Genomic DNA, 144,179 nt, shown 5'->3' on the forward strand with positions numbered 1-144,179 from the left:
AGCTCTTTAAAAAACTGGCAAGAAGACAGCAACAGTATTGATGAACATGAGAGTGAAATTATTTTGGAGCCTTTTAAGTTTATTTTTTAAAACATGTAGATGTTTGTGGATGAGGTGGTGGATCACCAGGGTTGTCTGTTATCCTGCGAATGCAGAGCTGAAACAATAAAGAACTTAAAGACACAAGAATGTTTGATTATTTTTGTATTTTATATAATTTAATTGTAAATAATTCCCTGTTTATACCATGATGAAAACTAAAGGTAAGCTGGTGTGTTTTCCAGATGCAGCACAGCTATAAATGAAAAAAAAAAAAAACGTGGCTCAATTTGGGGGGAAAAAGATGAAAAAGTTTTAAAGTCAGGCAAAATTAATCCAACAGTGCTGTTTGGTATAAAATTGAGATGTCAAAGTATTGCATATTAGATGCTATGTGTAGCTTTTTCTGTAAAATGCAAAAACTATTGTGGACATTTAATTTTGTATTAAAACTTCTCCTATTCAGAGACTCTTCAGACATGCTGGTAACTATGACTCTTCATCCTCGAGTTATTCAACATGAATGGACTTAAGACAGTTGTGACGTTCGCCTTTTATACTTAATTAAAAAATTAGGGATTTAAGAATTAATGACTCAGCAGGATTTAGAAAAAAAAAATTGTCCATGCATTTATTTCAGTAGAATGAATGAATGAATGAATTTTTATTGTCATTGCACAAAAATTACATCAGTAATCTTTGACAGTGAAATTCTGACTGAATTAGACTGGACTACTTCCTCAGACAGACATCAGTCATCAGACAGCTGCAGTTAGTCCAGAACGCTGCAAACTGCAGGTCTGCTGAAACTCTCAGTAGTTTTAAAACAGAGTAAAAAACTTTTCTATTGGCTACTTTTTATCAAAACAACTGTTAATTCTGTACACTGGAACTTTTATTTTTAGCATTTTATGTTGTAGCTCTTTTCAGTTTTTTTTTTTTTTTTTTTTTTTAGCTGTAATTCTTCAAATTTTTTATGAAAAGCACTTTAAATTTGTCTTGTACATTAAATGTGCTATACAAATAAACTTGCCTTGCCTTTTTTATCTGGATCAATAGAAGTTATTTTTTCCACCACACTGTTATAAATAAGGTGCTGGGGTTAATGACACCAGGCTAATTAAAAAGAATGTAGTTTGAATTGTTTTCACTTCTTTGTGCTGCAAGGTATTTAAAATCTGAACTAAGTTTAAACATTTGACCATCGATATAATGAAAACTAAATTGTGATGAGGAGAACCCAACTATGGAAACTGAAACAACAACAAAAAAAGAAAAATATGAACCTATGATTGGTGTGTTGTCACGTCATTTTGTCAATAGTAAAAAAAAAAAACCTTCCAGCTTAAGGTCTTATGGCTTATAATAAAAGAAAATTCTCTGCCTATCATACGCAGTTATCAATATTTTCCATATTAAAATCGGATGAATGTGCCAAACACATTAAAAGGGGTATTATTAATTGAAAAGTATGTTGTTTTCTTTAATGTTTTTTTTTTGTTTTATGTTATTCATAGTGTGATCCTGACTGCAAGATGGGGGTTGTAACACACCATCACCTGATTTGTCAGTGCATTTTATTTAAAAAAATCTTTAATGTAGTTCCAAAATGCCATTTATTTTGAATATGTTTTGTTTCTTCCTGCTCTATGGTGGAGGTTAGTGATGCGGGTCGGGTTGGGGCGGGTCAACGAATTTTCGCTTCACTGCGGGGCGGGTTGGTGTGGTTTACTATTCTGAAATATCTAGTTCTATCTATTAATTTTATTTTTTGTCAAACTGAAAATAAAGACCTTAATCTGTGTCTACATTTTGTTACTATAATATGTAAGACAAAATATTTATCAGTTATTTAAACACAGGTCACGTTTTGTAACGTAATGTCCACGTAGGCCTGTAGTAGGCTTCGCAGGCTACGTGCAGAAAGCGCCAAGCAGACAAGCAACAAAAGATGAAAGAAGAAGTGTTGAATAACATTCGTTCGGGAGTTTACGTCCTTGAAAAGAAGAAGGAGGGTCAAATAGCTAAATCACAGGTTTGGACAGGTTCAACGAGGTAATCAGTGCAGACAACTGCAGCAGCATTGGCTATGTGCTTTATAACACTTAAACGCTTTAAAACACTTTATTTATTTGCCTATTTATGTTTATAGGCTTAACGTTCAAATGAAAATACGTTTTGTGTTGCCAGTTTCCAGTGCCAATTTAGGAGACCATATGCACCTTTCTCAGACTAAATAAAAGCATTCGTCAATATAACGTGTTTTAATGGGGCGGGGCGGGTCAGGTTAAAAAAATAGAAGCGGAGGTGCGGGGCGGTTTCGTGCGGTCCAATTTTTTTAAAAGAGCAGGACCCGCGGGTCGGAAAAAACCCCGACCCGCACATCACTAGTGGAGGTGAACTGCGAGTGGAGCCTGCATCGGAACTGACTCTGCAGCCACACTGTCTTGGGCAACTGTGGGTACAGTGATGAGCAGCATGGTTCACGCGCAACCCTTGAATGGAACAAAAAGGATGAAAAAGCTGCAATGTATATAATGGCTGCACAGACTACCGCTGTCTACTATGCTGCCTCCTTTTATGTCTTTCTGAGAAAGTAAATTATCATGAGCTCCTGTTTTATGAAAATGACTTCAGAACTCAGAGGTGAACTCTGCACTGCCCTCTGGTGGATGTATCGGCTAACAACCATGACAACTTAAGGGACGAATGAATGTTTGAGGGCAGTGATGTTTAAAATGTATGCACCTATTTACGTATATAAATGGGCCTTTAGGGCACATTCACATCAAAATAGTCCAGGGGATTTAGTTAAATGGGCCGGGGAATTCCAAAAATGTCTAAATTCTGACATTGGGTTACCAAATTTGGGTAGGTTTGCTTTCACCTTACATGGACTGAACCACCTTAATGACATTAAGATACAACTGCTTACTAGGGGTGATATTCCCCGAAATGACTACTGACCAAGAAGAAAGAAGAAGAAAACCAAGTTCATCAATTGGCCTGGATAGAAGGTTGCTCATTCACCTCAAATAAGCCATGTGTTCCTAAGTCATCCATCCATCCATCCATCTTTTACCACTTATCTGGGGTCAGGTCGTGGGGGCAGCTGCTAAAGCAGGGAAGCCCAGACTTCCATCTCCCCGACTAGCTGAGAAATGTAGTCCCTCAAGTGTGTCCTGGGTCACACGCATGACAGTACCCCCACGCCCCCAGGCGGCCCAACAGCAGCCCGCCGCCGGGAGAGCGGTGGAAATCAGCCACCATCGCAGGGTCCAGAATGAAACGCCAGGGAATCCAAGACCGCTCCTCCGGACCGTAACCGACCCAATCCACCAGATATTGGAACCCACGGCCACAGCGGCGAACATTCAGGATGCGGTGGACCGAGAAGGCCGGAGCGCCATCCACAACCCGGGCGGGTGGAGGGGGCCTGGCCGGAGGGCACAAAGGGCTAGATAGGACGGGCTTGACCTGGGACACATGGAAGGCGGGGTGGACACGTAGCGAAGAGGGGAGTTGGAGCCGAACCGCAGAAGTCCCCACCAAGGAGTCGATCGTATAGGGGCCAATGAAGCGAGGAGCCAGCTTGGGGGGCACATCTTTAAGGGGGATATCCTTGGCGGACAGCCACACCTTCTGGCCAGGCGAGTAGACGGGAGCCAGTCGACGGCGACAATCAGCCTGGCGTTTGGTGCGCTTCACCGTGCGCAGCAGGATCGCCCTAGTCCGCGTCCAGACCCGCTGCACCCGTTGCAGGTGATGCTGGATGGACGGCACGTCCAGATCCCGCTCCTCCGTGGGGACCAAAGGGGGTTGATAGCCCAAGGAGGCCTCGAATGGGGAACAACCAGTGGCTGACGATGAAAGGGAGTTGTGGGCGTATTCCACCCAGCCTACATAGCGGCTCCAGGTGGAGGGGTTTTTGGACGCGACACACCGCAAGGCAGCCTCCAGCTCCTGATTTAGCCGTTCCGTTTGCCCGTTAGACTGTGGATGATGACCAGAGCTCAGAGACACTTTGGCTCCAAGGGCAGTGCAGAAAGTCTTCCAAACTCTGGACACAAACTGAGGACCCCTGTCGGACACTATTTCGGTGGGGATGCCGTGGATATGGAAGATGTGGTTTACCAGAAGGTCCGCAGTTTCTGTGGACGTGGGCAGCTTGTCTAGGGGGATGAAATGGGCAGCTTTAGAAAACCGGTCTACTATAGTGAGAATGGTGGTTTTACCTTGGGACGGCGGCAAGCCAGTGATGAAACCCAGAGTGATGTGTGACCAAGGGTGTCCTGGGACTTCCAGTGGCTGGAGTAACCCTGATGGTGGTTGGTTAGAGGATTTACTCCGAGCGCAGACTGTGCAGGCCGAGATGACAAGCAAACTTGGCAGAATGAACCTAATGTAGTACGGCGCAACTGGCGGATGTGTGCACATATTGGCAGTTGGGAGGACCGTTCCCAGGGTCCGGGTCTGTGTGTAGACCTTGGCGAATTTTATCCTCAATCTGCCACATGACCCCTCCAATGACCACTGACGGAGGAAGGATGCGCGCCGGTTCAGTGGAATCTTTGTCTGTGGCGTAGATCCTGGACAAGGCATCGGGCTTCATGTTCTGGGACCCTGGGCGGTAGGAAATGGAGAAGTTAAAACGATTAAAAAACAGTGACCAGCGTGCTTGACGGGCGTTTTACCTTTTAGCGCTTTGCAGATACGCCAGGTTTCTGTGATCCGTCCAAACCAAAAAAGGATGTTTCGCCCCTTCTAGCCAGTGTCGCCACTCCTCCAAAGCTCTTGGTTGCCCACGTCGTAATTCTGCTCAGAGGAGGTCAACCGTCTAGAGAAAACGGCGCCTAAACCTGAAATAGGAAATGTGCAGTGAACATCCACAAAAGGAAAATGTAAATCTCTTCTTTAGGAATCATTTTAATCTCGGGGAATATCTTGGATATTTTGTTTTATCTGGGAAGATGCCAGTTGATTATCGTTGCTGTCGGGCAAAAACGTCCTATGTCCAAAATTCATGATTTTTGTTTTCCTTCATAAATCAGTACGCTTGGTCACCCTTTATGTCTGTCTGTTGTTTTACAAATATTTAACCAAAAATATATGATGTAAAACACAATACCAATTTTTATGACATTATGTCCAATTATTACAAAACCATAGAGTTTTTTTCATTTTATGAAAAGTGACAGTTTTGGAGATAGAAGGTTTGCGCCCGACAGCAGCGTTATGTAAGTTTACAGTTTGCTGGCTCAGACTAGAAAAAGCGGGTGACTCACATCATTTGAATCTTTAGGTCAGATGGGATTTGCAGAATAATTTCCATCACCTCAATGCACGTCAGGCACATTACATTGTAACAAGATGACTCATGCCATTTATGGACAATGTGGTTTTAAGATTGTGGCTGATGTTAATGCATGCTATATGCACACCTTGAAGTAGTCTACATGTCTTAACATCCTTGTGAACTGTCTCTACTTTGCCTGGGTGTCAATGTCTTCTTTCATTTTTTCTCCTCTTCCCTCCCCCTTTTCTCCACATGGAGACAGTTATTGTGATTGTGGTGTTGTAATGGCCCCATAATGTAATCCTACATGTGCAGAATTAGAGCTTCTTCTTCAACACCAGAACACACACACATACTGTGCACAGCATCTCTCAGCACATTAAATTATAAAAATCAATAAAGCATGTATGCTCAGAGAGAGAGCCGCCAACCTTGCTGCTCAGATATGATTAGATCATCTAATTGCATTTTTTTCAGGAAGGATAATATGATTATGTCTGTGGACACCAAATGTGAACAGCCTAAAACCTGCCATGCAGTGAAACCATAGGGGGAATTGTTGGTAATAAAGTGAAACTTGATTGCTGGCTGTGGTTTTCCTCCCACCTAAAATTGAAGAGGATGTCAATCTGCTGCTTTGGAGATGCGTCATGATAATATGGATGTCAAAATTTTTTTTACTGATCAACCAGTATGAAACAAAAGAAATGATTTACCATGGGGCTTACCACAGCCAGAAGCCGAGAAACCTTGGTGTTAGATTTCAATGAATTGCTTTCCCAAATGGAAGTGAAGACAGGGGAGTTCCGGCGGAGCTTATCTTTCTCCAGGGTTAAGGCCATGGGGGTGGATAACAGTTCCTTAAGGATTGTTTTGGGGCTGTTTCCACAGGCTTCTAGATTGGCAATCTGGTTGGTGGTCCTTTTTTCCAAAAAAGGAAACCACCACCAGGGGCACAAGTGCGTTCCATCTGTACAGGGATGCTGGATAGAAGAATCCAGCACATAGCCAAACACATAGGAGGGCCAATGCGTTTTTCGTTCTGGTCATAAAACACTGAACCAGCTCTTGCAAGAAAATAGGATCATTGTGGATGATTTGCAGAACCAGTTCTTATGAGTTCTGCGAGGTACTAAGGGAAAGTTGGGTAGCAGGTCCCTTGTTTTGGCCATTTGGCTGTTTTACAACCAGAACTTGGTCCACATTGTTGGTACCAAGTTATACTTGTGTCCAGTGTGTGTTGGACTCCACCAGGGCTGCCCCTTGTCCCCATTTCTATTCACAACTTCATTGGACAGTATTTCATTGTGCAGCCAATGAGTAGATGGTTTTCAATTTAGTCAATTTAGGATTGCATCTTGTTGCTGATAATGTTGTGTTGACTTTAATGAGGTGAGATCTCCAGCAGGCACCATAAAATCCAAGGCGGTCCTCAGGCAGAAAACAGCGGACTGTGTGCATTATATTAGTAATTTGTCACCATCTCAAGATGGGTGTAAGTATCTCAGGGTCTTGTTCATGTGTGGAAAGATTGACAGGTGTATTGGTGCAGTGTGGTAATGTAGATGTTGCATGGGTCTATAATGGTGAAGAGAGATCCAAGCTAAAAGGCGCAGGTGTTGTTTTCCCTGTCAATGTATGTTCCAACCCCAATCTTTGGTCATGAGTTATGAAAAGTGACCAAGAGAATTAAATTGAAAATACAAGCAGTGTAAATAAGCTTCCTCTGAAAGGTGGCTGGGCCCCTTGTAAGGAATAGGAAGGGGAGCTCTGTCAGCTGTGAGGGTCTGAGAATGGATTTGATGGCGTAATTATACCTCTCTGCATGTTTGGGTATTCCCTCCTGGAAAAGTTGGTGAAAAAGGCTGGCAAGGGAGAGCGTAGCTATCTTTCACCTGAATCTCATTAAAGCTGCTAGTATGAGGTGGCTGCATAGACTGCCTTAGAATATAAATATTATGCATAGAATCGCAAACATGAAGAAACTAGAGCTGGCTGGAGTCATAGTGAAGAATAATTTAAGTGGTGATTGTTGGTCAGAAAGTTTGGAGACAGACTACAATTACAGAATCTAACTACCTTAAAAAACATGTAGCAGTAATTAAAAAAAAAAAAAAAAAAAAGATAGAAATTCAAAAGCTTTAAAACAATTCTTATAACCAGAATAAGTAGCAGAATAAGGATGAAATTAGGATGGATGTGCTGTTCAGTATCACAAAATTCATTTACAGTTATTCGTTTAGAGGCTCATTTTACTCAACATCAGCAGAATGGATCTGTCTTTGGTTTAGTTTAAGGCATAAATAAGTAAATTGGTAAGTAAATAAACAAAACAACTTTAATGGAATAATTGATTTAGAGTTCTGTTTCCTGTAAGCTGATTAATAGAAAAAGATTTCAAAGACAGGTCGACAGCAGCTAGAAATTATATCTTCACATTTTATGGCTGTTATGTATCTGGGTCATCTGTAAGACAAGAGGGGGGCTATTACAGCTTTGCCCAGGTGTCTGTCGTTAATGATAATTAGTTATCATTGTAGAAGACGGAGCAGTGATAAGAACTAATTAAATTATACTAAAGCCAGACAGAACCACATAGACTTTTATAATGTCTCTGTGCAAAACAACAAATCCTCAAACTTTACCAAGGAAAAGCTGTCGAGTGAAGCCTTACAATAAATCAGAGCATTGTCTGAGCACCCATGGTTATTAGACAGGCCGTTCAGGCCTTGAATAAAGAAGCAGATGTTCATTGGATACTTCACAGGGCTACATCAATCAACCTTCCTTGTCAGAATGGCTGTGTGTCACAGTCTTGAAGCTCAGCCTTACTTTAGACAAGTCTAGCTGAAAAGATTGGTAGAGGTGGGGAATATATATCTGTAGACAGCAAACATATTTTTTTTATGTTTTCATATTGCCCAGTTTTAATTTATTTTTCTATTGCCCAATTATGATAAACAAGTAAAAATAAGTGTTTTTCTCTTATAAGCAAAAATAAATGTAAGAATTGAGTGGGACAGAGTGGCCCCGGCCCAAAAAACTTTGAGTTGCTCCATCTTTAACATAAAATCCAACTCTTTTCATAAGAAACATGCATTAAAACTATTTTTAAAGCTAGTGCTGATTCGTTGTTGTTGCAGCCATAGCGCCAAAATTACAACACATTTCTAGCAATTTTACAGTATGACTAGAGTTATGTAGATACTTCCAAGGGTTTCACACTAAGATCTCAAATCCTGCAGCTCACTGAAAGAGACAAACCCCTTCATGGTTGAAAGGCCAACATGTTATCATTATGCTTAACTTAAACTTGAACACTACTTATAGTTTATAGTCCAAACTAGCCAAGAACTCCCCAGTCTTTGATTGCCTGCCAAACTCAGTGACAGCAGTACTCCAAAAATATAGTCCAACCTATACTGCTCCATGAACCATTATAGCTTAATTTCACAGTTTTGATTTTTGTCCGTATTAAAGTGATTTGTGAGCTTTTCATGTGCTGTTGGCAGATTTATTTAACTGTTAGTCAGTCACACTTTCTCCATTTCCTGGTCTTTGCAAAGCTAACAAGCTGTGGTGATGCTGGGTGTCCCATTTCATCACTGGAAGTATTCAAATGGTTTTCCAATAATCATGCCCCCCTCCCCCAGGTAGAACCAAGATGTGTTTAGGTTTAGGGAAGGCAAAACTGATTGATTTTTCAGATGTGTTAGGATACATGATGGATGAGAGGTAATAAAAGTGGAATGGTGTGCATCTAAAGACAGACTGAATCAACAACGATCAATACTTCCGGATGGAAAGGTCAATTTCACCATTTGTGTCTAATTTGTGCTGCACTGCTGGAAATCACAAGGCAACAAATTACATGCATCATGTTTGACTTACATTTTTTTTCAAACTAAAAATTTAAAACAAAGTAAATATTTGTTACAAAAAACAACAAAAAGAAGCTTTCAAGGGTCGAAAAGGGTTTTGGAAGAAGTTGAGCACTTATCTAGTCCAAAACCTTTTGTCAACAACTTAAATACTGACACTTTCACAGCATCTCTGAATAATATTACACATTATGTCCTATTACAATATCACTTACACAACACACAATCGGATTATCAGGGTTGGCTTCATGCTTTTGTTTTTCAGTGGTAAGGAATGACATGCCTCAGTATCTTGGCTCTTTATTTTTATTCCCTTGCTGTCAAGGAAATTAACTACCTGCTGTTAAAGGGAATCTAGGTCTGGTTCAGTTGGAACTTCATCAGGTTTAACAGCTCTAGCATATGAACGTGGCTTAACTTCCAGACCGCTGACAATGACATCATTTATCCGTAGGTATTGCTCCAGGTCATCAACTCGAGCTTCCAAAATGGATGTTTTTTTGTCCTTTTCAGTAGCTTGACTTTTCAATTCTTTAATTTCTTCCATTAGGTTCATAATAAGTTTTTGCTGCTTTGATATGTTTATAATTTCATCTGACAGAAAATTTAGAGACTTTTTATGTCCTCTATTTCTTCTTCAGTGATTGTGCTTTCTTTCCTAGGCCCCATTCTACCAATTTAATATACATACAACATGGAATGCCGCATAGAAACTAAAAGTCTACCTTGAAGCTAGTTGTTTGTTAGCTGCTGGCTCAGAGTCTGGGCATGGTAGATCCTGGGCCTGGAGGCAGTTATTAGATCCTGGCCCTGAAGGTAGCTGCCAGATCCTGGTGAAAAATGGAAGCCAGTAGCTAATACTGGGCCTAGGCTTGGTGGTAGCTGGTGGATCCTGGGCGTGGTGGCTAATGGTGGATCCTGGGCCTGGTTTCTGCTGGTGGATCCTGGGCGTGGTGGTTAGTGGTGGATCCTGGGCCTGGTGGTAGCTGCTGGATCCTGGGCCTGGTGGCTGCCGTTGGATCCTGGGCCTGGTGGCTGCTGCTGGATCCTGGGTGTGGTGGTTGGTGGTGAATCCTGGGCCTGGTGGTTGATTGTGGAGCCTGGGCCTGGTGGTTAGTTTAGCAAGCTTGATAAGGAGGTTTTCCTCTGTGGTGAATCTGTGCAGTCTCTAGATGTGTTGCTGTGGCTAAATACTGGCAATGGATATATGCTTTTTTTTCCCCCCATGTCCATTATCCTTGCACCATTAAGGGCTGCCATTCAGTGTCTTTGTCAATGAAATCAAAGGCATTCAAACAATGTTCTTCCATAGAGGCATGGAGCAGCATCCATTAATATGATATGCATATTACTCAGAAACCTTTGCAGATTCATAAGTTATTATTAAAAAGTATTAAAAGTATTATGAGTTGAAGGAAGAAAAAAATGAAAGCACAGGGTTGCAAATGTTGGCTAGCGGAGTACTTATTACTCATTTTACAAGCTGTTTCTATGAGGAAATTAGTCTTTATTATTAAATTGCAAGATATTTTCAAACACTATTATTAAATACTTGAAATATTTTCCAGCAACCCAGTTGCCGCCACTTAATGTTATCCCTACCTAATAAGGCAGAAGTGATGTCACGTGTTTACAAACAATACACAAAATGTGCTAGTTTAGCTTTAAAGCTAAAGTCACTGGAAAAAGATTTGAGCAACATGAACTGTCCAAAAACCTGTGGAAGCCAACATTTGCATAATTAAATCATAACAAGGAAGCAGAGCTTAAACTCCTGGGACAAAATCTATAAACCAAAGTAACATAACAGATCTATTTAACAAAACTTAGTGAGAAATGGAATAATAGATGATTTTACTTACTTATTTATTGATGATGTTTGCGCAGCTTACTGTCAGTTTAGTTTAGTAAGTGAGCAGCAACCATAAATGTGACACACATCTAGTTTGAAACTGTGTTGTATTTTTTATTGAGTTTTTTCTTATGAAGTACTTCTTGGTCTGTTTAAACTGATCACCTGCCCCTTGTTTTGGGAATAAACTTTAAGCTTGTGGTTATATTGCATTAACAGCTAAAACAAACTTTTGTGATCCTCAGTGAATGTGTCCGCTTCTTCTGTACTAGCACACTGACAACTTACTTCTGCTTTTAGTTTCTCAGCTTTAAAGCAACACTACATGACTTTCTGACCTTGAAACTCTGCACCTCCGACTCATTGGGACATTGACATTCATTATGCACATTCCTGGTTATTTTTTGCCTTGCAGCTTCCCAAGGCCAAGAACTATACTTTATTCCCAGTCAAGAGCATCATGTGACAGCTGCGTTTTACTTTACCAGTGGCTGCATGTCAAAACACCTGCTATTTTGAATGTGCAACTTGGCTAATTCAGCAAAAAAAAAAAAAAAAGAAAAACCCAAGAGGACATTATTGGAGAAAGCCAAGAAAAGAAAGAAAGGGTCAAAACAAGAGAAATATTACAAGATTTACCATTAGACTGAGTTATACTGGCGAGAGGAAGCTCAGAAAAGATTGATGCTGAATAAGTTTTTAGGGGCTGCCAAAAGTGCAAAAATCTGCCAAACTTCAGCTGTGTCACTTTCACAGAATCTAAATTTATTAAGGATGAGACTTAGCTGACATTGCAGTATAAAACAAAACAATATTTTACTTTCTCCCTGCATCTGCCTCTCATAAACTAGTCGCAAATAAAAGGGGCAAAAAGACTTGCTAAAAGTGTAATTAAACCTTGAACTTTAACCTTAGCTTAAGTGTCCATCTCACATTTCAAAATTTTACTCAGAAAGCCTTTTATCAAAAATCTGTGCTATGCTGATATTTACCCCAGCAGAACTCTATCCAGAATTAAAGTGGAGACAGAGCTGATAGGATTTATCTGTATTCTTTATCCAGCAAATTACTCTAAATGATATTTCCTGTTCCTCTGCCCCCACCCCCAAGTCTCAACTGCCTCCTGTGCCTGATAAATCTACTGCAGCGCTCTCTCTGACCTACTTGCATACATGCAGTGGAAATAAAGGTCAACCAACACCCTCTGGAGGGTATGTGTTAATACTTAGAATATTTAAGCATTTTAGAAATTAGTGTACAGATTTTCTCATAACGCTGTCAGGGCTCTATGAGAGAAGGAGGAAAACAAGGAGTCAACAAACATTCTGTCATCCCAGAGGGGTGAAAAGTCAGGTTGTTGAGGTGACAAAACAAAAACAACAAAAGTCACAGAGACAAATAGCAAATGTTTCTGAGAAGAAGGGGAACAAGAAAAGCCTTATCCAGTAAATCACTCTGAATGTCATCAGATAAAATACAAGCTGTCCAAACATGGTGAGCTGAAACAATTATTTTTTAAATGTTAACTTGATAATCAACATTTTATTATAAACTGCATTGTGACACACATTCCAAAGCTTTATGTAACATTAAAGACAAATCTATGATGGTTTGTTGGTTTTTGTTTGATTTATATGGTTTTGTTGGTGTTTATTATAGGTTCACACTAAAACAATATGAAGAAAACATGTTGGATGTTAAGAGAATTCTCGAATGGCCTAATGTTGGTCATGCAGGAAGACTTGAATCAGGGTTTAATCAGATTGTTTGCAAATGGGTTGAAGTTGGTTCCCTTTTAAATGGTTAGAGGACATTATCCAATCGGTCAACCATCAATCACAGGCCCAAAAATATTCCCATCAATGTCAGACCAAAACACTGTCTCATCATAAAGCCCACAGACTGTTTTCTTTTAAAATAAGTAGAAAAATCAGAATATTTTTTACACGCAAATAAATACACACAAATAAATTTAGGAATTATCATGCTGAATTATAACTACTGAGTCTAGCTCAGTATTTGGATGAGATTAATGTAACAAGAAAAGGAAAGCTCCTCTTTATGTGCAGCAGAGGACAGTTTCAAGCCGAAGCTCAGGGGAAAGTTGATAATGAAGAGCTCAGCAGCAGAGATGTGCACTTTTAAGGTCAAACCCAACAATAAAAAATAAACTGAACTTGATATATGTACACATATTTATCAGCTAGCAGGCTGGGTTAAGACCCTCACTACAAGTGGTATACATCTTAAGTTTAATTAGGTTTTCAGGGCTAAGGAACAAAAGATCCTTCAGGTTGGGTTGAAGGTTCAAAATTGAGCTTGTCAAAGAGTAAATTAGGGTCCCCTGATGTTTGTTTCATGTAACATTTCAGATAGTTTTTCCTCTGAATATGAAGTTCCCACTTAGAAACTGAGGGCTGTAACTGGTCACTGGGCAAATATGGGGCAACATAAGGGACATTTGTAGAACTGTCAAGCACACCTATAAAAACATACTCTCTTACTCTCTCATGTCTCTTTCAGCTGTTAAATTCTTGGGAAATAAAGACTTGTAGGGGTGCAGGTTCAATTCAATTCAGCTTATTTTATAGAGTAAATTCACAAAAAGTCTTCTCAAAGCATTCTTAAAAAGTATAGTCCACTTCAATTATAATTCAACCCAATTCACTGTAATCCAATTATAATTCATTAAAAAAAAAGGGACTATATGATTCATAATAGTCCACTTTATAATAATCATGTTCATATAAACCCATAAAAATGTCGTAACTAAGGAAACCAATGGATTGCATCAAACCTCTTTTCAATAATCCCAACTTCTTCAGACTAAGCTCACAGAGGCTCTGTTATTGGTTTGTGCTTTATTTGCTACAGAGGTCTGAAACAGTTTGGATATCCTGTTTTAAACCCTTTGCAACTCCTACCATTTGGTAGAAACAATTTCTTTTTTCTTTTCTTATTAAACCTGCCTGAGCCATCTCTACCACTTGGTATTTAATGCCAAAAGTAAGTTAGTATTTAACTATTGTTATTATATTATTAACTCATACACTACTGCTCACAAAGTTGGATTTTATCAGTTTCACATTAAAATTAATCAGGATGATTTTTAAAGAATGATCTACATTTTGCATAGAGGCCCGTTATCAGCAACTACCTCTGCATCAATCAAGACTCCATCAAGCCAATCCATATTATGGAAAAATACACCAGGAGGCTATGAAGTAGAATCTCAACAGATAATCTTGAAAAAAATTAAAGCTAGAGTGGTGAAGGTCTGCCAGGCTTGTCATGGCAAAATGTGTTTTTTTCTGTTTCTTTTTTCTTTTTGTTTGTTGTTTGTTATGTAAGTTTGAAGAACACTTTCATCACTTCCATTAAAATCATCATTTCTAATTACTATATTTCTGCTCGACTTATTTAATGTGTTTCATAGATATTCCAAGGGATCCCCAACTTATAAGCCATGGTTTTTAAACCTGATTCTTCTTCTTGTCCAAAGGAAAAGAGAAAAATTGTAAATAAAAACATTTGAAATAGCTTTTTTCTTGGTGGTGAACATTAAAGTGTTAGGTAGTTAAGAAGTTTTCACCATCACCCAATTTAGCAACCTTTCTTGCTATCCCAACATTCTCAAAAGCAAACAAAACCAAAATGACAAAGATTTTAAATCCAATTTTCGTATCGCAGACAAATAGCTGAGATATGAAGTGAACAGGCAGCTCTAGTTAGTCATAAACAACCACGTGTAAATGTTACAAAGACTGAATTTGAGACACTCATCTCCAGACTTCAGCTAAATTTGATATTCTGGTGTAAATGTGAGAGTTGGCTCTATGAAGAGCGAAAGCAATGAGAACATGAGATGAAGACAGGTTGAAACCCAGAAAAGAAAGAAGAAATATACAACAGCATGACGGAGAGCACAGTGAGGAACAGATGACCTAAACAGACTGAATCACCAGGGACTACTTGGAAATGGATAATGGAAAACACAGGAGGAGATTCTTGATCAATGTTTGATCATATTCTGATGAGAGGGAAAGTGTTGAAGTCTTGAGAAAAAAGCCTTGGTGTGTCTGCTGTTTAGGTACAATGATATACAATCATACCAAAACACTGAAGAGTAGCTGTCTGAAATTGACTTAAATAAACCATTTTCCAACAGCTATAGCTCATAAATTAATACATTATTTGATACAAATGCCAAGCATTAAATGGGGCACCTTGTGCCTTAATTCTAGGCCAGGTGTATTAATTCTGCTTGTTGCCTGGAAACATGAGCCCCATCCTTTCCCCACTTTTTATTTCTGCAATCATAAAACTCAACAGATTTTTTTTAATGATCCTTAGAAAAAATCCGACTAACTGTTGCTGGCAATTGCTTCAAAACTGCCAATGTGCATGTTTGAAAGTGGTAATAACATGCTGCAATTTACTTTAGGTCCAAAACATAAATATGATAAGACAGAGCATCAAGTGGCAGTGATGACTTCCACTGCCTCCTTATTTTAGGTTTGACTTAAGTGGAGCTCAGGAAATTACGTAAATATGGCAACATTTAAAGTGTCTTGGCTTGTAGTTCTTACAGTTACACATTGTTGTCTGAAAGGGTGTTTTACCATTGAGAAAAAAGTTCCCCAAAATAACTTTCAGCTCTAAATTAACATTTCCAAGTACAAATACAGTTAAGCCTCATTTTAGTTTATGGGATATATTTAACTACTGTCAGCTGAAGCCAATTAAAGAAAGATCTGGATGTTTTCTTGCTGACACACTTGCACAGCATGTATCAGCAATGATTGCGTTCAGCTGTGGGCTGATATTTAAAATAATTATCTCTAGTTATTTAATGTGACATTTAAAGAGAAGAGAGCTGCAGTCACAGATTATGTCACATAACTCCGCTTTAAAATAAACATGAAAATATTTAAACTATAGAAAGAGAAATTTAGTTTCCTGTTGAAATCTGACTTCAAGCTGTTGTTTTCTGCCTCTGTTTTTATAGATTGATTACACCAGTGGCATGCTTCTTAGTGACATTGTAATTGCAATGTTCATGTGAGTATTTGTAAAATAGAAGTCTAGATTTATCTGTGTACAGATCTGGATTTTCATCAAAATACCAAATGGAGAATGTAAGGTAGGGATTCATGGATGCTTCTTTAATGAAATATTTACAACCCTTCATATGACAGAAGCTTTAGTTTTTTTACATGCAGCAAAAAAGTAAAGCTCTGTGTTATGTATGCCTGTACTTTTTTTGACTTGGAAAATGAAAGAGAAAAACAGAGGGTTTAAAGTATATTAAGGTACGATTAGGTTAGGAAGTCCATAGAGAACACAGTTGAAGGCCGATGGTTGGAGAGCTGACTTGTACTGAAGCTCATCTTCCTTTGAGTCAGTGAGAAGGACTTCATCTGCAGAGAAAGGTGTAATTAGACATGTGACAGACATATTTAACTGTGTGTGCAGCTGGCTCTACATTCAGCTAAGCTAGCATTATAGTGTGATGTGTTGTAAATTGATTGCATGAAAGTGTGAGACTGGATGTGGCTGTGAGCAGAGTGCCCGGTACCGTGTGATACTGTGACCTTGTGATGTGGCATCTCTGAGCTTGTGCCTCTCCTCAGGGCATGGACAGTCTGGCCAGAGGTCCGTCTGACCCTTAGTAAATCTGCAACAAATGATGACATACCAATTGTGCTACCCTATTTTTAAAAAATGACAGTACACTGTAAAATATAAACATGGTGCAGTGAGTTGGAGTCTGTGCTTGGACATTAAATTGTATAAAATGTTGAAGTGGATTAGTTTTTTAAACGAAGAATTTCAGGCCTTCTTTGCTGAATATTCTTATTCACTGAAGCCAAATACTTTCAATGCATGACAGTACTGGACTACAGAAAAGCCAGTTCATCACCCAGACTTTAATCACAAAGCTATGTGGTAAAGTAAAATTCGCCTTTAGGATGGTAGCATCAGATAATTGGACCTCATTTACAAACATCTTCTTACAAATCTTCTTAAGCTGTTTGTATCTTTTCTCTTAGATTGCTGAATACCAATCTCTCTGGAAGTTGATATGCTTTGCAGGCAAATGCCCAAAATGCCCATAAAGAGTCAAGACTTGACCTTTATGGGCACAGACAGGTGATACAGATGAGGTTAATAAACAGAAAATAAACAGGAAGCCAAAAGACTGAAAACAAATAAGAAGATGTAATCTGAAAACTGTCTTCATTTCTAAAGTGATATGTGAACAATTAATTTCTGCTGAACTTGGACAGCGATCCTGCAGTCTGGTCCCATGAGCACATCCAACCAACATTCTGGTAGAGTAGTTGCTTATAAGGGAAGTGGTACACACTGTAAAATAAATTTTAATCTCTCTTTACATACTGAACCTTCTACAATTTGCAAAGCAAATTAAAGACCACATTCATCAGGTGGATCTGGGAGTCACAGGTGACTTGGACATTTATAAAGCGATGTCCTTTCGGTTGAGGGAACAGATGCAGTCTATTGCATCAGTGGCATTAGGAAGACCAGTTAAATCCCTTCTTGACCGAAACTTGACCTTAAATGAATGAAATGAATAAAAAAATAGTGCAAATTTGCTCCATGGGAAATTATAATGTTAGCAAGATATTACAATCGTATCCTATTTATTTCTAGTTATTTTAAAAACATGAGTAATTTTATCACTGTATTTTAATCAGCTGGACAACAGAAGACAACACAAATGACTAACTGATGCTTGACATTCAAATGTTCATAAGAGTACTCCTGAGTGTTCGTAGGATTTGTTTTTACCTAAGAACACATCCAAGAAACAAAGATTTTCATGAATGCCACAAGCTTGATGAAAAGTTTGTAAGAAGGACTTATGAACAAATTTGTTCGTGAGCACAGCTGGTGAATGAGGCCCAATATTCTTTGATCTCCAGGTTGCTTTCTTTGTTTCAGATGACAACATCTGCACCCAGCTGTGTTCGCTTTGGATCAACTTTGTGCACTGATGGTATCACGTTCACATACATAGTGTTCTGTTCTGGGTTTATTTGGACCAGTCTACATCCTGGACTGGTGGTGTATTTGGGATCCACAGGTCTAAAGAGGACTAGTGTCATCTCTGCATCAAACAGTTTTACTTTAGTTTCTATTCTTTTTTTTTTTATTTTATATTAACAAAACTCTGGATCAAGATCCTCATTAGGTCCAGTCTTTGATAATCAGCACTGAATCAGGGTCCTATCCCACAGAACATTTTAAACAGACACTGATGACGATGAATCTTATCTGTTTTACTACAACACCTTTAAAGATGCTCATTCATGGTACCATTCAATGATCTGCAAATATCAACTTGTGAAAAATGTTTTAGCCATGACAGCATCAGTTTTCCAGGCGTCTCCGAGGAAACAATGTCAGGGGATCAGAGGTAAGTGAATTACCCATGTTGTGAACATAATTTCAGGGTAGTGTTATTCTGCTTTCCAACATATGGCTGTAAAAGTTTTAATTACACTCTATTATGACATATTAGGTTGACAGAAATAGAGAATATGTCCAAAACTTACTGTCTAGCACATTGGCAGCATTATGTGAGTTCTGTTGAAGGCTGCTGTGCCACTGGTTGAGCACAATACAGCCGACGCCAGCCCAACTCAACAGCAGAGCAGTCTCCAATGGTTTCTCCAGGGAGAAGCGACCGACACTAGAGAGGTCAGAAGTTGTGAGGTCAGTAAAGACAAGAGGAGAGGAAGCCTAACTTCTGTACACTACCACGTAAAAAGCTTCAACGCTGCCAAAACAAAAAGCCAAAAAACTGTTACGAGTGTAGGAAAGCCCACAAAAAGACAGAACTTCATTACCTCTTTTGGTAACTGAGGTTTGACGGATGATGAACTCTTGCTTTTCTCCAAACTCGGTCAAAGAGCAAAGCCATGCGACACTCTGAGGACAACAAATAAAATTTATATCATGCTGCAACCGAACAATTTATTTTCTCTAAAGCTGATATACTCAATGAAGCATCCGTCTAACGCTAACACAGATAAAGCATATGGTCCAGTGCAGCAAGTTTTACTTTCTGAATTTTTATCTGGCTGCATTGTCAAGCATTACAGATTAAAAGTGATTTCATTTTACACAAGAGCTGTGTATGATGTAGGTGAGGGTAAAGTGTTTAGTTTGTTATTCGTTATTTCTCAGAAAGTCTCTACAAATGGCTCAATTACACCTGTATTTGAACTATTTAGTTATGAAATGTAACAGATACAAAGCAAATAACTTGTTTTATTAACATACATCAATGTGTTATTTTGTCAGGTGACAGAATCAAAGCTGTTCAGAGAGAGGCGGAGATGCTGAGGCAGGTGGAGAAGCTGGTGAGCTTTAGTACTCAGAGTTGTAACATAATAATAAAACTTAATCATAACATGGCATACTGAAATGTTTGCTTGACCTACATTGTATAGACATAAAGTGTAACTACACCCTCTACTTTTTGTGTAACTCCACCCACTGCCGAATTTGAAAAATGCCTGAAACTTCAATAGTTGGTGTGGGAGATGTGTGGTGATCAGGGAGCAGAAGGTGGGCGGGTCGGGATACACAGGCAGAAATGATTGGCAGACAGCAGCTCAGCTCATTAGCAAGATTCACAAAGCACCTACGCCACAGAGTGGTATTTTACTTATCAGTCTGAGCCGTTAGTGATGTTACGCTGGCCTGTCAGCGGCTCCAGCAGCTCTGGAAAGCTGTGGAGACTCGCGGCAGGTTGTGGCAGCTGCAGGAAGTGCTGCTGTTAGTTGATGCTGCTACTATCTGAGCTGCTGTCTGTCACCAGGTGAGGATCAGCAGGTAAAGAATAAAATCCGGTGTTACAACCCTCAAAAGCACAAATCTGTCCCATTGCATGAATATTTCATCAGAAACTCTGTGAAAGAATAGAAGTCTGAAACTAGCAAATCTACCGTGGTTTTCTATGCCTGCAAGGTGAGGACCCATCTATCTGCACCTGGAGGGAGGGGCTATGGGGTTTTTTAAATTTTCTCCTGATGTAGATAACCTCTCTATGTCACGAAAACATAACCGGGTTTTACCCTGTAGCGGGCCTTATGAGCCCATTTTTACCCACAAAATCCCATTTTTAAAATAAATAAAAATTATACTTATTTTATCAACAATATGTGATTTTCATCACAATTAAGTAATACTGTGTTGTTTACAGCTCAAAAAACAATTTTTAGGTGCACTACCCCTTTAAAAAGGTATTTTCATTTGGTACAGATTCTTGAAAAATAGACCATAATGATGTTAACATGTTTTTTTTTTTTTTTTTTAATTAAAATAATAATAAAACTGATGATAAACAACAGATAAACAAATTCCAGTCTCCCTGTGGGATTAATAAAATATCTTCTGTTTCATTTTTCATTTCATTTTCCTAATCATAATGATCACAAATATATAAATATATGTATTTACTATGAGGATGATATTCTGTGTGTAAATGGTTTATTACTGTGTTTACATTCAGAACTTTTAATGGGCTTTTTTTGGCATCAATATGTTATTTTGTCTGGTGATAAAAGTGAAGCAGCAAAGAGAGGAGCAGATGTAAGTTGAGCTTAAATCTTTCTATCAGTCTTTTCTTGATCTTCTTACAGAAACCATTCATAAAAATAATCTAATATTTAGTATAAACAGAAAAATATTGATGTCCATCTCTGCATAGAATATTTTGATGATAAACTTTTGTTTGTTCAAATTATCTGTGTGCTCTAATTTATCATCATACTGCAATAAATATTCTCTAAACCAGGGGTGGCCAACGTCGGTCCTCGAGAGCCACAATCCTGCAGGTTTTCCATGCATCCCTGCACCGACACACCTGACTTAAACTAATGAGTCATTGTCCAGATCTTTATAGGCTGTTGGATCTATTTAATTTGAGTCAGGTGTGTTGGTGCAGGGATGCATGGAAAACATGCAGGATTGTAGCTCGAGGACCGATGTTGGCCACCCCTGCTCTAAATCTATCATAAATGCAAAAGACAAACTTGCCTTCCGGGGACCTCTTTAGGACACTTTTATGTCCCTATGCCCTTACGTAAGTTTGAATGATGGAAATGAGTGGAAAAGGTTTGGTTTGATATTCATCACTTTTAGAAAGTCTCTGCAAATTATTCAACCACATCAAGTTTTAAACGGGACATAGCATGTGCCTGTATCAGGGAGTTATCAGTGTTTTTCATCAGTTTTTAGCAGCAGTTTCCAAAACAGAAATTGTGGGAAGAACCTGCCTGGATCCGTCACATTGTGTTTGTCAGCAGAGTCATCCACCATCCACCATACTCTTATGTCTTGTAGTTATTCTGGCTGACTTCCTCCAACATTTGTGTCTGTGTGACACAATGCCTTCCATCTACTCCAAGTATTGTACAGGTGTTGTCAAAGGTTTCCTCCTTCAAGTGGTGAATTATGAAATGCTGCTTTTATTTACCAAGACAAAGATGCATATCAACATAATTCTTAGTTAATATATGAGTGCAGATGGTGCAGCCGCTGTAGGACACCTTTATTCTCAGAGAAATGTAAATCTGCCATCACCTAATCATTTTCTGTCAGCCAAAAAAGTAGGAATGATCCTGTTTGTTGTGAAAAACAGTTGGAATTCAGTCCAAGGTGTCAGTCACGCTATAGTTAGCAGCACTAACGCCAGACTACCGGGTGGCACATATGTCTGGCCTGGGGCGACGAGCAAGGCCGACCTGACAATCTGCCAATCACACTGGGAAAAAACATGCTGCCCTATTTATTTTTTTCCAAGGCACTGAAAAGGGAAAGAGGCCTTACATAATGACTTAGAACCAAGGCACAAGCCTGGAGTCTATTTGTCCCGTTAACAGTAAATAAATTGCAGCAGCTTGGAGTTCTTTAAGAGATAAAATATCTGAAGACCAATATCAAGATGCTCCTTTGGTAAAAGAAAAAGAAAAAAAGAAAGAAATACACCCAGCAATTATTGGTTCCCCATAAGTCATTTATCAACTGAGACAGTCCTAACTAGACTGAAATGATTTAACAATGTGTGAATAGTTTGGCTCAGAAGATCTGCTATCTCTTATGATTTTAGACAATCATCCAAATACAACTTATGAAAATAAATAAATGCAAATCCACAAAGAGAAAAAAAAACTTGGTATATTTCATTACACAAGTCTTCAGCTACATGTCCACATGAGCTCAGCTTTAACAGCCCTTTGAAAATTCATGTTTGCAGAGAAGCAGATGTTATTTCCACATTTAATCAATGAACGGCAGCAATAAGTGTGATCCACGACTTTCACTCCGAGTTACTAATGCTCACCTAATTTTCTCTAAAGCATTATTTTACAGGCATTTCCTAAAGCTATGGAAATGATATGGCAAGTTTTTGATGATTAAACCTGCAAATACTCACCGCAGAACATGGAATTTTCTATCTGCACAGTTTTGGGAATTTAAGACTGACGTGTCTGAAGAGATTAGGCCTTCTGCTGCATTTTCTGTTTTCATAATCTGCAAACAGCTTTGCTGCACATTTAATCTTTTCATTCCTTACTAAAGTTGGTCACTAATTGTTTTATTCTTATTAAACACACATGTGAAAAATATGTTTGTGGTTTCATAATATCTAGCATATTATGTTAGAAATATTTCTTTGTCTTTATCTTAATTTTTCATGTCCATACATAGTAAAATTCATATAGAGACAAACATTCAAATGGCCTCATGTCAAACTAAAATGCAAGGAGGATAAATGTGATGTGTGACTGTACAGTACCAGAGAGATTGAGGGCTGCTAGTTTGGCAGGTGGAATGTTTGCCATGAAGTGGTCCTTCCCCAGGTAAATAAAGGCACTGGATCTGCACAGCACCTGCTCTATCTCAGCAAGACTATAAATAAAAAGATTTGTTAGCAGAGCCGAAGTAGCTGACTAAGCTGTAATGTACAACAGATACGGTTTACCAGCATGTTCTTTGCAAAATAATATACAAACCTGCTGCCCATGAAGCCCTCTGACAGATGGCTGTGGGTTTCCAAAACTTCTTTCAATGTCTTACATAGACTGGTCCCTCCTGTGCCATTGCAAGACAACATCATACAGTCATGTAATTCTAAGGTTTTATGTATCCTGGACAAAATGAAATACCATCTGGTCTTTAATAGAGCTTATAATGAGATAAATACAATCTCAGATTAATAAAATAACATAATAAATCATGTAATCTTTTATTAAATAAGATGGAAAAACATTGTAAAGAAATTAACTAAACCCTTCCTGCTTCCATTAGAATAAAGAGAGGAAGTAGCAGCTGGGTGCTGCCTATCAAATAAACCCGAGTAATTGACCGTCATCAGGTATGAGCACCTATAAAAGCAAAAAAGAAGAATCTAAAAAGTATCACCTTTTTTATGATACCTTAATGATGTGGGTTATAAAGCCATTTCCAAAATAATTTAGAGTCTATGTTTCTATAGTAAAAGACTAATCAAAGAGGAAAGACTCAAAACCGTTGCTAATCTACATAGATGTGGATGTTCCAGCGATATCGCCGCAATATCAGACTGTGCACTGTTCAAAGGAAACTAAAAACCCAAGAACAACATGTCAGACTTTACAGGCCTCAGTTAACATGTTACATGTTAAACTACATTAAAGTACAAATCCAAAAAGACTGAACAAGTATGTCTTTAACAGAAATCATCTTCTCTCTATAATAAAAACATGTGGGCATGGTTTAGGTTTGCAAAGTTGCGTCTGAACACATTTCAACACTTCTAGGACAATTTTGTTTGTGCAGATGAGACTAAAATTGAGGTGTTTGATCATGTTTGATCAATTGTCAAGCACAGTGGTGGAGAGTTGATAATTGGAGCTTTTTTTCAAACACAAGACCTGGACACTTGAGTATTTGAGTGGACCATGAATGGCTCTGTATACCAAAGTATTCTAGAGTCAAACGTTAAGCTTTCTGGCTGACAGCTAAACCTTCAACACATTTATCCATAGCACAGCAGATAATCAACAACAGAATGTGTTAAAAAGAAAAGAATGAAGGTGTTGCATAGCTCTGGTCAAAGTTTAGAACCCAAAATAAAGTCCAGACTAAAATGCTGTACAGGGAACTCAAGAGAACTGTGCATGAACAGATGCCCACAAATCTCAATGAAGTGAAGCAATGTTATAAAGAAAAGTGGGCAAAAATTCTTACACAAAACTAATACAACAATGAAATTTCCCTCTGGGATAAATAAAAGTATATTTAATTTAATTTCCATTTTATTCTTGCATATGGATTCATAAAGGACCTCAAGAGAAGTTTTTATTAAAAAGTTCACACTTGCACAGAAAAGGACATGGAAAGTAGAGCACCCCGTCTTTACAGTGGCAGTGCTTGGCTATGATGTTAAAGAGAGAACATTAATCACAGCAGAACTTGGTGTCTTGGGTTTTTAAACACCCACTATGTATCTGGGAGTTTACACCACCCAGACAGAATGTAAAGTAAATGCAGCTAGCATATTTTTCATCTGCTCTAATCTGGTATACATGCAGAAATAAATAAGTATATTAAATACGCCAATAACAGAAATTATCTGTATGAATCAGTTTCATTTGCTTACCACAACTCTCCTCATCGACAATATCTTTAAAAGGCAAGTTAAGAACCATAGTCCATCCATGACAACTTCAACACACAGTCGTAGTGTTTAACTAGACTTACTGTAAAAGGACGTCTTTAATAGGAAAAAGGATACATTTAAATTGATATGTGTCCACGGGGAAGGTGTAAGAAGCGCTTGCATGACTGGCAGGTACCTGAGTAAATTTTTTGTTATTATAGCTTAAAAGCAACCACATCTACAATTATTAAATCATAAAAGACAAAATAAATTAATGATACGTTGTGTAAACACACACACATATATGTATCTGCCAAGAGAAGTCACAAGAGAGAATATGCAAGAGGAGTTTATGACTGAGGAGATGGCAAAAGAAATGTAAGCAAAAATAGTTAGAAAAAAAAGAAAGTAGTGCAGAGACAGAGAATAAATGCTGAGAAACTAGAAATAGGATCATTATGAAAACCATTATGTAATTGATTGAAAACCCACACTTAAAAGAGAAGCAGGAGCGACTTAAATAATTGCCAGTGTTGACAGCAGGTAAAAGTAATATTGCCGTCTGTATCTGGCAGACCCAGATTAATTTACTGAACTCACGGCTTTGATGGTTTGGCTTTGATCTCCCTTCCCCTTAGTTCCTCTGCCACCTTTGGTCTCCTTTTTGTTGTCACTTTCAACTACCACAAACAGGAAACAGAATTAATACATACACTTGTCTGCAGGGTAGATAACACAGCTTTTGGACTGGTGGAAGCAAAAAAAAAAACAAAACAAAAAAAAAAAACTTTGTTAGTATTTGCAAAGTCGATGACATTTTTTTGATGACAGCCACTAAAAGTTTTCCCAGACTGCAACACCTGCCATAATCTATTTTTGATAAAGAATTGAATTCAATTATTTACCAAATTGTTTGGTTTAGTTTAAATCAACCTTTAATTACTGGCAAAATGAGGTTATAATCAGTTTATTTTGTTGTTTTGTATCCTAAAGATGGCCAGCAGTGCTGCAATGACGAAGTTTATAGCCATACTAAATATGTCTATATGTAAGGTGACACCAACTTTGATTCCTCTAAAATTAGCAAAGAAATGTAGTGAAATCTGACTATTTAACAAGCTAAAATTGTCTGGCATTTAAGGATCAGCAAGGCCAACATTTAACTTGAAAAAGTAAAATATAATTGACATTTATTATATAAATTCCTGAAGCTGTCATTGCCCTGAAACAGCCCCAATTTGAGAAACCACACTTCCCAACTTGTTAGTCCAGCATAGAGCATCACATTACAGCTGTTTTGCTGTACAGCATTGCAGCACACACCAGCAACTGGAAATCAACAGTGTTTGCTTTTAATGCGCACAATAAATGATCTACCAAAGAAATGTAAGACGATGTTACCGGAGGAAGACAGGTAATGAAGAGATATTATGACAGAACAAGAGTCAACATAGGACTGACATTTACTTACTGGAGAGAGCTAGGAAAAGAGGCAGGATGCAAGATGGACGCTAAATTAGTCGTTTTTAGGGGGTAACAAAATGTGTAAATTTGCCAAAGCTCAGTAGTGGGGCTTTAAAGCAACACTACAGCCCACCGGGACAGAAGCAAAACGTTGTGAGGTGAGGTTTCTAAGCATCAGAACAGTGCAGGGCAGGTGTTGCTGCTTTACAGTCATTTAAAACATGGAGTCAGGATGGGACTTTGAAACGCAGCAGTCACATGACCTATTTCCGCCTCCAAAATGTGGACTTGTTGCCTGGTAATTGTTAGGCAACAATTGATGTGGCATTTGATGAAATGCAGAGAAAGTCTGTTGTTCTGTGGGGTTATTTGTGGATCCAGTAGCATTAAAACACTGAAAATCTTGTCTGTGGACATGAATAAATAAATAATATTTTTGTGACTATTTCCCATTTAATCATTAGGCTGGGTTTCCAGAACATGCATATTTTCACATATCTGTTGTAATGACTGCCACAACCTTGCCAGCGGCACCAGATGTAACAGGTCAGTGTACTGAGGGAAATCATCAAGGTCAGGAATTATTCCGATGAATGACTATACAAGATAAATTAATCAGAATTGTTTTGATAGGGCCAAATTAAACTGCCCTTTATTCTTTATCCTTTCAGCTCTGACCAGATATCATCTTTTAGTCAGAAAGATCATACAGAGGGAAAGGACTTTAACTTGAAGGAAATCTTTTTATAGTTTGTTCTAATTTTTTCTTTGAAGGGTTCATGCAAAGTACAGCTTAGAATATTAAAACAGTCCTCTAAAATGAGATTTCAAGCACTGCATCTTCTTGAGACAACGGCAAACTTTGTGATGTCAAAGCTATGGTAATGAGGGTCCAGTGATGGTTTCACATACATAAATTTACTTTACAGCTACCTTTGAACAATGACTTAAGTGATGCAAATTATTCAACCTTTAGAAAGGTAAAGACAGCAGGATCTGAATAAGTTTTCTGTCTTTTATCCGCCAAATTATTTGTGTTTTGTTGCCCAGAGGAAAAAAAAAGAAGAAGAAGAAGAAGAAAAAAAAAAAAAAAAAAACAATTGGGGAAAGTTCTAAAGCATATCACCCAAATGAGAGTGGAGTTATAAAACATTTGGGTCTGGGTTAAGTAGGCCCGAGAACCGAAGGCGGTGTGAAGGCCTGTTGTAATTGTAGCGTTTTTTTCTGTATTCTTATTATTATCTTTATCCTTAAAAGTTAATGGCATTTTTGGGGAATTGAACGCATCTACATCTACATGTAAAAAATTGGATTATGAATTGGCCACGCCCCCTGGTGACAGGAAGTCATGGTTTTTACTTGAAGACCCACTTCTCTGACATTTTGGATATAACCAGGTCCAAACTGCGACAGACAGCAGAAAACAAGTTAGTGATGATATCTAGTGAAAACTGTTGTTGAAAGATAAAGGACCCCTCTTCTCCAGCTCCTTGACCACAAAGACAAACACGAAGGTACAAAAAGTAAAGGTGAGCGGGAAATTTTACTCACCGAAAGTGTGTTTCAAGGGCCTGGGTAGCTCAGATGGCAGAGCATCAGACTTTTAATCTGAGGGTCCAGGGTTCAAGTCCCTGTTCAGGCGTGTAGAAATGATCTTTTTCACTTCATTGCTCACCCTCACTGTTCCCTCTGTCCTTGGCCCTTAAAGCTAGGGGTGGCAACTTATTGCATTTAATCGCGTTAATCTATTTTTTGATCTCTAATTTTACTGTTACTGTATGTGAGTTTTTTTTTTTTTGAATAAGGGGGATACAAAACAAAGGTCAGTCACACCCTAAAGTGGACATTGATTGGCTGTTATTGTGTTTAGGCTTGTCTAGCAAAATGTTGATAGGCTCTCGTCGTAGTTGGGAGGGCAAGGTCAGGAGCATAGGTCAGGAGTCATTAGTGGGAGACATGAAAATGGAGGAGCATGTAAGAGTTGTTGGTCCTATGAATGGAATATTTACTTTTCAGAAACGTTCTGAAGGCACCATTGATAAAGGTAGAGTGATATGCCTTCTTTGTAAGAAGTTTGCCTACCTATTGCTATTTGGGGTTGACAGGACACTTTATTGATGGTGAGTGGAACCTCAACTCATTTACACTTACCATCATGAAAACAGAAACCAGGAACTTTGCTGATGAATGTGCCGAACAGTTTCTCAAGGTGGCAAATGACTGGGGAATTGAAAACAAGATATCCACCATCGGTACAGACAGTGCAGCAAACATGCTGGCTGCTGTGAGAGACCTTCCACACATCGCCTGCAATGCTCACATTCTCCAGAGGGCCATCACGGTCTGCCTCAATAGCAGTGGGTCTGCCGGTGTATTAGCAAAGTGCCGCAAGATTGTTGGCCATTTTAAACAAAGCCCTGCGAGTACCATAAAACATGACGAGCAACAAGTTGCACTTGGAAAAAAGAGGGAGCATCTTATACAAGATGTACCGACCAGGTGGAATTCGACACTGGCAATGGTCTCATGTCTGCTACGCAACAGAGAGGCTGTCCAGGCGACGTTGGAACAACAGAACAATCACAGATTGGTCATGCCAACCGAGGCTGAGTGGGGGAAACTGCAGAGGCTGGAGGTCCTGCTTGAACCATGCAGGTAAGCCCAAATAAACACCTGTCCATTTTAATTATGTAAACAAAGATCAAATCTGTAAAACAAACATGAAAAACATTAGGCAGTTACTTTTAAGGACAATTAAATTGGAAATCAGTTACACTTTAAATACCCAGCTAAGTTTATTCTGCAAAATTATCCACTTATGCAGGTATGTGACTGAGCTGCTGGGTGGTGAGGCCTACGTCTCTTGCTCTGTAGTGCTGCCTGCTTTTTGCCATCTGGACCGTGTCATGGACATCACTGATGATGATCCAGCCTATGTAGTAAATTTCAAGAATGCCTTCCAGAGGTAACTGGCAGTACGGCGAACTGATGCAAACAAGACATGGTACATGGTGGCCACAGCACTGGATCCATGTTTTAAGAACTTGAAATGTCTTCCAAGAGAAAAGAGGGAACAGGGAAAGACCATAAGGATAAGCTGGACTAATGAGCCCAATTTATCAAATCAAACTTTATTTACATAGCACTTTTCACACATGAGAAATGCAACACAAAGTGCTTCACAAAATAAAAATGAATAAAATAAAAAAAAACAGCCTGCTGCACTTAGTATTCATTCATTTATCCATTCATCCATCCATTCAGGTGTGGACCAGTCTGGAGAGCATGCTCCAAGCAGCAGAGCCCAGAAGAGCAGAGACTCTCCAGCCCCCCACAGAGGATGATGAACCAGCTCAGAAGAAGAGGAGGAGCGTTCTCCTGCTGGGGTCTGACTGATTCAGAAGAAGATGGAATGGAGTCTAGAGAGCTGCAGCGCTACAGAGCAGAGCCCAGCATCAGTATTGATGACTGTCCCCTGCAGTGGTGGTATGCTCACTCAGGAGTCTTTGAAAAGCTGTCAGTCCTGGCAAGCAAATACCTGGCCTCCCCGGCAACATCTGTGCCTTTTGAGAGACTGTTTAGCCTTGCAGGCCACATAGTGCAAAAGAAAAGGGCGACCTTGCTACCAGAAAATGTGACCAAGCTAGTCTGTCTCAGTGACTGGCTGAAGAAGAAAGAAGAGGCAAGAGGTCAGCATAGCTGCTTTGTCTTCTGTAGCCACCTAGAATTGATGGCTTGATGGTATTTCAGCACTTGAATTTGGGATGATAAACAATGTTATTTTTGATGTGCTAATTTACAGCACTGGGATTAATGAGTCTTTAATTTTTATCTGAAGCTGAAGGAAAGCAAAAAAAATGTGTTCAATACTTGTATAGCTCAGAAAGTGTTCTTGTTTTTTGATGTGTTAACTACAGCACTTCATATGGACCTGATGTTTTGTTTTATTTTCATTTTCTAGTTATTTGGAGATTGACAAAACAGTAATATGGTTGAAACTAAAGGTTGCAGTCAGCACTTGGGACTAGTGTTAAGTACAGCAAAATGTAAATTGCTAGGACTGCATCTGTTCAAGTCTAATAAAAACAGTAAATGACTTTATAAAGCCACTTTTTTAGTTATATCAATCTTTTGATCTGCCAAAATAATGAGTTTAATGAAAATATCTCAAGGTAAGGGCTTTACTCAGCAATTTTTAGGTGAGATTAAAAAAAAGAGATTAATTATATTAATTAATTACAGATCATAATTAATTAATCTCTCAATTTTTTAATCTATTGACAGCACTACTTAAAGCATATGCTGTGCACATTCCAAATACTTCTAAGTGAACAAAGTCTTGTCCATTTGTAAGGACACTTTTTCTTTACAAGGTGTGCAAAGTTTTTCCTATCGTCATACAACAGAAATATGACACAAGACCATTGTTCCTGACCTGTTGTGGATTGTTGGTCTCTTTCTTCAGTTTCCAACAAAGGCTTTGCAGTCTTCATTTCACGGGTGCAACTAAAAGCTGTAAAATGCTTATGAGACTTCATCTGTGTTTCAAACGCTCCGTTCGACCTTTACATAAGTACACCCTCTGGCAAATTACAATTTTTAGGCCCGAGCACCGAAGCAGTGCGAAGGCCTGTTGTAATTGTAGCATTTTTTCCGTATTCTTATTATTATGTTTATCCTTAAAAGTTAATGGCATTTTTGGGTAACTGAACATGCTCGAAAACTCAAATTTTTCCTACCCCCGGGACTGTTTGGGCAAAATTGAATGAGAGTGCCACCTATTTATGATGCCCCGCCACTGCACGTCATCAATCTTTATGAAATTCGCTACACACATTCTAAATGCTCAGGCAAACAAAAAAATCCTCTTGGAGCAATTGCCTAAAACCAACAGGAAGTCGGCCATTTTGGGTGAAAGTCGCCATTTTGGCGTTTTACTCACGTCGCTTAAAATCATATCCCTCCTAGAGATTTGATCGTACTGCCACTAAAATTGCTCAGGATGTTCAGAAGGCATGAGTCTTTAAAAGTTATCAAAAGTTTTCTATTAGGAGAAAGGGCATAGAGGGGGCGGGGCCTCAAAGTTTGATGTCTTGCCGTGAAAAACCAAATTGAAATAACTTCCACATAAAACAACATATCTGAACCAAAATGGCCATGTATGATGCCAGTCCCATCCTGAACACATCTACATGTAAATATTTGGATTATGAATTGGCCACGCCCCCTGGTGACAGAAAGTCATGGTTTTTACTTGAAGACCCACTCTGACGTTTTGGACACAACCAGGTCCAAACTGGGTCAGACAGCAGAAAACAAGTAGGTGATGATATCCAGTGAAAACTGTTGCTCTACGCTGCATGGCGAGACCGTGGCGCCATGGCATCATGAATTAGTACAAAATCCCTCACTTTTTCTCCAATCCACATCAGACTTGCAGTCATTAATCAGGGCCTGGCCCTGAACAGATCTTTGTGACCAATTCCGGTCTAGAACCAGACCCCCGCCCACTTTTACCAGAAAGTGCTTTTTGTAAGACGTCGGAGTCCTTCTCCTCAGGAATGAAACTTACACACTTGAAAGTGCTTCACAACAGGTCAAATCCTTTCATGATACCACAATAAAAAACTTAAGTTCCTTCGCCAAATGTAACCATGGTGAATAGTGGTCCGACGCCATGACACAGGAAGTCCTTGTAACTGACCCATTGTAATGTTGATCTCCACCAAACTAGCCAGGGAGGAGCGCGGTCAGGCCGGGAACTCAGCCCTATTGACATATGCTGAAAAAATTGCAATATGGCTCTATAGCGCTCCCTACAGATATTTAATTGATCATAACCGCCCACTACATTGGCCGATATGGCTGAAATCCGGCATATTGATAGAACTTGGAAGGATGTACAAAAAAAGCCTCTTGGACCTATATGATAACTTCAACAAGATATCACCCATTTTGAAAAAAGTGTCATTTTTAGGGTCATTTTTGCATGTTTCTTTGCCTTGAATTTAAACTATCTTCTCCTAGAGATTTGATCGTGCTGGCCTCAAAATCAGTCTGAACACTCCAGAGGCATCTGTGGTCAAAAGTTATCAAAAACTTTCCAATAGGGGGTGGCGTTCAGTGGCGGCGCCTCATCAAGTTTTTGTGTTTCGCCATCAAGTACGGAATCCATTATTTCTGACATACACTCAGTCTGCACCAGATTGGACATGTTTCACTTCAGTTCCATGCTGACACATCTACATGTCCAGATATTGTTATCTGGACATTGCTCAATGCTGCATGGCGAGACCGTGGCGCCATGGCAAACTTGGATAAGACGTCATGACATCATTAATCAGTATAAATCCCTCAATTTTCATCCAATCACCATCACACTTACAGTGATTAATCAGGGTCTGGTCCTGAACAGATACATAAAACTAATTCTGGTCTCGGCCTACGCCCCGCCCACTTAAAACAGGAAGGGCCTTTGTCAGACACCGGGGTCCTTCTCCTCAGGAATGAACCTCACACACTTAAAAGTGCTTCAGATCAAGTCAAACTCTTTCATGATCCTACAGAAAAAAAACCCTCAATTTCCTTCGTTAAGCAGAACCATGGCAAATGGGTCCACTGCCATGAAACAGGAAGTACTTGTAACTGACTTAATGTACAACTGATCTCCACCAACCTTGACAGGGAGGACAGCGGTCAGGCCTGGAACTGATTCAAATTCAATATGGCTCTATAGCGCCCCCTATGATTATTTAATTTATCCTCTCCAACCTCTGCATTGACTGACATTGATGAAATTCAGCATATTAATATAACATGCCAGGACAAAAAAAAGGCCTCTTCTTGTCCAGATGTTGTCAACGCCATAGCCTGGAAACAGGAAGTACCATCATTTTTACCCTTTAATACCTGTAAAACTAATTCAAAGTCATTAATATCATCCTTCATGAACTCATGGTTGAAAATATGACTGACTTCTTGCAGCATCATGATCAAAATGGCTTCCTGTTATGGTTATATCATTCACCATGAAGCAGGAAGTGGCTCCAACCCTGCCGTCAGTTGACCAATGGAGGTGATATTTTCCTGTTAACGTTAGAGTTCCAACCTGAACATGGTTCTACATTAAAAACGACTATAGCGCCAACCAGTGGCCACATGGAATTTTTCCTCTTGATAAAATCATGCTACACCAGAAGTTGGCGGGAAATTCATCACCCCTTTAAAACTATAAATGCTAAACCTAAAATATATCAACAGTTTATAGCAGATTGCATCAGATAAGACAGACACATGCTAGTGAGGATATGATGTTGCATCAGCTCTTACATTCAGCTCTGACATTCTTTATGTGAGTCATGATGAGCCTTTCATTCAGTTTTATATTCAAGCTTTACAAACTGAGGCAACTTTAGGGGAGAGGGAGAGGTTGAGAACATCTCAGCTATAAATGCTAGAGTACAGAAGTACTCTAGCAGACGATTAGTCAGCTGTGGCAACGGTTTAAAAGGTTTTAAAACACTTGACACCGATAAATAATTTTGTGAGGTTATACAACACAAAGTGATGTTTTCATTTAAGAGACAAAACATCAAACTTTTGTGGATGCTATCATGACATGTTTTTTTTTTCTCACCAGTTTCTATAAGTTGGGCATGATTTTGTGTGTGTTTGCAGTGTAAATTTATTACATCTCATAGAGGTTCTGATGTCATGCATTTCTGCAATTTATCATTTTGACAGTTTAAATTTAAAATCTGGTCAGTTAGCAGTCAGCCATGGATACTACTTGCTCTTGGACAATCAAACCCAATCTTGTTTCTAAATTGTTCACATTACAGTGGCCTGAGTTAATGCACACCCAGTTTCATGCTGTGGTGTTCACTGATGTCTGCTTAAAGGTTTGCTCACCAGCAGGGTGTGAAATGACCTTTATTTCCTGATCAAATCTAATTCATTTCTATGGATGACGGCCTGCAGTCTCAATCATAAGCTGTTGTGCAAGTCTTAAGTCTTATATTTCTCAAATATCTGAGCAAATATACATCTCATGTGCTTTATTTCAAAATTTTTAAATTTGTGTAGAGGTATGTAGGTATTTAATCAAATTTGATTGTTTCATAGATTATCTCTCTTGTAATATAATTTAGACCTTTTAGACATAAAACGTTATAAATTAAGTGTTCTATACTGCATTATTGAGTATCCTCTATTTATAGGTATAACTGGATCACACAGCATTTAGATATTACAGAAAACGCTCACTCATTTTGTGTGTGTATATACACACACACACACACACACACACCACACAAATGTACTTCTATGTGGTTAAACAGTTAGCCAACTTGCAAACAAATAATCTGCTATTGAGTAAAAGGTTATCAGTAATTTAACAGTCTCACATTTAGTCTTAAAAATCTCTTTTCAAATATTTCAAAATGGATTTATATGGATCTTTGGTACCTTTTTGTGGTTCTTCTCTAATCAGGCGACTGTGGAAAAGCTGCAGGGAAAAATCCCGTGACACAGAGCTCACGCCTTCCTTTTGCAGGACTGACAAGGATTCCAGCGGTAACTCCAGCAGCTTCCTGTCTGCCAGGATCACCAAATGTTCCCCTGCTGGTTCAACTTCAAAACAACAATTTAACATGAATGATATATTTCCTAACAGTGTAGATGGTTCTCACTTTGTGTATAAAAGTCTTTATTTTATTATTTTATTTTTATTAACAATTTGACCGTTTCAATTACTTTGACTGTTTGATCTTCTTAACAAAACAAATGCCATGTATGGAGGAGCATACTGGTTGTAGCCGCTTAAAAGATTACTGGGAGCTATGAGGTTATGTGTTTGGACACACAAGGACTCACTGAAGATAAATGCTGGGAAGCCAACAATAAATGATTTCCTATTGCTGTGTTTAACCAAATTATTAGATCAGGCTGACCAGAAGCTGTTACTGAACTCAATCGGTTTTTGTCTGATGCAAGAGATAAGACGCCTGTGAGGAATGGCCTGAGGGTATGTAGAAGGCCAAATGCATATGAAAGGGACAAGACAAGACCAACCAGAACCCAAGAACCTCTAAAATAGAGGTTAACTTTCTGAGAGGGCCCAACATTTGTCTACTGCTGCAGATGTCTTGTATGACAGACATGGGTGGCAGTGGCTCAGCCGGTAGAGCAGGTTGTCCAATGACCGGAAGGTTGGCGGTTCGATTCCCACTCCTGCAGTCATCTGTCGTTGTGTCCTTGGCAAGACACTTAACCCTCCTTGCATCCAGTATTGACATCACTGGTGGATGAATGTTCGGGGATGGTGGGAGAGGCCGTAGGCACGGACTGGCAGTCATGTTTCCGTCAGCCTGCCCCAGGCTGTGGCTACACATGTAGCTTACCATCACCAGTGAGGAGTGGGTAAATAATGGATACACAATGTAAAGCACTTTGGGTGCCTTGAAAAGTGCCATAAAAATCTAATCCATTATTATTATTTGTTATCAATTGAAAGAGTGAATAAATGATGGTGGATGGCCTCATCTCTCTGCCCTCAGAGTCAGGTTACTTATATTTTGACATCACAGGAGGCTATTTGAATAAGCCAGCCCCTATATAGTGATATAAAGTCATGCTTTACTGCTGATGCAGCAAACACTAATGCTAACGCTAACGCTAACGGGACGAGTCTAAAAGTTTAACCCACTTCTTTGTAGGGTTAGTGTTAGGGGAGGAAGTGCTCTGCCACGTAAAGTTTTATAAACATTTTATTGTAAATGTGCTTCTTCCACCATCTTCACTCTCAGGCTCAGAGTCTGGTTCAAACATATATGGCTGAATTCCGTAAGACCCTGCTTGGTCAGGTTCGCTCGCCATCACTAAGCTGTTGATGTTTTGGAGTCGGACGCACTGTGCATGCACTGGGCCAGTCCCCCGTCCGACTCTGGCCTCCCTGCGGCCAATCAGCATGCACCTCATTAACATTAGTCAAAAGCTTCATGAACTCTCACGAGACAAAGTTGGGCTATGAGCAAAGGAGCTCTATGTTTGATTTTTGGTTAAATAAGTTTTTTAAAAAATATATTTTTTTAAAACACTGAGACCCCCTGGCAGGTATAACACGTGATGTTTTCATGATTCAGCAGCGCAAATCTGCACGGGGCTTTTATTTTGAAAAATACCGGCTTTTACACTGGTCTGGCTCCTCTGGGATGCTTCTGATACGTGCTACGGCGCACCCGGTATAAAACAAACCATTGACTAAAATGGCCGCAAATAGCAGTGGAGGCCGCAGTGCAGCCGTTACGTGCCACACACACACCCGGTATAATTCCGCCTTCAGACGACAGTGGATACATGAAAAGAACATGTTAAAGCATGTTGGACTGAGCTGCAGCGAGAAGAGCCTGCAGTAGGACAAGAACAGGGGTCACTACTTTGTTGTCAAGTTCTGCACATGCCTATTAAAGACCCAATAATTTGAATCAGGTAAGTTGCAGCAGGGAAACATCTAGAACCTGCTGAACACTGTTCCAAGAGGTCCGGAGTTGGTGCTGCTCTACAACATGTTGGATTCCTAACAGAGTTCATGAGATTGCAAGGAGAGTAACAACAATACTCTTGTATTGGGGTATCAGAGAAGTGCTAACACACCAACGGGCTCTAACTTTACCTGAGATGCCTTTTTCTTCTTTATCTTTAGTTTTGGTCACTTCAGAGATCGGCAAAGATGCAGCCTGTGGCCTGATGGATGAAGATGAGGACAGGTGAGGATCAGTAGGACTACATTTGTCCATCTGCATGTCTGCAGATAGACATGAGCAACACTGTGTACATACTGGCAAAAATAACAACAACAACAACAACAAAAACAACACAGAACTTAATTTAGTGCTGGGATACAGTTTTATCAGCCCTAAGGAGCTCTCTTTTTCAGTGCGTTTCACTTGTTTAGACTCATAAAATTGACAGATTATGTTGTTATCATTAGCCTGCACAAGGGAAAGAAGTGTGTTCTCACTGAAAACTCGTTCCTGATGTAGCATGCTTGTACCACGGAATCTCTATGGAAAGTGTAAAGGCCCAAATTTTTTCTTTTTAATAAATGTTATTTTATTTAAAGGTTTTAGGTTCTAAAATCTCATTAAAAACTAACTTTTTTCTAACATCTACAAATACTGTAATGTACACAAAACATTTATAATGGTTTCAGGATCTTTCCATTGAATGCAGAATTTATATAAAAATGATGTGCTCATTCAAATTACTTTTGTATAGTTCAATAAGTGTAGTCATAATATGAATTAAAAGAGAAAATGTTTAATTGTAGATGATTTGATATTTGCACAACTTTGAGGTCATTATCTTTATATCTTTTTATTTTTTAAACATCACTTTCTTCCTCACAATATAGAAGTGTTCACATTTTAATCCTACTTGTGTGTTATGGCAGGGAAATAAACCTTATAACTGGACATTCATCAGATATTGTTCTCTGTGTTAAGGAGGAAGACAGGTTCACACAGCTTTGAAATTCATCCTGCTAACGTGTTACCTTTTAACAAAAATACATTTTTTTCTTCTTTGTCATGTATATTTAATTTTATTATAAGAATTATTTTAACTGCTACTGTGTAAAAAGCAGCTTATTTGTTTAGTGTCTGCAAACCAAGTTACTGGTTTTGTTCATATAGCAGTTACACTAATTTTAAATAATGACTGAATTTTGATCATAATTAGGTAATTAATTGCAGAAAACCATTCAATTAATCACAATTTAAAAAAGCCTAATCATTGTCCTGTACTCTTCTGCACACATTTGTCCAAACCAAAGCAAAAATGTTTTTTTTTTTTGTTTTTTTTGCAGCATACTCCAATCTGTGGCTTGTGAGATGCTTCAATATTGTGATAAGAGGAAAGTTTGAAATCACCAACAGTCTTCCTACATGCCGCTGCCTAACTGATTAATTGAGATGATGGGTCAAGGTCAGGCTGGTAATCAACAGGCCAACAGTCACTTTGGATGGGATCAGGGATTCCTTTGTGGAAATGGGATGAAATTACACATCATGCACTGACATGCTCCATCAGTACATGATGGAGCATCAGAAGCTCCACTAATCAGGCCGTTATGGAACAGCCTACTGGGAATTTGTTAAGAGGCACCTGAATGACTTTCAAGCCATGAAAGGTAAAGTCCTCAGATCTGCTCAAGCAAATATTAAACTCTGCGATCAATCTTGGTGATGGCAGCAGGGAATGTTTCCTGTAGGAGGGACAAAATTGATGTGGAACAACATGGAGCAATTAAAAACCTTATCCAGAGTACTCGAGATCTCAATATTTCAACAAGATAATAACTCTGCCAAAAAAAACAAAAACAAAAAAACACCAGAATGGTTTAGGAAAAACTCAAGTTTCCCCATCCACCTGGTAGAGTGCAAAGTACATTTTAATTATAAGGAATGAGAAAAATATCCACAGGAAAGGTGTGGTGAGCTTTTAGGCTCATCACCAAGACTCGGGATTTGATGCTGCCATTGCTGCTTAGTGGCCTTTAAACACAACATTAAGTAAATAATCTTAATACTGATGCTAACAGGATTGTTCACCTTTATTTTTTTCAAATTTATGATGAATGAAAAAAAAAAAAAAACACAGAACACCTTAAAATCTTAAGAATTAAATCTTGAGGTATTATTTACCTTATGCAGGAGAAGTCGAACTGTGTGAGAAGTGGATTCAAATAGTCTTCCATATCTTGAACAATTTCTCTGAAGCAAAGTGCTAACTTTGCATCTCTTGCAGTGTTCTGTACAGGGGGAACATGACAGGGAAAAAAGCAGCTTGAGTTGATGTCATCTAGTATTTATTGTTTTAGGTCACTGATTACTTTCCTATATGCAGCTACAAGTAGCCTAGATGTAAAAAGCAGCAGTCCCAAGTTTCCCCATTAAGTGAGATGATACATGAAATAATAACTGCACTGGAGATAGATTATTTATAAACAGTGTGTACCATTAATAGAATGAAAGAAAAGCCACATTTTTTACGTGACAGACAAGAGCAGAAACCTGATGCTCCTCAGAGGTCTCCAGCCAGCCCTTTACGCTGTGCTGAGAGTCTTCCTGGAGGAGGGAATGTCTACTATCCTGGCTAAAGGCCAGAGCCTGCTCCCTGAGTGCCAGCAGCGCCTGTGGGCAGACTGAAACCTTGGCCACCCTTGAGCATGTCAGGGTACCTGCAACATAAGAATTGAAATAGAATCAGCTATGCATACTTACAGACACGTTACAGGCTTTGTAATTGGTCCCTGTGAGCTCCTCTTCATGCTCCTTCTGTAAGTCTTCTCTCTCCCTTCATCTGTCTTATCTGGGTTTTTTTTCAACAGTTTTTTCTGTTTAATGGACTTGTCTAAATTCTCAAGCTATGAGTCTAGATGTCAGAATATTCCCTTTTTCTCACTTCTCCTTCAATTTCTTACATCAGATAAATCCCTCAAAAGGTCGCGTACACAGGTAATATCATATGCTAATGTAGCGGCTGACAGTCAAGTTCAAAAGGAGAGCATGAACTTTTTACACAATTCCATTCTTCTCCTTCTGTTTGTTTTCACTATATCTGAACTTTTTATTTGCTTGGAAGACAAATGAGGACCACATTAAACAGTGAATAAAAGCACAAACATAAACCCCAAAACAATGTGAATTAACATGTATTTCCTGTATTATCAACATTAGTTTGAAAAATGACTAAACCTTCACCTTGCATAGTCTTTCCTTTCTGATCTTCTGGAGCTTTGTTTGTCTCATAGAAGCCCCCATAGAGGTATGACCTGAAAAAAAAAAGAAACACTAAATATATAGATATTTATATATATATATATATATATATATATATATATATATAGAGAGAGAGAGAGAGAGAGAGAGAAGTGGATACTGTATGCACTGCATGACATTATTTAAATTGCATCGAGGCAACATAGCAGCAGTGCATCTCTATACATAAGCAATAATACATCATCAGCCCTGAAGCAGTAGTTTACCACAGTCAATTCCTCCTGCTTCAGAAATGACAGCAGCTTAAATCTAATGGAACCTGCAGTGTTTTACTCTTGCACTATGGCTCCTTCAGCGCCTCAGAGAGCAGACAATTAAGTGCACAGCAAAGAGAGGGCGATTAGGAGGGAAAATGGATAAGGAAAAAACAGAAGTTACCCATCTTCAGAGTGCTGAAGCAGCAATATCTTCAGATTGGGTGGGAGCTCTGAAAGGAGGCTCAGGTGGTTGGAACTTATTGTCAGGTGGCTAAAGACCTGTAAATCAAACAGCAATTTTGAGTGATCACAAATTTATCAAAATACTATAAAAACAAAAGACTCAGCTTTAGTTTAAATATATTTTTCTTATCTATTGTGTTTGGCTCTGAATGTTTGATTTCAGATTATATAAAAAAGCAAACAAAAAACATCAAGAGTAGAAGACAAGGGGTTATGTTTAAAATGCTGCAGTTTCAACCCAGATGAATAACTGACCAGTGCCTGGACATGGTACAATGATATCAAAATCTTTATGATTAAATATGTTTGCAGCTCCACTACTCCATGTGATTTTAGAACCTTTTCAGTAAATTTGGAGCAAAGGCCATAACAGCACCAATATTACGCCACGGATGAATGGAATTTACTGGGCTGCGCATGACAGCATCCATAAATCATGAGTGGGGCTGTTTGGTGACCTGGTACCTTAGAGAGGCTGCTGAGGGAGTCCTCCACTCCCTTAAGCATGCTGCTGGGTCTTCCCTCCTGAGAGAGGAGCAGATTCCTGCGGATGCAGAGCAGAGCTGAGAGCTTGGACACACTTGTGTCATGGCAGGCAGAACTTAGGACCTCAGCCGCCATGGAAACGGTGCAGCAGCTCTAGGAATACAGCAGAAGATGGATGAAGGGGCTGCTGGTAATAGCAGGAGTTCTAGCAGATAACAACGCTGCCACTGATGAAAAGGTGTTGTGCATTTACTTTCCATACATTGTACAGACACTGCATACATACTCATGCAGTGTAGTAAATGATATGCATACCTGAAACAGGGCGAGACATTGCCCTGCCACTGCAGGGTCAGACTGCCCATGACACTCCAACATATTTAGAGAAGCATCAGCCAGGATGGATGAGGACAGGTTGTGTTGGAGACACAGACTGATGGCCTCAGACAGTGCTATACTGGCCTCAGCCAACAGCTGCTGGACCTCACACTTTCTCTGTTACATAATAAAGACACAAACATACAGGAAGATAAAAATTACTATAAAAAAAAAACAAAAAAAAAACACAAGCTGAATTAGTCCCAAACATACTTGCATAGTTAACGTTTTTAAGACAGGCTCAAGAAAAAATGAGGAGAAATTTTTTTTTTTTAATCTGAAGTATTTATTTGGCTGTTTAACAAAATGTAAGAAAAATAATTAAAAGGTTTTTAAGCAGGTTTTCAGCCAAATTTTTACCATAGTTATGCAAAAGGTTTCAGAAACTTAATGTTTAAAATATGATACATATAATAGGGTTAATCATAAAACATAAGAAATTTCCAACAACCACAGCTTTCTTATATTAAAAATGATAAAGGTTACATGACCTAAATGTAAAAGCACACCCAAAACTTTGAATAAAAGGTCGTCATGTTAACTCTTACATGGCTGCAGACATCCTCCAAGCTCCTCTCTACAGGATGGGCTACATTTTTCACAGTTTATCTTCAAATATTAATCATTTAATCACTTAACTCTTAAAACCCTGCGAGATCACTGCTTCCCAAAAGCACAGTCACTGATACTGTCAACAATTTCTCAGAAACACTAGTGTGTAACTCTGTGAGGTAAATTGTGATGGATAGCTTACCTTTTAGGTGATCAGAAGTTTTCCAGACATTTATATCTTGTCCAGGGGTGTTACAATCCAATCAAAAAATCTTATTCTGAGACTCTCAGCGAGAGATCCATGATAACACCATTATTTAACAGATTTTTGTGATTTAAAAAAGATAGCTATCGCCACTATGGTGCTAAGAGAGCTCTGTTTTGTCCTGGGAATTATGATGAAGCCACCTACTGTCACTTAGACAGGAAAGTAATGTCCAATCAGGACCAACCAAAGTTCAACAATAAAGTTTTATGTCTGTCTGAAAAAAACAAAAATAAAGCATTTGAGATCACCTTTGCTCTGTTAATTTCTGATACGTCTTTTTTCATCTTTGTTCTGCTATATTTGCTTGATTGTGCAACAGGACAGCAGGATATTTTCACAATCTAGACCAGTGATCCTCAGTTCTCGTCCTCAAGGGTGGTGTCCCTTTTGGCAGGAAAGCAGGATTGAAGATCCCTGCTCTACACCCATAGTTCCCAGCTGTGGTACATGCAACACTGGTGGTATATTTTCCAATAAATGAATTTGTATGTGTGTGTTTTCACTTGCTATTCAGTGCATGTGTGAGAGGACAGAGACATTGGATATGTGATTTGATCTTTTTTTTTTTACATACTTTTGAAAACAATATGTTAATATAGTAGGTTAAAGTGTATTAGATAATTGAGGTAAAGTTGTAAAGAAAAGATACCAAACATGGGTGTGGTAAACTTTTTTTAAATTTTTTTTAATTTATTTTGTTTTTCCCCTTGTGGAATACAAAAGCACAACCCAAAAGTGTTAAAAACTCAAAATAGGCTCAGACTCCTCTGGGTTCTACAAACTTTGCTGAGTTTTGTGACAAAGTTTAAGTGTCAGTTTTGGTGATAAAACCCAACAATAAATGCTGTTTTCGTTTGGAACTAACCTGCTTCAGTCTGATGGAAAAGGGAATAAAAGTGGTACTTGGAGAGCCTGATATCTTCTGAGGACCACTGATATAGACAAAATCTAAGAGTAATGAATTTAAAGCAGCTTATTACAGCCATATAACTATTCTAGCTAGTCATTTTCTTAAAAGAGCAGACATAGCAGTTTTGACAGTATGAATTTTACCTTAAATTGTTAGTCTTTGCAGATCAGAGCTGAAAAGTCAGTCAAGTTTATTTCTGTCACATTTTATCCTGGTTTGGTCTGGGTTGTACTTTCAGCAGTCAGGACTCTATCAGAACTGAACATCAAGAGCCGGAGTAGTGGAGAGTTGCAGTGTGTCATAAAAGATTAAGGACATGAAGAAGATGTAATTGCATAGAAAATCAAACAATCAACAACCTTTTTAGCTTTCGGTCATAAGGAGCTGAAAAATAATGACCTTTCAATTTAGTTTTAGCTCTGAAGTAACTCAGAGCACGAACCACCACGGCACCCCCACATAGAAAGGAAGCTCTCAATCATCTCAACAACCCTTCTGACCCTGCAGTCTCTTTTTTAGAGGCCTAGTCAAACTGCAAACTGATTACAGCCACCAATAACCCTTAAAATGTTTTCAGGCACAGCTGAAATATATAAAGCTCTTACTTCTATTTAATGTTTTTTGTTTTTTTTCTAGTTGCTGATTTACAGTCATTATAGCTCCAGAAACAGACCTGCCATACATCCAATGAAATCAAAACTTGATTTCTTTAACTCCTGATGAAGTTTCTGCAGCAGTTCAAAACATATTTAGCTACAGCATTACTGTTTGTCATGGTTAAAAGCTTTTTTCCTCCAAGTTCTGTTTGTTTTGATGTTTCCAAGCTCCAAACAGAAGTTCATTAGCACCTTTACCAGCCCTGCACACGGGGTGTTGCAGCCATGTTTCATCAAAAACTTTGTACAGATTGCACAGATTTAAAAGCAGTTTAATCAACAAAGCAGTTTGTATAATAAAAATTCCTGTTTTTTTTGTGTCTGGCAAAAGTCTTTTCCTATGGTAATAAAGTAAAGTAATAAAGTGCGTAAAACTAAAAGGGGATTATATCGCCCTAATAAAATGAAATGCCAGCAGCTCCACTGTATTAAGAGTAACATAGTTTTGGTATCGTTATAACTAATCTAATTAAACACTTTAATGTCAAAATTCAATCTTATTCAATCTTAGAACACTACTTTACTTGCCAAAATGGTGTCCTCATTTCACTCTGCACCAAATCTCGATGTCCAGATCTGTGTGCTTACTTTTAAAATGAGAACTATGCAGAACACCCAGTTTCTTTTCTTTTTTTTCCTCTCTGAGGGATTTATGATGTGAGGAGGACTACAGCATGAAGACCCTGGATTAGACCCAAGTAAGAAGTGATGGGGTCACTTGTCAGGAGGTATGTACCTGCGGCTCAGCACTTCTGGCAGAGGTCAGATCCAGTTCTTTTCTGCTTGAATCACTGTCTTTTTCAGAGCACTCATCCTCTGTGGGAACCCTGTTAGGATCTGACCAGGCTTCCTTCTGCACAAAGTTATTTGAAGATCATAAAACATGGATCATACTAGAATAAAGGAGCCTCTACGGTCTGGTTAAATTTATATTAATGTCACATTTGGTAATAATCTGTATATATGTGAGTATGTGTGTTGTCTACCTGATTGTGTCTGAACCAGAGACCACTCAGATACACAGGCTCCTCCTGCACAGCCAGGAGTCTCAGGTACTTTCCCATTAGGCTGAGGCATCGAGCTCTGATATTCATGTTGTCTGAGGTGTGAGAGCCGACTGCAGCCAGCTGGCCCTGTACCATCTGACCCAAGGTTCTCCCCACATTCACCCATTCCTGGACAAGAGACAAGTCAGTTAAGGGCCAAATGAGGAGATGGATCATAAGAAAGAATTACTCTGCTGAAATCTGACAAGCCGGTATGTGGATACACAAGCTTTGTCTACAGGTAATTGGATGCAATCACGGATGTTCCAGACTTGGTCGAGGATAAATTAACTTTGGAAGCAAAGTGCTAATAAAGCTTTAATTTACTTTGGAAATAAATTTCTTTTCATTTTCACTAAGAAATGCTGTGATAAATGTTGTTCTATAAATGTTGCTGTGATAAATTTTGTTCTAAAGAAGCATGACTGGCATCTAGAAGGAAAGATTTTATCCCAAAGAAGGAACTTTCAAGATGGAGGTAGTTTCTCTGTAGTGTGAAAGTCATATACAGTAAATAGTGTATGTTACGCCTGGGCAACTATTTAAACATCTTATAAACACAAATTAATTTAATTGTCTCTCTTTTGCAAATATAAATACGGAAAACATGAAAACATTGAAAGGGAGTTTTCCTGATGATGAGTCAAAACATATCATTATATGTCTATCTGATAGTGATGTTACTAACCTGTCATATGATTCAGTAAAGAATGGGAGAGATTAAGAAACCAGTAACCAAATCTTAACAAGATATGGGAATGAGATACTAAATCTTGTGGATAATTTCATTTTTGTGTGGCCAGCTACATCAAACATGAGGGAGGGAGGGGATCTATGCACGTCATGCATGCACGTCCATAAACAGAATAAAAGTCAAGATATAAACATCCCAAAGTCAGTGCAGTGTTGTCAGCAGGAACTAGTCTAAAGTGTGATGTTAAAAAAAAAAAAAAAAAAAGCCTTGCATTATTTTTAAAAAATGGCCAGAATAAAACCTACAAAATGACTGTAATCAATGAAGTCACTGGGTCAAACTTATGAAAAAAAAACAAAAAACAAAAACGCATGATTTTTTTTTTTTTTTTTAAATCAGCTGAATTGGTGGGAAGGGTTGAAAAATGGGCCAGAAGAACATAATGAGCATGTGCGAGGACTTGCGTGTCCAGGGTATGTTGACTACTGGTGGAACTGAGGCAGAAACAGTTCTGAGGTGTATTAATTAAAAAGTTATCTGCTAAAATAAATTAAAACCAAGTTTTTTTGTTTTTTTTTGTGACAGCAGTGAGTTTTTATAATTCCCATATTTTTCATATTGAGGAAGCACCGTGGTCTATGGCACAAAACAACACAGCATGCCAACAATAAATTAATAAATGAATTAATCAACATATAAATGAATTAATAAACTATAAGATTTATACATACAGAGACTACGTTTGTCCTGCAGGAGTCTAACTGTAACTGTAAGTGAACACTCGCCACTTACTGACTTGTGATGGAGTCAGGTCTCTACAGAGATACGGTCACACACAGTCATGGTGCAGCAAACTGCTGCATTACAGTCATGGTGCAGCAAACTGCTGCATTACAGTCTTATTTCTTCCTCTTTCTTCTCCTGCAACATCCACAAGTTAGCTGGGTGGAATACTATCAATGCCTCAAGTTGACTTAGTCTGATTCTGAGCAAGACTCTCTTCCTCATCTTCGTCTATCACTTTACTTCCTTTGACGTTTGGTCTGGCCGGTCTAGGAGGCTAATTAGAAAACAGTGGGGGGAGAGATCTAAGAACCATCTACACTTTATCCAATCCTGTGCTAAAGTTTCCCAGGGCTGAGGAGTGTGTCTCTTCTTCAAACTGGGTGCTTAACTAGAGTTTGAGGGTTCTCCACAGTATGTTAGTAGTCATGAACAACAAACTCTTCCAGCCAGAAACCTTAGTTGTTTATCTTATCTTAGTTACTGCCCTCCTCCCAGTTTGAAGGTCACGGCTGCTTATGTGACCCATTTACTAAAATATTTTCTTTAGACTCTGGTACTTTTAATTTCATCCTCATCTACTTTTTTATATTTTAGTCAGATAAGATATTGCACCCTGACTGTCCACTCCTGCTTGTTGTCAACCACCACTTTATCTAGGTGGTTGTCTGCTACCTTGCAGGTCTGGAATTTGAAGACCCACAAGTACTATTGCTCTAAGCCCTCTGCTGAGTCGGGATTTGAGGACCTTGAACTTAGAACCAATATTCCTGATTCCAGACACTTAATTATACCTCTTAGTGTACCCTGTCCCAGTTCCCATTTTCCAATTTCAGGGGAACCTTTGCACAGCTTGGACCGCAGGTTCATCTGCTCTAGTAGAACCCTGTCTCTGCGGACCTGGTATTTAGAGCATCCTTTTCTAGCCGTAGGTAAGACTTTTTACTTTATTTTACCCACTTTCTCTTTTGGTCAGCGATGCATGTCATGGAGGGGCTTGGTCTTTCATCATACTTCCACTAGCTCTTTATCACCCTCTGTCCTCTGCTGCCTGAGGCAGTCTCTTCTCAGTTAATTTTTTGGGAGGTCATCTTGATGTATTCATGGATTCACCTTGTTTCACACAAATTATTTCACACACTTCGTCATACTGTATATAGCTTTGAGCACACTCTTTTCAGTTAAATGAAAGAGTATTGTAGGCAGAAAAGACTGTTTGTTCAGAGATTGAAATAAAGATCAAATATGCTTCATATTTAAGAATTTGTCAGTTAAAGAAATAGTAAATTTATGTGCTTTAACATAATCTGTTCTGAGTGCATTTGACTGCATCTAAATGGTCAAAAGAATTTACCTTTCCTTCCAAGCTAAAGTGTTTGCTCACTTTCTTACCTCTTCTGTGGTGTTGGGCTCAGGTGGGCTGCGTGTATATTCCTCCAGCACTATTTCAGCAGAGGTCTTCTTTGTACGGGCCAAGGCTTGGCATGTCTCCTCAGCACAGTGTTCCTCCAAAATATCCAGACAAAATTCAGCCAGAGTCAGCCGCAGGGACAGTAGTCTTCTCATGGCTGCCAGTGACAGGTCGTGACTCTGGTGAGGACGAGAACACCAAAAGCCCCCAAAAGATCATGGCATGCAAGTTATATTTTGGATAACAAAAGGAACTGTAACTTACGCTTATAATATATTTCTATGGCAACGTGTAGCCATAGAACTTATAATTAGTTTTCATAAGAGTAGACAACAAAAACAAAACTCATCTCATACCAGGAACTTCAGAAGTTACAGATAAATGTGTAAAATGAAAGTCTGAAAAGTAAACCAAGCTCATATCAAAGCAGACTCGAGCATGACATCCTGACTTCAGTGAGTAGAGGTGATGTTTTGGGGGATTGGATGCCAGAACATGTGCTGCGCTGGGCTGCAGCACCATCTGCTGAAAGCACAGGGCAAAAAAACTGGCTACTAGCCTCTGTGACTCAGTCAAAACATCCAGAGAACATTTAATCAAAAACTCAATTGAATCAGGATTTACAGCTGGTGTGAAAATCGTTCGATCAATCTCTTTCATGATTCCATCAGCATGTAAATCAAAACTTCAGCCGGTGTTATGCCAGTCCATCTCAGCCACAGAAGCCCTCAGATAAATCGCTAAAAGAGATTGTGTTCAGTGCTCGGATAAAATGTCGATTTTAACACCCATCTGTTGTTGACATGTTATAGTAATGGATGCTTTACGATGCTTTGTGGCAGTGGTAAATAATAAAATAGAATGAGAAATACAGCAACACACACACAGAAATACAAAACATATCTAACAACCCACAATCCTAGAATACAACAGTGACCCAATAGTATTAATTGTGATTCTGTTAATTAAATGCCTTCATTTAGAAAGTAGAAAGTACAATCAAAGCTTATCTTTCTGTTATTTCAGGCCTTTTCACAGGGAAATAACAGTGGAAAACATTCTCAGAGACTTTTCTAAACAGAATCATATTTTTTTGCCATCTGCACATATCCTAAAATATGCCAGCATTTGTTAGTGTTCAGCTATTACACTGAGCTTTTTAGGAGCTGAGCAAATGTACAGTCACAGCTATTCAAAGCAAGTTTTCTTAGGCTCGTTTGCTGCGGATCAAGTTCTCAAAAGTTTGCCACACTGACTGGTTACAGGCCACAACAGCACAGCCATGTGTGTTTCGGAGACACCTGCTCAGGTAGAAACTGCCATGAAGATTGCTTTAAAATACTTTAACAGTTTTTAAATCTCTGTAGGAAGATGTCACCCAAACAGTCACAGCCAGCCAAGATATGGTCATGAAACAATTAGCTGAGAACCGAAACATGTTGAAGGGTGACATGGTTGGTGTGATCCCACTGCTATACATTGAAACTTTCTCGGAACATGTAAAAGATGTAATGACTCTGAGGGATTCTCAAAGATCATCATTACAGTAAAAGATGGATTTTTAAGAAGACAATTTACCTCCTGGGGCCTGAACAGGCTCTGAGCATTTAGCACCACATGTTGCTGCAGAGTGACAGCTAGCTGCATTTGGGCGAGGCTATCGAGTAGGAAGCGCTGCTTCTTCTCTCTATCTGTAACGTGAGCAGCGAGAAGCCTGCAGAGGAACAAATGTGGAAGGTAATTAACCTAAATGAGGCAGGTAAGTCTAAAAAAAAGTTCATAAGGAAGGAGCATTAAGTCTGACTGACAGACCTCAGACTGTGTGCATACTCTCCATGTGTCTCTGCTGCTTGCTCTTTACAGCTCAGTTTGCTGAATACACCTGTACACTCTCTGAGTGTATCACAGGCTGCTATTAGTCTCTGGAGAGCCTCTGTGGTGAGCGTCTCTCCTGGTTCACCACCACTAATGGCATGGATGTATTCCACTGCACCTCTAAAAGCAGGACATAATAAACTTCATTCAGTCAAATTACATGTAACTTGACATTTAGCCACTTTTAAAATCTGCAGTGTATTTGGATAAATGCACTAGATTTAGATTTAGATTTAGATTAGACTTTATTATCTCACAGTGGAGAAATTCACTTGTTACAGCAGCTCTTGTTATAGAATAACTACATTTAATCTACAGAGTGCACAGTAACTAGAGCATGGACAATGCCTCAATGCAAAGACACAATTATTAAAAAAAAATTTAAAAATGATATATATATATATATATATATATATATATATATATATATATATATATATATATATATATATATAAAGCTTTGGCATGCTGCCCAGGGGTTTGAAGTTACCTCCTCTCTAACGAGGCGATCATAAACGTGAGCTCTGGGCGTCTGTTTGCTCGTTGCCCCAGAGCCAGCTGCAGAGCTTCACAGCCTTGTTTTATAATCTGATCAGTCTGGTAAAGAAGAAGAAAAAGCTTTAATGGGAAATATATTGACAAGAAAGGTAGTTGTACTCCAGACGGTTGTTCATCACCTTTATCTGTGAATTTTGGTCTCGCTGTCCCGTGACAGCTTTGACCTTGGTAAGGGTGAGCTGATACCAGAAGCCATGGTCCCCACCCAGAGTTTGGGCTTCGTCCAACAGGATCAGAGCCTGAGCGTAGTTCTGCTCCTCACAAGCCAGAGATGCCAGACTGAGTAAACTTCTTGATATAGCTTTCTCATCTCCAAGCTCCTGAACATAAATAAATTGGAAAATAAATGATCAAGTTAAGTTTAAGTTTAAGGTAAATATTAAATACCTCGATGATAAAATAATTATTTTTCATTTAGAAAGGTCCCAAGTGGAATTATTTATTTCCTCAACACAAATCCATGTAATTTAAGACTGTCTGCTAATACCAGTTCTTAATCCAACATTTGCATCTTTCTCCAGAATACTTTCACAAACTGTGTACCATAAGTACATTATGGTTATTAAAATAAATATTTGCATAAATGGCATCTATATTTTATTAATTTCAGTAGCTTAATTTGATAATGGTGGAGAGAAAGTGGACCCAAAAGTGGCCTGATGAGGGAGGAGGCAGACAAATATAATTATCCAAGATTTTTTCTAAAGAACTGGGTTAACTGACACAGACTAGAACAGGAGGAAATCAACAATGATCTGACAAAGAGCAACACAAACCAAGGGGAACATATACTGAGGATAAACTAACAGGGAACAAGTTAAGTGAATGAGATAATTAAACCAGGTGAGCTAAATTAGGAAGCAATGAGCACTGAACATACAAGGGGTGTAGCTCTACACAATCAGGACAAGAAACTAAAAAACATAAGAAATAAGCGGGGTACACACATAAAGATTATCAGGCTGTTTTTGTCCTGATTTTGCCCCTTCCCAACCAAGGACAGCAAACGCCTGATTAGAAGATTATTCTATGGAATTATTATTTGGTCTGAGGTGTGTTAAGACTGAATTCATCCCGATAATCGGGTCTAAAACAGGTAAAGCATCGAACATGTTCAGTATTTACAACCAAAAACCTTCATGTCTTTGTGGAAAGCCGACAACTCCAATTGTGACTGTGAGCAAGCTGACTGGGCAGCAAGGAAGGATATAAAGTCATCGCCATCTGCAGTCTATTATTTATTTATTTTTATTTTGTTCTGGATTTTTCTGTTAACAATAGTCCAAAGATCACCATCATTCCCTCGTCTTGTATATCCTCTTCCATGCTGGGTGTTTGTCTTCTTTCCCTGTTGTTACCATGGTTCTTTTTCTTTGTTTTTCCGGTTTCTTGCCTTGTTTTTTCTATGTTTTTCCGGTTGTTGCCATGGTTTTTCTTCTTTGTTTTTTCGGTTGTTACAATGATTCTTCTTCGTTTCTGTGCGATCACATTTGATCATCCAAGATTTCTGGCTTGGAAGACTAGATTCGAGATCGGTTGTGGGACAGAATCGTTATGTGTGTGTTGTTCTGTGCTGAGATTATCGGAGCACACCACACACAGTAGATCAAAACTGTTAAATACTTGATGTTTTACCTTCATGTGTGGGGTCTCTAACAGATAAAAAAAATCTCTTCAGATTTAGAAAATCCTTATGTGTACCAGCCTTAAGGAATAATAAAAATCAAGAAACAGAAAACACAAGAGCAAACACCCCTAAACCATGACACTTAATGCTGAAAGAACAACCACCTTGTTCATGCTGTTCTGTTGGTTAAAAAACAAAAGTATTCATGTTTACAGAATAAACAAAATAAAGTTGGGTTTTCTCCCTCAACAATCCTCCTCACATTTAGTATTTTGCAAGACAAAAACTGGGTCAGTCAAAACAGAAAAAAACTTCAAATAAAACGTTGAAAGATTCATGTAATTTCCAAATGACTCTTAAACCATTAAGATTTTTTATCCTAATGATTTTGAAACAGCATGTGTTGCCTGTGATTGTGCTTAATATCCATCAATTGGACTGTATAATTGATTCAGTGATACTGGTGAGTTCCAACTGTTTTAGTTATACAAAATAGATAAATATGTATTTTAATATATCACTGGTGTCAAATTAATACAGCTACAGGATTGAAAAGTAACTTCTGTAACACATGTCTGTATCCATATTCAATTATTATTACACCGATCTGCTAAATAAAATTTGTCCAAAAAATTTACATTATATTTAAGATCTTTTTTAAGTCTTTTTTTATCAAGGTAAGAAGCTGATGGTGAGGTTTTTATTGATGTAAGAAGCTGATGGTAAGGGCTGCAGAGTGTGAGAGGTAATGAAATGATGGGATCGGAGAAACAGTCAAACCTCAAATGCCAGATCCTCGTTGCTGCTTCATGTGTCAGTGCCAGTCATTTGTTTTTCCCTCAGCTTTTTTACTTGTGATTAAGTTGGCTTTCCTGCCATTGCAGAGCCTTTTCTTTCTTATTAAATTAATTCCTTTTGTTAGCCCATCCATTTGACTCCTGCCTGTCAACTCTACAGCTGGGCCCTCCTTCAACCCCGCTCCATGACAATTGCACTTGGTTGCATTAACATACGTTTTATATATACTGTATGTATATCTTTTTTTTTTTTACTTCTCTTTTTAGGTTATATTGTTTATTTCTTGTCATATTATTGGTTTCCACCCAGGTGTTATCATGTGAAAATAACACATAACAGCTGGATGGGAAGCCAAAAGCTGTCAGTTTTTTCTTTCAACTCACCCTGGCCACCATGTGGGCCTCTGCTAGAAGCTGTCTGGCAGACTGATAGAGCCCCATGCTGATGCAAACCTCAGCTTTGTCCAGCCAGATATCCAGAGCACTCACATCCTTAGTCTGCCGCCAATACGAAGCCTGTGCACCCACCCCAGCCTTCTGAAAAATCACCAACATGTAGGACAGTGATTCTTAAGGCTGTTAGTTCTTATGCATTAAATACTAATTTCAATTAAGAGAATATGTGTATTTCATTATGTGAGGAAGAAGCCTTTGAATGTTGAAAATACTTCCTGCTCTACCATAAAAGTATTCTTCGCAGCACAAAGTGACAAGTCACTAGTTAGAAAAATTTAATTTAGCCACTATGCATGAGTGAAAAAAGTTTTTGTGAGAAGCAGCTGACCTGATTATAAGCTTTGTGAAGGGTTCTCCTCTCTTGAGAAAGAGCTATGGCTTTGTGGCACCTGCGGTCATGAATACAATATCAAAGGTTATAAAAAATGTACAAACATTAAATTTTCATGGCTAAGTTCACATACCCTATTTGTTCTTGTTCTTCGATTTCACTCAGAGACTGAACTTTCTCCTGATATAGTGAATGGGACTCCAAGCCCAGCTGAACACACGTCCTCACAATTCTAATTACATAGAGGGGGAAAAAAAATGAGTTACCGAGTTATTTGTGTGCCACAAGCTGATGTTCATCTCAAATCTTTAATACAACCATAACACAGCCTTATATATATATATATATATATATATATATATATATATATATATAAAGGAAATGTGAATCCCAGAAGGGGACATTCTTATTAACATTCCTATTAAATATCTTAAGAGTACTTGCTGTACCACAGTGATAAGACATCTCTTATCTTTCCCACCCCTACACAAATAGGTTAGTCATACAAACTGCAGATGTTAAGTTTTACTAGTACTCTAATGTCGCCGTGAGGCTTAAACCTCAAGCAGAGATGTGGCAACAGAAGAAGGAAAAAGGCATTTGGGTACGAGCACATGTTGGTGTCGAAAGGACGGAGTTTGTGCCATAATTTATAGTGATTTAGAAGTTAACATTAAAATGAAGGCAAAATTAAAAGAGAAGTGTCAGAAGCAGTGGGTAAGATGGCTTACAGGTAGATTTCATAACATTAAAAGGAATTAGGGGGACTTATAGAAATAAATGGGAGGAGTTTGGTATTTCAAGGCTGAAACAACACGTGGTTATGGTACATTGTGGAGTGTGCTACAGGAGATGGTGAAACATGTACCTTTAAAATGTTTTAAATATAAATGATAAAGGCATTAATTAAAATTTGAGTTTCATAGGAAGAATATATTTCTTGGTATTAGAGACGTATTAGAGACTAATTCAGGAAATGTAGGTTATGGTTTTGTTTTTAGATCTTTTAGTAGAACAGGGTTACAGGGAGAATTTAGTTGAACTTTTGTTAGTTGCCATTCTGTTTCAAACTCCAATCTAACAGGTAGCAGTAATACACCTACAAGCTGCTCGCAAACCACCTTAAAAAGACAGAAGAAAATAGAAAGAGCTCTTCTTCAGGATTTGCTCTTATCTCTGGGAATACCTGAGATATTATCTGATATTTAGGGAGACAATGTCTAGTCGCATGAGTTTACCATTTGTCTGCTCAGACTGGAAACAGATAAAATCAAATTGCTTGTACATCTTGCGACTGAAAGCACAAATTTTTGTTTTTGTTTTTTTAAACATTAGTAGTTTTTTATTTTTTTTTATTTTTACATTTTAACAGCTTTGTTTAACCTCTCTTTATTCACATGTCTTAAATGTCAATCAAAAGCAGGAAACCTTTATAGTATGACAATGTCCTTGAAAATACAAAGATCTTAAGTTGGTTACATCACCCTCCAACTGACACAGTACAGTGTGTAAAAATGACTGACATCTAGAGGTAAAGATGGGCATCAAAATTACTTAAAATGCCGATGCATGCTTTGTTTTCTAGTAGATTACATTACTGTGATGCCCTGCTCTCTGTTCCCCAAAAGTCTATTTCAAACCTACAATTACTTCAAAACTCAGAGGCACAAGTTCTGACGAGGACCAGAGGGTGGGAACACATTACATTTAAAAACGTTGCATTGGCTCCCCGTGCGTTTGAGGATTGATTTTAAGGTTCTTTTAGTGGGTTTGGGCTTTCTTTTTATCTAACCTTCTTTTAAATGATCAGCTCTTGTGGGGGTAGCAACTACTTTATTTGTGTGTGTATGCATGTGTGTGCGTGTGGCTGTGTGAAAGAGACTATAATGAGTGTGTTTTTAAATTTCTATATTATCTATTTTGGTGTGTGAAGGCTTGTTTTTTTTATATGCATGAATTGTTTTTATCATGTAAAGCACTTTGTGTTGCCTTTGGCATGAAAATGCTTTATAAATAAAGTTTGATTTGACTTGACTTGACTTGACTTGATTTGATTTGATTTGATTTGAATGCATGGTAAAATTGGTAGCACAAATATGGCAGCTGCCATATATGTGAACCCATATAGCAAGTAGATATACATGGCTCGTTCTAAGAGAATAAAAACATAAGTTATTTTAATAAAGTGGTTAGATACCAATAAAAACACAGTTTTTAATCATATATTAAAAATTTCTGTCATTGGCCTTTGATTTTGTTAAGGTGCACCAGGCAATCTGTTTTAGAAAAAATCATTATCCAAAGATCTATCAAAGGCTCATATAAAGTAGTATTGCCAAAGACCCCAAAATATAGTTTAATGTGTGAAATTTGAGCATTCTCTCTTAAATGGGTGTTTTTACCTGAGCCTGTAGAGGTTGGATAGGCTCCTCCTGTCTAAGAGGTCATGAGCAATGGTTTCAGCTAGGTGCAGGATGGGCAGCGTCAGGTGATCCAGAGAGATCGAGTGCAGTTCTGTTTCCAGGAGGGTTAGATAAAACAGGCTTTGAGTCTATAGATGCGTAAAAATAGAAAGAAAAAACATACTGAATATACTATCAAGTATTTGATCTGTTTCCCAGTGAATTAAAGTTTCACCACATGCTTCTATCTCAATATGTCTATTCATGAATTTATGATAGTACATATCTCATCCAGAAAACTGGGGTTTCAACTTTTTCCCCACATTTTAATTTGATCCCCAAAGATCAATAGGAGTACTTTCTCTTGACCATCAAAGCACGGCTTCTCAGAGCAAAGTCATTACTGAGTTGTTGCTGCTTGCAGCTAAGCCTTTAATTCTACATGGCCAGCAGATCCAGGATGAAAATAGAATAAATAAAAGAAATCAGAGACGATAGCACAGATGGCGCATTGTTATGACACTGAGAAAGGAGTAAATGAGGAATACAGGCATGCCTGCTTTGTAATGCTGTGTGTATTGATGCAGTGGGGGCTGGTGTTGGTTCTGAATATCTGCCTGGCCTGATCCGGACAGACGTAACAAGCCCAGTCCTTTGCGATGGGTGGAAGTGTCTGATCCAACACAACTGGTCTGTGTCTTTCTTCTGTGGGAGTAGGCTGGTCAGACAGAGGAGACAGAAATGATTTTTTTATTACTTTTAAAAATATAAAAGTATGTGTAGAACAATTTTTGTTGATACAAATATTTAGCAAGTTTTCTCTAATATGTCATAGATTTAAATACTTGGCCATTAACTGGGAGCTAAATTTTCATCAATTAAATCTTTAAGTCACAATGAGCCCAACAATCTAAGTTGTTCTTTTATAAACATAAATATATAAAAAATATATAAGTTAACTTCTTCCCTACTAGTTCCAAAGTAGGGACCCCATGCTGTGAGTTACACACATTGACATGAGTTGTAAAACTTATATCTTTCACCTTCTTGCCTTTTCCCTTGTCTTTGCCTTTTTTGGATCCAGCAGACACAGGAGGCTGGAGTGACTGACTTTTTGCCATCTCACTTGATATCTCACAAGCCACAGCTTCAGAAACCTGCAGGGAAATGTAAAACTCTTTAACGAGATGTAAGGCACATTCTTAGCTCAGATTATATATAATTATCCCCTGAAGCCCACTGGGCATGCTTAAAGGGGTGGTGGTGCAGTACCTGCCATATCCGGAGTACAGCATTGTAGGCTCTAAGCAAGTTGAGCTGATAGTCAGATGAGGTCTTCTCTGATATGACAGCAAGCAGAGTGTATGCTTGTACCAACTGGTCAAGGCAACACACCTCTTTTAGATTGGAGAAATTTTGTATGAATGAGCCATGGGCCAAGGACTCACAATCCACTGAACTTGCATTTTTTTCAGACTCATCCTCTAGAAAAGAGAGGAAAAAAATAAAAGAAGACAGAAGAAGTTTTGTTAAAGCGTTCCTGTTTTCTCTAAGAAAGTAGCTTGTATTTTATTATCATTATTATTTTTGGAAGTTTAGAATCACATTAGAACGTTTTCATTTTAATCATTATCAGTAATACGTATTTTTTATTTAATTTCATGTAATTTCTGCAGTATGTTGCTGTCAGTGGAAGAAAATGTGAAAATGGCGATTAATGATGTAATAATTGAAAAATTTTTTGAAAATAAGTCAGTATACACATTACTAAATAAAACAATAAGGATAAAACATAATTCAGGATGCTGTGATCACAATAATAAACTCTTTTATTTTAAGTAAAATGTGTTAAAGTTTATGGATCTGATCTTCCCTGAGCCGCCACCTTACCGTGGTGGAGGAGTTTGAATGTCCTGAAGAACCTAGGAGCTATGCTGTCGGGGGCTTTATGCCCCTGGTAGGGTCACCCATGACAAACTGGTATCTAGGGGAGGGACCAGACAGAGCTCAATAGACCCCTATGATGAGTCAAATAAGTGGGTCCAGGTTCCCCTTGCCCGGATGTTGGTCACCGGGCCCCCCCAGGCCTGGAGCCAGGCTTGGGGATGAGGCACGGAGTTGAGGGTCTGGTGGCCGGGCCTTTGCCCATGGGGCTTGGTCGGGCTTAGCCCGAAAGGGTGACATCACCCTCCCGTGGGCTCACCACGTGCAGGAGGGGCCATAGGGGTCGGGTGAAGTGTGAGCTGGGCGACCGCTGAAGATGGGGATCCTGGCGGTCTGATCCTCGGCTGCAGAAGCTAGCTCTAGGAACATAGAACGTCATCACCCTGGTGGGGAAGGAGCCTGAGTTGATGTGCAAGGTTGAGCAGTTACGGCTAGATATAGGTGGACTCACCACGATGCATGGCTTGGGCTCTGGAACCACTGTCCTCGAGAAGGGCTGGACCCTCTTTCATTCTGGAGTTGCTCCTGGTGAGAGACGCTGAACAGGTGTGGGCATACTCATTGCCCCCCAACTTGGCGCCTGTACATTGGGGTTTACCCCGGTGGACGAGAGGGTAGCCTCCCTCTGCCTTCAGGATGGGTCCTGACTGTTGTTTGTGCTTATGCACCAGGCAGCAGTTCAGAGTACCCAGAGTCCTTGTAAGGGGTGTTGGAGAGCGCTCCTTACGGGGACTCCCTCATTCTGCTGGGGGACTTCAATGCTCACGTGACAAATCACAGTGAGACCTGGAGGGGCGTGATTGGGAGGAATGGCCCCCTGATCTGAATCCGAGTGGTGTTTTGTTGTTGGACTTCTGTGCTTGTCATGGATTGTCCACAACAAACCCCATGTTCAGGCATAAGAGTGTCCACCTGTGCATTTGGCACCAGGACACTCTGGGCCACAGTTCGATGATCGACTTTGAAGTCGTATCGTCAGACTTGCGGTCGCATGTCTTGGACACTTGGGTGAAGAGAGGCGCGGAGCTCTCAACTGATCACCACCTGGTGGTGAGTTGGCTCAGATGGTGGGGGAGGATGCCAGTCAGGCTTGGCAGACCCAAGCGTGTTGTGAGGGGTGAGTCCGACTGGGCTGTGTTCCATGCCTCTATTGTTGAGGCAGCCAACCGGAGTTGTGGCCATAAAGTCGTCGGTGCCTGTCATGGCGTTAATCCCTGAACTCATTGGTGGACACCAGCGGTGAGGGATGCCGTCAAGCTGAAGAAGTCCTATTGGGCCTTTTTGGCCTGTGGGTATTGGCAGGCTAAGCGGAACGTGGCTTCGGTGGTCACTAAGGCAAAAACTCGGGCATGGGAGGAGTTTGGAGAGGCCACAGAGAATGACTTCCTGACAGCTTCGAAAAGTTTCTGGTCCACCATCCGTGTACAGGTCCTGCCCTAAGTGGAAGAGTTCAAGTATCTCAAGGTGTTGTTCACGAGTGGGGGCAGGATGGAGCGGGACATCAACAGGTGGATCGATGCAGGGTCTGCAGTTATGCAGACTCTGCATCGGTCTGTCATGGTGAAGACAGAGCTGAGCCAAAAGACAAAGCTCTCGATTTATCGGTCAATCTACGTTCCCACCCTCACCTATGGTCACAAGCTGTGGGTGGTGACCAAAAGAATGAAATCGCAAATACAAGCGGCCAGAATGAGTTTTCTCCACAGGGTTGCCAGGCTCTCGCTTAGAGATAGGGTGAGAAGTTCTGTGATCCGGGAGGGGCTTAGAGTAGAGTCCCCGCTTCTCCGCATCGAGAGGAGCTAGATGAAGTGGCTCAGGCATCTGGTCAGGATGCCTCCTGGACACCTTCCTGGTAAGGTGTTCCGGGCACGTCCCACCAGGAGGAGGCCCTGGGGAAGACCCAGGGCACGCTTCAATGACTACATCTCTTGGCTGTCCTGGGAATGCCTCGGGATCCCCCCAGACAAGCTGGTGAATGTGGCCAGGGAGAGGGAAGTCTGGGTTTCCCTGCTTAGGCAGCTGCCCCAGTGACCCGACTCCAGATAAGAGGATGGATGGATGGATGGATGGATGAAATGTAATACTTTGTAAATAGTGTACAAAGCATGAAATAATTTATTCCCTGGTAACAGACAAAATGTTCGTGGAAATAGAATGAAAGTATGAATTGAATGAAATTTTAAAAAGTATATATAACTCATTTATTATACTTACATACTGAAAGTTCTAGTAGATTACAGCACTATTCAAATTATTTATAAAGTTAATAATAATCAATAACCATTCTGTATCCAAAGGCTGTTTAAAAAGAGGAAGAAATGTTATAAACTTAGAGGAAATGAAATGTTTAGCAAACCCAAGGCATGGACAAATGTTAAGTTTCACTGTATATCTGTCACTGGTGTAAAACTGTGAAACAGTTGTTCTGATGACTTAAAAATTAGTTCTACTTTGAAATTATTTAAAGGGAAGTACATAATTGATATAATAATGAAGTATCATGAAAAATTAAATGCAAAAGATCTTGTGGGTAATATTTTTACAAGTTGCTCTTACTATCAGTTGTGGTGATGTAAATCTTTTATTTAATGTTAATTTTGTTGTAAATGGTAATTTGGTAACATTGTTTTGGTAATGGGTAGGCATTTCATAAGCTACTAACTTGTTTTTTTATCTTCTTTCTGTAATTTTTTAAAAATGTTTTATTTACTTTCATAATACTAAAATAAATAAGTAAATAAATAAATTTTTACAGTTGTTGATAATATAAGCAATGGTGCTCAGGGAAGCAGTGATGTATCGGACTTTTAAGGGTTAAATGAACCCATGTGACAAACGACCGTGGAGAAATCTGTTTCCTTTTCCCATGTGCTTACCCTTTAGGGAAAATTCCCAGAATGCCTTACTTTTTCCTACAGATATCAGAGAGCACAGTTGCAAAATTAATCTGTGAGACATGTATTCATGCACAATAAACAAGATGATTCAGTGATTCTCACCAGGTTTTCCTACTTGTTTAGGTTGCAGTTGTAGAAGGATGTCTATTGCCCACTGAACATGGAGCCGGGCATCGACTTTGGGTAGGTCGTGACAGAACAGCCACTCTGCAAATTCGAGCAGAATGCTGACCTTCTGCCACTGAGATTCTGTACTCTGTTTAAAAAAGTGAGTGAAAATACAAGAGCCATGACAAAAATACTGCCTTCACTTGTCTCAGTAAAAGTATCTATTCTAAGCCTGAATCCCACAATAAGCTTAACACATTCCCATGCCAGTAAAAGGCTTATATGGGTTACTACATAAGTAACTTTAATCTAATGTTCCACAACACAACAACAGTTGTAATGACATGCTGATGCCACATGATGGTGGTATTGCCTTTTAGAAATATATCCCCTTCTCAGAATTAAATGCCCAACAGAAAGCACACACACAAGATAAACTTCCTGATTAAAATTTGTCAATGATTTCAAATTTCCAAATGATCCATCTGTATTAATTGGATGACTAGCTTCCTGGTGAAAAAGCAGGGACATTACCATAAGAGAGGTGATGGATTTCTGGTAGTAGGTCAGCTGTTGGTTGATGGTGTCAGCGTACATTGCCGCCTGATGCCACATCAATGAGCAGCTCTGACCTTCTTCATCTCGTAAATTCTGCATGTCCAGCAGTATGTTTTTTCCCAGGCGTGCTTTAACCAGTATGCAACATTTGAGCAGGGATCTGGGAGAACAGAGAGAATAAAATGTCTGTCTGAACACACACACACACACACACACACACACACACACACACGCACATATGTGTATATATATATGTATATATATATATATATACATATATATATATGCATTCTTTTGTTGCCTTCTCCTAGTCGTCTGTGACTTATTTTGTTTTTATTTTACTTACAGTCGATGCCGGGTACGAGGCATTTCTTTAACAGCTTTGTCCAGCAACTGCAGGGCACTTTCAAAGTCTGCTTTGTCAGTGTGGATGTGGAGCAACAAATTGTAAATGGCTGCTCTCAAGGCTAGATCCTCTTCATCTATTACACACCAAACACATTAAAATGATAATTAAGCATCTTCATAATTTTGTTAGCATTGTGGATCAGAAATTAAATCAGCCAACTAAACATAGTTGTAAATATAATTCCCTGTTAGTTGATGTAGAGAGCTACCACATAGCCAGATCTTTAACACCTGAACACAAGGTTGTTTTAGCTCTTACTTGTTGCTCCATGTGAAGAACTCTCTCGAGGCAATGCTATTAATGGCAATAATCCTTTCACTTTGCTCTGTTTCTGAAACGAAAGAGGGAAAAGGATTAATACATCAACACCAACAAGAAAATGGTGGGCTGGTAATACTAGAGGTGTTGGTGGTCTTAGTGAAAAATGTTCACATTTGGTCCCACAGAGTGGAAATTCACAAGTCAAGAAGAAGAATAGAATAATGTGCTTATATTATAATGTTCTTAAAATGATATAAGCCGTTTATTTTTTTTAATTGCTCTTTTTAATTTTTTCTAAAGATTTTAATGTATTATGTAAAGCACTCCGAATTGCCTTTGTGCATGAAATGTGCCATTCCCAGTTAATCAAGCACCAACAGTTGGTGCTTAAATATGCAGCCCTTCTTGAACGCTGTCGAGTACTGCAGGATAAAGCACCACAGATGAACATAACTGAATCCTCACATGAGCTCCCTTTAATTATACATTTTAAGTTATTTTGCAGTTGGATGACTGTTTATCCCCCTGGCAGGGGAGATGTTTTCGCATAATTGAACACACCCCCAAATTCTCCTTGCAGCATAAAGAGGAACACATTTTCATCAACTTTAGCATTAATTAATGACAACAGAGCAAGTTTAAGAACTCTGACACCATTTTTCTCAGCTAGACAGCCTCTAACATAAAAGGGGAATCTTTTCCAAGAAGGAATCAATAAAAATGGACACAAAAGGTCAGTCCTTGCTTCTTTTCAGCGCTCTTTTCTTTTATGTGTTTTTTTTTCTTTAAGGTGAACTTTGATTCTGTCAGTAGTGGATAAATTCTAGGGAATTTTTCTGATGTGAAGTAGCTTTACCACATTTCACTGTAGGGAAGAATAACCTTTGTGGTTCTGGTTTGCATTCTGTTGTGCTTCTTAATTGCTTCTGCTCTGGTGTGAAGTTTCAGCATTAATAATGCCAAGTTGTAAAACATCCCAGAAATCCAGGGTGGCATTTTTATGTAAATCTCATCCTACATATGTATTTAGGCCAAATGCAGCAAAACAGATTCCATCAAAAATAGAGAAAATCCCCAGACTGGATCAAAGTTACCAAAAAGCAATGTGAAATATGCTTTTTAAGTATTCAGGTGTGGAGTCATACAATATCATGTTTGGTGGTGTGAATGAGAGCATTAAGGATCTTCTCCAGGTGATCCTTGAGCTGCGATCTTTCCTCTGGGATCTGTGTCAGAGGCAGACAAGTATTCCAGTAATGCACAGCAGCCCTGACACATAGTGTTTGATTGTCAGCTTTCTCTGCAAAGCTATGGACAAAAGATGAAGAAAGTCAGATAAAAGCTAAGCCTAAGGCTTTAGTTAATATATCAATCCATGCTAAACAGTACCTGACACTGGACAGAAGCATGTTCAAAGCCTCTTTGTAAGTGTCTAGATCTCCACTGGACTCATGGACTAAGCTCAAACCTCTCAAACAGGCAGCCCTGCTCAGCATCTCTTTCACTGCAGTTGGGCCGTACCTACAGATAAAAGTAATTTAAGTAATTTAATTTAATAATAACTCAATTAATGTGTAGCAACTCTATAATTCCATGTAAAAAAAATGACTAAACTTTCTCATTCATATTGAGTGTAGTTCTCTTCAGTATGCACAAGATGTCACTTGCTCCTCACAACCATTTACCATTTACCTACAGCAAGTTCTAATAACAAAGCAAACACATTCTCTTGTGTGCATCTGTTTGAGAAAAGACACAGATCCACTCAAGTATTTATAAAATGGCTTTTTGTTTAAATAACTTATAACTGCACATACAAAACATAGGGCGTGGTGTTAAGACTCTTTGTCGCTGCTTCTCCCAGCTGCAAAGCGCTCCGGGTGCAGCGTAACACCAAGCTGTGGTCCTTGACATGGTGACAGAAGGCAGCCAGCTGGCACCACACCTGCAACTCCACCACAGCGTCGGACCAGCTGCATTCAGACGCCAGGCTCACCAGCTTTACAGGAGGAGAGGAGGGGAAAATGGTCAGGACGGAAAATGGAGGCGGTGAGAGGAAAGGAGAGGTTTGGAGAGGGGGGTATGAGAAAAGACGAAAAGAAGAGGTAGGGCAGGAAACAGGAGAGGCAAGGAGAGGAAAGAATTAGAACAAGAAAAGGGTAAGGCAGAGGAGGAGCAAGGCAAGCTCAGAAGAAAAGATGTGGGAAAACCTAAAGACAGTAATGGAGCAGAAAAAGGAACAATGAAGAATGAGATAAAAGGGTAAAAGAAAGGAAATAACGAGAAAAGGGGCTATTGGTTTATACCATGAAGCAGAAAGGTGGAGTAAAAGTGAAGGAATTTAGGAAAAATACAAGAAATTAAGGGTTAAGCTAGAGCTATAAGAAGGAGAGCAAAAAAATGTATGCAATGATGAGAGGTTTAGGAAAAATTAGAGACAGAACTGGACAAACAGGGTGGTTAGAAAAAACACAGACAGAATGAAGGTGAAAAGATGGGAGGGAGACAGAAAGATGAGAGAGCATAGAGTGGTGGGAAAACACCAAATGGTCAAACTGACAGAAATATCTTTTCTCTGCTGACAAAATGGACAGCCCGTCTCACACCTATGATAATGAGATCAAAGCATCATGATCAAAGTGGGCACACAATTTCTCTATATTGACATGATTCGATGTAGACGGGCTCAGTGGTCACTGTGGCGTCTGCTGCTGCCATCTGGACCTCAGCTACAGTAGGAAAACACACAGAGAATGGTACATACTGCTGAGAGACTTGGAATGGAAGACTCCATATGCCCGGGGTTCCTATTGCACCGGAGCATCTCCACTCCGACAAGCACACGAGTCATCGAAGAAACTTCGTCATTCCCACACTGCAAATGGGAAAACAAAGAAAGCATGCTGAAAATTTCATTCCAGTCCTCTGCTGAATGCACAACAGATCTTGTATTTAAACAAAATGACTTACAAAAAATAAATAAATAAATAAAGGTAGTGCTAGAACACTGCCTCCAGCACTACATGACAGCACCTTGGTCCAACTGGACTCACAGCAGTCTGACTACCACTTAATTTTGATGTCCCATCTTTTTGAATTCTTGTTTGTGTTGTTCTTACTCTCAAATGTAAGTCGCTTTGGATAAAAGCGTCTGCTAAATGACTGTAGAACAGAATAGAATAGAACAACAGAACTAGCTCTACAAAACACATATAAATTCCCCAAAACATCAAGAAGCTCTATCAAAAGTCTAAGTGTTAGATCCAGTTTTACTGTATAGTTTCATGTCATCAACTTCAGCCCACTTAGCTGAGTGGCAAACACCTGTAGTTTTTGGGTTGATTCCTGATTGATCTCTCTTCTTCCCTTCATCTAGTCGCAGCAGTAGTACATCTGTGCTTGATAAGCGTGTGTTTGTAATTAGGGAGGTTATTTATGTTTTGCCACATGAGATAGTTTTTGGCTTTTCCCAGATGAGACAGCTGTCAGGTGCTGGAGAGTCCAGTACCATTTTATTTTTGGTAACCCTGAGGTGGTCCTTGGCATGCTCAAGAATCCCAAAGTAGATATGAAGACACAGTAAGATAGTACAAGTTTTAGTTAGAGAGAGAGAACTGGGTCAGTCTTCATTAAAAGTTTCACAATGACAATCTCTGACAAAAAAGTAAAGCATGTGGTAGCATATGATTAGCTTTGTAAATTCAGCTTTGTATGTGTTGAATAGTGGAATTATGCAGATTTAATGTTGTGCATTCAATTTGAAAACTCTACTGGTTCAATGAGTGGAATGAGTTTAGTAGTTTTTTAGACTACTGTAGTTTGCTGGATTTGCTTTTATTCTTCACCTTGTGAGTTTGGCTTGGGCATGGGTGGTAGTTTCTACAGTGCTGCTGATATTGTTTGCTGTATTATACTTTCTGCTTAATCACAAAAGTAAGTGGTACCAAAAAGAAACAGAAGGAAGAACATGTTGCAGCTAATGAGGCTAACTGCCAACAATAGCTTAATTTGGTATGAAAGGAGCACCTTAGAGGGCAGATGTTCAAGAAAAAGTCTACAAAATGTGGACCAATTTCAAAATATATTCTTCAACACTAAATTAAAAGACAGATTTTAATTTTAATCTGGAGATAAAAACACAACAAAGAAGATCCAGGACAGATAAGCGACTATGATTTTATATGGGCAGCATTCTTCTTCTGAAGGTCCTGCAAGTGGTCTCCTCAGCTCCAAAATGTTTAAGAAAGGTTGTTAAAAATAGAAGAGCCACTGCTCAGTGATAAACGTGGCCCTGCCCAAAGTTTTCACAAGACACGTTGCTGATTTTAAATTCATGATAGGCTAATCATTTTAATTATATAGTAAAATGTCCCAAATTTTCAACATTTAATGTGTCTTCTATACTGTATTTTGAAAAGAATCAAAGGCTTATGAGATTTGTAAGGCATTGCATTCAGTTTTTATTTACATTTTCCACAGTTTTCCAACTTTTTTGGAATAATAGCTATAAAAACATGTGTAATGTGAATGCCATAGTTTTTTTTTGTTGAAAATACTGCTGAGATGGTCTTCAGTGCTGTTGATAATGGAGGACTTCCAATTACATTTAAACTCAGTTTATAACTGCTTGAAATTATTATTTCTTTAATTAACACTATGACTCTTAAAATTCCTGACAAGAAACACACCTTCAGCTGACACTCGCAGTGCATCAGTTTGACGGTGATTATGTTGGGAAGGAAATTCTTGACTGATAAACAGTTTGAGGATTATGGAAACTTTAACATTAAACAGTAAAACTGTGAAGGTGCTTTCCCAGTAATTCTTCCCATTGTAAAGTCATATAATCAGTACATTTAAAGATGATCACACACACCAGTAGGAACAAAGCTGCCACTTGGACAGGGTTGATGTAACATGTATAAGTGTCAAAAATATTAAGCAGCTGTGGTTAAGTCTGCACTGTCATAAGCACATTACAATAGAACTGCATATGGACCATAATCATGGATACATTTAGAATATGATAAAATTATAACACAATTTTCCCCTTTCGGTTCACATATTTTGTTGTATAATACAAAGCCTCTAAATTAGCTGTTTTTTTCTTAGTAAAATATAAAAAAGCATGACAGCCCCTCAAAATGACGATGAATATAATTAAATGAGAGGATTGAAATTAGCTTTACTGTACATTTGGATCATCGTGGCTACATCAGAAGAAAAAGCTGTACTTTGACAGGTTATATAATTGAAGGTTTTATTCACAGTCAACTGAATCCTGTAACTGAAAATGAAGTGTTACACTTATCACAACTTCAAAAGCATTCACCGAACTTAATAATATATTTTTCACGCAATTATTTTAGCAGTATGGTATGTCTTATTGAAAGTAAAGTTGAAAGAAATGAAGTTAAACAGTGGAGGCTCAACTCAAGAGAAACCTCTTTTTCTAACATGTTGTTCATGCAAACATTGAAATCTTATTAAAGGACGTAGATGTAATGCAGAGAAGAGTGAAAGCAAGGGCGGAATATCTATGGAGATTTGGCATATTTTGTCATTCCTTTGTAATTACCAAGTAAAGATTGATGACTTCAACCAATGCAATCATTTTTTTTGCCATATTTTATTCTTCAGACATTAACATGCAAACAATACCAACATCAACATCAAACTGAGGCAACTCACCTACAGTATGAAGCCTCCTTTAAGGCAGCCCTGCATTCCAGTAATGTGTTGACACTTAAGCATGTGTCAGCTTTGAATGAGCATCCTGTTTCTTTTTTATTTTATTTATTTATTTATTTTTACAAAAGAAACATTTTACAACAGCTGTCATCTCTTTGTTTGTATAAGTAAGATATATGTAAGCATCTGAGATTGGCTCCACCTCCTGTGATCCTTAACTGGATCAAGTGTGAAAAGAAATTGCAATTGAAGCTGCAATAATCAGAAATCACAGCAGCAGTGTGGTCTGTGGTCAGCTGTCCAGATGAATTCAAAAGATAACTTTATTAAATAAAATAAATAAATAAATAATAATAATTTAATTTCATGTTGTGAGAAAATTGTAACTGTAAAAGTGCTTTGGTGTTATAGTTGACTTGATGTACAGTACTGTTTTGTACAAATGGCAAATATTATGCAGACACCGTGGCTCTTTCCATCACTGTTAGAGTATATCTGAACAAAGCGCTGGGAGTATGACGTTCATACGACTGATGTCTGACTGCCATAGTTTTGAAGCAACCTTTGCTTTTGTTTGATATCACATGGATAGGAACTTCATCACTTGTTTCAAGCCAATACTAGTCCACTTTTAAAGGCCTTTTCTTCCTGTATAGACAGCACCAGTTACAAACTATCTTATGATTAATTTAGACATCATAGCCTATGAAATCCTTAAACAGTATGCTGTTTGTATGGTTATATATCCTAAAGTATACAAAGTATAAACACTGTAAGATGTTTCTTATGTTCTTATGTACATATATATGTAATGTTTAATTTATATACCTGTAAAAAAAAATACAAAAGGTGCAACACGTACCTCATTTTTGAATACGTCCAACTTTGGGCCAATCTGTTGTTTCAAAAGCCTCTTGATCTGCACCCATGTTGTTAGCACTTGTTTCCTTACTGCGATTGGGACAGTCTCCCCAGTGATCTGGCAGCTGGATATGCGAAGGGCATAGTTGCACATCTGGGAGAAAGTGTAGGGAACAGTAATAAGTGATCTATTGGTGAGGATGTCTCACATCATAAACAGTTTTGCAAGAACATGTGCATATTAAATGATCCTAACATAATCAGAAAATCCATGTACCTATGTCTAAAATAAAAAAAGTGAATCAAATAGTCTATTATATAATGTACAATGTGACATGTATCTGTAGAAGTCAACATGTCCTGGACTTACTGGCCCGAAGCCATTTACCAGTCCCAGAGAATTCAGCAGGACTTTGCTTAAGTCAGACATGGTATCTGACCCTGCTATACTGTGTATAAAAATGTCTGGCAAAAGATCATTTCCCATCTTTCCTTCAAAAACAGAAGCAGACGCCACAAAATTTAGTTAATAATTCAATGATAAAGTCTCTTTCATCTTAAATTAGAGCAGATATTCATGGTGGAGCCTTAGAATAAAAAAGAGGGGAAGGAAAAAGAGTTTTATTGGCAGAAAAGAAGACAGAGGTATCAGTAGCACAGGGAAACCAAGTCATGAAAGCTTCATGCAAGTGTGTTTGCATGTGTGTGCATGCTTGGTTGGATGAATCACAGGATGTACAATATAACTTAATATTTCCTTGGAGTGATGCTATGCTTCATTATCTGTCAAGACATTCTGCTGATGAACTGATGCTTCCTGAAATGCCTTTTCTCAAACATGGGTCCTCATACACCAAACATGTGTCTACTGATAAGCTACAACATACAAGAATTTGCTTAGTGTGCTGGTGCACTGGGGTTGTGTACACATTACACACATTAGCTTTATAAAATATTAATATTCTGTCTTAAAGCAGAAGCACAACTTAAATCCAAATTATTAAAGTAAAAAAGAATACATTTCTAGCTGCTTACATGTTATCACTCGCTACATGAAGCTTATTTCCAAAATAACATGAAAAAGCATGAAGATTTTCCTATAAAACGTCATTATATGTAGAAAACGAAAAGAGAGATCTAAGAGATTTAAAGCTAACTAACTCCTGGTTTTGGGCTTTTGCCTTCCCCCTCTGGCAGTGAAAGAGAAAAGTGTGACTGTGACAAGGTAAAGTAGTACATCAGTCGTAAAACATGTTTATCTTTGCTGTCAGCTGATTTTATTTACATTTATACACTGAAATTCTTTCTTGAGCACAAAGTTACATCTGAAAGGATTCTTGCAGGTTGTTCCCCACTCACTTCTGGCACACACCTTCAATAAAGCTACATCAGCGAGGGCATTTAACTCCAGATTTAAATTGTAGAAGTCTTTTATTCCTGCTTTAAATTGTGGTTTGGAAATTTAAAAGTCTAAATTCTTCAACTGTTCATTCATGGTGTCAAACAAAATGTTTTTTGTGTAATGTGTGCACAAAAAAATGTAATTTATTGAAAACACTGCATTCAGAGATGGTGCACACACCTGTCAAAAAACTGCTTTCAACATTTTTCAGAGATTCCAAGCAGTTCTTGAGCTTTAAGATCTGAGATTTCAGACTTTTCTTTTTAACAGCAGACAGATCAGAAAGAAACAGCTCAAAACACCACAATCGGTCTGGAAGGAAGGAGGCAGTGATCCAGTGAAATGTGTTTTGATTATCTGCAGTGTTATGGTTATAGGCCCTATTTGGGCTGCATGTTTGTTACATCATGCACCCCAAAACCTCAAAGAATATATCTTATCATACTTCTATTTAATCGGTTTTATCTTTTCCTTGGTGTCATGGTTCAGTTACTCCTTTGTAGAAGAGGAATGCCTTAAACAATTATATGGTCATCTGGATTGATTGGTGAATCGATGCCTTTACGAACATCCTTGTATACCAGAGAGTTATAGCTTCTTCTTTTCTCAATGGCTTCCATCATCAACACAGAACAATCCAGCTTCTTGCATCCAGACAGAAGTTCCTAGTCGCTAGATATCAAATGAAACGCTATAGAAACAGCTTTGTTTCCACTAACAGTATTGACCAGAACACGCTGTAGCTATAGTCTGCATGTTCAGTTTAATTGTTGAGTTTTAAGTAGTTTTTTTGTTTTCTTTTTGGGTTCGTTGTATTGTTCCATGTTGCATTTGATGTTTGTATGCATGTAAGAATGTCCTCTCGCTACAAAACAAATCTACTTTCAGGTATAAATAAATTACTTAATGCCAATAATTACTTTATTGTGCATTAATGCAGCTTCTTCAAAGTCTGTGGCTGACTGGCTCTGATTATAAGTATAAAGAAGCCACAGGTAAAGGAGGGGGCACTGGCTTGGGACAGCCATCATCACGAGTCTCGGCCATTAAAAGCATTTAGGGTGAGCTGCACTGATATGAACCGGTGTTGTGTGAGTCTTTTCTGCCTGCTGTTCATCTGAATCTGCATTCCATCCATATGGGACAAAAAGCACACGCTCACTAAAAAAACAAGTTCCCGACGTTCTTTGCTTGTTTCACCGAGATTATATACAAAATGTACAGCTAATAATTTATTTTTTACAGCATTTTATATTTATTTTCATTTTAAGGTCTTAAGTTTTTATAAAGTCATTAAAAACTGACTTTCTCTCTCCATGAATTAGTGATGAGATTCTTATCTTTTCTATTACAGCAGGAAAACATGTTTTTAGAAGGAAGGCAGGTTCACACAGCCTTGAAACTCATACTGCTGATTTTTAACCATTTAGCAAATAAATCCTGAAATTTACATCCAGCTATGTCATACATATTTGACTTTATTTCATCAATACGTAGTTTAAGCTTTACAAGTAAATACTGCTGTTAAAAAGCAGCTAATTTGTCTAAAATATTTCTGCATTTTTCTTCATCTAGCAGTACTTTAAAAGGAACAGAGAGAAATACACTACCTTTGAATTTATCATTGAATTTTGTATATAAGGATGTGATTAATTGGCAATAATAACAGAAAATCATGTAATTAATCGTGATAAAAAATATTCTTGCCTATCACTAAATAAAGTAACCTGATGTAGACTGTTCCTTCTATATGATGACTGTGTCTTATCTTCATCAAAAATAGGTTCAATCAACACTGGCTTTGGTATCATATTGCTTAAAATAAAATCGACAGCAAAACAAAAATTTTACTAATGTTTCTGCGACATGCCTGCATAATTTTATAAAATAGACTTTAATTAAAAACATGTCTCCAAACAGGTTACAATTTTCAGGAACACACACCTATTAAGTCTAGAGAGAAGACTTGTGCAGTTGCATAAAGGGTTATCTGTTACCCCACCACAGCTCAGTATACACACACTGACATACCTCTAATGCCATGTGGGCATTCTGCACGGCAGCAGGGTCTAAAAGCACCCCATGTGCGCTGGCAGCCTTATCCATTCCCATCTCGGCTCCTTTTTTCATTTTGTCCCCTGCTGGAGCAGACTCAGCACTCTCTCTTTCAGACAGAGGCTGCATCAATCCCTGAGCCACAGCGTTACACAGCAGCACACACAAGGCTCGGTTCCTAAGAAACAACACAAAGAATATACCACACAGACATCTTTGAGAATAAGAAATGATAAAAGTGTGAAGGCAACACATCTTTTGGTTCTTCCTGAAAGTTGAAACCTTTGATTCAAAACTGTGACATATCAATACAGCTAAATTCATATTTGCTGCTAATTTCTTAAGTCAAAAACAAAAGCTGAGTTAAAACTGAAACAGGTTGTGAGGGAGCTACAGTGCCACAAAGTAACTGTTTATATGGATTTTCATAAATGAACTTGCCTTGGCTTAAAATATTATTTTTCCGGGGATAAATGCACCTTGTAGTAACATTAGCTTTGAAAAGTAATCCCTTTTAAATTTTACCTGACAAAAAAAGAGTTTGTAAACCCAGTAGGGAGTCGACAAAATGACTGCTGAGCTGATGAAAGTCTTTTAAAACCCACTGAATAATTTAAAACATGCAGTCATCGGCCTGTTTCATACTTCTCAACTGCTGTCAACTTTTAAATAATAAACTTATGAAAGATGAAAGCTCTCATCAATAGCAAAGTGCACAAATTTAATCTATTTATTGTTGGTGAAGCAGATTAGTCCTATTTATAGCATTGAAACAAAACTAATTTGATTTCACGAGGTCCAAACACCTGAACTATCTTGTTTGGTATGATTAATATTTCTTTGGATAAAATATTAGTGTAATTTAGAAACTTTAACAACCCAATGTCCTTAGTCCTTCGAAGCTTTTCCACAAGACTCTGGAAGGTAGGAAGCAGGAGTTGGAATTCCCCTGCTGCCAGCAAGTGGCTATTATAGTTCCACAGGTAAATGGCTGCATTTGCTACCACCCACGGCTCCCCGATCTCTGCTCCGAGCTCTCCTGCCCTCAAGAAGTTGGAGGTGGCGTAGGCAGACAAAGCTTGGATCCAGTCTCTGGGTGAGAGAGAACCAAAGATACAGTGAAGAGTTGCAGAGGGATGAAGAAAATAGTCTATGTGTTAGAGAGAGTGTAAAGACTACTATTTACTCAAGAACAGCACAAAGGAAGAAAACTAAAACACCACTAGTGAAAATTTTATTTGAAACTACTGTTTTTAATCATTAAAACCAGCATTCATGTAAGATACCAACATTTCATAATTCAACCTTATGAAATGTGTGATTTGCTGCATTTCCTTTTAATAATTTAGATTGGTAGAGGACAAGAAAAAGATAGTTTACGGGCTGGATCACTTTGATCTCAGAGACTAGACAAAAAAATTTAACCAGTTGTCATTCATTTGGTTAATTGGAGTATATGTAATTGTAGCATCATAAATATATATATATATATATATATATATATATATATATATATATTGTTTCACTAAACACTTTCATTGCAAGATCTGTAAAGCCGCTTGTTACTTTTTTCATTCACTAAGTGAATCAAACCTGATTGACTGTCTCTGCAGAGGAAAGCTTCCACAGGCTGCAGGCCCACTTTAAATTTAAATTAAAATTTTAAAGGTGTTGAGGATCCTTTCAACCATACCAAATGTGACATATGGAAGAATTCTTTCTTTCTTTTTTTTTTTTTTTATATGTTTAGGTTTCTGAGCCACTACCAACCAAAATTTGTAAGAAGTACAACCCTGGCATTTTGTTTTAAACCCCCTATGTCTAAAAATGTGAGATTCACAGAGCTGTTTAGATTTGCAGGGGAACTTATGCCACTCAACAAAGTTATTCAACCTCCTCCATCTTTATCTCTTCCTAACTTCAACTTCAGATGATTAATGCATTTGCTGTGCCAAGGAAGTCAGAAGTTCTCTTTTTGCTCTTGCTTTTTGCTTCTTGCAAATATCAGTTGGATGTGTGGTCCTAGCTACTCAGGTTACTGTATGGTCTCTCGTGCTAATATGATAATAATAATAATAATAATAATAATAATAATAATAATAATAATAATAATAATAATAATAATAATAATAATAATAATAATGAGACCTTATAGTGTGTTATTTTGATGAACGCATGTTACAGATGTTTCATCAAGACCTCAATAAATTGTGTCAGCTTGTGAAAAAATAGGATAACGTCCCTTTTTCTGTTTTCTAATAAGCAAGAATGTTGTAGTAATGAGAAGTTTTTTTGTTACTGCAATCTCTCATTTGAATCCTCATAATAACTTAGCATAAATAAACAGATAGAGTACATCCATAAAACATAAACCAATTCCCAAGAGTAATCAGAACACTAACTGAATTGATGTATTCAACTGAAAGCTCATCTCCTCACAATAGTAAATCCTAATCATTAGCATGTTGCAGGGCTAATGATACAAATGATACTGGGGCAATTAAGATATGAACACAAGCCAACAAGCTTAGAATAAGACAAAACTGTAACAACAGATAATTGCAGAAATATTAATATCTACCTCAATCTCATAAATAAGGACTGGATGCGGGAATTTTTAGCTTATGTGTTGTGTTGTAGCTCAACCCAAGCTTCTAGCTTGATACTATGTCATAAAAACAAAATAGCTTACAGTGTTTTTTGGTATACATTTCCTATTTAAATAAACTGTTAAACCTCAACTTTGGTTGTTAACCATACAGCTGCACAGATACAATATTTACCAGGGTATCAATCGCACAGTTAGCAAAAACAAAACAAAACAAAACAAAAAAAAAAACAGTCCCCTTCCAGATAGTGGCACAGGCCGTTCTCTTATCCTTAAAGACACATCCTTTAAAGAACATTAAGTTTGGTGGACTTAAACAATTTTTTCTACATTTCAATAAATACTGTATCTGCATGTAGTTATTAGGAGAGAGTGGTGGACTGAGCCAGTGGAAGTGACCTATCCCCTTTATTTATGCAATGCTACACTGTTGCTGTCAAGTGACTGCACATTTTGGAAGCATCCTTTATCTATATCAAGCTGTGACAAAGAGAAAATCATGGTTGGATGGTTACTAAGCTTTCTTTTATCCATAAAATAAATGTTTTGGCCAATGAATTTGTCAGTCAGCTAGTGATGTTCCCATCACAGCAAAGTTAACCTGGTATAAATATATTTAATGCATTTGTGTATTAAACCACATTAACTGTTTAGCTAAAGGTTAGCCTAAATTGCTAACTGGGTCGTTTGGCAAAATGACGGCTTAGACCACAAGTGAACCACATGGCATTTGGTAAAGTGAGCCAAAATTAGGCATGAATTAATCCAAAGTTTAAAATGGTATTTAAATAAAATATTCTACAACTAACTTTGTTCTACACCTCATAGAAAAGCTATCATGCCAAGAATATAAAATAAAATAACAAAATGAAAATACTGGGGCTCTACATCCCTTGGAGTGATGGAGTGTAGTTGCTGATGTCAAGGTGGCAAGTCCAAGTCCATAAGAGGAGTTGCAAAAGAGAGACAGATTGATAGATCAACCCAACTCAAATTCATGAGGAAGAAGGAGGAAAAGTGCCAGTGACAACAGTAGGGTGCAATGGGACAGCACAAGCAAAAACTGTTTTCACAGAGCAGATGGGAAGAAGCAGACAGCATTAAAACTGGCTGACTGGCTTCATGCCTTACTTCAAAGAAATACTGTGAACTGGCTTTTAGATTTGCAGATAGAAACAGGATTCCTGTTCCTGACAACTGGAAAGTAAACAGTTTTGCAGGTGGGGGTGTGCTTCAGTTAAGGTCACCTGATTCATCAGGTAAACTAAGGCCAAGTGAACTTGTCACCAAATATACAAATTCTATAGAGAATGTACACCAGCGTCATCAATGCACAGAACTATAAGATTGATTCAATATTTTGGGGGAGCCAGCGTTCTATCTATAGCAGTGGCCATCACCTATTTCATCTGTTTTATATTCAGATTTCAGATAAGAATTTCAACTTTTCACTGAATTGTGTAGTCGGCTGCAGCAGCAGCTCTTGTAATTAGCATACAAAAAGAAAATTAACCAATGGTCAGTGCAGTAAATGAACTGTACTTATTAATAGACTGTACCTATGTAGTATTTTTCTAGTCATGTTTACTAAAAGTACTTTACACCACGTCACATTCACACTCATACAGCATTTCTTTTGTTACATACTAAGTGCTTTACTCTGTCACACACATTCATACTCCGATAGACACAATGGTAGGCAATGTGGGGTTCAGTGTCTTGCCCAAGGACACTTTGGCATGTAAACAGGGGAAGCCTGGAATCGATTCACCAACTTTCAGGATGGCAGAACTGCCTTTTCTCCTGAGGTGCAGTCGCAGTGATAAACACATCCCAGAGAATAGTGGACAGAAACTTTTCCAGGTGATGTGGTTATGGAGAAGTGAGCAGAAGTAAAGATGGCTGCATTTACAAAGTGTCAAATAGATGACTGGGAAGTGGTGGCTCACTGATCTGGATGTTTTTTCTATTTGAAGATAAGAAAATAACTTTCCTCAGCAAGATTGTGACCATTTGACCAGACTATTTACTTTTTTCAGAGGTTTCAGACTCTCATTGCCATCTGATTCATTAATGTTTTATATATTTTATTGTTCTTGTAATAAATATACTTCCACATACTTGTGCTTGCTTTCATACTTTTACCACTCCTTTTGTTTACACAAGATGTATTAAATTAATTATTTAATTCTGTATATTTAGTAGTGCTGGGCACAATAATGTGTTAATGCATTTCTAAAAGTTGACAATTGTTTTTTGGCATGTTAAGCTAAACAGTCATGTTAAGAATACAAAGTTAGAGAATTTATAGAAAAGAAATCTGGATAATGTATCACTAGAGATGCATTGATGGAAGTTATTCTGCATTTTGCACCTCAAAATCAAAAAGTGCTGAGATTGTAAGTATAATTCTGCCTGCTCACCTGGTGGCTGGAAATTCGCCGCGTATGACGGATATCTGTGTTTAAAAGGAAGGCAGCTTCACACAGCTTTAAATTCATCCTGCTGACTTGTTACATTTTCATTAGTTATTCCTAAACTTTTTTCATGTTTCATTTTTCAATGTGATTTCATTTCATTAATTTTTAAGTTTGAGACATCCAATAAATATTTTAACTGTTAGTGTTTGAAGAGAATACTGCTGTTAAATGTTGTTTGTTTAGTGTTTGTAAACCAAAAGTTACCGCATTTTCTTCATATAGCAGTACTTTTCGGGGAAAAGGAAAAGACATTTTGCACATTATAATGAGATTAATCGCAAAAAACATCATGCAGTTAATCACGATTACAAATTTTGTTTGCCATCTGTCTTTTTCTTTCATAACGACCAGAATATATTTATTTATCAGAAATGAATCCACACAGATGAACAGATAATATATTGGATTTCAGAATCAAAATATCACAATATTTATTTAAGCAACATTGATATTTTCCAGCTGGAAGTCCCGGTGACATCGCATGTGCATTCTATTTTGCTTTAGGATAAGATTAGGTAGAGGATCAATATATCTCTGAGGCGGGGCAAGTTAAGCCATTTTTTAATCACACTTTATCATAGATGTGTTATTATCATTTCCTCATACAGGAGACATCCTGAAAGAATTACAGTTTTTTTTTGTTTTACATCTGTAAAATTGCTCCTTGTCTATAGGATAATATATCTAACAAATGACTAAATTTACCACACTCTCCCCTATTGCAATGTCTGGTCGGATTAGACCAGTTTTCTTCTATGGAAGACCAAAAGGCAACATCTTTATGAGGCTTACGTGAATGGGCATTATTTGTTTTCACCTGTAAACAGCCCAATGTGGATTGTCTTCAGGCACACCCACCCATCCCTCCTGTGGTGGGACAGCCGGGCTGTTCAGCTGCACTCCCTCTGTTAGCAGCTTGTGGATAGTGGCCTGAGCAAGAGGGAATAAATTCATATGTCAAAATCAGAGATGATATTAGAGTTTACAACCTGTTGTGAAAGCTTCATAATGAAAAGAGAGGTGAATTCCCACTCTGGAAATGACAGGTACTCTAGTGGCATTAAAGCTTGCTGTACAGATCAAAGACAAAAAGAAAAATGACTGATTAGCTTTTTACTGCAAAGGCAGATAACTTAGGTAAGACTAGAGGAGCTGGTCGTCATCATCAGGTTGTGAGAAATGTAAATTTAAATTAATGAAATATAAACCAATTCACAAAAAATATGTCCATGTGTGACAGAACAAAGAGAGAGATACATGAAAGGAGCAAGGCGAGAGGCTGCTGTGCATGTCAGTTTTGGCAAGGTCATGTCGTTGCTGTGCATGGTTGTCTTCATTTTCTTCAAAGTGCTGTCAACTTAACATCTCTATAGAGTTAATAAAGACTTGAGGCTGTGGGCTTGATGGGACGTGGGATTACACAATAAGACAAGCTCATAAGACAAGCCCAACAACCAAACTGTGATCAACCTCACGGGCTTTTGAATATTCCATGTGTAATACTCCATGTGGTGGTGTTCCTAATGTTATATAAAAAAAAAATTAAAAAAAAAAGTTTTCAAAGTCCAAAAAGAGTTTTTGATCACAATAACTAGTACAACAGATCTAAAACAATTTGAACTTGCAGTAATAAACTAGTAGAGAGGAAAATGTGAATTATGACATCTATACTATTCCATGTTTTGCATGTTTGTGCACATTATCTTCAGTATTTAAATAGTAGTCACAATGTGAGCCCGACATGCACTGTTTATTCTAGGGAAAAAAGAAAATATGAACAAAGTTCATTATGAAAAAGAATATGTTCTGAGTCTGATGACATCAGCCACTAAACTGAATAATGAGAATCTATACTTGCAAAGAAATTGTGCTGTAAAGCTGGGATTTTCTGCACAGGGCTACGTTCCGTCAATTGAACCAGAGAATAATGTCATGTGCTTAATTATGTTATAATAAATGCTACACTGAAAGCCTTTCAGTTATTGACAGAAACTTCGTGTTAATGTAATACAGACAAAATGGAATTTTGCTTGGACTGATGAAGGGTAAAGGGATTGAATTTGGTTCCACTAATAACAAAGTCAGACACTATACAACAAGCCTCACTGTTTAAGCTGCTAGTCATCAATGTGAAGGGAAATTAGTGTTAACATCATGCAGGATACTGCAGCAGTAGGGCCCAGCGAGTTTAATAGTGTGCCTGTGTGTTTCAGAAGACGTGTGTTTGTAAGAACGTACCTCTGCATTGATAAAGCAAATTTCAGCTAACAAGCGAAGCAAATGCACACAAGTTTGGTTTCCAGTGCGACAGTAACAACATGGTGCACCACTTTCTTCCTTTGTGCATTTGCATTCTGGAGAAAACAGACAAAATCTGATATGAATTTTACTGATTTTGTATACTAAACAGTATAACTAGTATAAAAATCAACTGTAATAACTGCTTTCTGCCCACCTGTTACCTCTGTAGTAGAATCATTGCACTCACATTTCAAATAAACCAGACTATTTTATAACATCTGTTAAATAGTCAGATCTTTAAATTAGCAATGGAAAACAACAGATAAATAACAATTAATCATGTTAAACCATATATTTATATATTTTACAAACCTTTGTCAAAATTCAGAAGCAGTGTTAAACACAGAGCAATAACTTAAAGGTGCAGACTGTGTTTCTATTGGTATTTAATCACTTTACTTAAGTAACTTATGATTTTCTTTTTGTTTCCTCTTTTTCAGTCATTCTGTTGTAGATTTAAGACTGTACTTGAGTCCATTCTTGAGTTTCATGGCCCCATTTCAGCCAAGCAACATGTCTTCTGGCAGCTAGATATGCCCAAATGATCACCTTTACTTTACAAACCTAAGCTGTGTTTCCCGTTCTTTTACCATAGAAGAGGCTTTCTCTTTTTCTAACTGTACTGTCATGACAGTATGAGTTCATGATATATACATATATATATATATATATATATATATTTATATGTGTATATATACACACGCACATCTTTTATCATTTATCAAGCTAAATGAGATCCATAGAGTCTGAAATGTAGTTCTTGTATTTTTGCAGTTTTTTAAACACTGTGCAGTCTGACTTGAGGGTGAATTTGCTGGGACGACCACTCCTGGAAAGATTAGCAGATATCTTGAAAGTTTTCCACTTGTGACTATTTTTTCCACTGTAAAATGATGGACTCTAAATTGTTTGAGAATGGCTTTATAACCCTCACCAACTTCACACACGCTAATGATCGTTTAATCAAGTTCATCTGATTAACAGCACCCAGCTGCTACATACCCTCTCAATCCCTATTAAAGTAGCATGGGTGTACTTAGCATTTTTAAAAATCTGCTTTGCATTTTGGGTGGGAATTGTAAAAAAAATTATGTAATCTAATGTAATGTATTGGAATATTTTATGTATTTTTCTATCACAGGCTTCTCAAACACTAATACACTAATTATCTCTTTCACATTTAAGGATATCAATATTCCTGTTAATTTATCTAGAATCTAGTCAGCTCCTCCTCTTACTGTCAGTCTTGGAAATCTTCCACCTTCCATCATCGTACAGCAAACAGAATCGACACGCTGCTCGACACACGTCCCAGACTTCCTTCTTCCTGGCTATCTTTGCTAGCATTGCCCACAACTTTGCCCTGTAACAGCCGAAAAACAAACAAAACTTAGAGCAGATTCCTTTTAGCCCAATGCAAGGGTGCAGATACATGCTGTACATGTGAATGTAATCGTTTATTTTCAGTATCACAAATAATTAATTAAACTCCTCTAAAAGTCATGATATTTCTTATTTGCTCTTGACCAATAAGCCCATAATTTCTGATGTGCACTTTGAAAGTAATCATCTGTGCAGTGGGAAAAACAATGCAGTGTAAATAGAAAGGGTGCAGACTCACTCAACAACAACCCTTTGGGTAAAATATTACAGAATTATAGCATTAGTTATCAAAGTTATGCAGATGATACACAACTTCATGTGTCTCTGTCACCAGATGACTGCAGTCCAATAGACTTAATGTGTCAGTGTCTGGAGCAAATAAACACCTGGATGAGGGAGAATTTCCTACAATTAAATGAAGACAAAACTGAGATTATTCTGTTTGGTAGCAAAGAGAAGAGGGTCAGCATTGGTAAACACCTGGAGACTCGGGCTCTTAAAATCACCAACCAAGTTCATAACCTGGGAGTGTTGATAGACTCAGATCTGACTTTCAGCAGCCACATCAAAGCTTCACCAAGAAGCTTTTTACCAGCTCAGAAACATCAACAGAATTAAAAGTTTAGTCTACCAGAAAGACCAAGAGAAACTCATCCATGCATTCATCTCCAGTAGACTGGATTACTGTAATGGTCTTTTAACAGGACTTCCTAAAAAGAGCATTAAACATCTGCAGCTCATCCAGAACGCTGCTGCTAGAGTTTTTAACAAGGACTAAGAGATCTGAACACATCACACCAGTTTTGAAATCTTTACACTGGCTTCCAGTCAGTCACAGAATAGATTTTAAAAACCTTCTACTTGTTTACAAATCCCAGAACGGTTTAGGCCCAGAATACATCTGTGATATGTTCAGAGAATATAAACCTAGCAGAGCTCTTAGATCCAAAGACTCTGGTAAACTAGTCCAGACCAGAGTCCAGACTAAACATGGAGAAGCAGCATTTAGCTGTTATGCTGCAAACAAATGGAACAAACTGCCAGTGGAGATTAAACTTTCACCAAATGTAAATTGGATTTTAAATCCAGGTTAAAAACATTTCTTTTCTCATGCGCCTATGCATGAAATCTGCACGATAACTTTTTTAACTTATCTTGCTTTTAATCATTTTAATGTAATTTATTATTTTATTGTGATTATGTGTGCCTTTTACTATTCTAAATATCTGTAATGTCTTTGTTTTATGTAAAGCACTTTGAATTGTCCTGTACATGAAATGTGCTATACAAATAAACTGCCTTGCCTTGCCTTGCTTTTAACTGCAGACAGGACCAGTAGATCAAACATTCATTGGTATGTAATGTTCAGTAAAAGCGTGGAGTAATAAATTCAACAAGCCATAAAAGTCTGATTATATAGAAAGTTTTCCAGCTGGGTTTCAGGGGAGTGTGACAACTACTACAATTACTTCACACTGGCAAAAGAAAAATGTCTCTTACTGACTTACATAGTTAGAATTTGTTTGTGCAAATCCCGAAACACACACCTCTCTGTACTGTCTTTGTCTTTCTCTTGTCTGGCCAGGTGTGCACCCACTCTCTGCACACACGTGGAGTGATGCTGAGCCTTAGTAGCGAGTCGAACTGCTGGTTCAGATCCAGGACTGCCCCAGGGAACTGCACAATAGATGAAGTCCATGCATGCATGAGTCAAACTTAATCAACAATAGAAAAGATTTTGTATTGTGTATAAATGATGAATAAAGAATACAGATTCCTGTAGTTTAAAGAACATATGCATAATGAGAATGCATATGCTGTGTAAGCATCTTTATTATTCGATATCTCTGTAAGCGAGAGAGGAAATGGAACTAACTGGAAACAAGAAAACGACTCATTCAAAGAGGGAGTGGTAAAATCCACACATTTTCATTTAAACACTTCTTACTAATACATACCTGAGAAATAACACAAAACTGCAGCAACAATATGCAGACTATTCATTATTTAACTCCTTTGGTCTCAGAGGTTAAATATAGTGCTGGCTTTGAAGCAAGGACCACAATGATTAAGTGTCTTCGTCTAGCAGGATACTTGAGGTTCATCGACAAAAACAGGAGGCGCCTCTAAGGACCAAAGCTTTTAACCCATGCTTGAGGAAGAAGCCCTTTGACTAGCTGTCAAAGACAAATTCTTCTCTGGGTCATTAGGACTGATGAATGTGCATTTGATGCTGTGGACCGGGGAGCCTGGAATGAGTCAGAGATCAAAGCCTCTCCCAAAGCTCAGGCCCTTCTGCTCCATGATTCAATCCACATAGTTGATGGGACTTCACTAAAAAATGACACTTGAAAAGCTGTCTCTAAAGAAATGTATAAAAGCTAGCAAATAAAATTGATACTTGCCAGAATTTTTTTACTACATTTAGACAATCAGTGGCAAATTTACTGTATGCACACCACAGTGCACAAAAGTACTGGTTTGCAGCTTTGTACTCAATCTGTGTGTAATGAGCGCCCGCTTTATTGGCAATGTAACTGGCTCATGCTGCAGCCTTGAGGTGCATTCTACATGTAAACGAGGGGACATTCTCCACAGATCAGTGGGATTTATCTGGCATCGACTCGCCATGCTCTAAAAGTGATGCTGCAAAGCAACATGAGTGTATACTACAGTTCAAAACCCTGAGTAAATGTTTATTATTCAATAATACGAAATACTTTCTTAAACTATTAGTGGAGCAAAACTCATTAAAAGAACTTCAAAGAAGCAGAAAAATAAAAACAAAACTGCAAAATACAAAATTGGAAAACTGCCTCACTAAGCTCAAAGACAACCACAATAAGAGGCAGTGCACAGGGTAAGTGGATCCAAACAGCATGAGTAAAATATCACACCACGGAGGGGACGGAGGAGAAAATATACTCAGTAAATGCCTCATCGTGAATAGAAAATTACCATCCTGAAGGTATTTTCTTGCTGACCAAACTTTATGTTTACCTTCAAGTGCTGTACAAAGCGGAGCCTTTAATGAAAAAAGTGAAACACCTAAAGTACTATTTATCTGTGTTTTAAGATATTTCTACAAGACAAGAACATGCCTAAGTATTTTAATAAAAAAAATGAAGGCAAGGAAAAATCATCTGTACTTTTAGAGATGTCATCTGCATCCAACACCATCTGAAAATCAAGAGGAGCCAAAAGGAGACCCACAGAGACCAATATGGGACGAGTGTCTGTATTATCTCCAGGTGGCAAGTCCCTGGTCTGAAAAGGACACGGAAGGGTTGGATGTCAGAATAAATTTGCAGTCAGCCACTTTTCTTACAGTCTTCTAGGCATCTGCACTCAAGTACAGCAGAATGAAATTTAAAGTTAACTTATTACACATCCAATTTACACATGAAAAATCTTGCCTTCTGTAATGAGCTATGTAATGTTAAGCAGTCTGAAACAGATGGGCAAAAAAACCTGGTGCATAAGCATAGCGGCCTTATCTTCAGCCCGGTTAGGTGTGTGGTAGAGGTTCCGTCTGAGCTCCAGGAGATTAAAAGCTGATGACAGGCGTTCTCGTTGTGTACCATTATCCAGCAGCATGGCTTTCTGAAGGTGAGTCAAAGAAGCCTCGAGACAACCCTCCTCTTCTTCAATTATTGCCAGCTCTGAGTGTACTTGACAGCGCACCTCCAGCAACATACTGTAAGAGTAACACACATGCACTTTTTAGCATGAAATAATAGCTTGTGGAAGTAGAAAAAACATGTTAGCTAGCTTGGTAAAAATGGACCTTTTCTGTTCAACTTGTATATGCTCTGTTTGGGTCAAATATTACAGAACTTTAGCATTAATTATCACAGTTATGCAAATGATACACAACTTTATGTGTCTCTGTCACCAGATGACTGCGGCCCAAAAGACTTAATGTGTCAGTGTCTGGAGCAAATAAACACTTGGATGAGGGAGAATTTTCTACAATTAAATGAAGACAAAACTGAGATTATTCTGTTTGGTAGCAAAGAGAAGAGGGTCAGCATTGGTAAACACCTGGAGACTCGGGCTCTTAAAATCACCAACCAAGTTTGTAACCTTGGAGTGCTGATAGACTCAGACCTGACTTTTTAGCAGCCACATCAAAGCTTCACTAAGAAGCTTTTTACCAGCTCAGAAACATCAACAGAATTAAAAGTTTAGTCTCCCAGAAAGACCAGGAGAAACTCATCCATGCATTCATCTCCAGTAGACTGGATTACTGTAATGGTCTTTTAACAGGACATCCTAAAAAGAGCATTAAACATCTGCAGCTCATCCAGAACGCTGCTGCTAGAGTTTTTAACCAGGACTAAGAGATCTGAACACATCACACCAGTCAGTCACAGAATAGATTTTAAAACCCTTTTGATCGTTTACAAATCCCATAACAGTTTAGGCCCAGAATACATCTGTGATACGTTCAGAGAATATAAACCTAGCAGAGCTCTTAGATCCAAAGACTCTGGTCAACTAGTCCAGAACAGAGTCCAGACTAAACATGGAGAAGCAGCATTTAGCTGTTTTGCTGCAAACAAGTGGAACAAACTGCCAGTGGAGATTAAACTTTCCCCAAGTGTAGACATTTTTAAATCCAGATTAAAAACATTTCTTTTGTCATGCACCTATGTAGGAAATCTGCACGGTAACTTTTTAACTTATCTTGCTTTTAATTATTTCAATTTATTCTATGATTTTATTATGTATTTATTGTGATTTGTTGCTGCCTTTTACTACTTTTTAGTGCTTTTCTTGGCACCATCTTTAATGCTTTTACTGTTTTATGTATTATTTTTATGTCTTGTAAATGAAATGTGCTATACAAATACATTTGCCTTGCCTTAGCCATTTATAACATGGTTTATATAATAAAAAATATATTACAAATATATTTTATATAATAAAAAAAAAAATATATATATATATATACATATATATATGTATATATATATATATGGGGAGTATGCATGTAAAATTATGCTAACTGGCAACACAGGTCAGAAACACATGGTATTAAAAAAGCACCTCAGCAAAGCCCTCAGATGTAAAACTGGGCAGAGATTCAGAATCATTTTCCTCAAGATAAGGTGTGAAGATTTGTACTAATTCACCATCTACAGTAAATAATATTATCAAAACATTAAGAATCTAGAAATGTCTCTATGTGCAAGGTATACAGCCCAAAATCTATATTTTAATGCCCATGGTCTTATTCTCAGACATGATTCTGTCTTTGCAATCACTGGCTTAGATATATTTCCAGGAATCGTTGTCTGTGGACACAGTTCAACGTCCCATCCACAAACGAAGGTTAAAGCTCTGTCATGCTAAAAAGAAGCCATATGTGAAAATGATTCAGAAAGACTGCTGTCTTTTTTAGGTCAAAGCTCATTTGAAAAGGACTGAGGCAAAGTGGAAAACTGCTCTGTGGTCAGATGAATCAAAAGTTGAAATTCTCTCTGGAAATCATAGATGCAATGTCCTTCAGAGAGATTACAGAGAAGAAGGACCATCTGGCTTGTTATCAGGCTCAATTACAAGGTCTGCATCTCTGATGGTATGGTGGCACATTAGTCCCTAAGGAACAGGCATCTGCACATCTGGAAAAGTATAATCAATTCTGAAAGATATAAACTGGTTTTAAAGTGACTTGTATTGCTATACAGACGTCTTGTTTCCACAGAACTCTGCATATTTCTTTCAGTCAGACAATGGTAAATGTAACGCTATATCTAATTTATTACAAAAGGATGGCTTCACAGTAGAAGGGTCCAGGTGCTGGAATGGGCTGCTTGCAGTCTAGACCTTTCACCAAATAAAGTACATTTGATGCAATGCAAAATCACATCTGCATAATCAGACTAGACTGAAGGTTAAGTTTTTCAAAAGCATTTTGTTGAAACTGGATCAGTTATTTCTAAGACAAAACTAATGTCAGTAGTGACCCCACCAAAGAAACATCCAAACATCAAGAATTTTTAATGAAGATAGAAAATAACTTAATCCCGGATTGAGATTCTTATAAACAGAGAGGACAAGACTCGTGTCAGTCCTGTAAAAAGAAAGATGATGTGAAAGCACAGGTCTCAGGAGATAAGTGGCTCCTCTAAACCTCTTTTCAGGGTTATGGCATGGCCGAATGCTTTGGGTGGGATAAGATATCTAAGAAGTAAGCAATGAATGAATAAATTATTTGTTAATGAATGCCAGTATGTTTGGTTCAAAACAGAACTACATGTAGGACGTGTGTCAGGTATAACCAACAAAAACGTAAGATTTAGAAACAGCTGAAAAAGCAATGAGAAAAAAAAATGACAGGAAAACAACAAAGACAGGGAACAGGCTGAGGTCTACAAAAATCCAGGCAAAAAGGAGACAATAGCAGGCAAGACAGGAATGAATACAGACAAAGTGACAACTGACTAAGCTATAAATACAAGGATGTATAAAACACAGGGAGATCTGATGATGACAGCAGGGGAAGCAATCACAATGGAAGAAAAAGAATGAAGACAGGAAGTAAAACAAGGTTTGACTCAGTGTTCTTTCAAAATGAAAATTAAAATGAGAATAAACAAATTTCAAAAGTAATGACAAGATTCACATTAGGGATGTATTGAGGTAATAGTAGGGTGAATGTAAAGAGACAAACGTGGTAACATAATGCACGTCATTAGCACTGAAATGTGGTGGTGGGAATGTTCAACTGTGGGTGTTATTATAGTTTGTCTTAAAGAATAATTCTCCTGTTTAAATAGGTCACGTGTGATTTTTCAGTTAATTTACTGTGACGTGAATGGATGTTTAGAGAAAAGTACACAAGGCAGGAAAAACAAATGGAAGGTCTCTACTATGCATATTGTATAACCATATATGATGCAACCTGTGAATGTCCTCCAGAGCTTGAGCCAGTTTGAGCAGAGGTGTCCTGATGCGTTTCCTGAGGTTGTGCTGCAGGAGGGGCAGGCAGATACTCCACTGGGTAACACACACTGCCTGCACAGCTTGAGGGCCCCCCTCCCTCACTGCAGTCTTCAGCCACTGATCCAGCTTGTCTATCTCCTTCAGGTGGGCCTGTGGAATAACAATTGCAGACTGATAATCTCTCCTGTAGTGATGACAGCGCAGCACTTCTATCACTTGGCAAGTATACGCAGATTAAATTTGGCTGAGTTTGTTAAATTAGCCAATTCTTAATTCAGGGACTTTTCACAGTGTAGTATGAAATAAGATTACACGATGACGTGACCCTGCTTCCCTTTCTGATTAGTTTCCTTGTCAGGAAGAAGAAAACGTATTAGATAAATTAATTGATAATCAAAAAATGTCACTGAAACTCGTTTGAGACACTATTAAAATAAGAGATTTCAGGATTTACTTCTCACATACAGGAAAAACAAATATTACAGAATAAAAAAACCACAACGCTCATTGCGACAATACCGTCAGGCCAAAAACAGATGGGCAGGAATTGGTCCTGATCAACATCATCTTTCAGGTCACTTCTGATGCTTGAGCAGGGTTTGATCAGAGCTTGACACTTGAGCAAGCCAGGGCTACCGTGATATGCATGTATATGTATGTATATTAAAAATATATGTAAAATAACATCTCACATAATGATAAACCTATAGAGACAGAAATAAATAGAAAGCCACCTAACTGGCCACATCCTGTGCATCTAATTAGTTTTGGTCTATGTACTGTGGGGTTAGTGGGGTCAGTGAGCTACTGGTGTAATGGTAGTGGAGTAATTCATGTCTGTCCTGGTAAACCTGATTTTTTTCTGCACCATTTCTTTAATGAAACATGTCTGAGAAACACCACAGTGCAGATCATTGGTTCATAGTTTCCTTTACTTCAGTTTTGTCAAAGGACAGAAAAGGACACAGCCAGAATTCACTGTTTGTGACAAGAAGCTAGATAATGAAAGCATTAAGCCAAACACTGTTTCAGCACAGGTCAGGACGGGGGTCCACGGCTTTTTGGTAGTTGCATGTAGGGGGCTTCAAGGAAAATAGGTTGGAACCACTGCCTTAGATTTTCTATACAAATCTGTGTCAATGGGGAAAAGAGACAATATAGTCGTAACAGTGTTAACACAGGGTAACACACATGAAAGAAAAAAAGGGTAAAGCAAATGGATTTGATGACAAATTAAAACGTCGGGTACATTAGTATGAGTAAGAACAAAAGATGCCCTGAAAACCCTAACTCCTCAAATAACAGCTCGGCATACATTTCTACATAGCATGCAATCAAGCACGTATCCAACAGAAGGAAGAAACCTCTGCTACAATTTGAAGCACAACTGGTATCCAAACAAAAAGAAAGTATTGCTCACCAAAATATTCATTCATAAAAAAAATCCTGTTTTTTTATTCCCATTCATTTAACCCAAGCGATGTCTAAAAACTACATCAGTTTGCACAACATATTTTACACAAGTCGTCTGCAGAAATACTCAGATTGCTCTGCAGTTGTGGGGTGTATCAGTGATGAACAAGAAGCTGATTGTGGAGAACTGGTCAGTCAGTTTCTGAGATGGTGTGAAAATAATCACCTCATCTCGAACACAAATAAAATGCATTTAGATTTCAGGAGGAAGCAAAACACTTTCCCTCCCAAGAAAAGAGGTGGAGGTGGTGGAGGATTAAAAATACCTTGGAGTTCAACTGGACAACTGACGAGACTGCTCCTTCCACTCTCTAAATGAGGACGAAGTCTCTAAACTTCTACATTCAATTGCTTGTTAACACAAACATCTAATCAGCCAATCACATGACACTGTCAGCTAAGAACTGGAAACTGAGGCTACAATTCACACAGACTCACCAAAATTAAACAAAAGAAAATTGGAAAAATGTTGCCTGGTTTAATGATTATCGACTGCAGCTGCAACATTCAGATGGTAGGGTTAGAATTTGGTGGAAATAACATAAAAGCATGGATCCATCCTGCCTTGTATCAATGGTTCCTCCAAGTAAGGACTAAGCATGGTTTACAGACCACAGTCTACCTGAGTATTGTTGCTGGCCATGTCCACCCCTTTATGACCACAATGCATCTTCTTCTGACTGCTACTTCTTTATGAATGAATGTATAGTGTGGCTGTTTAAGGGCAATTCACCTGAAACACTGGCCTGAAAGCTGAAATCCAAAGAGGATTTTTTGCTTCGGGCTTCATGCCCTGCCATTACAGGCATGTGCTGGCTCAAACATAGCTCTTTCCCACAATGACCTGATAGTATAAATATAGCTAATATGTATTTCAATTGCATTATAAAAGCTGGTAAAAACCATGGTTAATAATTGATAAGAATAATCAAGCACCTCCACACTGGCTTTGGAGTAGTCATTCATCTTTGCTTCCTTCTTCAGGAGGTTGAGTTCACAGTTGACACAGTCCATTATTATACGTTGGCCAATATCCTAAAAAGATTTAAACAAGCAACAGAAAAGTCAGTAATATATAGAGCATAAGACGGCAAGTCTACAACATTCTGTTAATGTCTCTTTTTCTTGTATCAAAGGAACTTGCACATGCAATATTGCTAAATATGTACAAAAGAACAAAGGTATTTTCTCCAAAATTCTTTAAATTTCACATTGCTGTAAGTAAAATTACAGCAATATCTAAAGTTCTTGATCATGAGCTCAGCTTATTTATAACATCTATTGTCAGTGGCTTCTTTATGAGGCGATGTCACATTCATGAATAAATATGAATGTCTATAATATGCACAATTACAGCTGCTGCTTCTCCTGCTCAAGGTTTTAAGAGAATATTGGATACTCACAGCCTGTCCTGCCGACTTCAGCTCTTTCAAACAGTCGGTGACTACTTTCTGATGCTTCACTTGCAAGGCCAGCAGAGCCAACTCCAGGAGGAAGGCAACTCTGCAAATCCCAGATAAAACATAATTTATACAATTCACATCACTTCAGTACAGTAATCTGAGCTGTGCACTGCCCTTTGGGATGTGGTGGATTTACAGCAGTGGGAGGTTTAGGAAGCAAAACAACAAAGGAGATTTGATCAGGCCTCTCTGGGTCACAAACCTGTCAGACGACTGGATGGGTGTTGGGCTCTGCGGAGGGCGAGAGTTCACAGGCGTAGCAGGTGTTTTGGTGCAATCCACCAGGAGCCAGAAAATTTCCTCAAGCCTCAAAAAATCCTCTTTGGTCAGCTTGTTTCCATTAATTCCTATCCAACTGATACAAACATCAAGAAACCTGTCTGTGTGTATTTATACACACAAGTATACACATGCATTTGTATTTTAATTCATCCTCTAACATCTTAACACCAAACAGTGCATAAACCTAAGGCAAAATAACCTATATGGTGCTGACGATAGCTGGGTCAGACTGAGTCACACTGTCGGCGTTTATTGCTGGAATAAGGAACCATAGGGCGCTCTGACACAAGCACATGCCTGCACAGAGGATGTGGGGGTAGGGTTTGTACTACAGTGCTGCACACTAGAAACACCCAGCACTTTGCTATCAACATGTGCAGTCAACTAGTTAAAACATTGTGGGACACCACAGGCTCAGCTGTGTGCCAGTGATCGCTGGCTTCTTGAAACAGGTTTTAATTAGTATGAAGGAATAAAAGTTGGAACTCAAATCACAACAATATTCTGTTACTACTGCAGCCTACAAAAACTATGGAAGATTAAAACCATCAAAAATAAACAATAAAAAAACTACTGTGACCTTCATAAGACCCATATTCACACCACCCCTCATCAAGTGACTCAGCTTGCTTCCATAGCTGCAGAATGTTCTAAAAACGGGAAAACATGAAGTTTTATAAAAAATAATATATGTGGCTTTGTCGTTCAACTACTAATAGCAACTATTTTTACAACAGACCAAGAGTTCATTTTCTGGACAACTATGGAACAAACTTGTTTAACTTTGCTGCAGCTATGTAGACAGGATGGGCGTTTATGAAGACAGTATTAAAACAAAGCTGTGAAAGCAGAATAAATAAACCTTTATGTAAATATAAAACACATTCTTTCCTTACCTTTTAAATTTCTGCATTTTGTAAATGACTGCTAAAGTGGAACACTGCTGGCTCATTTCCAGCAGGACCTCATCATTAAACAGCTTGTGTTGCACCTAAGAAAACAAGCATTAGCATATGCACATCTCAATAAGAAGTACAGCATAGTGTGTTTAAGATTTGATGAAAGGCATGAAAAGCAGCACATATTTAGCTAATGCTAAGTCAACCCTGAATTCCAGAAAAAAAAAGTGGGAACCTGAGTAAAATGTTTATACAAACACAATGATTTGTAGACCTTATCAACCCGTATTTTATGCCCAAAATAACATAAACAACATAGCATATGTTGAAACTGAGACATTTTATAGTTTCGTGGAAAATATTAGCTCATTTTGAATTTGATGGCAGCAATACACATACACATACACACACTCAGAAAAAAAAATGTTGGAACAGGAGAAACAAAATGTTGAACAAATTTTGACACAAATCCAAAACAAACAGAGGAGCATTTGGTATATAAATAACTTAATTAACAACAGGCCAGTAACATGACATAAAAAGAACATCTCAGAAAGGCAGAGCCTCTCAGAGGAAAGATGGGTATGGATTCACCAAGCAGATCTTTGAAGATCTCACCACAGGTGTGTGCATGGGACACGGCCAAAAGTTAAATCTGGTCACGATGTTCTTGCCCAGGCAGCACTGTATTAAAAACAGACATGATCTTCTACTGTAAATCACTGCGTGGTCTTGGGAACGGTTCCAGGAATCACTGTCTGAAAACTGTTTACCGTAAAATCCATATGCCATATGTAAAATCCAAAAGCCATATGTGAAACGATTCAAAAACACTGCTGTCTTCTCTGGACCAAAGTTAATTTAAAATGCTCTGAGGCAAAGTGGAAAACTGTTCTGTGGTCAAATGGATCAAAAGCTGAAATTCTTTTTGCTTGGACGCCGTCTCCTGCAAACTAAAGAGAGGGAGCATCCAGCTTGTTATCAGTGAACAGTTCAAAAGCCTGCGTCTCTGATGTTACGGGTTGCCTTAATGTCTATGGCGTGTGCAGCTTCCAGATCTGTGAGGGCTCCATCAATGCTGAACAGTACATAGAGGCTTTAGAGCAGTGTTTCTCAATCCTGGTCCTTCGGGCCCACTGCCCTGCAGGTTTTCGATGTATCCGTGCTTTAACATACTTGACTAAAATGAATGGCTCATTAACTGGTTTGCAAAGACCTTCACAATAGTTCAATAATCTGAATCAGGTGTGTTGGAATTGGGAAACATCTAAAACATGTAGGGTAATGGGTCCCGAGGACCAGCATTGAAAGCAAAATTTGCTCCGGACAACATCTCTTTCAAGGAAGGCCTTACATATTTCACCAGGACCATGCTAAACCACATACTGTGTTGATCACAGCAGAATGGCTTTGCAAGAGAAGAGTTTGGATGCTGGAGTGGCCTGCCTGCAGTCCAGAACTTTCACCAATAGAAAACATTTGGTGCATCATAACACAAAAAGTCCGGCTATTATTAGTAACATAAACCCAAGACTGTTGAGCAGCTAAAATCCTGCATCAGACAAAATTGGGATAACATTTCCCAAGTAAAACTCCAACAGCTGTTCTCCTCACTGTTCAGATGTTTACAGGCAGTTGTAAAATCACCCTGGAACTACTTTTTACAGATGTGTTGCTGCCATCAAATTCAAAATGAGATAATATTTTCCATGAAATTGTAAAATTTCTCAGTTTTAACATCTGATAGGTTGTTTATGTTGTATTAGGAATCATGGGTTCATGAGATTTGAAAATGATTGCATTCTGTTTTAATTTACATTTTACACAGTGACCCAACTTCTGTTTGAAATTGGGGTCTTACATAGCTCTATTACTTATCTCATAAAACCCTGACATTTAGAGATACATGGATATAACCACTAAAGTAAAAGTCACGGATATGACATGTGGTTTACCAGAACTGTATAGAATCTCGGATAAAGATGTGGCGTATGTGTGTTAATGAACTCCTCTGTAACTTTGGCAAAGCCTGCAGTGTCCTCAACTTCTCCAGAGTCTACAAGACATTTCAGCAAGTGTCTGAACAGAAACAGAGAACAAATATTGGTCATTGGTCATGATGTGAATATTGCTATATACAGTCGTAATAATATAAAGCACAATAAATATACATCTGTAATGAAACATACAGGTGCTGCACAAAACTTGCTCAAGTCAAAAAAAAAAAAAAAAAAAAAAAAAAGCTGAAGCTAAAATTGGTCAAACACTGTGGGTTTGTAAAGCAGGCACTAGGCATGATGGATGCACCCATCAGTCTGGAACAGGGTAAATCTGAACATATCAGACCAGAAACGTTTTCAATTGCTTCCACCCATCCATCCATTTTCGATACCTTAGTCTAATTTTAAGTTGGACTAATTGGTCCAAATTAAATTGGACCAATTTAAAATTGGCTTTTAAAATTATAAAGCTCAGTCCAATTCAGGGTTGCAGGGAAGCTGGAGCCTATCCCAGCAAGCGGCAGGATAGGCAACAGACAAGAGGAGAGGTCGCCATCGCAGGGCCAATATAGCAATAGACTGCTGAATTCATTCCATGGGACAATTTAGAGCAACCAACCCATGCGTACATGGGGAGAACATTCAAACTCCTCCCCCCAGCTGAGGCTCAAACCAGCAACCTTCTAGCTGTGCGGCCACAGTGCTAACCACCACACCACCCTGCAGCCCCAGAGTCCAATCTTTATGGATCTTTATGTTTCCTGGCATATGAAATGAAATGAAATGAAATGAAAAATACTTTATTAATCCCAAAGGGAAATTCAATATTGTAGTAGTAGTAATTTTTTATATATATATTTAAACCTTATTTTCACTTAACCTCACTGATAGTGTTTTTTTTTTAAGGTATAAAGCTGTTTAGTTCCAATATCTTGAGTTTTGTCTTTGAGTGTTTCTCAACCTGTGGATGGAAATATTACACTCATTACACATTACACACAAATTCAAGATGAGCTAATATTTTAATGAAGCACTATCACTTTCAACATTTGATTTGTTTTTACATTCTATTGTAATTGTATTTTTTTACATTTAGGGTTATATTGGGTGTCAATGTACTAAAACTAAAATAAGCTCAAATATTAATATTTTTTGGACTATATTGTTTGATCTTTGGGTTTTTCTTTGTCTGATTGCGTTTGTACTTCAAAATTTTACTGACATGTTCATTTAATACAATTTCCTGTAAGCATTCATCCTAGTGTGCTGGCTATGTTTTCTTCCAAGGTTTAATTACAGAAACACATTTTTTCTCATATTTTGCTCATCTTGATGCATGCACTGCATTATTAAAGCAGTCCAGTTAGTTTGAAAAGAAAACCATGTTGCAGAGGCACTTACATCCTGAGTTCAGCCCTCCAGCCATAGTCTTGGTCTGCCACATCCTCCAAACTTTGCACCACCTGCTTAAAAGAGGGGACCAAATGGAGGCACCGCCCTGGCAGCAGGAGAGGACGTACTGTCTGGAAGTACAGCACTGAGGCGTTGAACACAAGGAAGTGGTATCTGTAAGACACAAATCACAAGTGGAAAAAGTAAACATGGAACACTAAATTATTTATATGAAACGCAAGCAAGCCATTTCATCTCTTAGTACAGCTCAATTAAGACTAGAGTCAAATGTGTATGCGGTGAATTGCAAATGTGAGCGCATTAACGATCGTCCAGTGAGCCACGGAAGAGCGGCCCCAACAGGCTTTTGAAATGAGAGACATTTAAGAATTTAAAGCACTGTTCTGGAGAAAAATGTGTGAAAAGACTGTTTGAATGTTGCTAATTTATTCACCAGAGAGTATGTTGTGCATTAGTCTGCACTGAATGTGTTCCCTTTGGTGTTAATTGGGAATGTTCATTCAGTCCATTTATTGATATGTTATAAGTTCATTAGCTAAAAGATTCAGTAGTGATTGCTTGGTAAGGTTAAGCCAGTAGTTTTCATAAGTAAGACAGGAAGTTATCTTTCACAAGTACTTGTATTACATTCACTTCATTCACTCTGTTCAGATAAACCTGAAGTCAGCTGTTGAAATTGAGGAATTCATTAAAAATAATTTACATTAGTGACTGTATTTATGAATCAAACCTTCTGTTATCAAGAGTCTGGATGTGCAGCAAAGCACATGTTGCCTGCTAAACAAAGCATTTCCTGTTGAGGATATTTTACTTTAATTACATGCTTTACAGGGGCAACTTAGTGCCAAACAATATCAGAAATGATCAGCCATGCAACTGGAACGGTAAAAACAAAGCTGAATATACTTCTGAGAGGTTGCATACCTTGGTTCAGCCTTTGAAATTTCAATTGCTTTTAGAAAGTACATCACAGCCTCTTCGAAGTCTTCCTAAAATAGAAGATAATTGATTTAAAGGATAAAAACAAAAAAAAAAAACTTTCAAGTGTGCTAAAATGGTAAAAGACAAGAGCAGGTATTTCTTAGAGACCAAATCAAAAAAAGTGACACAAGCAGAGGATTTCTTTTTTTTTTTTTTTTTTTAAGCTACTGTAGGACATCTGCTCCATTTCTCGTAATGTGTGCCTCACTGTCACAGAAACACTAACAGGCACACACAACGGCCTGAAGGAAATTTGTCCAATCACTGTCCTCACCACACTCCCAGTGGCCGGCGGAGACTTCAGCTGGCCCTTGCAGAGTAAGGCTCGACACAAAAATTGATTAGCTGGTGGATTGCCCTGAAAGTATATCTTTAGACATGCTGTGCTTATCTCCACATGCCCCAGCTGCAATCACAGAGACAGAGAAGGAGGGCATAAAGACCAGACACAATACATATTTCAACTTCGTGTGCACTTAGATTGTGTGACCAGCGCTTTTCCAAGAGTGATGCACTGTTAAAAATGTTTTTAAACTATTGAATATAATGTTGTTTAAATAGGTTATTCTATAATAAAAATTAAATCTAGTGTAAGATTCTTCTAGCGGATGTGTTATTCTATATCTGCACCTGAAAATACCAAGACTTTCATGCTGACTGTCTTGATGTCTGAAACTGACCACAGCTCAATGAGCACAACTCCATCGGTGTGGGACAACACATCACTGTTTGTACCTGTGGACTACATTTTTAAAGTATATGTTGTAATATAGTACTGATTTAAGTTTAACTAATGTGAAGTACAATTTTAAAACAATTATTATTGCTACAATACAGAAACTGTGAAATATCATCCAATAAAATGGATGTAGATAGTCATAAAGTATTTTCAGTGTGTTGTTAGGGCTAATAACTGCTTCTTTCCAATTCATTAGGAAAGCGTCTAAAGCTGGTAATTGTAAATAAGATTACAGTAAACATACAGCTACCCATGAAAGCCACATGTTAGGTACAATCACACAGTTTTAATCGGTGAAGAAGATTTAACTTTAACTGGTATTACAAAAGTACCTCACCTGTAAAGCTGCTTCCGCACAAATGACGTACAAATCGGAGGCAATGCGTGGGGTTAGTCGACTAGCTACCACCACGGTCGACTCCGCAATTAAACGGTAGGCAGACTGCAGAGCCCCAGAGTCTGTAAATTGGGGACAAAAACAATAAATATATATTAACAACTCTTCAAAGTTGTATATATGGACTAGACAAAACCTTGGTTTTCCGTTGCCTGGGCTAGACATTCGCGAATGTCGAGGTCCATTTGTGTTGAAAAATGTCGTGCTAACTTAGACTGTTAAAAACAAACAAACAAAAAATAAATAATAATAAAATAAAACTTCTTATGACCCGTCCTTGATCTGGAATTAATTCATTACTTTATCAAATAAACAACGAAACTACGAAACAGCAAACTAAACTAGACTCGTTTATGTTTGGTTGTTAGGGAATCGTTACCTAGCAACTAGAGGTCGAGCTGTAACTACGGTAGAGGAACGGGACAAAATAGTTTCAAGCTCCGTTTAACTTACTGTTATTAAGCCCATTTATTACAAACAACTAGTATTCTTTTTTTTAAGTTTTTCCACTGTGAGATCTTTAAAACACTGATTCTTCTCTGGCCAAGGCTGTGCTTTTTATCACCGCCAGTTGTAGGTCCAAACAGGCAGTTTATACCAACAGTCTGTTCCCTCCCACCAATATGATTTTTGGCTTAAGTAAAAAACCCGAATGTTTCTGACTGAGAAGAAATAGTGTGGCTGATAAAATTTCTTTGCTTCTCCTTTAGCGATCCAAGGGGATTAAATAGGAAAAATACAGAACAACAAAGAGGGAGAAGTGAGTAATATAAAAGAGTCCATTTTTGCCTCAGTTGGGAAAGTTTATAAAGGCATTGTGGACATAAGTGTTAAAATTTTCCTCCATTTCTTTAAAGTTATATCATAGATGTTTTACATGGTTGTAAAACTGTGCAGTTTTATTATTTTTTTCTTTTTTTTAACAAAAACTGAAAATTACAGCCTTCACGCAGCTATGATTTATTGCAGGACTGCTGTGTTAGACTGCATTCGTTTTGATTGATAATAAACTGGTAATGAAATGCATAATTTGATTAAATCGTCCCTCTCTCATCAGACTGCAGTATAAGGTTACTTTTTGTGACAGTTTTTTTCTTCTTTTGGGCTTGTTTCCATCTTTTGTGCGATCTGGCGAGATCTGAATCACATGACACTAACTAGTAGTTAAAGAATAAATAATCGACTTCTCTGTCAAACAACAGAATTGTAGATCATGTATGCATTTTGATTATTAAACAATATTTTTATAATAGGTTGTGAACAGATAAAAACACTGAAGATCCCTGATGAAAAGACACCCAGACAGCCATTGAATTTCTTAGTAGTGTGTGCACACAAAAACTCTCCCAATGATAAAAAAAAAAAAAAACAGCCTCTGTGTGTTCTTTCATTCATTTCAAAGTGTGTTGTCAGAAATCTAGGCCACTCAGTGTGCAAATATAATTTTCTTGGTAAAACCGCATGCTAAAGAAGTTGATGTGACAGGGGACAAGTGAGGCATACAAATGTTGCTCCTCCTGTAATGGACTTAGGTTTCGTAGTTTGATGTTTAATAGACAGAACATCACCTGTCAGTAATTGAAAGCATCATAGCTCCTTGTTGGTTTTCAAGCACAGTTGTTAAGCAGTTCATTGTATGATCTGTCTAAAAATACACACAAAGACAATATTCAACCTTTGGAACTGCTATATATATTTTTATATATATATATGTATATATGTGTGTGTGTATATATATATATATATATATATATATATATATATATATATATATATATATATATTCTTTTCCTGGAAAAGTCTTTTCATCTGCCGTTTGACCTATTTAATTGTTGGAGTTGGTGTTTTTATTTGCTGTTTAAAATGTTATGACCGTTATTACATACAGTGCTGTTGCAGCTGAATGTTGGTTTTATTCTATGCTCAAATGTTAAGTTGCAGAGAGAAATTTACCCATAGTCAACATCATCACTGATCTTAGATGAAAAGGCTATTGTTGCTCATCAAGCTTTGACGGGTTATAAGACCCTTTCCAAATAATTTTGTGGCAATTATTCGACACTGAAAAACAATGTTTACAGGTAGAACATTCAAAGCAGTTGTCAGTCTTTTCCAGCAATTTCATCCCCAGACTAGATGGTCAGATGTTTAGAGCTACATCTCAGACTCTACAGGCCTTAGTTTGTAGGTTAAAAGTTCATGACATTAGAATTAGAAAAAAGCTGAATAAATGTGGCTTGTTTCGAAGGACTGCAGGTAAAAACCTTTTATGTCTAAAATGAGTCTCATAACAGGGTTTAGGTTCGCAAAGTTGCATAAAAGTAGAGCTCTTGGCCATCAGAAAAACATTTCTTGAAAACCCAACACAGCATATCAGCATAAACAATGCATACCATCTATCGTTGACTTGCATTTACTGAGTTGAAAAGGAACTCCTCTGTATACCAAAGTTTTTTGAGTCAAACGTGTGGCCATGTTTCATAGCTGAAGCTTAGCTGAAACTGGGTCATACATCTGGACAATGAGCCAAAGCACAGCAGCAAACCATCAACAGAATGACTAGAAAAGAAAAGAATTGTGGTGTAGCAACCACTGAAAGTCCAACTTTATTCTGCTGTGAGGAAACATTATCATGGGGATCCATCCACACCAGGAGCCAATCCAGCCATGTCCACAGAGGCCGCTGACATGGCAACCACCCCGATCAGGGCAGACTGGGGCCTACACCACAGCCGTAAGGTTGCACTGTAGGCCCCGGCAGTGTAGGCTGATAACATCACACAGAAAAAGATTACTACAAGCTATCGAAACATGGGATGTATGAGGGTTTTTACGCATCTAATTTCCATTTGGACCTGGGTTTTGTTAGATTAATAATGACAAGTTCAATATTACATTTTTGCTTGTTTATCTGAGATTGTATTTACTTTATTTCTAGACCTGGTAAGAGCCAGATTTTTTTTCTTCATGGCCTAATAAGTAAAACGTAAGAATTGCATAAGGCATACTTATTTTTCTTACTTTCTGTACAGTCAGTACTATATACCTGAAAACTGCTTACAATTTATTGTTGTTTGTACAAAATGTCAGTGATTGGTATTCAAATTACAGACGTGTCTCATAAAAATGCAGTGGAAACTATTCTAAATATCACAGATACCCCTATGGGCCTTTTATTATGTGACTTCATTACTCTTTTAAGCAAACCCAGCCACAACATGCACAAACTACTCTTTTACAACTGGGAAACAGGATAGGCTTGTTTAATGTTGATGATAAAGTGCATTCCTAGCACAAGAGTGGCAATCTGTTCTGCACAGATGGTGTTGTATGATAAGGAAAAGCCCCCTAAAATCATCATGTGTGTGCGTCATCTATTTTGCTACTACACTGCTCCTGTCCTAGTGTAATTCATCCTCTATAATATGTTATGTTGCAGTAACATTAAACCAATATTTGTCAACATCAAATATTATTTAATAAAACTCTAGAGACTAAGGTTGGACCAAAGCTTTAATATTTAATGGCAATATATATGCCCTTTTTTTTAAGACAAGAAAAGAAATAACATTTCTAATATAGGATATGGGGGGGTTTGGCCCAGAGAAATACAACCAGGGCATTTTCACTGTGGACAATTTTTGTTTTAGTATCCTGTCTCTGGAGCAGTTGTTGAAATGTCTTATACTTACAAAAAAGACTTAAATATAGTGAATTACATGAATAACAAGCCTGGACTCGTTTTATTTTAGAATTAATTTTAAAGAACTGTGGGGTGAGGTGAAGTTCAAGCCAATGAAAAATATCTTAGGCAGTATGGGTTCAGTCACAAATGTTTGTTCATTTTAACTTCTGTTTGCACATCATTCTAAAACTACTACTACTTTTGTACCAGATTGGCTCCACTGACTGTGTTCAGAAGATGAATGAAACGTTTTGCTGAACAGTTTCCATTAACTGTAACTTTGCCATGTTCACATTAAACTGGGATCAGACCCACTGTAAACAGTTTTACTGGGTCTGTTTATTACAGCTGTTGCTGATTTAGGAATGTAAGGAATATTTACTGGACTTTGGATCTTAATTAATTGAAATATTGAGTTTTTTTAATTCATTTTAAAAATTAACTCACAGTTATTTCAAACCCTACGAATTTTAATTTTTTTTATACATTAGTGCAGGGATGACCAAATGTGGACCTGTTGAGCCACTGTCCTGCAGATGTACCTGCTGCAATACACCTGAGTCAAATTATTAATGGGTCATTAAAAGGCTTGTGCAGAACTTGAGAACAAGCTGTCATTTGGATCAGGTGTGTTGCTGCAGGCAAACATAAAACCTTCAGGACAGGTGATGATCCTGCACTAAAATGCAGCATATTGGCCCTCCTCCCTACATTCAGGTGGAATAAAATTTGCATGAACCGCAGTATTACTATTTTAAATTTCTCATCGGGTCCAGATGGAGTTTAGTTCAAATTAAAAACTCTTGGATAAGTTATGTTAAGAACATATTTACTAATTTGAATAAATTTCCATGTTTATCTGAAGGTTTTCCAAGTTCAGTAAAGCAAAGATGTCATCCAGAGGAGCGGGACAGAGTATTTGTCAGTAAAAGCTACAGATCAGTGCTGTTACTAAATGCTGGTAAAAAGGGTGATATGGATTTTAAATTCCCTTGATTAAAATGCAGTCTTCAAAGCTGACCAGACAACAGGCATCACATAGCAGATTACTCAGTACAACCAAAAGTGACTTGGGACTTGACTTGGACTTGAGGTCAAACACACTTGTGACTTGACTTGGACTTGCAACAAAGGACTTGTGAACATCTCTGGATGCCAACCCCATTTAATGAGGATACAACTGCAATTGTATCAAGAGCAGAGATGGGGGGGAAATAGATCATTGATACCAAGCTGTGAAATAACATTAATTGGCAAAATTTTGTAGCGATTAGAAGCAAAACCTCCTCTGTCTTCTACACCAGGAAGGTTGTTTGCATAAAAGGAAAACAAAAAAGATGAGTCAGAAGTGATTTGTAGCTGTTTTAATGCATTTTCATTTCAAGTATTTGGAGGTTTCAACGAGTTTTAAGCAAAGAATTCAGAAGAGCATGTTTAAGCTAATCCTCAAACCCTCCCTTTTAGAAGCAACTGGTTGGTCCAGTCTTTGGACAGAATCCAGCTGACCTGGCAAACTTATGAAAATCTATCATCTTCAAAGTTAAAACACATTGCACTGCCATTAATCAAATTTGGACCATCTGAGAGTGGTTGGATTTTTACATTTATATATATGATTTGCAATTAGTTTGCATAAAGGTAGGCTTATATGCATGCACAGCTCACCTCTCATTCATAATGAATCAAAGCCACTGTGTGCAGTAATCTCACATGCATTATCTAGCCCTGATAGGATAACTTTGAACATCTCTGAAAATCCTCACAACACCAGCATATGCTTAAGATGTTAAATCAGCAGGATCCAATGAAATATTGATCAGCTCTCAAATTATTATTAATAATTGATCATTTTGCACATGTGAAAACCACATGCACAACAAGGGCATGAGCCAAACAGTTATTACAGCCTACATTTTTAGAGTGGTTGTTTCTCTGCTCCTCTACTGTTTGGATTTGCATAGATTTATAGAATATCCTGCAACAGAACAGTTAATCTGCATTAGAAAACGAAGATTTCTTGTGTTTCTAAACGTGCACAATGCAGCAGTATCAGTCAAAACCAGAAATTCAAAACACAGAGCAGGAATGAAACTCAACATGGCAAGAGAAGTTAAAAACAAGAAACTCAGCAAAATACAGTGTAGGTGTATGTCTATAGCTCAAAATGCAAAATAAAGGCAGGAAGCAAAGTGAGGCATGGTTTAAAAATTAAACAGGAAATGAAGCTAAAAGATGAAACACTGAATGCTAAGTCAGAAAACAAGGACTAAAGTACAAAACAAAACCCACAGACCATGAGAGTTTTTTTTTATTTTACCGACTTGTACAGTATCCATCACTAAAACAAACTTTTTCCTCATCTGTATGTGCTTCTCCCTAAATCTGAGATTTAAACATCTCCCAGAAAAGCTGTAATTATACATCAGATATTTGTCTGTTAACATTTATCATGAAACTGTTTGACTTTAAACATTAGATTTTTTTTCTTTTTCTGTTGTGAATAAAATGTTAGTTTTTGATGAATAAAAATCATAGCATTCATGTTTGATTTACAATTTACGTGTTCTATTTCTTCTTCTATTCTGTTCTATTCTATTCTATTCTATTCTATTCTATTCTATTCATATTTTAATTTTTATTTTACTTTTCCCTTTGCAGTTTGCCTCATCTCTTTTCTCTTCACTCTACCTGGTTTGAATGTTTTCATTCAGGCTGCCTAAGAGAATAAGCTGTAGATAGATCTTAGATAAAATTTAAACATTTGTGGAAAGCGAGGTAAGTGGAAATGACTGTCTGACTCTATTTGCTTTGGACACCAAAATTATTAAGTCTGCCTCTGTATTTACCTGTACCAAAAGGTTGTTAAAGATACAGTTATTTCCTGTTAAATACCTTTAAAATTCAATAATGGTCAACAAAAGAAAATCCTGAAGGACCATTTGTGTACCTTAAAGGTTATTTTCTTATAACAGTACCAAAATTAAACCTTTTTTCCTCTAAATCCATGAGAGATGAGTTTTCTACGACAGAGGAAAATATAAGTCTTATCTTTATGGAAAGGATTCTCATTGACTAAGCTCTGTGTATTTGTATAAGACATACACAAAGTGGCTTCTTTCTCTGGTAAATGGGACAACAGCGTCACTAAATTGTTAAATAGCAATTGTTATTTTAATGCTTGAAATCTTGCATACTGAACCTTTGATGCCATGGGACTGGAGTCTTAAACTTCGATTCTGCAGGATTTGGATGTTTCTCTTATTCAAGTTAAATGGATCCAGCAACTTGTCAAAGTTATGCACAATAGCCCATTTGTTTGAATCATTTGTCTTGATGCAAGGAAACATCTAAAACCTGCAGAACAGGGGCCCTTGAGGACCAGGGTTTGAAATCCCTGCTTTAAAAGGTGCATCATTGCAGCACTGGTGTAATGAAGTTCACTGGGATATTGTAACATTTAGCCTAGATTTACAGTTAAGAACCTTATTCAAGAAAAGGTCTTTGGCTTTTATCCTTTGGAGATTTATTTATTACAATTCCTTAAGCAGTTGCCAAGACTATTCACTAACCCAAAATTTCAACCTCAGCTATTGAGCCTATCAACTATGATAATCAATACCTTCATGTTTTTTAAGATTTATTCTAAATTTCATCACAGTATATAGATTCAGGTGGAATAATTGAAGACCTAAATGATGGGCCAACTGACAAACATCCACAAGCCTAATATTCATGTGTATAAAAATGACATACAGTATGTTTAATTTCTATTGGAGGTCTCTTCCTGTTTAAAGAGAGGTTTTCTTTCCACTGTTACCTGCTGACCTGAGTATGCTCAAGATAAGGGACCGGTTTTAAGTCAAAATTTGATGTGATCTAGGTTTCCTTGGTTAGACAACTTTTATGAACTGAAATAGAATGAATATAAGCCATCATAGTATATTGAGTTTAACTGAATCATATTTTGATTAGTCTTATTTTTATTAAATTTCTTTGTCATTTGATGCTATACAAACAAAATTAATTGAGTTAAGTTTTTTGAACCTCCAGTAATTTCTCTCTCTCTCTCTCTCTCTCGTTTTTATTGTATTATTATTTTTTAAACTAATTTTCAGTAAAGGCCCATTTATGCTTGACCCAGAAGATGGATACAAAGAAGACGGACACACAAAAGAGGGACAGTTTCATCATATGTGGGCAGTCCTGATTTCAGAGTTTACTTCCACGTTTTGACCCCGGTTGGCGCACCACTATAGAGCTGTTTACAACCATCCAAAAACACCAAAAGAAGAAGAAGAAGAAAATGAAAACCACAAAGAAGAAGCAATTTTTCTCAACTTCTTTTTCTTCTTTTACTGCATTTTCTTCTTCTTCTGGTGCTTTTTATTTGGTAGTTCTGCATCATCTTCCTCTTGTCCCTCTTCTTCTTCTTTGGTTTGTTCGTTTCACTGGTTGGTGTTAGCGCAACACTACCTCCCCGATTTTCGGTGGTATTGCTCTGTCTTCTGCGTCAAGCAACAGATAGTTAAGCTTCCTGAAAACGGACCAAATTACACACATAACTGGCGCAGAAGACGGACGAAATTGTCCATCAGTCCGTATTATCTTCTTCTGCATCGAGCATAAATGGGCCTTAAGGTTGTTTAAATAGGTAAGATAGTACTTTATAGAGAATTTTGAACAGATTTAACTAAATGCATCTAAAATGAACTGTCTTTGCTGAAAAAGCCAACTTTGAGCAGGATGTTTTTAATTAAGATCCAAAGCTCACTTTAATAACAGCAATAACAATCATTGATTGGATAATAAACCCCCTGGCTTAAGTCTAAGCATTTCTCAAGTTCTCATTTCAAATCCTCTATGACAGTGAATCAGCAGGTTATTGATGTGAAAGGAACTGACTAAACAACAATATGACAAAGCATAATACTGTTGGGATTCTTCTTTTCCTTCATACACCTGGGTATGTTCATTTTCATTTCCGTGTTGCAATTAGGATCACAGGAGTTTTTGGTGCAGGATTCCAGCAAACTCATGTAATGCTGAATCATTAGAAGCTAAAACATCATTTAAAGCTTTGCTGCTTGGATGTGTGATCCCTCAAGATTACTGTAATCAGATTATTTTACACTGAATGTGTTCATTTAACATCTTTATGGTACTGAAAGAGTTATGCACACTTTTAGGATGTCTTAAATTCCATAGCTTAATCAGTTGGACACTTAAACATAATCCTGCCTGATAGAGGTGGGCCATTAGACGTGCAGCTGCTTATCTACAGAAGCATATGTTTAAACTGCTAATGAGGGTATTAAGTCACTGCTCACGCTTTTATTGGGGATGACGCATGGCACTGATTTGTTTAAACACAGACAGTGTGGGGATTGGATTTGATGGCACCCTGGATGCATACTTAGTAAAAACCGAAGTGATGCCCAATCCTTCAATGTATGTTTTGACTGATTTGGTTGATCTCCATGAAGATTACTCATTTTAGTCAAACAGAAGCAATGCATTACTGTGATGTACATATTTCAGATATATGCTGGAAATGACATTGAAAAGGTATATTCAATGTACATAAAATATCCAGTCCTCCATTAGCTACAATATGTTTACCAATATCACAGAAACCTGTCTTATCTGACAGGGCTGTCACATTTTCTTTTAAGCTCAAACATTTGTTGATCTTGGTTTAACTTTAAAAATCAACAGCCATTTTTAATTCAAAAGTTAGTTTATAAGTATTTCAGACCATAGGCTGTGTAGATGCATCACTCAGTAGTACAAGTTTGACCTAATGGATGCCCTGGTAAAATAAGCTAATGTTATGATTGCAACATTAATACAAAAACTGTGAAAATTAGCAGCAGCTGTTCTACAATGAAAAACGAAATACCAAATAATCCACGAAGCAGTGTTTGGAAGTACTTGGGATCTGTTTCTTCAATGGTTTTCTGAAAACAAAGATACGACTGTTCATCAACCTCGTTCAAAGCAGCTGTTATTCTGTGACAAAATCAAATCTGTTAACTCATCTGTTAGCTTGCCACCTAATTTCAGAAGCTGAAGCTACAGATGTAACTGTGTCAGTATTATCACTTGTCTGATTTCCTGCTATTCAGCATAATCAGCTACAGCAGGGCTATTGCCAGAAGCTTTAAAAGGGCATTACTAGCAAGATGACAACATTTGTATGTAATAATATGCAGCCTTTTGATACTGTTTAGGAATAGGAGCCATCACATACAGTTTCAAGATGCAACATTCAAACAGATTCAAAGAATTGCTGTTGTTTAAAGTTTGTCCAAACTTAATTTTTGGAGAATATGTCAAAACTATTTCCTAATAAGGGTCTCATGGATAAGTCACTATTCCAAATATGCAAATGCAAATAAAAGAAAATAATTTTGTAGCTACTGGCAAAGTCCTTCCTAAAATTCATTGTTAAATACTACTTTATTTTATGTTTTGCTTAAAATATTTAGCCGTTAATTCATTTAGATCTGATTACTTAGATGTACATGAAGTGCATCCAAAAATAACACTGTTAATTCACCAAGAATCTCGGTGCGTAAATATTAATCAATTTATAGACACCTCTGCAAAAGGTAGTTCCTATCACAATTTGTTTGACTGAGTCAAGCAGAGATGACAGGCTGTTATTGTTCACAACCGGCATAAAAAACAAAAAATTGTAAATGATTTGGAATTTCAAGATTACAGTCCTTTGCTAAAAGCTGTAGCAAAATGTTTTAGGTCCTATGAGTCTGAAAGGCAGCAACGTCTCTGTAGTGCTCATTTATGATCCTGTGTCATAAGTTTTAATATCTAAAACTTCACAGGGAGTATAAGTTTACATATATAAAGGTTCACTTACACACACATTTTCCTCAATCCTCAATGACGTGTACAGATCATACAGTTACTCATTTAGAAATGTGTCAGCTAGCTTCATTTGAAGCATTGTTTGGAAATGATTACATTGTCACCTTAGCACATGTATTAATCAATAAATCTGTCATGATGAACTGCTCAAAATTTCATTATACTCTGTATACTGAAAATAAAGGAACACTGAATCAAATATGTTGAGTAATTGTCAGGTGAGGACACTATGTGACAACAAATGGTTTTGAAATATCTTGTACAATATAAGTTATTTGGTTGCATATCATTACTTGTCTTGTTTACACATTGAGATCAGTGAAACTAACATTACCATCACATTACTGATTTAGTTCAATAAGGATTTAGTTAAATAAACTTTTCCCAAAATGGTGCTCTAGCACCAATCAAGCAAAGCCAGTACTGCAGATTTGAAGCTCAGAGCGTTCTCACTTCACATACATAGTTGTTTGTCCTTTCAGAGACACCATAGTAAAAATGGTGGCACAAATATGGCAGCTGCCATGCATGTGGATCCATGGCAATAGACATAAATTGCTCATTCCAAGAGAATAAAAACATAACGTTTATTTTAGTTTAATTGATTAGATACCAACAGAAACACAGATTTTAATGATATGTTAATTTATTCTGCCATGGTAATTTGATTTGGCTTCTTACTGCACCTTTAAGCTATCACTATGTTGAACACATATGATCCCATGAACACTATTATCATGAAAGTCTAACATGTTGATCTAAGGATGAGCCTGTGAAGGTAATTGAGTGTTAGCACTTCCCTTTGCTTCCAGACATAAAGGCTACTGTCACAGTTGATCAGGCACTATAATCTAGAGTAGCCTGGTGATCTTTTATTAGGATTTAATACCTTACCATTTTCATTTCACTCATGATTAGTGTACTGCTGTAGGTCTGTTCCTTTTTTTAGACCATTTTTTTATCTGGTTAGAAAAGCACTTTGGGCAAACTGAACCTTGTGAACAGATTTAGGAGAGAGGATATAATCTTTATGAACTTTAGCATGAAAACAAAAATGTAAAAGTATAAAAAAGATTATGACAGGTATTTGAGGGTGGTAAAGGAGCCAAGTTTATTACTGAGCTACTGAGAGTGCTTGACCCCGGAGTAGGATGACGCGCCTTTTCACCATTACACTGTCTATAATGATCAAATGTCTTCTCCATTTCTTCTTGATGCAGGTTCAGTAACCTTTTATTCCTTGATCATGCACAAAGTAACTTTGTACCCACAAACAAACAACCAAGTGTAGCATAATGCCACTGTGGTCAAAACCCTTAAAATCCAATCACCCCAGTGACATCTTCCCCTTATATACACTTACATTACTTTTTCAGGTAACAATATAGTGCCCCCCCAAATAGGTACAAGGTTCACTACAGTCACATACATTTGAGGGGTTACATTTGCACATTTCAGATAATGCTAATTAACATCTTTTGTATCCCACACATATGCAAACGTAAGTGCTCAACACTTACATAGTATTTAATATCAAAGTAAAAAAAAAATTGAAAGTGAGTTTTGAGATTATTCTGGCAAAAATTCAATTATGGTTTTGAATTGATGATCTTCTGAGGGTTTGATTTGAGAAAACTACTCCGTGATAATACAGCATCAGCTGACTAACCTTGTAGAAGCTATTTGATATTTTCAGCTTTAAAAGAATAAAATAGGACAGTGCTAAAGCTTTACTAAATAAGACAGGTATTGTCATTAAATTTCACAGAGCTGTATTAAAACTAAATTATTAATTTATGATGCAGTATCTGACTAAAATCTCATTTACTCCATTTGGAATGAAAATTTCATATATGTGTAAACTTAGAAGATAACTTTGGTAATTAATTAAAGAAACTTCATTCATGCTTTCCACATTAGAATTCTACTTCTATTATCTACATCATCATGTACAATATTTGTACATTTAAACAATATTGGAAACATGATCTGAAAGGTTCTGATAACTTGCACTAATTTAGCTGGAAACCTGGCTTCATATTTCCATAGCAACATAAAGCATTTAGACTTTAAATAGAGCTAACAATCCAACTTTAGCAAAGATAGGTTTTCATTTTTCATCCACTCAGTTTTCACTGACTTCAATGCTCACTACAGACTCACGCTCTAGGTTTAATAACTAGCCAACAAGATTGATCTTGTGAAGTTTTCAACACCTCCATCTCAAAGCCGTCTTCTTAGCATAGAGACAGGGTGTCTACTGTCATTAGCCACACTGTGGCTCCCCGTTGACAGGCATCAATAAACCACTTAGGCACTTAAAGACTGGTAGTGCTTCTGCCTCTCATCCTCTGCTGCTTGTCATACAGCTTGACCTAAACACAAACCATATCTCATATTCATAGGCACCCCACTGGACCTTGAGTCACTTCACTCAGGAGATAATATTACACACTGCCTGACATTAATTTTCTGTTGCTTGTGCATTTACTACTCATGGACAGCCTTGTGTTGTGGAACAAGATCAATGGCATGCATGGATGGACTTTTTCGATCTGCTAATTTCATTGTAAAAGATGTAATTGCATAGGAACAGATTAATAAAATACAATATCCTGACCCCAAAAAGTTAGTTATGCAGTAATATTTCTTGGAAATATTTGAGTGGTTGTCAATTTATTAGTAAAAGTTGCCAATAACAGGATGTAAATAATAGAGCTGAAAGCTGAGAAAAAAGGGAGGGACAATCATTGATGGAAGAGATACTTTAATGGACAACCAAGTAACAACTGTTTTGTTGGAATCACCTGGTATTTTCCAAAACTGAATGTGAAACTGATTGATTGAATTGATTCAAAGTTTTTTTGAACAAAAGACAAATAATTAAAAGAAAAAACAACAACAACAACAAAAGAACATAACAGGAAAACAAAAGGATTATACAAAAGAAAGGAAAAGCCAGCGCTTATTTAATCCCACCCCCTTAGCTACACACCATTAACTGTCTCAAATGTATGTCATAATATACTTTATAATATCAAAAGATCTATGGATCAATATTAATTAAAAATGCCACAATCATGAATGGGAACAATACTAAATAACCATAGTGATAATGCATTAAAAAGGTGTCAGGATAAATAGCCCATACTCATGCACACACAACTCAGGCTGGGGGGCAGGGGGGCCGGGGTCTTCCTACGCCCTCGTGTCCCGGGATGCACTCAGGGCTGCGGGGGGTGGAGGTTCGGTGCCTGCCTGGAGTCCTGTGTGGGGTGCTGCTGGGCGCCATCTGCCCTGGGGGCTGCCCTCGGTGCTGCATCGGGGGGCTGGTGAGACCCCAGGGAGAATGTATGTGGTTGTGTGGGTGTGTGTATGTGGAGAGGGTCGGGTCTGGGGCCCACCAGGCCCTAGACTCCCTGGGCTGCCCCTGGTGGGGGGGGGTGAATGGGTAAGGGTTGGGGTAAAGAGGGTTTTTTGGATTGGCGTGGCCCACGATGGTTTTGCCTGGGGCGGTCGGGCCCCGTCGGGTTCCTGGGTGGGGCTTTGCTGGGGGGAAAGGGTGGCCCTTGGGCCTGTGGGGCGCCTGCCCTCCGTGCGGCCCGCGCCGCAGCGCCCGGCGCCCGCTGGGCCTGCTCGCCATCGCCCTGGGCTCCCCGGTGCCCCTGCCCCGTCGCGCCGGGGGTTCCGGTCTGGGGACCCCTCTGCTCTGGTCCGGGTGGGCCGCTGCTCTGTCTGCTTTGGCTGTCCCGGGCTTGGTACTCTGTGGATCTGCTTGGCCTTTGGGGCCTCGGGCTCCCCCCGTCCCCCGCTGATGCTTCGGGGTGCGGCGTGATCGAGGCCCCCTTGAGGGTACACATTTCCTCCTTGTTGCATGGCCACACATGCATATTAACACGTGCATGCTCACAAACGTGCTCGTCTCTCCATCTGCTTCTCACTAGCTGTAGCTGATGTTTGTGTGTTGGTACGTTCATCTGCAGGTACGTTTGATGACTATTGTAATTTTTTATATTATCATCATTCTATCTTTCTTTCGGTATCATGTAGTACTGTGGTAGTTTATGTTGTTGTTTTTTTTTTGTGATATGTTCTGGGCCGCATAGACAACTGTTATTTCCACATTTTAATCCTGTCCTTTTCTCCCTTTTTTTTTCTCTCTCTCTCTCTCTTCCTCTATCTCCCTGTCAGGTTCGGCACTGACATATAAGGCTAAAGAAAATAAGATTACAATAAAAATAATAAAAATATCAAGGGCAGCCATGTATATAACATGTCTCCCTTGGTAGAGCAAATCTGTCAAGCAAAATATGGCACACAGACCACCGTTCTGTATGTTAGGATGCTGGACAGGACAGGGTTAAAAAAAAAAAAAAGGTGTCAGGATTGGGTATAAAAAGAGCATTGTCTTGCAAGGATATACTTGTAGTTCAACACTTTGTGCCAAACTCAGTCACATTATTATGCATTATTATTACTAAGGTGCAAAAAATATTTTCAATACAAAATTGCAAAGAAAGTTGGTCTTTTGAAAATAAATTGCTGTAGTAGTTTTTTAATCATTAATTTTAAATAAAATTTAAAATAAATTACTTTTAATAGCTATAGTGCAAAATATTACAAAAATATTCAGTGACATGGTGTGTGTGCACGACTGACCTGCCTGCAGTTCAAATCTTTCTACTGCTAAAATTCTACTGCACACAAAGAGAAGGAGAGTCAGAAAACAATCAACCACAACGTGGCGCAAAATCAGTAGCTAGACTCTTCTCCTCTATTGTCCCCCGGTGGTGGAACGATCTACCAAACTCCGTCCGATCCACAGAGTCCTTATCCACTTTTAAGAGCAAGCTCAAGACTCAGTTGTTTAAGGAGCATTTCCACACTTAGCTTAACTCTTCTACTCAACAGAATGAGTTAGAACAATTTGTCCAGCTCTTTGGCTCAACTCAGCTGCGTGCACTTATGCCCAAGATGATATTGTGTGATGAAATCATGATCTTTTATTTAAACAAAATGACTAGAACTATAACATTCAGCACCTTTAGTTTCCAAATGATTTGAAAATGTAATTGAAAGGAAGGAGGCTGATCTAGCACAAACATGTGTCTACATTTTTTTTCTGTGTTGCTAGCATTAAATCTTGGATTTATTTTTATAGATTTTTATAAAATTAAATTAATCAGCATAGACAATAAACATAAGTACCTTTGAATTTGTGCATTTTAAAGCTTCAAACATATGAACAACTTTTCTCAAGACGAGGTTTATAAAAGCCCGTTTTTACTCTCGTGTTGGGATCCATCCACATCGCTCTCAGCAGCCACAGACTTGAGGGTGCTGGGTAATTTTCAGCTTTTGGGCAGTCCTCCAATAAAACTAAAAACACAGATCCTGTGAAGCTGATCTTACACGTTGATTGAATGCTGACTGGCTTAAAGTCAATTTCAGCTGATTTCATAACAAACAGGATTAAGCACCGGTATTGCCTCATTGGCAGCAGTCCATACGTTCAAGTACTCAGTTTTTCCATGTGTACTTTCTCCATGAAACAGAATTATCTTTTCCCATGTCAGAGCAACAACTGGAAGAACAAAATAGGACACCTATGTTTTAAGCTGTTCCACGTTTTGAGTATTACCACCATGTGGTTGTGAAAACCTAAAACAAGTAGTCGTGCACTGGAGGAAGCTGTTGAGAAGGACTATGCAGAGCTATAATTTGCTATGCCAATATGCTAATTAGACAGCTTCTATCAGTTTGAATGTTTTCCTGTTTGTGTTTACCCTCCCAACAGATTTTGATTGTGATGTTTGCAGACTGACGGGTCTTTAACCACATTTGTAGTTTGATGGGTTTCCTCTAACACTCACTGACATATTGTTTGCTTTAAGCCGAAGCCCAGTGGCTAAACATGTAATAGTTTGCAATGCCATTTGAAATTACGTCTTATGTTGATGCATGTCAGGACTTTAGCCTGGCTCTTTACAGCACCTCTGCCTGGGACGTATGAGACATGTGCTTTCAAATAGGGTAGTTTTGAAATGTGATTGAAGGTGACAGGACTGATACATGATGACATATCTGTTACGCTTCCCCACTTTCGGTGTAGCTGTTTTTGTTGTGATGCACCATAAACAGATTTCTTCATGTCACGTTTATGTTTTCATTCTAGTTATTTGTGCTGTTTTTCAGAGAAGAGCTGATCCCTCTTGAATGTAGTTCTTTCGCAGTTGGAAATGCCAAACACATTCATTTTAAGTAGGACAGGTAAAGTTCACAAACAAACAAAATGTTTATGCACAGTTATGATTCGTGATATTTTAAGATTCCATTAATATCTGCATTCATGAATATCTTCGAAGTAACCTGTCATAATGCTGTTTTATATGTTTAAAATGCTGTTTTCTTGGTGAATTTGCACACATGTTATTGCTTATCGATGTAGCTCCATTCTCAGGCGAGTGATCTGCCTCTCCAGCCAGGTGCTCGTCCTGCCAGGATACGAAGGAGGAGCAGCCTGCGCCTGGAAGAGCTGGATCAAAAGCAGAGGGACTCTGAGTGATATTTAATACTTCTGAAACATCTCCAACCTGAGGTACCATGGTAACCAGCCAAGACCTCACTCCTTCCTCCGTCCCTTCTCGTTTTATCTTTACATTCTGTTTCCCTGTTGTCCCACTTAAAAAAACAGTGGTATGAAAAACACATAAATAATGTAGCAACTGGTTATCGTACTGTAACAGGATCATTTTTTTCTTCTTCTTATTTATTTTATTTTATTTTTTTACAGTGCACAGATTTACCATATAGAAGTGTTGACAAGCTTTACCGATGACAGGGTTCATTTCCCGGTCACATTATGAAAGCAATTTCTGAGTGAGCTGCTTCCTCCTTCGCCTCTACAGTCGTCAGTATTTCTCCTTTCATTTTCTTTGATGATAAGCTAAAGTAACATATGCTTAAAAAATATAATGCCATGCTGTCACTGCAGGATAAAAACATGGATATGTTTTGAAAAAAGAAAAAGATAAAACAACAACAAAAAAAAAAAAAAAAACAGCAAAACAGAAAACAAAAAAACCAAACATTTTGCCCTCCTGCTCAACAGATTGGCTGAAGCCTCAGGACATTCACAAAAATAAGGCTTCCCGTTGGCCCTCGCTCGACAGATTATTCGCCACAGAGCTATTGAAAATTAGATGACAGAAAAATCGAAGGAAATCCTAATGAAAATAAGCCTCCCCGATTCAGAGCTGAATGTAAGCAATTCAAATTCCCTCTTTATTCTTTAATGACTTGGCACTATGTCTTAAAACAGCACTTATTTAGCCAGCACTGAGCCCATAATGACTTTTAAAGCCATTCCCAGGTGCAAAAAGGCTCTAACAAAACAATGTAGGAGAAAAATAAGCCCAGCTTTTGCTGTAGTGCCTTGTCAGATGACGTGCAGCATCTGCCAAATGCCTCACAACATCAAATACACTCCTTTCTGTGTTCTTGGTAGATTACTTCTTGGTTTGGTTGCATATTCTGTTTTTGTTTTTGAGTCTGATTAGATTTAAAATGAATCCACTCAAAAATTACATGAATTATTACTTAAGAGGCTTAGACAAAAAACACATTTCAACACCACATAAAGCAGGAGCTGCTAGGTGACCCATTGTTGAACTGGCATAAAGCTCCTGCAACTTCCCTTTGGAGATCAATAAAATATCATTCAGTTAAATTCAGCTGCAACATATCTGCAGTACAGAAGCGGTGCTGCTCAAACTCACATCACTGTCTTCATATAAATGATTCACAGTTGATACAATCAAACAAGCATAATCAAGCTTCACTTTGAAAGTTGTGGCTGCAAGGAATTGTAAAATGGAATATTCACTTTTTTCTTTTCTTTTTCTTTGATGAAAGATGAGCTGATGAATCATCTGCTAAAGGAGATGTTTTGTTTGTAGTATTTGAATAATAATAATAATAATAATCAGCTCTTATCATGGCTGCTACTTGCTGTATATGCTTTTGGGTGATTTGACTGAACTAAAACAGTTTCTAAGCTAGCATGATGAAGAACGTTGTTAAAAACAGTTGGAAAACAATCTTGAAGGATCGTAATTAGTAATCACGTAAACGTCTCATCTATACTTAATTTCCACATGCAGAATGTTAAAGAAACCCAAGGGATTGGGACTGAACAGCTGTGTAGCCAAAGAAAACCACAAATCAGTGAGGCAAAAAGAAAAAAAAAGCTTAAATTGAGACATTTCCACACATGGATTGGCCACCACAGAGTCCATGTATGTATCCTGTACTGTCTGTCTCTTTACATCCACATTCTTCCCAATTCTGACACTCAATTGAATCTTTTGACAGGCCTGCAGGGTGTGAGTGTTCTGAGACATTTCTGACCCCATTAAAGGAAAAAAAAAGTCTTTAAATCCTCATCCTACCATGACCTTGCTTGCCAAGTGGTAGTTTCATAAAGCCATGATGCTGTCATCCTGTTATTTCTTCATTCAGGACTTGCTTGGATCACGGTTGCTCTGGCCAAGCTGCCATAGTCCTATCATGCTGCCAGAAAAGTCCACTTATGACCCAAGCATCCACTAGCTTCCTTTTTTTTTGACAGGGCACACACACACAGACTTGATGGTAGCAGACAAGCTGATATACATAAATACAAATACAGTGAATGTGATTTATTTGAGTTGTTGTTCAGAAGTTTTTTTTTACATTTATTTTAAATACAAACCAAAAAAAAAAAAAAAAAAAGGCTTAGGAAGCATGTTTTTGATGAGAATTACTTTAGACTGATTCAGCTTTTTTTTCTCTCTAAAGAACTACATTCATACAAGAATGTGAAACATGCACCCCCAGCCTCTTAGATCCTCAGGGTTTAGTTCCCCGCTTGATGATGTTTTGGGAAGATATTACAGACACCCCCTGTGAACAGAAAGCCTCCCTGCAGCTTACAGCAGTTGAAGAGATATCAAACTGAAGACACGGCTGGCTACAGCCTACTAAACTAACATTGTGTACTTTTGTTTTTTTTTTATGTTGTACTAGGTGCTTACATCATTGTTTTCCACTTTACCTAAAAAGGAGGTTTTTCTGCTAAAATGCTGAATTGTTACTAAGATTACAGAGGTGGAACATGCAGTTTTAATGTAACCCAGTTTGGTAGCATTACATTATACTCTTAGTACAGTATGCCCATACATTGCACTTGTTAGACATACCTAAACTCTGTATGTAGTTTGTGTAATATTATTCCTTGGGCGCTTATCAAGTACAAAACTCAAGTCCAGTGAAGTTGGGAAAGTGTGTTAATTGCAAATAAAAATTGATTCAAGTAAATTGCAAATTCTTGTCAACCCATATTTAAATGAATGCACAGCAAAGACAACATATTTATTGTCTTCACTCATAAACTTTATTGTTTTGGGAGAAAATCATCAACTCTATAATTTGATGACAGCAACACGTGCCAAAATAGTTGGGACAGGTGTCAATAACTACTCAGAAAGTGGATGAATGGAAATCAAACAACTATTTGCAGGTGAACAGATGAATTAGCAACAGGTGAGAGTCGTTACTGGGTATAAAAAAGGGAGACCCGAACAAGCTAAGTCATTCACATGCAAGGATGGGGCGAGGTTCACCTCTTTGTGAACAACTACGTGAGCAAATTGTTGAACAGTTTAAAAACAACATTCCTCAAAGTACAATTGCAAGGAATTTAGGGATATCATCATCTACAGTCCATAATATTGTGAAAAGGTTCAGGGAATCTGGAGGAATCACTGTGCGTAAAAGGCATGGCCGTAAACCATTATTGAATGCCCGTGACCTCCGAGCCCTCAAGCGGTACTGCATTAAGAACCGACATCAATGTGTAAAGGACATCACCACATGGGCTCAGGAACACTTTGGAAAACCACTGTCAGTCAATACAGTTCGACGCCATATCCGTAAGTGTGGGTTAAAACTTTATGTTGCAAAGCGTAAGCCATTCATCAACAACATCCAGAAACGCCGCAGGGTTCTCTGGGCCCGAGCCCATCTAAAATGGACTGATACAAAGTGTAAAAGTGTTCTGTGGTCTGATGAGTCAGTTTTCCAAATTGTGTTTGGAAATTGTGGACGTCGTGTCCTCCGGTCCAAAGAAGAACAGAACCACCCAGACTGTTACGCACGCAAAGTGCAAAAGCCAGCATCTGTGATGGTATGGGGGTGCATGAGTGGCCAAGGAATGGGTAACCTGCACATCTGTGAAGGCACCATTAATGCAGAAACGTACATTCAGGTTTTGGAACAAAGTATGTTGCCATCCAAACAGAAACTTTACCATGGGCGCCCTTGCTTATTCCAGCAGGATAATGCCAAGCCACACACTGCGCGTCTCACCACAGCGTGGCTTCGTAGTAAGAGGGTGCGGGTGCTTGACTGGCCTGCCTGCAGTCCTGACCTGTCTCCCATTGAAAATGTGTGGCGCATTATGAAGCGCAGAATAAGACAAAGGAGACCCCGGACTGTTGAACAGCTGAAGCTGTACATAAAGCAAGAATGGGAAAGGATTCCACTATCAACGATTCAACAACTAGTCTCCTCACTTCCTAAACGTTTATTGAGTGTTATTAAAAGAAAAGGTGATGTAACACAATGGTGAAGAAGCCCCTTTCCCAACTACTTTGGCACTTGTTGCAATTATATAATTCTAAGTTTATCATTATTTGCTTATGAAAATAAAGTTTATGAGTTTGAACATGAATAATCTTGTCTTTGTGGTGTATTCATTTAAATATGGGTTAGAAAAGGTTTGCAAGTCATTCTATTCTAATTTTACTGACATTTTAAACTTTTTCCCAACTTCACTGGAATTGAGTTTTGTATATTAATGTTAAAAGCCACTAGTGTTTACATCAGTTTAAGTTGCTAGATTTGAAGCTAGGTAAACCTGAAATGTGTGCTTTGGGATGGAAATATCTTTACATGGATGGAGGAGTTGGTGAGGAAGATTATGAGGAAGCTTGCAGTGAATGCAGTGCAGTTTAAAATCATATGCAGCTTAGTTCAGTGAAAGCTCAATCAGGAAGCAGGATGAAGGAATCTATATGCATCAGCTTATTCAGAGATTCACTGTTGCTATTTCCAAACCATGTCAAGTCTCTATCATTCTACAGTGAGAAAGATTCCTCACAAGTGGAAAACATTCAGTAAGACTGCCAGTCTCCCTAGGAGTGGACGTCTTGCAAGTTCACACCGATATCACAACATTAAACGTCTGAAAAAAAATGCAAAAAGCCTTAAGGCTAAATGTCAGACTCCCCAGGCCTCAGTTAGCATGCTAATTGTTAAAGCTCATGACTATGCAATTTTGGAAAAGCCTGAAGAAGAGTGGCTTATTTGGAAGGGATGTCAAGAGAAAACCTCTTCTCTAAAGGAACATGGCAGCACAGCATAGGTTTAGCAAAGGTGCATCTGAATAAATCACAAGACTTTTTAAATAATGCTCAGACAGATGAAACTAAATGCATCTTAGGATGTTTGTCTGTGCTATAAATCAACATACAGTAAAGCATGGCGGTAGAGGGCTAATGATTTGGGCTCAATTTTGCAGTCACAGAACCTGCATACCTTGAAGTCAATGAGTATACAATGAACAGCACTGAATACCAAAGTGCTCTATAGTCAAATGTGATGCTATCTGAAAAATGAAGCTTGACTGAAATGAAATAAAATGATAAGTACTTTGTTTATCCCAGAGGGAAAGTGCAAATTTCTTTTGCGCGTGTGTGTGTCATGTAAAATTGGGTCATGTAACAGGACAATGTTTTTTTTTCTCACATGTAAAATGCTAAATTTAAAAGAGGGGATACTTTATTTTTCTATTGTGCTTGATATTGATAATCATTTTATTTATAATTTGGTAAATCACAGAGAAATTTATGATTTCTATAATAACCTAATGAATTCTTAAAATAAGCTCCACTAGCATGGCCTTCCCCATACAACCCTTTTTGTAGCAGCTATCATAACATGCAGTCACAGAGAAATGCTGCTCTTCTTTGAGTCATTCCCAATATGGTGGAACATAATGCGTGGCACAAACCTCATGATGGTACTGATGTGTCGGCTCTTACACAATGACTTGTTGAAGTTTAAACCAAGCATTAGAAGGAAAAGAGGATTTTCACACACAACACAGACTGGTTAGAAATGATAGTGATGTATCTTGATCAGGAGATGTGGAAAAATTGTCTTTCAGGCAAAAACGTCTCTGGACGCTGACTTGAATAATAAAAAGAAGTTTATTACAAAAGTTCAGACATCAAAACAGATTTCTGCAGCAAAATCTGGAGGTCCCAAAGCCAGAACGAAGACCTAAAGACTTGATGTGTCATTCTGTCTTATATAGGGTTTAAACAAAGAAAATTCCTCAGTCCTGTGTCCTCCAATCATAGAGTTTGCCTATAGGATGCTCATTTGCATGGAATGCATGTTCTTGTGTCAATCCAGTCTGTGGGACAGAGAACCTTATATGGTAAAGACTTAAGTGTGTACCATACAAATGCTATGCTTAGATACCTCAATAGAAAGGTAACATGAACTCAAATAACCACTGGTTCCAACCAAGGTATGCAGAATATCATGTCTGAACGCAGAACACATCCAAACTTGAAGCAGATGGGCTACAGCAGCAGAAGACCACACCAGGTGCCTCCTGCCAGCTAAGAACAGGAAACTGAAGCTACAATTCACACAGACTCACCAAAACTGAACAAAAGATAATGGAGAAATGTTGCTGGTCTGATGAGTCTCCATTTCAGCTCCACATGCAGATGGTAGGCTCAGAATTTGGTGGAAACAAGATGAAATCATAGATCCATCCTGCCTTGGATCAGCTGTTCAAACTGTTGGTGGTGTAATGGTATGGGGGATATATTCTTGGCACACTTGTATGGCATTACCATTGTGGCTCATTCGGGTTAGTGTTATATTTCATTTCCATATTATTACATAAGTCAGAAATGTATTTACTGTAGCCTATAAGTAGTGCTGTCACATTATTTTCACCATGTTGACTGATGTACAGCAAAACTGGTCAGCTTTAAAGTATCTTCTTCCCTCTGCTGCTAGCCTAGCAAAGTCAAACAAAGATATCAAACACCAAGAGAACCAATTTCCCTATACTTCAGTTAACATGGTGAAAATAATTGACCTATGCCCCCCCCCCCATGTCCTATGCAGAAGATGAATTTACTTTAGATATATTAAAATATCATTTTAGGCGAAAATGTAATGTAATGAGGTCTGAAATGAATAACTCCTCTTGATATAGAAAGAATCTTTTCCAGTGTAATCGCAAAATAAAACAACCAGTCTGCATGACTTTATCCGAGCCTGTGATTGGTTGGGGTTGAGGGTGGGAGTATAGTCGGTTCACTCAGAGCATGTGCACAGGCGTGCGGCAGCCTGCAGAGGAAAGAACAGTGAGGAAGGAGATTAATAAAATTGAGAAAAATTTTTATTGTTGTCCATCTTCACAGATAGGAGCAAACACGGAAATTTGGAAAGTTTGGTCATATTAAATTCTTCTTTGTGCAAAAAATATTTTCTGCTCAAAATTTAACTTATTTGATTGCAAAACATTTGTCTGCACACAGAACGCACCTTCGCGTTCTGAGTGCAGACAATATTATCGCCATAACTATGAGCCCCTTTGTATCAGTTGAGCATGGTTTGACCACCACAGCCTACCTGAGTATTGTAGCTGACCATGTCCATCCCTTTATGACCACAGTGTAGCATCTTCTGAAGGCTACTTCCAGCAAGATAATGCACCATGTCACAAAGCTCAGATCATCTCCAGCTGCTTTCTAGAACATGACAATGAGTTCACTGGACTCCAACGGCCTCCACAGCCACCAGATCTCAGTCCAATAAAGCAGCTATGGGATGTGGTGGAACGGGAGATTCTCATCATGGATGCAGCCGACAAACCTGCAGCAACCGTGTGATGCTGTCATGTCAATATGGAGAAAAACCTCTGAGGAATGTCTCCAACAATACTGTACATATTGTATTGTGACACTTTCTACATACATAGTGCTGTGCATGTGTGTAGTAAATGCTGGTCCAACAGAAGCAATAACTCCAACAGTCAGTATTTCTGTAAACATATGAGCACAAAATTTTTGACATGCAGCCCCGAGTAAATTAGAATTTCTCACTCTCAGCCTCTTCTCTCTCTCCACCCACCCGCTCTGTCCTCCTACCACACACATCTCAAAATGATCAGCGAATCTAAGCTCATACCCGTTACACTTGCATTCACTCACATTTCGTATTTTCCCTAGCTGTAGCTCTCAGTCTTACACAAACGCACAAGCACAATGCTGGATAATCTGGTGGTTGTATTCTGCCTTACAATTGAGAAAGCTGCTAGCTGGATGATTTGAATGTATGTGGGCAGTTTGCACGACGACACTTGACCTTTTTTTCTCACTTCTCCTTCCTGTAGTGTAGTGTTTTTAGATGTTTAAATGAGCTACTAAAGTTGCTACTATCTGTATTGTCAGAAGAATTGTTGTATTCCATTTAAAAGTATATCTCTTACCCGTTCAGAAAAGATTGATGCAGTTTGATTCTGCTGCCTATCACTTTTCCTTAAATGGTCATAACCTCTCCCGTAGTGTACTAACAACAGCATCAGCAGAGTATGATTTTAAACACAAGTAATAACTCTGTGTGTTTTTAGCTGCTTTAACTTGAGCATTCTCACATCAGCACTGCAATCCTCTAGGCTCTGTTTTATGTCAGTAATACAAAGCACAAAAGAGAAAATAAAAAAACAAAACAAAACAAACAAAAAAAAAACACATAGCTCCTGTTAAACATACTGCCATGTCACTGTTTTAATTGAAACATCTCTCTTTGGAGAGGATGTGTAATTTCGAGGTAGGCTTGATGCAGTAAAGTTTTGCCATCATGTTCAGTTGATGTTTTAAAGCATCTCAGACCAACATGCCACATAATGTGAAAGTCAGTAGTTGCTGCTACTTTTGAAAGATATCAAGGCACGTTTTCGCATTTTGTAAAGAATCAAAGCACATTTTCACTCTATGGTATTACAGAATATTTCATCTTTTGTGTTTTGTTTTCCTTTTACCTTCCCCACGCAGGATTTAACCCTAAATGTAAGGTTAATCTAAACTGTAATGCCAAAGCCAAGTTGAAGCAAAATATCTCCTTGTGATTAGATTTGTGAAAAAATGGTAAGCCTCTTTTATCCGTATCAGCAAATGCACAAACAACATTCACACGGAACGCCTATCATCACAATCCGCTGCATTTTGCAACAAATTTGTAAAAAGATTTAAAAATATGTTCTTTATGATTGAACAAACTATAAAGAGGACTGCTGGGGACCAATTTGGAGCTGATAATATAATGAAGAATGTTGCAAGAACTGACCTGCATAATGGACAACAAGTGTGTTCAGTCAGAGGCTGCTTCAGCTTCACTGCAACAAATAACAAAACCGAGGATTAGTTCTGCCCACAGCAATAACTGTAGACAATTTGAATAAGTACTAGTATATCTGGTATTAAGATCAACACAACCAAAAGTTGTCCAGAAACTTCTCTTCCTATAAATCATAAATTTTCTTTTCAGATTACTAAAGATTTTTTTCATGTAACATAATTTGTTTCTCCAGGTATTTCAATGTATTATTAGAAGACAGTGATTTTCACAGTGATCCTTTTTTGGCACATTTTCCCTACTCTGGCCTGCAACCCCTCTCATGATTTCAGATTCTCTAGCATGACATCTCCTGCGGTGAAGTGCTGCTCTGGAAAAAGACTGGACAAAATTGTCTGCACATTCTTTTGAACATCTCCAGTGTTCAGGAGTATGTGACTGATGATGTCCTGTAACCAGTAAGGTGTGATAACAGGCCTGGATCATACCATCCATTAATAAGGTTCTTCTTCTTCAAAAAACATCATAGGGTTTAGTATGTTCACTTTGACTGAATAATTGTAGTACAGTATAAGGCACAGCTAAGATTTAACCACAGTTTAATGTAACTCTGCATGTAAATATAAAGTTTTATAATATCAGGTCTTATTTTCACCTCAGATCTGCGAAACTGCACCCATACCATGTGTGAACAAAAACCTGTGCAGTTCAGCCTTTCATTGGATATAAACTCTGTACTGAAAAAGTAAGGAAGTAAGTATTGATGCCAGGACTGCAGGCAGACCATTCTGTTCCTGATAAACCACGCTCTGCAGGGGCTAGTGTAAGCACATCAAATTTTATTTATGAAGAATTTTTCATACAAAAAGGCTGCACACAGCGATTTACATAATAAAATCAAACATTTTTGCAAATTAAACAGAAACAAACAGCTAAATTGGCAAAACTACCATTTCATAAATCTTTTGAATACCCCGACATATTAAAGAATAAAACAAACAGAATACTTCACAATCACTGATCCTGAGTCAGCCAATTTACAGTGGAACAAGAAATAATTTCAGCTGTAACCTGTCATCAGTTTTGTTTACTTTCTTGTAACTTAGGCTTTCTTATTAAACAAGTACTCTTTACTTGTCTCAGAATGTGCGGCCTGTACACAGAACATGGAGTGTGATTGCTCAGCATAAGCTTTTTCCAAAAACCTGCTCAACTGTGTCAGTTCAGCTTTGCAGTGTCTGTAGGATCTTGACACAGAGCAAGTGGGTGGCTGTATTTGTGCTGACAGAATTCAGTGTGTGGGTGACGTGAGAGAGAGGGATTATTTCTGAGAGTCCACTGCTATTTTGCCTTTCTCTTTTCCATCCTCCTGTTTAACAGTGTTTTCCATCCAGTGACAGAGACCACAGCGCTGCTTGCCAAATGGCCTTGTCTGGCTGCTTAATGCTGGAGGCAATCTGTACTTTTACTGCCATGTTTTTGAGTTTCAAACACACACATACACACATATTACTCTTTCACTCCATTACTAAATTTATGTTTTTTTTTAACTCATGATTAATGTAGCTTGGAAATAGTGGAAATATCAGTTTGCATATTTATCAAGATTAATTTAATTTTAATTTAATAACCACAATAATTTCATTATCTGAGAGCCTTTAAAACCCATTAATAATAAAACAAAGGCACACTTACCAACCACTAAGGGTGGTGTATTTAATCGTTTCTATGGACGATTCTGCATCAATGCAGCAACAAAACAGAATCGATTATAATAAGGTTTATGTATATATTCTGCCATCACTTGCGTATGTGGTGTGATCCAGCTGCTGAAACAAGTCATTAGATCAGAAGCTGAATCCGTTTTGAAACCTTCCCTTAGGTAAACTGTAAAACTAAACAAACATACAGAAAAATACATCAGTATCTGTTGGAAATTCATTTATTGTCTCAGGGAAATCACATAACATTACACATGAAAATGTATAAAAACTGATAAGTTAGCTTAAAGCTAACGTCTATGGAAAATACTAGGGCTGTCAAAAATAATTCATTAACGCCGTTCTTTCTGTTGATACAATACAGTAAAAATCGCGAATTGTGATTAATCGTGATTAAGTCATGTGAAAGCTGTGATTAATCTGATTAAAAATTTTAATCGTTTGATGTTGGCTCAAAGGACTAGATTGTAGATGGGCTGCGGGACAGCATCGTTATGTGTGTGTTGTTCTGTGATTAGATTATCGGAGCACACCACACACAGTATGATCAAAACTGTTAAATGCCTGATTTTTTATCTTCACGTGTGAGGTCTCGACCAGATAAAAAAAATCTCTTAAGATCTTATAAGATATAAGATTAAATATCCATGTGTGCACCGGGCCTAAGGACAGACTGAAGGGACAAAACACACTGCTTTACTGCCAGAAATTGTGATGACAGTTGTGGCAAGACGATGTGTGAGCATGGGAAGAATAAATCCATTTTCATTTGGTATGGGGAAAAAAAACACACAATTTATTAGGCCATTCTGCACACCAAACAAACTTCATCCCTCTGGGCAGTCCCACCAGTCTGCTTGGCAGCACTTCCTATTTATTGCCCAAGGCCCCACCCTCTCAATTCCAACAGACCTATCACAGCAGACTTCTGAAAAATAAGGTAACAAGCTGATTAACAAAACATCATGATCCTGAAACATATTCTTATGTGCTCATGATCTTAATTCTGCAGTATACACATTAACAATTCAGAACAGAATTTTAGAAAATCAAACACATTTAGTACAATCCTTTCCCTTCAACTTCTTATTACATCCAGTCAATTATTCAATTAAGACTGAGAACGCACCCACACACATACAATCTGTAAGGAAACCCCATGGTAGACAGGCCTCCTCATTGAACAATGACAAATTCTTCACTTGGAAGAACAACACTTTGACAGGAAATGATTGATACAAACAAGAAATAACTAGTGAATGTTAGGTGCCCATGATTTACCTTTGCACACAAGAATAACAAAATGCAGGAGGGAGCTAGTGCTTCCTAACAACAGTGTCACATTACAGTAATATTTCTTGATTTTCGGACAATGGAAAAATAAAATTCAATAATGAAATTGAAAATAACATCAATGTTTACATGTTTATGATGTTTGTCAATATCAGGACATTCAGATTGATTTTTGAAATAATTATAAATAAAAAGAGAGTTCCTAATTATCTGACTGCTTGTATTAATTGATGAAGAAAGTAGCAATGTGCAGTGATTAAGAAAACCGAGGATGCAACACATAGTGATGCATCACTGAATCGAATCATTGATAAGATAATCGTGATCGTTGAAAATCAAGAGACCACTAATGATGCACAGCCCTACTAACCACTTTATTAGGTACACTTGCTCGATTGCTTGTTAACACAAATATCTAATTAGTCAGTTACAGGAAGCAGCTCAATATGTTTAGTCATGGTCAAGATGACTTGGTGAAGTTCAAACTGAGCATCAGAATGAGGAAGAAAGAGAATTTAAGAGACTTTAAAAGTGACATGGTTTTTGGTCTGAGTATTTCAGAAACTAATGATCTACTGGATTTTCATACACAACCATCTCCAGGGTTGACAGAGAATGGTCTGAAGAAGAGAAAATAAACAGTGAGCAGCAGTTGTCTGGATGAAAATGACTTGTTGATGTCAGAGGTCAAAGGAGAATGGACAGACTGGTGGGGATTATCAAATTAGCACTGGTTGCAGCCAAGGTATGTAGAATACCATTTCTGCAACACATCCAACCTTGAAGAAGATGGGCTACAGCCAGGGATGAAATTTTGATTTCAGATGTGGGGAGGACAGAATAATTTTTAATAAACTAATCTTTCAGCGCACTTTGCTTTCTAGTAGTTCTTCTAGTTTTCTGTTGCTACTTTTAATGTTCCTTTTTTTGGTTTGACTGGTTGTAAAGCATGTAGCAAAACATTATCACCCAATTCTGTGTTTCACCTTGTTAGTCAACTTCACACCAACTCAGTCCTACCAATTTTACTTATTTATGAAATATCATCATTTACAGACGTGGACAAAGTTGTTGGTACCCTTCGGTGAATAAAAAGAAAACTCACAATGGTCACAGAAATAACTTGAATCTGACAAAAGTAATAGTAAATAAAAATTCTATGAAATTTAACCAATGAAAGTCAGACATTGCTTTTCAACCATGCTTCAACATAATTATTAAAAAAAAAATCATGAAACAGGCCTGGACAAAAATAATGGCACCCTTAATATTTTGTTGTACAATCTTTTGAGGCAATCGCTGCAATCAAACGATTCCTGTAACTGTCAATGAGACTTCTGCACCGCTCAGTAGGTATTTTGGCCCACTCCTCATAAGCAAACTGATCCAGTTGTCTCAGGTTTGAAGGGTGCCTTTTTCAGACGGCACCAGAACATAACAGAGCCTCCTCCATGTTTCACAGTAGGGACAGTGTTCTTTTCTTGATATGCTTCATTTTTCCGTCTGTAAACATAGAGCTGATGTGTCTCATTTATCCATAGGACAGCCTCCCAAAAGCTTTGTGGTTTGTCAACATGTAGTTTGGCAAATTCTACTCTGGCTTTTTTATGATTTGTTTTCAACAATGGTGTCCTCCTTGGTTGTCTCATGTGTCATTAAGTCCACTTTGGCTCAAACAACGATGGATGGTGCGATCTGACACTGATGTTCTTTGAGCATCAGTTCACCTTTAATTTCTTTATAAGTTTTTCTGGGGTCTTTTGTTAGCATTCGTATTATCCATCTCTTTGATTTGTCATCAATTTTTCTCCTGCGGCCATGTCCAGGGAGGTTGGCTACAATCCCATGGATCTTAAATTTCTGAATAATATGTGCAACTCTAGTCACAGGAACATCAAGCTGCTTGGAGATGGTCATAGCCTTTTACCTTTAACATGCGTGTCTAGAATTTTCTTATCTCCTGAGACAACTCTTTCCTTTGCTTCCTCTGGTCCATGTTGAGCTTGGTACACACCATGTCACCAAACAGCACAGTGACTACCTGTAGCCCTATATATAGGCCCACTGAGCAGCAAAGGGCATCTGGACGTCTTGTGCCTGACTGAAACTTGGCAGCCGCCAAATGACTTTGCATCGCTCAACGAGTCAGCTCCGCCGGGGTTTTTTTACACCTGCTTGCCTCGCGCATGTGGCAGGGGCGGAGGTCTCGCGATGTTACACCGCGATGTTACATTCTCCCCCGGACCATCTCATTCCGTAGCGTTAAGGACATCAACATTGAGACTTTTTCTTCTGAAATCATCAATTTTCCCAGTCCACATGCCAACTGCTCACCTGAAGACCTGGTTTCCCACTATAACAACAATCTCCATACTCTTCTGAATACTCACGCTCCACTGAAAACCAGATCCATCTCTTTCACCCGCTCTGCACCCTGGTTCACTCCTGCCCTCCGTTGGCTCAAATCCCAAGGACGACAACTGGAACGACTCTATAACAAAATTGGACTCACTATACACAAAGAAATGTACAATAATCATGTAATGCTATACAAGGACAGTCTCTCTTTAACTAAATCTGCATATTACTCTGGTGTCATTCAGTCCAATCAACACAACTCCAAAACTCTCTTTTCTCTCCTCCCCAATATTACGAAGCCATCTGACTCTCTTCCCCACCACATGCAATCCACTGACTTCTGTAACTCACTCATGTCTTTCTTTGTCTCCAAAATCTCTAACATTCACCAACACCTGGCCTCGTGGAGAGCTGCAGTCTCTGGAGTGGACTTCACCGCCCCCTATACATCACCCATAACCACATTCTCCAGTTTTATTCTGCCCTCTGTCTAAGCCATCTCTGAATTTATCCTCAAATCCGAACCCTCTACCTGTCAGCTCGATCCAATCCCTACAGCTCTTGTTAAAACCTGCCTCTCCTCACTTGCTCCCCTCATCACCAACATCATTCACTCTTCCCTATTCTCTGGAACCGTCCCTCTTGCACTCAAAACTGCTACAGTCACACCTATCTTGAAAAAACCTGGCATGGACCCCACAAATTTCAATAACCTTCGTCCAATTTGCTATTTACCCTTCATTTCCAAAATCCTCAAAGTCTGTTGCTTCTCAACTTCATAACAATCTTATTTCTAACAATATTTATGAGCAGTTTCAATCCGGTTTCCGTCCCCTTCACAGTACTGAAACAGCACTCCTCAAAATCTCCATCGACCTTCTCATAGCTTCAGATTCAGGTTTACTATCCATTCTTATCCTTCTTGACCTCACCGCAGCATTCGACACCATCTCTCACAGCATTCTCCTTGATAGACTATCATCCATCAGCATCACTCACATCCCCCTCACCTAGTTCACTTCTTACGTTTCTGGCCGCACACAATTCATTCAAATGAAATCCCTTGTATCAAACTCTTTCCCTGTCTCTGCTGGTGTGCCCCAGGGCTCAGTCCTGGGGCCCCTCCTTTTCATTATCTACATTCTTCCACTTGGTTACATCTTTCGCAGACACAATATTAATTTTCATTGCTACGCAGACGACACCCAGCTCTACCTCTTGACCAAACCCTCCTCTTCACTTCCACCAACCTCCCTTACCACCTGTCTACAAGAAATTCATTCTTGGTTTTCATCCAACTTCCTCAAACTCAACAGTTCTAAAACAGCGGTCCTCCAGGTAGGCACACCCCACACTCTCTCCAAATCTAACAGTTTTTCCTTTCCATAAACAACTCAACTGTCCTTCCCTCCCCTCAGGTAAAGAGTCTGGGTGTTGTCCTCGACAGCACTCTTTCCTTTCACTCCCACATTAGCAGTATCACCCGGTCTGCATATTTTCACTTGAGAAACATTTCTCGTCTCCATCCCTCTCTCACCCCCCACACCACTGCCATCCTCGTCCACAATCTTGTTTCCTTCCTGGACTGACTATTGCAACTCTCTCCTCTTTGGTCTCCCCAATAAATCCCACAAGAAACTGCAGTTCCTCCAAAACTCTGCGGCTTGCATCATTACACGGACCCCTACTACTCACCACATCACCCCCATCTTACAACAACTTCACTGGCTCCCCGTAAAACAAAGAATTAACTTCAAAATTCTCCTCATTACATTCAAAGCACTCCACAATCTGGCCCCTCCATATATATCTAATCTCTTGTACATTGCCACTTCGGTTTGGCCAAGCCAAGCATTCAGCCGCTCTGCTCCCCATCTCTGGAACTCTCTTCCCCCTGACATCCGTACCATAGACTCTCTTCCTCTCTTCAAATCACAACTCAAAACACATTTGTTCAGACAGTCCTATGCCATCTAGTCACTCTCCATCTTTAGTTGTCCTCCGTTCTGTTTTGTTTTGTACTTATTGTTTTTAACCGTTTTAATGTTTGTTTTGTACTTATTGTTTTTTAACTATTTTAATATTCTTTTTTACAGTTTCCTTGGGTGTTTTGAAAGGCGCTTTTAAATAAAATGTATTCTTCTTCTTTTTCTTCTTCTTCTTCTTATTATTATTATGGAAGTGTTAGGTCTTTTTCTTTCTCTACCCCAGAGATCTTCACATGAATTGTTAAGCATCTTTATCTGTTGTTTCACACCTCAGCCCAGCATTTGAAATTCCTCTCAGGCATCTTATTTGTCTTCTTTTTTCTTGGAGCTGAGGACAGTCATGTCAGGAAACAATATACAAGAAATAGAACTTCACAGTTTCACTGCAAAGTGATGTATTTTTTTTTATCATTATTGCTTCCTTTTGAGGTTGAGAGACTGCATACGAGGAAAAAATAGTCTCTTTTCCTTGTGTTAGAAAAGCACACTCATCTCTATCTGGCTAATGTGTGTAGCAATTATAAACCACTTTCTGAAACAGTTAAAGAAAAGACACCACTGTTTTGATGATTGATAGCCGCAGTGTAATGGTGTGCTCTAAGTTTTGTCGCAGAATGGGAAAAATACTTTTTCTGTGATGCCTGCTTGTTTTAGTATTACTTTCAAAATTATATGCAGATGATCTTGACATTTATTTAGTGACATTTGCATAAAAGTTAATGCATAAAATACATGAAATCAATTAAAAATAAAGCAGGCATAATGAACTTTGGTATTTCCAGTGGTTCAGATTATTACTTGGAATGTTATGATGAGTTGTGGTGATGAACCAGTAGGAAACTGCAGGTGTTCACAGCACAGCCATACCAAGAGATTTATGTCTTTCTGCACAGTTTTACTGTTTTGCTGAATCTCACTGCTTCTGTTAAAGGCTGAATTATTAGGATTTTTTCCTTAAAAATAATTGAAAATGTTCTCACTTGCTGTGAGGGATAAAAGGAAGCTTCCCTATAAACAATCTGTCTCCTACATCAACAATGTCTTTGTCAAGTTTTTCTCCTTCAAAATAAGAGTTCCGTGCCAGAATAACTTGGGTGCAATATGTTGCTCTTTCCAACTTCCTGGTTCCTTAACCAATCATATGTGACTCCCCACAGTTGCCTAACAACAACAAGGCAGCGTTTGATATTTTATGTCGGCAAAAGAGCAGCAGCGTGCAGGTATGGAAGCTAGTAAAAGAAGGGGACCAGAAATTATTTCAGAAAAACCTGAAAAGCCTCAGCATACTTCTAAAAAAGCAAACAACCAAAAACGGAATAAAACGAGGATCAATATTGGAGAATCTTTTCAAAGGTGGAGAAGTCTGAGCTGGCAAAGTTTCTCCTCGGCAGGCAAGCACCGGAATTTAGCTTAAATAAACCAAAAAGTTTATCTTGATTTACAAAGATTTTAGTCTAATTTATTTCTCAGCACTCATTAAAAGAATTTGTGTGACTGTATGGATGTATTAGTGGAGTAAATTGGTGGCCTCTTAGTTTTCAACAACAAATGTAATGATGTTTGGGCCAAGTGAATACTGTGTTTGGCGTTATAAACTTATGAAATTACTATCAAATTATTTCATTAAGTGAGACTACGGGAAAACTGCTGCTGCGTGGCATTTATTGATTAATGTAGCTTTTGTTTACTCACTATTTTATGCTAACGTAAATTAACGCATGAAATTAGCACTAGCATGGCAAAGCATAGCAACTTACTGTGTGTGTGAATCATCTTCGCTCCTCATCATTTTTTTTTTTTTTTTTTTTTTTAACTTGTCCTGTCCAGCATCATAGCAAGTAAAATGATAATCTGGTTGCTGTATCGTGCTGAACAAATTTGCTCTACCAAGGGGAGGCCTATGGGTAAGGCTCCTCTTGATAATGTGATTAATTAATTTATTTATTTACTTTGAATCACGGAATCTATGTAATCTTGCTGGACCTGACCGGAGGGGACAGAAAAAGATGGAAAATAGCAAAAAGAGCAAAAGGGAAAGAAGAAAGGAGACAAAAACATCACAGACAGAAGGCAACGACCCTTCAGTTCACACCATCACCAGACAACAAACTGTTACACCTGTACATGAACACACCAGAAAATGTCCTACAACTTTTACAAAAGCAGAAACACACACACAGAAAAAACTAGTCTTTAAGAGTTTTTAAATAATAACCAAATCAAAAAGACATGACAGCGACCAGATACTAACTCACAGGAAAAAAAAAAAAAAAAAAAATTATCACTTAGTATTAAAACCCACTGGACAACTCAGTGACTGTGTCAGCATGCAGAGCATGAGAAACAAGGGGTGATCAGTGATGAAGAGTGGTGAGTGAGATCATGCAAATGCGACCACACCTCCACGGAGGCCAGAGGCAGACCATGGCCAGAGGCCCGGGCCCTCAGCAGCAGACCCGGAGCACCAGCCCAAGCCACCCCACTACGAAGACGACTCCAGCCCCACCCGAAGGGCAGCAGAGGAGAGCCCCAGCAAGAGCCCCCCACGGTCCAGGGGCACAGGTCTCAGTGGGCCAAGATCAGCAGCCGCCTGCCCCACCAGGGATTGGCCACCCAGGGCAGCCCAAGCAAAGGGCCCAGGGCCCCAGGAGCCCAGAGGCGGCCGCTCCATCCCCCAAAGGCAGAGGGCCCGCAACATGCCTAGGAGGACCAGGCCCCCCCAGACAGCCACCCAGCGTAGGCCAGCACACACCCCAATGTTCCAACCGCACACCCCGGGAACCAGGGTGCTATGGGCCCCCTCCCCCCACTCCCCACCTACTCCAATCTGCACCCTATATAACCCCACACTCACACCCTCCCCCGCGCCGCACCCACAATCACTCACCACCACACAGTCACACCACACACAACCCACCCACCATGCCCCGTGGGGGACACCCCAGGCGGCCCAGAGGACAGCGAGCCCCAAGCACCCTCTCTTGACCCAACACCCACAGAGCCAGCAGCCCACCAGGGACCACCCCGGGACCCGCTGGCCCCCACACCCCTAAAGGGGAATGAGAGGATGGGGACAGCGGCAGACCCACGGCCCACCACCCCCAGGCCCGCCCATGACCCCCCCGCCCCCCCAAGTGCACTTAACCCCGCCCCAAACACAGACACAGACACAAACACATGCACACACCTATTTCCTTGCACACTCCTGCTCATCCTAACTCATATATGCCCTCTCGGCCCCACCCACACAATATAAACACTCACACAGCATCCAACCCTCCCACTCTCACTCCCCAGACACACCCCCACTCATCCTAACACATGCATACTCACGCACACAAACATACCCCCACATTCACACAAACATCATCCAAAGTATTGTAATGGAAAATTTATTCATATACCCTTATAGTTTGTAGGTTACACTTTGTATGTCTGTGTATTTAGATAAGAACTCCTTCTCACACCTTCCCCCCTCTCTCATCCCCTCAACAGATGTTGAGAGTTTAATGAGCTTCCTCCTTTGCACCCTTCACTCCGTAACATTTGTTAACAGCTATGTGAGAAATTTAAAACAATGACCTCCTACTGTGATGTTATCAGCTCATGCCTGGTATATTAACCAAGCTCACTTGTATCTGGCAGACTCTCGCAGACAAACTCCTTTGACTGTGTGACTCTCATTGCCGGCCGGCTCTTAATAAAACTACTTTGTTCGATTCTCACTTAGTGTGTGATCTTTGATAACTAAAAATTCCACAACAATTCTTGGCGTTGTCGGCAGGATATCTTGAGTGACTGACCGGAGGACCAGAACCCGTGATTGATCATCCTGAAGGATACTTCAGCCCCTGGGTCAGCCTTAACCATCAGGGGACGGCGGAGGAACTCCGTTCAGACACCACTGATATCCAGAACGAAGTCTGTGTGTGGAGCAGCATCCAGAATCACACACGGTGAGAAGTTTTCATATCAGACTCCCATTTACTGCTCCTTTTCGCAGGGTCCCGCTATCTTGTGAGGCAAGGTAGATTACTATTCTATTGCGGTAGAGTAGAGTTAGTCCGGCACTGAGGTGAAAACTTCGGTGGTAATAATAGGCGTTTTAGTCAATTTTTGTGCCTGGGTTTGGGCGACCCGAAAACCGAGAGAAAATCCAGCAAGGAGACGTCCTAGCTGAAAATGGGAAACACAGCTGTGACGGGGAAGGAGAGTAAATGGGACTCCCAAATTTTAAGAGATATGAAAAAGAAATATGGACCTGACTGCACGGACTGCATGACTTACTGGACAAAGAAACATGGTTTTCCAGAGAACGGGAGTTTGAGTAAGAAGGAATTAGATAAGCTGAATGAGGCAGCACAGAAGGACTGGGATGAGAAAAAGAAAAAAAAAGAAAATCAAGGCAACGGATGTAGAGAAGTGGGAACGGCATAATAAATGCATTGAAATGTGGAAAAATGAGAGTGAATGTAGGGTTAGGAAAGCTAATACTAAAGAAATGGGTGGGGGATTAGATATGACTGGAGATATAGGAAACAGGAGGGATAATGCATCCCTGTCTAGTGCACCTCCACCATATAATAATAATTTAGGGCATTCACAACCCTCTCCATATCGTTCACTGCAGGAACGATTACAGGCGCTGAAGGTGGATCCAGATCTGGACTCCTGTCCCCCGGTGTTACAACAGCCCCAGCAGCCTCAGCAGCGTCGTCCAGAGGACCGACGGAGAGATGAGACATCAGGTCCCGCTGACTCCAACCATGGCCAAGCTACAGGGGGAACCGAAAGACCGTCAGCAGACATGACCAGCCCTTCACGTACCAAGTCCGGGAAGATCTACGGACCGGAGGTGTCAGCAACCTCCCCTTTCTACAAATTTGGACAGACTGCAAAGGGCCTATTTTTGGGACAAAATACTGCTGAAGATGAAGACACTGAGGTTTTTAGTGCCCCCATGGTGGAAGTATCAGGACCCACCGGCCCCATATTGGTTTATCGCCCTTGGTCCCCCTCTGAAATCATGGAACATGCTAAAAATCTTCCTGACCCCACTGAAGATGGTGAGAAAGCTAGCGAGGAGTGGAGAGCTTTCTGCCGTGAACACCGCCCCACTGGACTTGAACTGAGAAAAATTCTTGCTAAAATGCTCACTGCTAGTGATCTGGCTAAGATCCGTCCCCACCTCCCTCCTGATGACACCGGCCTGAAAAATCCAAACTGGGACGATGAGCCGAACCGACCTTACAGAGGAGCCATCACCACACTCTGTGATGGCATAAAGACTGTGTTCCCTAATCGAGGAAGCCTGGCTGCCCTGAGAAATCTGATACAGGGCCCAGATGAGCGCATGGAGGCTTTTCTACACCGCTGTGAAACTGTTTTCACCAGACACTCTGGCTTGGAGCGCCCTGCAGGAGAACTGGGGAACACTCCAGGACCATGGGAACGCCTTCTCTGTCAGACCATCATTGAAGGTATGAACAGAGATGTGTTGGAAGTGGTGAAGAGACAGTATGTGGGGATGAGACATGAGACCAGACTGGCTCAGCTTCAACGTCAAGCAAAACACGCACAAGATGTCATGGATGAAAACAAGAAAAAAGCTGAATCCAAGAAAGAAAAACAGATGTCAACAGCCCTGACTCTGTTCACCCCCCAAAATCAGCCACAATCCAATAGAGATAGGAGAGGCAGAGGAAGGGGCAAAGGAAGACGAGAGAGGGGCGGCAACCAACAACAGCGTGGGGCATGTTATCGCTGTGACAAATATGGACACTGGAAGGATAACTGCCCACAACGACATGGGCCGTGTCATCGCTGTGGCCAATATGGACACTGGAAGGATAACTGCCCTCAGGATAATGGGCCCACCCACCAGAAGGAATACCAGCAGGCTGACTGAGGGGCGGACCCGGGAGACAGGACTCCAGAGGAGCTTTTTTCTCCACCCACCACAGTTTTCGCTGCAGCAACTGTTGAGGGAAGTGAAATGCACACACACACATACACACACACATACACTCATTTAGCTGCTATAGCTTATAAACGTTTTCCTTTATTTACATTGTCTGTAAATAATCAACCAGTTTCTTTTATGGTTGACAGTGGTGCAACTCACTCAGTTCTTAAGACAGGCACCCTAAATCCCACTCCACCACTCAGTGGTAAGACTGTTATTTCTGTGTCTGCTGGAGGCCATCATGACAAAGAAAAATTCACGGTACCTTTAACCTGCTCAGTACAAGGTGAGCATCCATTTACCCATTCCTTTCTTTTGTCCAAAGTTTGTCCTGTAAATTTACTGGGCCGTGATCTGATGTGCAAACTGGGAATTCAGATTTCCTCTGGGTCTCAGGGGCTGACCATATCATGTTCATCTTCTGACACTGAGGAAAAAGATTTAATGATGGTTAAATATAACCCAAGAGCTCCCTGCTATGCTTATCAGTGGAAAATGGGAAGCTCCCCTCTTTCTTCACACTGGCTGTCCCTCTGCAGAGCCAGAGTCTCCCCTGGGGCAGAGGTGATGGGGGAGAGGGAATTACATTGCACATCCTACATCTGTCCTGATGGGCCAGATCAGCAGTATGAAAAAATCTTTTTTAGGGACTGCTCTGACAAACTGACTGTGACATGTATGTTTTGGAATGAAAGTATGTGTGTTTTGTCTGTCTCACTAACCTCTGACCAACAGAAGTTGTTTAAACTTCACACACACCCACACGTGTCTCTTTCCAAGTCCCACTCGACTGAGTGGAAGGATTTGGGCCCCTTTGTTGCTACTGCTCTCAGAGAGTCTCGGTGGCAATCCACTCATGACTCAGCAGTTTTGTTTTCTCCAAGGCTGGGTGTGTTTAAGCAGAGCATGCTCTCTGTGATTCATTGCCAGAAAAGTGTTCAGTTGGTAGATGAGGATTTTCTGACATGTTTATCTGCTGACTCACCCTTGCCACCTGTTCCCCCAGCCCTCTCTCAGGTTCCCTCTGATTTGTGGGCTACCTCTCCCCATGATGTGGGCCTGGTTAAGAACTGCCCCCCAGTAGTCATCACTCCGAAATCTGACTACCGCCCCTGCCAGAAGCAATATCCTCTCAAACCTGAAGCTTTGGAGGGTATTACACCTGTCTTTAATTCACATCTTAGGAGTGGTATTGTTGTTTCTTGTCCAAATTCACCTGTTCGCACTCCTAATTTCCCAATCATGAAACCACGTAAACCACCAGCCAAACCTGACTGGCGTTTTGTCCAAGATCTCCAAGCTGTCAATAAAGCAGTTATTTCACGGGCCCCTATGATGCCCAACCCCCACACCATCGTGTCGCAGATTCCTCCTACTGCTACACATTTCTCCGTGGTAGATCTGGCAAATGCTTTTACGTCTGTTCCTGTTCATCCAGACAGCCAATTCTGGTTCGCTTTTGAGTTCAATGGGAAACCATACACTTGGACCCGGCTTCCCCAGGGGTACTGTGAGTCCCCCACAATCTACAATGAGGTACTAAGAGATTCTCTTTCTTCTTTGCAGCTTCCACAGGGCGTAGTTTTATTAACTTACGTTGATGACCTTCTGCTCTGCTGTCCTTCTGCCTCCTTGTGTGAGGAGGCCACACTGGCCCTCCTCCTCCATCTTCATTCTGAGGGTCATAAAGCCAGTCTGCGTAAACTACAGTTCTGCCAGCCTCAAGTCATCTTTCTAGGGCATCACATTTCTGCCACCACCAAGGCCCTGACCCCTAAACGGATTGAGGCCATTCAGAAAGCACCAAAACCTGTTACCAAGAAACAGCTGATGTCATTTCTAGGTATGGTAGGGTTTTGTCGGGCCTTTATTCCACATTTTTCTGAACTTGAGGCCCCCCTGACTTCCTGTATACATGGTAAGAATCTATCTGCTCATGACCATTTCTTCTGGACCCCGGAGGCTGAGCAGGCTTTCCTGTCTGTGAAACAAGCGCTGTGTTCTGCTCCAGCCCTGGCTCTGCCAGAACCAGCCAAACCTTTCTTTCAGTTTGTTGATGAAAAACATGGTTTCATGTCTTCTGTTCTCCTTCAACAGCACGGCTCTCACAAGCGCCCGGTGGCCTATTACTCTTCCAAGCTCGACTCTGTTGCTGCGGGTCTTCCTGGCTGTCTGAGAGCTGTGGCTGCATGTGAGAAGGCTGTACTTGCATCACGTGACATTGTGGGATACAGTGAGCTAACTGTTTTTGTTCCTCATTCTGTATCCATCATTTTGCTCGAACAAAAGACTTCTCATCTGTCTGCAGCTAGATGGCTGAGATACACCACAGTTCTTCTCGATATGCCTAACATCACTACGAAACGGTGTACATCACTTAACCCTGCCACTCTTCTTCCTACCGCAGAAGATGGTGTTCATCACTGTTGTGAGACTGTTCTGTCTGAAATCTGCACTCCGAGACCAGATTTATCTGATGAGCCTCTTCCTAACTCTGATCTCATTCTTTTTTGTGATGGCTCCTCCTTCAGAGACCATTCTGGTAAGAACAGAGTGGGTTTTGCTGTCTGTGATGAGCATCAGGTTCTCTTCTCTGGCTCCCTCCCTTCACAATTCTCTGCTCAGACAGCTGAACTTGTTGCTCTCACTGAGGCCTGTAAATTCGCACAAGGTAAGTCCCTGACTGTGTATACCGATTCGCGTTACGCCTTTGGTGTAGTTCATGACTTTGGTGCGTTGTGGCATCACCGTAATTTTTTGAAATCTGATGGTAGGCCTATTTTGAACTCCACACAGGTTGCGGCTCTCCTTGACGCTATTCTTCTTCCTTCAGATGTCGCTGTAGTGAAATGTCAAGCTCACACTAAAGACACTTCCTCTGTTGCCCGTGGCAACGCCTTGGCCGACCAGGCTGCTAAGCAGGCAGCTCTGTCAGCCTCGCCGCACATTCTCACCTCTTCTCCTCTCACAGAAGAGGATCACTCTCCTCCCTGTTCTCTACAGGACATCCAGTCTTTTTCTACTCCAGAGGAACGCTCTGTCTGGAAGGCTAACTCCTGCACCCCTGATTCTGCAGGTGTATGGCGCTCTGTTGATGGAAAACCTTGCCTTCCTCGCCATTTCTTCCCCTGGTTTGCTAAGTTGTCACATGGGTTGGACCATGTGTCAAAAGGGGGGATGGTATCTTCCACAACATCTCTGTGGTTCACAAAAGGCTTCACTGTGGTGGCTGAAAATTACTGTAAAAAATGTTTGATCTGTGCAGGCTATAACACCGCCCGCCCTCTTGCCTGCCCTCCAGCTGGTCATACACCACCTAATCAGCCTTTTGATCATTTGATGATGGATTTCATTGAGTTAACACCTGCAGAAGGTAAGAAATATTGTCTAGTTATGGTAGACATGTGGTCAAAGTGGGTTGAAGCTTTTCCAGCAAAGCATGCCACAAGTTCAGTCGTGGCTAAGGCTCTGGTGACCGAAATCATTCCAAGATGGGGGATTCCAGTTAAGGTCTCATCTGACAATGGTTCACACTTTGTAAATGCGGCCCTGAAAGAGGTAAGTGGACTATTGGGGTTCCAGCTTAAGACTCATTGTGCTTATCACCCGCAATCAGGCGGAGCAATTGAAAGAGAGAACGCCACTTTAAAAGGTAAGTTGGCTAAATGTTGTGAAGAAACAGGACTGTCTTGGCCAAAAGCCCTCCCACTCATTCTTATGCACATGAGAATGAGGAAACGTGCCCGGACAAATCTTAGTCCATTTGAGATTCTGTTTGGCAGACCTCCCTACACTGGTCTGGATCCTCCAGGACTCTCCGTGTCTACCACATACTGTGAAAGTAACATGCTTGCTTATTGTCAAAATCTGTCCAAAGTTCTCTCACAGGTGCAGAGTGTGGTGAAAGAGGTCCTGCCACGCCCAGCATCAGATCTGCTTCACTCCTTGGTTCCGGGAGACTGGATCTTGGTTCGAGAGACGAGGAGAAAGCACTGGCGGTCTAAAAGGTGGCTGGGTCCCTTCCAGGTCCTGTTGGTCACTCATACAGCCGTGAAGGTCGCTGAAAGGTCCACGTGGATTCACGCGTCCCACTGTAGAAGGTTTCAAAGTACCCCAACTCCAGCTGACCTCTCAACCACAGGGCAGAATAATCCCTGAGGTCAGCCCCGTGCGAGATGGTCCATTCTCCACGGGACAACATGAAGTACACCCAGACTGCCGTGAGGGGATGGTCGTGCGTCATCCTCTTCATCCTTATCACCTCCCTCCTCTGGTACCTGGATCCAACCGGACCTCACCTGACACAACGCACCCCAGCTTCGTCCCAACCCGCCAGACGACTGCAGGGGACAGAAGCACCCTCCTTCAGGAGGCACCGCCGAGATAACCACATCCTTCAGCATCATGATCACACTGAGAATCTTTGGTGGCAAGTTGCCAATATGTCTGCTCATAAATTGACAAATGACAGTTGCTATGTTTGTGGACTGGTGCCGCATGCCACACCCACTCAATCAGTTTTTATTCCATATCCAGTCCCTTTGAATACCACTTTGTGGACTCTGATCATGGGTAATAGATTACACCCTAGGAACATTACTTGGCCACACCAGCGCCCTCCCCTCTCCTGGAGGAGACCAGCTGAGTTTTCCAGCAACACAAACTCCACTTGTGTTTCATCCAGAACTGTCTTCCGCTTAAGGGATCGTACAAATCCATATTCTTCTCCACCTCTTTGTTTTCAGCGAAATGGGACAGATGCACTATTCTTTTTAGGACACACTCTAGGTTGTCAGCGTATCATTTCAGCCTCATGTATATCCTCACCTTGCCCCAAACGCTCTGACCCGTTCACTTTAAATCCTCGTGATTTATTCCCTGATAGTTCTCCCTCTACAGAGTGGGCCTCAGGAGTTGTTGTGTTTAACCTTACAGCTCTCTTACCTTTTCCTGACCTTCCTATGTACAATAATTCTGTTCTTAACACCATTTGGTCTTATATCCCATCAGATACCGGCTTTGGATGTCCTCAGAACATAGTTTGGACATGTGGCAGACACTCTTATATTTACCTTCCTGTCAATTGGTCTGGAACATGTTATCTGGCTTATCTGCTCCCTGATGTCTCTGCGTTTACTCTAACCCCAAATGGTACATTGCGGCCTTTTCCTGAACCCTTTCATCACCCCCATCGTGTTAAACGCGGTATCTTCTCTCCACAGATGAAAGGATTTAGGATGGCTTTGCCCTGGTGGGGGTTGGGGAACTAGCATGGACTGTGGAAGATCTATCAATCTCTTTGGAAAATTTAACCTCTTTATGTGTGATTAATATGTTGCATTTTAATCAAAGGGGTGGATTGTAATGGAAAATTTATTCATATACCCTTATAGTTTGTAGGTTACACTTTGTATGTCTGTGTATTTAGATAAGAACTCCTTCTCACACCTTCCCCCCTCTCTCATCCCCTCAACAGATGTTGAGAGTTTAATGAGCTTCCTCCTTTGCACCCTTCACTCCGTAACATTTGTTAACAGCTATGTGAGAAATTTAAAACAATGACCTCCTACTGTGATGTTATCAGCTCATGCCTGGTATATTAACCAAGCTCACTTGTATCTGGCAGACTCTCGCAGACAAACTCCTTTGACTGTGTGACTCTCATTGCCGGCCGGCTCTTAATAAAACTACTTTGTTCGATTCTCACTTAGTGTGTGATCTTTGATAACTAAAAATTCCACAACAGTATAGACACACACACAACATACAAGCATCCCTGTCTCACACCCCAGCACCTCCCCCTATAATCCCCCGAATCCCACTCAGCCCTCCTTCAAACCCCTACACTCCCCCTGCCCCCGGGCCATACCCTTGGTCCCAGGGCGTCAACCAGACACCAGGGCATGCACCAACCCATACCACGGCAGCACATCCGGGCAGGCCCAGACCCCTGGCACATACGGACCCCACCACCCCGGAGGGAGGAGGACCACTCCCGGGCACCAGAGCCCAGAACCCCTGCCTAGCCCGCCCCGGAATAGCCCGGCCGCCCGGCCCAGGACCAACGCCCACCAACCCAGGCGCCACTAGTGGCCTCACCGCCCGCCACGAGGCAACTCCAACCACTGGCCCCCACAGCCCCACGAGGCCAGACCCAGAGCCACCCCTATCGCAGAGCAGCCCGGTCCCACACCACGGGCAACCACAAAGAACCCGCAACCACCAGTCACTCCCGGCCATTTCCCAAACCCCCATAGCAACGAGGTCACAGTTGTCCACCTTCGCTCCTCATCATGATGTTTGCTGGCGCTATGTTCTCCGTCCTTCATAGACTGTATAAAAGAACCGTCCGAGGGGGAGGGGGGAAGAACGCTCCCCGTGTTTTTCTCTTTTGACTGCAGTTCTATCTATCTATCTATCTATCTATCTATCTATCTATCTATCTATCTATCTATCTATCTATCTATCTATCTATCTATCTATCTATCTATCTATAAATGTTTAAATGCCACTGGCAGTTTGTCTGGACAAGCTGATGTGAGTCCTCAGATCTAAGAGTTCTGCTTGGTTTATATTCTCTGAATATATCACAGAAGTCACATCACAAATCTGCTGTTTCTGAATATTTACTGTGTTGTTGTCTTTTCCTTTTTTATTGTAAATGAAAATGACAACGAAACAACACTATCACTTTAAATATATGAACGAATTAAGCAAAGTAATGCAACGAAGGGTGGGACGTTACCGTACGGGTCAGGTCCATTTTATATCCAACATCGTCGGGTATCATCAATTGGGCATCATTTTATCGGTTCAGAGTGGGCAAGTATTTCAAAATTGATAAACATTTGTCAAAGCAGCCAGTACATCCCTAAATACTCCCCTGTGCATACGTGTCACTTCAGGGCCACACACCGGTCACACTTGAGTGTGATGAAGGTCGCATTGAAATGATAATGTGACTGACCACACACACACACAAAAAATCCGATTTCATCAAAAAATCGGATATGAGCATTAAGACCTGCAGTGTGAACGTAGTCTTAGTCTTGGTTAAAAGTATAGCAGCAGCGTCTGGATGAGCTGCAGATGTTTAATGCGCTTTTTAGGAAGTCCTATTAAAAGACCATTACAGTAATCCAGCCTACTGGAGATGAATGCATGGATGAGTTTCTCCGTGTTATTCTGGGAAATTAAACTTCTAATTCTATTGATGTTTCTGAATTGGTAAAAAGCTGTCTTAGTGACAGCTATTATGGTTCCTGTACAAATTTGCAAGAATAATTTTCAAGATTCTGCAACTCAGTCATTGAAAGAGATAAGTTACTTTACATTTGAGATTCTTTGGAGCTCAACAGGAGTGTTCAGGGTGTGTTGGATAATTTATGACTTTGTTTGCTTTTGTTGAGGTAGTAGAAACTGTACAGAGAGGCTGCAGCTGGTGATCCTCTGAGCCGTGTTGATGAACCTCTGGGGATACCAGTACTTAGGATAAGAGCTACAGGAGAAGTGGAG

The 144,179-nt window shown here is 39.0% G+C and overlaps 2 protein-coding genes and 1 non-coding gene across 7 annotated transcripts; 2 read left to right on the forward strand and 1 right to left on the reverse strand.

The window, feature by feature from the left end:
* Positions 1-16,049: 16,049 nt before the first annotated feature.
* Positions 16,050-97,652, reverse strand: LOC121656168 (cilia- and flagella-associated protein 46). Of its 5 annotated transcripts, none has more exons than XM_042011246.1 (59): positions 97,417-97,652; positions 97,221-97,342; positions 96,419-96,550; positions 96,088-96,152; positions 95,152-95,316; positions 93,706-93,829; positions 91,748-91,842; positions 90,772-90,924; positions 90,510-90,609; positions 90,043-90,141; positions 87,593-87,783; positions 84,154-84,379; positions 83,832-83,949; positions 82,230-82,359; positions 80,538-80,662; positions 79,237-79,352; positions 77,816-77,928; positions 72,790-73,002; positions 71,887-72,088; positions 68,455-68,607; positions 64,666-64,776; positions 63,719-63,900; positions 63,291-63,422; positions 63,047-63,209; positions 61,899-61,971; positions 61,578-61,716; positions 61,208-61,391; positions 60,668-60,821; positions 56,997-57,208; positions 56,768-56,881; positions 56,281-56,442; positions 55,725-55,873; positions 53,456-53,554; positions 53,320-53,380; positions 52,920-53,069; positions 50,231-50,431; positions 50,044-50,150; positions 49,491-49,673; positions 49,257-49,392; positions 47,660-47,857; positions 44,731-44,919; positions 44,481-44,597; positions 41,296-41,475; positions 40,960-41,133; positions 40,433-40,530; positions 39,977-40,047; positions 39,287-39,453; positions 38,918-39,024; positions 36,886-36,956; positions 34,680-34,844; positions 25,350-25,429; positions 24,885-24,945; positions 24,750-24,773; positions 23,122-23,200; positions 22,905-23,017; positions 18,946-19,027; positions 18,652-18,815; positions 16,647-16,745; positions 16,051-16,488 (listed from the first exon to the last, which is right to left on the reverse strand). In XM_042011246.1, the coding sequence occupies exons 1-59, from the start codon at positions 97,463-97,465 to the stop codon at positions 16,376-16,378; spliced, it is 7,755 nt and encodes a 2,584-aa protein (XP_041867180.1). In that variant the 5' UTR covers positions 97,466-97,652; the 3' UTR covers positions 16,051-16,375. The 5 variants fall into 5 exon arrangements, with proteins under 5 accessions (XP_041867183.1, XP_041867180.1, XP_041867179.1 ...); XM_042011245.1 differs by having other exon boundaries at positions 52,920-53,072; XM_042011247.1 differs by lacking the exon at positions 44,481-44,597 and having other exon boundaries at positions 52,920-53,072.
* Positions 27,783-27,855, forward strand: trnak-uuu. Its single transcript has one exon. It is a non-coding gene; the product is annotated as a tRNA-Lys (tRNA).
* A 39,240-nt stretch (positions 97,653-136,892) lies between the features above and the next one.
* On the forward strand, positions 136,893-142,102 carry LOC121656101. The gene is made up of 4 exons (XM_042011146.1): positions 136,893-136,950; positions 137,671-139,740; positions 139,930-140,037; positions 140,542-142,102. Exons 2-4 carry the CDS (start codon positions 137,907-137,909, stop codon positions 140,820-140,822), a joined length of 2,223 nt encoding a protein of 740 aa, XP_041867080.1. The 5' UTR covers positions 136,893-136,950; positions 137,671-137,906; the 3' UTR covers positions 140,823-142,102.
* Positions 142,103-144,179: the final 2,077 nt, after the last annotated feature.

This window comes from Melanotaenia boesemani, chromosome 16, assembly GCF_017639745.1.
Source record: "Melanotaenia boesemani isolate fMelBoe1 chromosome 16, fMelBoe1.pri, whole genome shotgun sequence".
NCBI lineage: Eukaryota > Metazoa > Chordata > Actinopteri > Atheriniformes > Melanotaeniidae > Melanotaenia > Melanotaenia boesemani.

Excerpts from the sequence above, each read along its gene's own strand:
- LOC121656101 (XM_042011146.1), top strand. The coding sequence starts at position 137,907 with ATGAAACCACGTAAACCACCAGCCAAACCTGACTGGCGTTTTGTCCAA. Across the intron at positions 139,741-139,929 it reads CTGCACCCCTGATTCTGCAG|GCTATAACACCGCCCGCCCT; the intron begins GTGTATGGCGCT and ends TGATCTGTGCAG. Across the intron at positions 140,038-140,541 it reads TGAGTTAACACCTGCAGAAG|TTCTCTCACAGGTGCAGAGT; the intron begins GTAAGAAATATT and ends ATCTGTCCAAAG.
- LOC121656168 (XM_042011245.1), bottom strand. The coding sequence starts at position 97,465 with ATGGACCTCGACATTCGCGAATGTCTAGCCCAGGCAACGGAAAACCAA. Across the intron at positions 63,423-63,718 it reads AACACCACGCCCTATGTTTT|GTACGGCCCAACTGCAGTGA; the intron begins GTATGTGCAGTT and ends TTTTATCTGTAG. Across the intron at positions 53,381-53,455 it reads GAAGAACAAGAACAAATAGG|GTGCCACAAAGCCATAGCTC; the intron begins GTATGTGAACTT and ends TCATGACCGCAG.